The 144,179-nt window shown below is 45.6% G+C and overlaps 3 protein-coding genes across 4 annotated transcripts; 1 reads left to right on the plus strand and 2 right to left on the minus strand.

Moving 5' to 3' along the window:
- Positions 1 to 1,350: 1,350 nt before the first annotated feature.
- LOC119796417 (collagen alpha-2(I) chain-like) lies at positions 1,351 to 4,579 on the minus strand. The gene is made up of 3 exons (XM_038304934.1): positions 4,541 to 4,579; positions 2,049 to 4,007; positions 1,351 to 1,515 (listed from the first exon to the last, which is right to left on the minus strand). The coding sequence occupies exons 1-3, from the start codon at positions 4,577 to 4,579 to the stop codon at positions 1,351 to 1,353; spliced, it is 2,163 nt and encodes a 720-aa protein (XP_038160862.1).
- An 18,119-nt stretch (positions 4,580 to 22,698) lies between these two features.
- On the minus strand, positions 22,699 to 51,776 carry kcnk10b (potassium channel, subfamily K, member 10b). Of its 2 annotated transcripts, none has more exons than XM_038304940.1 (7): positions 51,638 to 51,776; positions 43,422 to 43,837; positions 31,949 to 32,063; positions 27,536 to 27,696; positions 27,172 to 27,364; positions 26,947 to 27,089; positions 22,699 to 24,296 (listed from the first exon to the last, which is right to left on the minus strand). In XM_038304940.1, coding segments are annotated over exons 1-7 (1,668 nt in total). In that variant the 5' UTR covers positions 51,639 to 51,776; the 3' UTR covers positions 22,699 to 23,657. The 2 variants fall into 2 exon arrangements, with proteins under 2 accessions (XP_038160868.1, XP_038160867.1); XM_038304939.1 differs by lacking the exon at positions 51,638 to 51,776 and adding an exon at positions 51,096 to 51,548.
- Positions 51,777 to 63,547: 11,771 nt separating this feature from the next.
- LOC119796418 (F-box only protein 33) lies at positions 63,548 to 72,029 on the plus strand. Its single transcript, XM_038304935.1, has 6 exons — positions 63,548 to 64,041; positions 68,573 to 68,683; positions 69,302 to 69,462; positions 69,549 to 69,757; positions 69,829 to 70,126; positions 71,551 to 72,029. The coding sequence occupies exons 1-6, from the start codon at positions 63,641 to 63,643 to the stop codon at positions 71,814 to 71,816; spliced, it is 1,446 nt and encodes a 481-aa protein (XP_038160863.1). The 5' UTR covers positions 63,548 to 63,640; the 3' UTR covers positions 71,817 to 72,029.
- Positions 72,030 to 144,179: the final 72,150 nt, after the last annotated feature.

Consider the following 144,179-nt stretch of genomic DNA (forward strand, 5'->3'; position numbering starts at 1 on the left):
AGAAGCGCGATTCGTCACTCCAGAGAACGCGTCTCCACTGCTCTAGAGTCCAGTGGCGGCGTGCTTTACACCACCGCATCCGACGCTTTGCATTGCACTTGGTGATGTATGGCTTGGATGCAGCTGCTCGACCATGGAAACCCATTCCATGAAGCTCTCTGCGCACTGTTCTTGAGCTAATCTGAAGGCCACATGAAGTTTGGAGGTCTGTAGTGATTGACTCTGCAGAAAGTTGGCGACCTCTTCGCACTATGCGCGTCAGCATCCGCTGACCCCGCTCCGTCAGTTTACGTGGCCTACCACTTCGTGGCTGAGTTGCTGTCGTTCCCAAACACTTCCATTTTCTTATAATACAGCTGACAGTTGACTGTGGAATATTTAGGAGCGAGGAAATTTCACGACTGGATTTGTTGCACAGGTGGCATCCTATCACAGTTCCACGCTGGAATTCACTGAGCTCCTGAGAGCGACCCATTCTTTCACAAATGTTTGTAAAAACAGTCTGCATGCCTAGGTGCTTGAATTTATACACCTGTGGCCATGGAAGTGATTGGAACACCTGATTCCAATAATTTGGATGGGTGAGCAAATACTTTTGGCAATATAGTGTAATTCGTGCTGCCGGCTCTGGTGCTGCCTGGATAAGATTAGAGAATCGTTTAGCGAGCTGCTAAACGGTGCCATGGAACCTGAACACACGGAACCGGATCTGAACAGGAACTGGTTTTCGGTTCCCATCCCTACATGAAAGTATGACTGAAAACTCTAAAAGAAAACTAAAACAGAACCAAAAAGCCCAGAAAGGACAGAATCATGACATAAAGAAAGGGATTTTTTTTTTCAAAATGGTGCCAAGAAGACTAAAATCATTTAAAGGCTAAAAAAGCTCTTTAGTCTGATGCAGTTGATAAAAAACGACCACAGAAAGGACACTCCTTTAAAAATAGCTCAATTAAACAGATAAAAGTTTGTGGCGAAGTTTGTTGATTTATATAAACATGATGCTAATCTCTGAGGATTAAACACAACCTTGACAGATTTATGCAGCATCTGGAGGTTTCCCATGCTCCTCTGCACCGTAGAGCGGACGAGGGCCATGCAGTCCTCTCCTGCTGCAGATGCCTAGATACTGCAGTTATAATGGACCAGAACCATCAACGATCCGGGTTAATTTGACCCATCTGGCAGCATCCGCCCTAACCGACCGTCTCTTTTTAATTCTTACCTTTTTAAGGCCTTGTTTTTATTTCTTGCTTCTTTCCAGGATGTTCTTCTCTCCTCCGTGTTGATTGGTTGACAGACAGAGTAAAGGGAGCATCAGCCCTCGGCAATGAAGAAGCTGTGCTGTCTTCATTGGTGCTGAAGAGGCAGGAGGAGGCGGACGATGGCCGCCGGTGATGCAGCAGGCGGGAACGGCCAGGAGACAGACAGACCATCAATCTGCCTGAACGTTAGAGCAATGACCCAAACACTGCAGACGTGCAGGTCATGGTGTTCGTCGTAGGACTGAAACTCCTAGAAAATTTAGTTGAAAATAGTTCAAATGAGGTTTTAATCCGACTGCGTCATTATGGAAGGAAAATCTACAGAGACGTTCTGGCTGATTTTCGCTTTGATGCTTAAATTTCCAGCAGGTTTTCCTTCTGCGTAAATGGCTGTCTTTATGTGCTTTTCTTGTGCTGAGGTGTTTTTTGATATCTCAAACTGTATCCTGTGAAGGATAAAGAGAGAAATATGTTTTTTTCCCTCTCCCTCCCCAATGTGGCTCCTATCCTTCCACAGAGGAAAAAGGCAGCGCCCTAAAGGAACCGGCACATGGTGGGGCCCCTGGAGAAGGAGCCAAACGGCAGAGATCTTTGGCGCACATTGTGCTGCTTTCAGGATGCTCTGAAATGGAGGAATGGGTTCATTTGGGTGAGAAGAGCAGAGCAGAGATTCAAATATAAAATAGATGATGGTAATCCACTGGAATCACAGAGAGTAAAGAAAGAGGTGATCATCTTTGATTTTAAAACATGAGGTCGAAGGCAACACATTTCCTTTCTAACAGATCTTTGAACAATCAGGCAACGTCCATCCACAGGGAGGCTGATTAGCATCCCAGAGTTCCCAGTGATCCCAGAGTTCCCAGAAATCCCAGAGTTCCCTGTGATCCCAGAGTTCCTGGCGATCCCAAAGTTCCCTGTGATCCCAGAGATGCCAGAGTTCCCAGAGATCCCAGAGTTCCCTGTGATCCCAGAGATCCCAGCAATCCCAGAGTTCCCAATGATCCAACAGATGCCAGAGTTCCCAGGGTTCCCAGCGATCCCAGAGTTCCCAATGATCCCAGAGATGCCAGAGTTCCCAGCGATCCCAGAGTTCCCAATGATCCAACAGATGCCAGAGTTCCCAGGGTTCCGAGCGATCCCAGAGTTCCCAATGATCCCAGAGATGCCAGAGATCCCAGAGTTCTCAGGGTTCCCAGTGATCCCAGAGTTCCCATTGATCCCAGAGTTTCCAGGGTTACCAGCGATCCCAGAGTTCCCAATGATCCAACAGATGCCAGAGTTCCCAGAGATCCCAGCAATCCCAGAGTTCCCAATGATCCAACAGATGCCAGAGTTCCCAGGGTTCCCAGCGATCCCAGAGTTCCCAATGATCCCAGAGATGCCAGAGTTCCCAGCGATCCCAGAGTTCCCAATGATCCAACAGATGCCAGAGTTCCCAGGGTTCCGAGCGATCCCAGAGTTCCCAATGATCCCAGAGATCCCAGAGTTCTCAGGGTTCCCAGTGATCCCAGAGTTCCCATTGATCCCAGAGTTTCCAGGGTTACCAGCGATCCCAGAGTTCCCAATGATCCAACAGATGCCAGAGTTCCCAGAGATCCCAGAGTTCTCAGGGTTCCCAGTGATCCCAGAGTTCCCATTGATCCCAGAGTTTCCAGGGTTACCAGCGATCCCAGAGTTCCCAATGATCCAACAGATGCCAGAGTTCCCAGGGTTCCGAGCGATCCCAGAGTTCCCAATGATCCCAGAGATGCCAGAGATCCCAGAGTTCTCAGGGTTCCCAGTGATCCCAGAGTTCCCATTGATCCCAGAGTTTCCAGGGTTACCAGCGATCCCAGAGTTCCCAATGATCCAACAGATGCCAGAGTTCCCAGAGATCCCAGAGTTCTCAGGGTTCCCAGTGATCCCAGAGTTCCCATTGATCCCAGAGTTTCCAGGGTTCCCAGCGATCCCAGAGTTCCCATTGATCCCAGAGTTTCCAGGGTTCCCAGTGATCCCAGAGTTCCCATTGATCCCAGAGTTTCCAGGGTTCCCAGCGATCCCAGAGTTCCCAATGATCCAACAGATGCCAGGGTTCCCAGCGATCCCAGAGTTCCCAATGATCCCAGAGATGCCAGAGTTCCCAGCGATCCCAGAGTTCCCAATGATCCAACAGATGCCAGAGTTCCCAGGGTTCCCAGCGATCCCAGAGTTCCCAATGATCCCAGAGATCCCAGAGTTCTCAGGGTTCCCAGTGATCCCAGAGTTCCCATTGATCCCAGAGTTTCCAGGGTTCCCAGCGATCCCAGAGTTCCCAATGATCCAACAGATGCCAGAGTTCCCAGAGATCCCAGAGATCTCAGGGTTCCCAGTAATCCCAGAGTTCCCATTGATCCCAGAGTTTCCAGGGTTCCCAGTGATCCCAGAGTTCCCAATGATCCAACAGATGCCAAATTTCACAGGGTTCCCAGTGATCCCAGAGTTCCCAATGATCCGAGAGATGCCAGAGTTCCCAGAGATCCCAAAGTTCCCAGGGTTCCCAGTGATCCCAGAGATCCCAGAGTTCCCATTTATGCCAGAGTTTCCAGGGTTCCCAGTGATCCCAGAGTTCCCAATGATCCCAGAGATCCCAGCGATCCCAGAGTTCCCAATGATCCCAGAGATCCCAGCGATCCCAGAGTTCCCAATGATCCCAGAGATCCCAGCGATCCCAGAGTTCCCAATGATCCCAGAGATCCCAGCGATCCCAGAGTTCCCAATGATCTAACAGATGCCAGAGTTCCCAGGGTTTCCAGTGATCCCAGAGTTCAAAATGATCCGAGAGATGCCAGAGTTCCCAGAGATCCCAAAGTTCCCAGGGTTCCCAGTGATCCCATTTATCCCAGAGTTCCCATTTATCCCAGAGTTCCCAGTGATCCCAGAGATCCCAGGTCATAGGGCAGAATGCAGGTGATGGTCCTGGGAACTGATTAACAGTGAGAAGGCGTCTGCGGAACATTCGCTCACCTGCTCTGATTCTGAGCTAGCTAGCAGCTATGTCTGCTAAGGCTAATGCTAATCTGTGGTTAGCCAAACCTTTAATGTCCAGGAAGGCAGAAACTTCCTTCAGTTGGTTTCATCGCTCATCAGCCGGACTGATGGTCATCATCATGTTGCTCCGTTTTGTTTGTTGTTTAATCTGATATTTTTTAAATCTCTTTTTTTCTGATAAATGTAACGCTGATGAGAAGAAGAAGCTATATTTCAGCTCCATCTCAGAGCTACTAGCATCTGGAAACATCTGGGCTCTGTCTTACCTGACCTACTGTTCCTATTGGTGGGGTGGTGGTCGGCATGGTAACCAGAAGTAAACATTTATGTTAGCAGCCTCTCAGTATCAGCGCATTAGCAGAGCTCTGCAGCAGATAGATTCTATTTAAACTAGATCTACCAGGATGATACCAGTTTGGAGCCTTCAGGTAATCTTTTATTCTCTCTAGATTTTCTGTGAATGATTTATAGTTGACGTATTTATTGTTGTGATGAGAAAATAGTAGCGATGACCTTTAACCTTTTATCCCCTTGGTTGAGTCGAAGGTTCAGTTGGTTTCAGACAGAAACCTGATTCTTCCCATCAGTCTGTGCAGCTTCCCTCCTCTCGCTGAAGAAGAGCTCTTCATGATGCTGCCACCCCCGTGCTTCACCATTGGATGGATACTCTGTAGTTTTAGACTTTTTTTTTACAACACATGGAGGCTGTAAAGGTTTGATCTGATCTGAGTTTCTTTCCACACTGAGCTGTAGCGAATGTTCCTGCTGTTTCCTGCAGGTCGATGAGGAACAGAAACATGTGAGGGAAACTGTGCGCTTCAGATGGGATCTACTGCCCCTCAGCCTTCCCTCTGATTGCTCTGGCTAATATTAGGATGCGCGCCCACGCAGGCTGTCAGCGTCTCCGGATGAAGCACACAGGCCTGCGATGAATTACGCCATTAAAGGAGCAGTGAAGCTCCCAGACTGAACTTCTCTGCTTTGAGGTTTTAGATGAAGGACAGCTGGTCGATGATGTCAGCGCTCCGTCCTTTCCTTTCTCGCTCCTCTCCACTCGGCCGCTGACTGAGAAAGAATATTTTAGTACAAAGATTGATGTTTAATAAGGAATTAAAGGAGACCAGCCAAGGAAAGTGGGGAAATTTTGAGTGACTATTGCTGTAAAAGTACTTATTTTCTAACATCAGAACATTTCTGTCTAATTTTTTGAGTAATTGTAAAGAAGCAGTAACTTTCAGAATCCTCCCAAGGTATTGATGCGTAGAACCACCTGCTATAGATCATACACCACCTGCAGCATAAAAATGGCTAAACAATAAGGACTGATATTATGATTATTATTTCTTTTTAGAAAACAATCCAAAAAGAAAGCAGGAGAGTCTTCATTCTTCTCACACTTTGACCGAGGATTAGTGCAACTAAAGGCCTAGCTCTGCTTTTAGACTCATCCTACTGAACAACTTGGCCTCATGGCAACAACTAAAGCCGTAATAAATTAATAAACTACTCATAATATCTGCTCTGAGTTTGTCTCATCAGTGGAACATCATTAAATCTGTAGATCAGTGGCGTCCAGATTCAGTCCATAGGGCTGCTATCCGCCATGATGGATGCTGAGCTAGAAGGAAGAAGGAAATGACAGCTTCCTGGAAACGGAGGGAAAGTTTTGTCCTTCGTTTCACAGAGCAGCTCTTAGACGCCTGTTGGCCATGAAACTCTTTCCATGAAGCTCTCTATGGTGGGAGGTCTGACTCTGCAGAACCTCCCGCCTCCTCATCATTTACTGACTCCGCCCCTGCTGGAGGAGCTGCTGCCCCCTGCTGCTTCCACTGTGTCATAACGACATTAACAGGCGGCGCTGGAGCAGAGGTCAGGAACCTGACCATGTCTGGACGTCAGCGGGCGCCTCAGAAGCAGCCGGTCCTGCAGAAGGTCCAGCTGAGCAGCAGGGCGGGGAATCTTTCATTTATCAGTTTTATCTGTGGAGTTCACTGCATTCAGAGCCGCTGCAGATGCGTCCTGCTGCTCTTCAGCGGCATGGTTACATAACGCTGCAGCATATTGTGAAGGAAGTTGAATGTGATCCAGACCCCAAGAAGATGACTTTTATGAAGGAAATGACAGATATGATTGCTGAGTTTGCGACTTGTTTTGTAGCTTTGCTGCAGCTCAGTCTGTCACTGAATTGATTTTCTTCCAGAACAAACTGTCTTCCAGTCCAGCCTCGTTCCTCGCTAATAGATCTGAGCATCCAGAAAGCAGCGGTAGAGAAATGCTTCGGTCCACCATCCTTCAAGCATTTAAAGGCCGTCACTAGAACGGCCTCAGATTTACTGGAGGAGTTGGAGCCGCAGTGGGAAGCAGAGGCAAGGAGGAGGGGGCCAGAGGCTCTGAGGTCACCTTCACCTTGAAGAAGGCTCTGCAGACCCCCAGCCCCCCCATCACATTTATGCACGTCTCCATCTTTAATAGCTCTGATGAATCAGTCAGCTGCAGACCGTCTGCTGTGTCCCTGGTGCCCAGAGGCAAGCAGACGAGCACAGATGGAGACCCGCGGCCGCAGCATCCTTCAACACGCCTGGAGCCCCTTACGTAAATAACTTCTGTCATTTCATTACCTGAAAGCTTCACACCAGCAGAGGACCTGGATGCTGCTTTACTCCTGCTCATTTGTTTTTCTACCTTATTTTAAAGGCCATAACTGTTTCATCTTTACGATTTGTTTTTACAAACTAATACAGCAACAGAACATTTAGAGCGGCACAGAATAAAACAGCTAATTTCACAGGAAAAAAACAGTACATAAATAATAGTTATATGATATTTGCAGCCAGGAAATGGTTTTGTTTCGCTGTAACATCAAAGCCAAAAGCAGAACAGAGAAACATTGAGTGCTGGTGAAGATTTTACCAAAACAGTCCTTCTGAAATGTCTTTGAAGTCTTAGGGAAATCATACTTAAATGTCAAATCATTCTGGCTTAAACATGTATATAAATGGACTGTTTATCAGACCATATTGTCCCAAAGTCAAAAAATATCTATTTAAAAAAAATCCTGTCTTAAAATCTGTGTTTTTTCCATTATCTTCTCTAGGCCAGTTAGTTCTACGTCAGCCTGAACACCTAAATTCGGCCAATCATATATCAACAGTCATCTGTCAATCAAATGTTTTCGGTCATAGCATCTTGATTCAGTTCAGTAGCTTTTATTTTTCCCAGTATGGGCAATTTTGTGCAGTGGTAGTACACCTTTCAGACACATGTTCACATTTCACAAATCACATATAAAAAATAAAAAAAGCACAAGAGACACATAAATATTTAAAAAGATAAAAGTAAGGTGGATAAAAGAGACAGAAATTTGAAAAATAATAAAAAGTAAATAAATATGTGCAAATGAGAGCATAGACCTGAATGCATGCAACATATGGCTGTCATATCTTGATTAATGTGTCGCAGCTAATATACGCAACGGCTGAAACCAGAATCCTTTCCTTTCCCATTGAGTTGCGTCCCAGTGTTCACGGGGATGGACGTCTGTGTCTTCGGCAGGCGTAGAGCTAACAGAACTGGCAGCGTTGCGAGGCAAGGGCTCAAACATGGACGGCTGGAAGCCTTCTACACCAAACCAAGCTTCTGCCGCCCTGGCGTCCTCTTCCACAACATCTTCGTCCCCGCTTTCCTCCTCTAAATAAAAAATGGATGACGGAGGAGACTCATCCACGACCTCCGACACTAAACTCTCCTCCTCTTGCATGTTTCCGCTGTCCATAGCGTTCCTTGACAGCGTCGTTTCTAAGTCACCAATTTAGTGCTACTTGGTCCCAATGGAATTTCCCATTGGGAACCTGCTAGCACTAAGATGCTAACTGGTTAGCAAGATGCTTCTGACAAACCGGCCACAACCTAACTTGCTTGCGAACCTTCCACCACAACAATCCCGCCCCCTTGATAAATGACCAATCACATTCACTTTATTCACCGTGTAAAGTCGGGCACCACTGGGAGGATTCCAAACTTCAACCATTGGAACGGCCATTTCCCTACGACTTTAAGTGTTGAATCGCTTTGGAAGAAGAATAAACCCAATAGAGCCGAAATGTTTGACCTGAGTGTTCACGTGGCTGTAGCATTAGCGACATTAGCAGTTAGCCATGGTTCATTAACAGTCGTTAATCTCTCTCATGGTGCATTCACATTCAAACCAATTGACAGTTTTGTGCTTTTGTTCACCCGATATTTCACCCGATATTCACCTTGGGAACAACTGCATGTGAAAGGCTTTACGCTAACATGGTGGACTGGATTTCATGGAGCGACTAGTGGTACTTCATTCCTGAGTCCTGCAGAGATGCTCCTTTTTCAGGTAGTTCAGGAGCTACAGCTGGACCCCGGTCCCCTTCAGTGCAGCGTGATGCTACATTCAGATCGCAAGAAGTAGGAGCAGTAAAAACATGCATGCTGCTTCATTATTGATGCTTGTACCAGTTTAGTTCTGAGGCGCAGCTGAAGCATCTTTGTTGCTCTACCTGTGTGGTGGAAAAGTGGGTCTGATGTGTAGTGGGCGGAGCTACCCGATCCTTCCTTTGCCTGGAACAATGGCAGCTATATTAGCTGTGATCAGCGGGTAGAAAGTAGTTAGAATCTATGTTGAAGTGAGAAAGTCCTCCTGAAAACATGGTCTGTGCAGTCAGTTAAATATAAAAATAATAAGAAAAAAAACCATGAAGCTGAAGCTTTATTATTTCCAAATTGGCTCATATGATTATTGGGTTCTGGTAACTTATTTGGGTTTACAATGTATCAACTTACTCCTTAAATGTTGTTATGATGTTTGTGGTGAAGCCAGTTTCCCTTAAAGTTCTGTTTTCATACCACTGAACATCACATCTATTCATCTGCTCACTTCTGTCTTATACAGGAAAATAAATGAACTGGTATCTAAGTTTATCTGGCTGCTCTTCCTGCTCCTGGTCTGCAGGAACCGTTTCAGTTTATGATTCTATAGTACATTTAAACTCAGAGAAATATAAATAAATGTCTGAGTTTATGCCCATCAGAGCTGTATTTTAGACAGCCCACAGAAACCTCCTCTGCTCTAAACATTCAGTCTATGATCTGCATCCAGCAAATCAAGATGGTTTTCAGTTGTTTATATCAGCAACAAATTCAGTTTTAGTTTCAGCGACTGAAGAGTTTAACAAGGTAAGTGCTGTAGAGTCGGGGGTGGTGGGGGGTTGGGGTTATAGACTGTCCATAAAAACGTTTGCTGATCTCCAACACTCAGAAGTTTTGGTTTCCCTCTCGGCCAATCAGTGCTTAGCTGCTGAAGGTCAATCAAGACAGTATTGATCGAGACGCATCAAATGGAAACTAAAGATGGAGCCACAGACCACACGGCCCATTTTGGAGACATCTCTGCCAGAGTCTGTCTCTGTTTCATGTCCAAGGACACAGAGTGTGAAGGTCAGAGGAATGAATGCTTGGAAGATGCTGAAGGACCAGGTGGTGCTTGGGTGGTCGCTGAGGGATGTCATCTTCTGATACAGGCAGCTAAATGCGGCTAACCAGCCTCTGCATTATCCTGTCAGGCTGTGGATCTCCTGCTTCTTCTAATTGGGCTGTTACCATGGTATCAGCCTCCATCCTTACAGTTTAGAGTTTTTTTATCCAACATGTTGATTTGTTTCCTGAACTACTTTGTTAAACTGACTGGAAGAGAAAAAAAAAAAAAAACATTCATTCACTGAGGATTGGTTCCCACCCATAGCTCCCTAAAGTGACAGCTTCCCTCCTCCCTAAAGTCACAGCTCCCTTCCTCATTAGAGTCACAGCTTCCTGCCTCCTTAAAGTCACAGCTCCCTTCCTCATTAGAGTCACAGCTCCCTTCCTCATTAGAGTCACAGCTTCCTGCCTCCTTAAAGTCACGCTCCCTTCCTCATTAGAGTCACAGCTCCCTTCCTCATTAGAGTCACAGCTCCCTTCCTCATTAGAGTCACAGCTTCCTGCCTCCTTAAAGTCACAGCTCCCTTCCTCATTAGAGTCACAGCTTCCTGCCTCCTTAAAGTCACAGCTCCCTTCCTCATTAGAGTCACAGCTCCCTTCCTCATTAGAGTCACAGCTTCCTGCCTCCTTAAAGTCACAGCTCCCTTCCTCATTAGAGTCACAGCTCCCTTCCTCATTAGAGTCACAGCTCCCTTCCTCATTAGAGTCACAGCTTCCTGCCTCCTTAAAGTCACAGCTCCCTTCCTCATTAGAGTCACAGCTTCCTGCCTCCTTAAAGTCACAGCTTCCTGCCTGCCTAAAGTCACAGCTTCCTGCCTCCCTAAAGTCACAGCTCTCTTCCTCATTAGAGTCACAGCTCCCTTCCTCATTAGTGTCACAGCTCCCTTCCTCATTAGAGTCACAGCTCCCTTCCTCATTAGAGTCACAGCTTCCTGCCTCCTTAAAGTCACAGCTCCCTTCCTCATTAGAGTCACAGCTCCCTTCCTCATTAGAGTCACAGCTTCCTGCCTCCTTAAAGTCACAGCTTCCTGCCTCCCTAAAGTCACAGCTTCCTGCCTCCCTAAAGTCACAGCTCTCTTCCTCATTAGAGTCACAGCTCCCTTCCTCATTAGAGTCACAGCTCCCTTCCTCATTAGAGTCACAGCTCCCTTCCTCATTAGAGTGACAGCTCCCTTCCTCATTAGAGTCACAGCTCCCTTCCTCATTAGAGTCACAGCTCCCTTCCTCATTAGAGTCACAGCTCCCTTCCTCATTAGAGTGACATCTCCCTTCCTCATTAGAGTCACAGCTCCCTTCCTCATTAGAGTGACAGCTCCCTTCCTCATTAGAGTGACAGCTCCCTTCCTCGTTGGAGTCACAGCTCCCTTCCTCATTAGAGTCACAGCTTCCTGCCTCCTTAAAGTCACAGCTTCCTGCCTCCCTAAAGTCACAGCTTCCTGCCTCCCTAAAGTCACAGCTCCCTTCCTCATTAGAGTCACAGCTTCCTGCCTCCTTAAAGTCACAGCTTCCTGCCTCCCTAAAGTCACAGCTTCCTGCCTCCCTAAAGTCACAGCTTCCTGCCTACCTAAAGTCACAGCTTCCTGCCTCCCTAAAGTCACAGCTTCCTGCCTCCCTAAAGTCACAGCTTCCTGCCTACCTAAAGTCAGAGCTTCCTGCCTCCCTAAAGTCACAGCTTCCTGCCTCCCTAAAGTCACAGCTTCCTGCCTCCCTAAAGTCACAGCTCTCTTCCTCATTAGAGTCACAGCTTCCTGCCTCTTTAAACTCACAGCTTCCTGCCTCCCTAAAGTCACAGCTTCCTGCCTCCCTAAAGTCACAGCTTCCTGCCTCCCTAAAGTCACAGCTCTCTTCCTCATTAGAGTCACAGCTTCCTGCCTCTTTAAAGTCACAGCTTCCTGCCTCCCTAAAGTCACAGCTTCCTGCCTCCCTAAAGTCACAGCTCTCTTCCTCATTAGAATCACAGCTCCCTTCCTCATTAGAGTCACAGCTCCCTTCCTCATTAGAGTCACAGCTTCCTGCCTCCTTAAAGTCACAGCTTCCTGCCTCCCTAAAGTCACAGCTTCCTGCCTCCCTAAAGTCACAGCTCTCTTCCTCATTAGTCACAGCTCCCTTCCTCATTAGAGTCACAGCTTCCTGCCTCCTTAAAGTCACAGCTTCCTGCCTCCCTAAAGTCACAGCTCCCTTCCTCATTAGAGTCACAGCTTCCTGCCTCCTTAAAGTCACAGCTCCCTTCCTCATTAGAGTCACAGCTCCCTTCCTCATTAGAGTCACAGCTCCCTTCCTCATTAGAGTCACAGCTTCCTGCCTCCTTAAAGTCACGCTCCCTTCCTCATTAGAGTCACAGCTCCCTTCCTCATTAGAGTCACAGCTCCCTTCCTCATTAGAGTCACAGCTTCCTGCCTCCTTAAAGTCACAGCTCCCTTCCTCATTAGAGTCACAGCTTCCTGCCTCCTTAAAGTCACAGCTCCCTTCCTCATTAGAGTCACAGCTTCCTGCCTCCTTAAAGTCACAGCTCCCTTCCTCATTAGAGTCACAGCTCCCTTCCTCATTAGAGTCACAGCTTCCTGCCTCCTTAAAGTCACAGCTCCCTTCCTCATTAGAGTCACAGCTCCCTTCCTCATTAGAGTCACAGCTCCCTTCCTCATTAGAGTCACAGCTTCCTGCCTCCTTAAAGTCACAGCTCCCTTCCTCATTAGAGTCACAGCTTCCTGCCTCCTTAAAGTCACAGCTTCCTGCCTGCCTAAAGTCACAGCTTCCTGCCTCCCTAAAGTCACAGCTCTCTTCCTCATTAGAGTCACAGCTCCCTTCCTCATTAGTGTCACAGCTCCCTTCCTCATTAGAGTAACAGCTCCCTTCCTCATTAGAGTCACAGCTTCCTGCCTCCTTAAAGTCACAGCTCCCTTCCTCATTAGAGTCACAGCTCCCTTCCTCATTAGAGTCACAGCTTCCTGCCTCCTTAAAGTCACAGCTTCCTGCCTCCCTAAAGTCACAGCTTCCTGCCTCCCTAAAGTCACAGCTCTCTTCCTCATTAGAGTCACAGCTCCCTTCCTCATTAGAGTCACAGCTCCCTTCCTCATTAGAGTCACAGCTCCCTTCCTCATTAGAGTGACAGCTCCCTTCCTCATTAGAGTCACAGCTCCCTTCCTCATTAGAGTCACAGCTCCCTTCCTCATTAGAGTGACAGCTCCCTTCCTCATTAGAGTCACAGCTCCCTTCCTCATTAGAGTCACAGCTCCCTTCCTCATTAGAGTCACAGCTCCCTTCCTCATTAGAGTGACATCTCCCTTCCTCATTAGAGTCACAGCTCCCTTCCTCATTAGAGTGACAGCTCCCTTCCTCATTAGAGTGACAGCTCCCTTCCTCGTTGGAGTCACAGCTCCCTTCCTCATTAGAGTCACAGCTTCCTGCCTCCTTAAAGTCACAGCTTCCTGCCTCCCTAAAGTCACAGCTTCCTGCCTCCCTAAAGTCACAGCTCCCTTCCTCATTAGAGTCACAGCTTCCTGCCTCCTTAAAGTCACAGCTTCCTGCCTCCCTAAAGTCACAGCTTCCTGCCTCCCTAAAGTCACAGCTTCCTGCCTACCTAAAGTCACAGCTTCCTGCCTCCCTAAAGTCACAGCTTCCTGCCTCCCTAAAGTCACAGCTTCCTGCCTACCTAAAGTCAGAGCTTCCTGCCTCCCTAAAGTCACAGCTTCCTGCCTCCCTAAAGTCACAGCTTCCTGCCTCCCTAAAGTCACAGCTCTCTTCCTCATTAGAGTCACAGCTTCCTGCCTCTTTAAACTCACAGCTTCCTGCCTCCCTAAAGTCACAGCTTCCTGCCTCCCTAAAGTCACAGCTTCCTGCCTCCCTAAAGTCACAGCTCTCTTCCTCATTAGAGTCACAGCTTCCTGCCTCTTTAAAGTCACAGCTTCCTGCCTCCCTAAAGTCACAGCTTCCTGCCTCCCTAAAGTCACAGCTCTCTTCCTCATTAGAATCACAGCTCCCTTCCTCATTAGAGTCACAGCTCCCTTCCTCATTAGAGTCACAGCTTCCTGCCTCCTTAAAGTCACAGCTTCCTGCCTCCCTAAAGTCACAGCTTCCTGCCTCCCTAAAGTCACAGCTCTCTTCCTCATTAGTCACAGCTCCCTTCCTCATTAGAGTCACAGCTTCCTGCCTCCTTAAAGTCACAGCTTCCTGCCTCCCTAAAGTCACAGCTCCCTTCCTCATTAGAGTCACAGCTTCCTGCCTCCCTAAAGTCACAGCTCCCTTCCTCATTAGAGTCACAGCTTCCTGCCTCCCTAAAGTCACAGCTCCCTTCCTCATTAGAGTCAGAGCTTCCTGCCTCCTTAAAGTCACAGCTTCCCGCCTCCCTAAAGTCACAGCTTCCTGCCTCCCTAAAGTCACAGCTTCCTGCCTCCCTAGAGTCAGGGCTTCCTGCCTCCCTAGAGTCAGGGCTTCCCGCCTCCTTAAAGTCACAGCTTCCTGCCTCCCTAGAGTCACAGCTTCCCGCCTCCCTAGAGTCAGGGCTTCCCGCCTCCTTAAAGTCACAGCTTCCTGCCTCCCTAGAGTCAGGGCTTCCCGCCTCCCTAGAGTCACAGCTTCCTGCCTCCCTAGAGTCAGGGCTTCCCGCCTCCTTAAAGTCACAGCTTCCTGCCTCCCTAGAGTCACAGCTTCCCGCCTCCCTAGAGTCACAGCTTCCCGCCTCCTTAAAGTCACAGCTTCCTGCCTCCCTAGAGTCAGGGCTTCCTGCCTCCCTAGAGTCAGGGCTTCCCGCCTCCCTAAAGTCACAGCTTCCTGCCTCCCTAGAGTCACAGCTTCCCGCCTCCCTAGAGTCAGGGCTTCCCGCCTCCTTAAAGTCACAGCTTCCTGCCTCCCTAGAGTCACAGCTTCCTGCCTACCTAGAGTCAGGGCTTCCCGCCTCCTTAAAGTCACAGCTCCCTTCCTCATTAGAGTCACAGCTTCCTGCCTCCTTAAAGTCACAGCTCCCTTCCTCATTAGAGTCACAGCTCCCTTCCTCATTAGAGTCACAGCTTCCTGCCTCCTTAAAGTCACAGCTTCCTGCCTCCCTAAAGTCACAGCTTCCTGCCTCCCTAAAGTCACAGCTCTCTTCCTCATTAGAGTCACAGCTCCCTTCCTCATTAGAGTCACAGCTCCCTTCCTCATTAGAGTCACAGCTCCCTTCCTCATTAGAGTGACAGCTCCCTTCCTCATTAGAGTCACAGCTCCCTTCCTCATTAGAGTCACAGCTCCCTTCCTCATTAGAGTGACAGCTCCCTTCCTCATTAGAGTCACAGCTCCCTTCCTCATTAGAGTCACAGCTCCCTTCCTCATTAGAGTGACAGCTCCCTTCCTCATTAGAGTCACAGCTCCCTTCCTCATTAGAGTGACAGCTCCCTTCCTCATTAGAGTGACAGCTCCCTTCCTCGTTGGAGTCACAGCTCCCTTCCTCATTAGAGTCACAGCTTCCTGCCTCCTTAAAGTCACAGCTTCCTGCCTCCCTAAAGTCACAGCTTCCTGCCTCCCTAAAGTCACAGCTCCCTTCCTCATTAGAGTCACAGCTTCCTGCCTCCTTAAAGTCACAGCTTCCTGCCTCCCTAAAGTCACAGCTTCCTGCCTCCCTAAAGTCACAGCTTCCTGCCTACCTAAAGTCACAGCTTCCTGCCTCCCTAAAGTCACAGCTTCCTGCCTCCCTAAAGTCACAGCTTCCTGCCTACCTAAAGTCAGAGCTTCCTGCCTCCCTAAAGTCACAGCTTCCTGCCTCCCTAAAGTCACAGCTTCCTGCCTCCCTAAAGTCACAGCTCTCTTCCTCATTAGAGTCACAGCTTCCTGCCTCTTTAAAGTCACAGCTTCCTGCCTCCCTAAAGTCACAGCTTCCTGCCTCCCTAAAGTCACAGCTCTCTTCCTCATTAGAATCACAGCTCCCTTCCTCATTAGAGTCACAGCTCCCTTCCTCATTAGAGTCACAGCTTCCTGCCTCCTTAAAGTCACAGCTTCCTGCCTCACTAAAGTCACAGCTTCCTGCCTCCCTAAAGTCACAGCTCTCTTCCTCATTAGTCACAGCTCCCTTCCTCATTAGAGTCACAGCTTCCTGCCTCCTTAAAATCACAGCTTCCTGCCTCCCTAAAGTCACAGCTCCCTTCCTCATTAAAGTCACAGCTTCCTGCCTCCCTAGAGTCACAGCTTCCTGCCTCCCTAAAGTCACAGCTCTCTTCCTCATTAGAGTCACAGCTCCCTTCCTCATTAGAGTCACAGCTCCCTTCCTCATTAGAGTCACAGCTCCCTTCCTCATTAGAGTGACAGCTCCCTTCCTCATTAGAGTCACAGCTCCCTTCCTCATTAGAGTCACAGCTCCCTTCCTCATTAGAGTGACAGCTCCCTTCCTCATTAGAGTCACAGCTCCCTTCCTCATTAGAGTCACAGCTCCCTTCCTCATTAGAGTGACAGCTCCCTTCCTCATTAGAGTCACAGCTCCCTTCCTCATTAGAGTGACAGCTCCCTTCCTCATTAGAGTGACAGCTCCCTTCCTCGTTGGAGTCACAGCTCCCTTCCTCATTAGAGTCACAGCTTCCTGCCTCCTTAAAGTCACAGCTTCCTGCCTCCCTAAAGTCACAGCTTCCTGCCTCCCTAAAGTCACAGCTCCCTTCCTCATTAGAGTCACAGCTTCCTGCCTCCTTAAAGTCACAGCTTCCTGCCTCCCTAAAGTCACAGCTTCCTGCCTCCCTAAAGTCACAGCTTCCTGCCTACCTAAAGTCACAGCTTCCTGCCTCCCTAAAGTCACAGCTTCCTGCCTCCCTAAAGTCACAGCTTCCTGCCTACCTAAAGTCAGAGCTTCCTGCCTCCCTAAAGTCACAGCTTCCTGCCTCCCTAAAGTCACAGCTTCCTGCCTCCCTAAAGTCACAGCTCTCTTCCTCATTAGAGTCACAGCTTCCTGCCTCTTTAAACTCACAGCTTCCTGCCTCACTAAAGTCACAGCTTCCTGCCTCCCTAAAGTCACAGCTTCCTGCCTCCCTAAAGTCACAGCTCTCTTCCTCATTAGAGTCACAGCTTCCTGCCTCTTTAAAGTCACAGCTTCCTGCCTCCCTAAAGTCACAGCTTCCTGCCTCCCTAAAGTCACAGCTCTCTTCCTCATTAGAATCACAGCTCCCTTCCTCATTAGAGTCACAGCTCCCTTCCTCATTAGAGTCACAGCTTCCTGCCTCCTTAAAGTCACAGCTTCCTGCCTCCCTAAAGTCACAGCTTCCTGCCTCCCTAAAGTCACAGCTCTCTTCCTCATTAGTCACAGCTCCCTTCCTCATTAGAGTCACAGCTTCCTGCCTCCTTAAAGTCACAGCTTCCTGCCTCCCTAAAGTCACAGCTCCCTTCCTCATTAGAGTCACAGCTTCCTGCCTCCCTAAAGTCACAGCTCCCTTCCTCATTAGAGTCACAGCTTCCTGCCTCCCTAAAGTCACAGCTCCCTTCCTCATTAGAGTCACAGCTTCCTGCCTCCTTAAAGTCACAGCTTCCCGCCTCCCTAAAGTCACAGCTTCCTGCCTCCCTAAAGTCACAGCTTCCTGCCTCCCTAGAGTCAGGGCTTCCTGCCTCCCTAGAGTCAGGGCTTCCCGCCTCCTTAAAGTCACAGCTTCCTGCCTCCCTAGAGTCACAGCTTCCCGCCTCCCTAGAGTCAGGGCTTCCCGCCTCCTTAAAGTCACAGCTTCCTGCCTCCCTAGAGTCAGGGCTTCCCGCCTCCCTAGAGTCACAGCTTCCTGCCTCCCTAGAGTCAGGGCTTCCCGCCTCCTTAAAGTCACAGCTTCCTGCCTCCCTAGAGTCACAGCTTCCCGCCTCCCTAGAGTCACAGCTTCCCGCCTCCTTAAAGTCACAGCTTCCTGCCTCCCTAGAGTCAGGCTTTCCTGCCTCCCTAGAGTCAGGGCTTCCCGCCTCCCTAAAGTCACAGCTTCCTGCCTCCCTAGAGTCACAGCTTCCCGCCTCCCTAGAGTCAGGGCTTCCCGCCTCCTTAAAGTCACAGCTTCCTGCCTCCCTAGAGTCACAGCTTCCTGCCTACCTAGAGTCAGGGCTTCCCGCCTCCTTAAAGTCACAGCTTCCTGCCTCCCTAGAGTCACAGCTTCCTGCCTCCCTAGAGTCAGGGCTTCCCGCCTCCATAGAGTCAGGGCTTCCCGCCTCCTTAAAGTCACAGCTTCCTGCCTCCCTAGAGTCAGGGCTTCCTGCCTCCCTAGAGTCACAGCTTCCTGCCTCCCTAGAGTCACAGCTTCCCGCCTCCCTAGAGTCAGGGCTTCCCGCCTCCTTAAAGTCACAGCTTCCTGCCTCCCTAGAGTCACAGCTTCCTGCCTCCCTAGAGTCAGGGCTTCCCGCCTCCTTAAAGTCACAGCTTCCTGCCTCCCTAGAGTCAGGAATTCCTGCCTCCCTAAAGTCACAGCTTCCTGCCTCCCTAGAGTCACAGCTTCCCGCCTCCCTAGAGTCACAGCTTCCTGCCTCCCTAGAGTCACAGCTTCCTGCCTCCCTAGAGTCAGGGCTTTCCGCCTCTATAGAGTCAGGGCTTCCCTCCTCTTTAAAGTCACAGCTTCCTGCCTCCCTAGAGTCAGGGCTTCCTGCCTCCCTAGAGTCACAGCTTCCTGCCTCCCTAGAGTCACAGCTTCCCGCCTCCCTAGAGTCAGGGCTTCCCGCCTCCTTAAAGTCACAGCTTCCTGCCTCCCTAGAGTCACAGCTTCCTGCCTCCCGAGAGTCAGGGCTTCCCGCCTCCCTAGAGTCACAGCTTCCTGCCTCCCTAGAGTCACAGCTTCCCGCCTCCCTAAAGTCACAGCTTCCTGCCTCCCTAGAGTCACAGCTTCCTGCCTCCCTAGAGTCACAGCTTCGCGCCTCCCTAAAGTCACAGCTTCCCGCCTCCCTAGAGTCACAGCTTCCTGCCTCCCTAGAGTCAGGGCTTCCTGCCTCCCTAGAGTCACAGCTTCCCGCCTCCCTAAAGTCACAGCTTCCTGCCTCCCTAGAGTCAGGGCTTCCCGCCTCCCTAAAGTCACAGCTTCCTGCCTCCCTAGAGTCACAGCTTCCTGCCTCCCTAGAGTCACAGCTTCGCGCCTCCCTAAAGTCACAGCTTCCCGCCTCCCTAGAGTCACAGCTTCGCGCCTCCCTAAAGTCACAGCTTCCCGCCTCCCTAGAGTCACAGCTTCCTGCCTCCCTAGAGTCAGGGCTTCCCGCCTCCCTAGAGTCACAGCTTCCCGCCTCCTTAAAGTCACAGCTTCCTGCCTCCCTAGAGTCAGGGCTTCCCGCCTCCCTAAAGTCACAGCTTCCTGCCTCCCTAGAGTCAGGGCTTCCTGCCTCCCTAGAGTCACAGCTTCCTGCCTCCCTAGAGTCACAGCTTCCCGCCTCCCTAGAGTCAGGGCTTCCCGCCTCCTTAAAGTCACAGCTTCCTGCCTCCCTAGAGTCACAGCTTCCTGCCTCCCTAGAGTCAGGGCTTCCCGCCTCCTTAAAGTCACAGCCTCCTGCCTCCCTAGAGTCACAGCTTCCCGCCTCCCTAGAGTCACAGCTTCCTGCCTCCCTAGAGTCAGGTCTTCCTGCCTCCCTAAAGTCACAGCTTCCTGCCTCCCTAGAGTCACAGCTTTTCGCCTCCCTAGAGTCACAGCTTCCTGCCTCCCTAAAGTCACAGCTTCCTGCCTCCCTAGAGTCAGGGCTTCCTGCCTCCCTAGAGTCAGGGCTTCCCGCCTCCTTAAAGTCACAGCTTCCTGCCTCCCTAGAGTCACAGCTTCCCGCCTCCCTAGAGTCAGGGCTTCCCGCCTCCTTAAAGTCACAGCTTCCTGCCTCCCTAGAGTCAGGGCTTCCCGCCTCCCTAGAGTCACAGCTTCCTGCCTCCCTAGAGTCACAGCTTCCCGCCTCCCTAAAATCACAGCTTCCTGCCTCCCTAGAGTCACAGCTTCCCGCCTCCCTAGAGTCAGGGCTTCCCGCCTCCCTAAAGTCACAGCTTCCTGCCTCCCTAGAGTCACAGCTTCCCGCCTCCCTAAAGTCACAGCTTCCCGCCTCCTTAAAGTCACAGCTTCCTGCCTCCCTAGAGTCAGGGCTTCCTGCCTCGCTAGAGTCAGGGCTTCCCGCCTCCCTAAAGTCACAGCTTCCTGCCTCCCTAGAGTCAGGGCTTCCTGCCTCCCTAGAGTCACAGCTTCCTGCCTCCCTAGAGTCAGGGCTTCCTGCCTCCCTAGAGTCACAGCTTCCTGCCTCCCTAGAGTCACAGCTTCCTGCCTCCCTAGAGTCAGGGCTTCCCGCCTCCTTAAAGTCACAGCCTCCTGCCTCCCTAGAGTCACAGCTTCCCGCCTCCCTAGAGTCACAGCTTCCTGCCTCCCTAGAGTCAGGTCTTCCTGCCTCCCGAAAGTCACAGCTTCCTGCCTCCCTAGAGTCACAGCTTTCCGCCTCCCTAGAGTCACAGACTCCTGCCTCCCTAAAGTCACAGCTTCCTGCCTCCCTAGAGTCAGGGCTTCCTGCCTCCCTAGAGTCAGGGCTTCCCGCCTCCTTAAAGTCACAGCTTCCTGCCTCCCTAGAGTCACAGCTTCCCGCCTCCCTAGAGTCAGGGCTTCCCGCCTCCTTAAAGTCACAGCTTCCTGCCTCCCTAGAGTCAGGGCTTCCCGCCTCCCTAGAGTCACAGCTTCCTGCCTCCCTAGAGTCACAGCTTCCCGCCTCCCTAAAGTCACAGCTTCCTGCCTCCCTAGACTCACAGCTTCCCGCCTCCCTAGAGTCACAGCTTCCCGCCTCCCTAGAGTCAGGGCTTCCCGCCTCCTTAAAGTCACAGCTTCCTGCCTCCCTAGAGTCAGGGCTTCCCGCCTCCCTAGAGTCACAGCTTCCTGCCTCCCTAGAGTCACAGCTTCCCGCCTCCCTAAAATCACAGCTTCCTGCCTCCCTAGAGTCACAGCTTCCCGCCTCCCTAGAGTCAGGGCTTCCCGCCTCCTTAAAGTCACAGCTTCCTGCCTCCCTAGAGTCAGGGCTTCCCGCCTCCCTAGAGTCACAGCTTCCTGCCTCCCTAGAGTCACAGCTTCCCGCCTCCCTAAAGTCACAGCTTCCTGCCTCCCTAGAGTCACAGCTTCCCGCCTCCCTAAAGTCACAGCTTCCCGCCTCCTTAAAGTCACAGCTTCCTGCCTCCCTAGAGTCAGGGCTTCCTGCCTCCCTAGAGTCAGGGCTTCCCGCCTCCCTAAAGTCACAGCTTCCTGCCTCCCTAGAGTCAGGGCTTCCTGCCTCCCTAGAGTCACAGCTTCCTGCCTCCCTAGAGTCAGGGCTTCCTGCCTCCCTAGAGTCACAGCTTCCTGCCTCCCTAGAGTCACAGCTTCCTGCCTCCCTAGAGTCAGGGCTTCCCGCCTCCTTAAAGTCACAGCCTCCTGCCTCCCTAGAGTCACAGCTTCCCGCCTCCCTAGAGTCACAGCTTCCTGCCTCCCTAGAGTCAGGTCTTCCTGCCTCCCTAAAGTCACAGCTTCCTGCCTCCCTAGAGTCAGGGCTTCCTGCCTCCCTAGAGTCAGGGCTTCCCGCCTCCTTAAAGTCACAGCTTCCTGCCTCCCTAGAGTCACAGCTTCCCGCCTCCCTAGAGTCAGGGCTTCCCGCCTCCTTAAAGAAACATTCATCATTACTGAGTCATAGCAAAGCCTCCCTGTCCTTTCTCCATCACTGATGGCTAATATCATCTGCCAGGGTGTTTACAACTGGTGTAGTGGCGCCACAGATGATGCTACGTTTAGCAGCAGGTGGATCTGGAGTGATACACCTGGCGCTGGTGTTTGATGCGTTCTGGTTGGAAGAGGAATCTTTTAAAGATGCTGGAGGAAACCGCTGCTTTCAGGATTTATCACTAAGTCCAATTAAACCCCCCCCCCCCCCCCCCCCCCCTCCCTGCATTAGATGCACCAGTTGAAAGAGCTTTTTCACAAGTTGCTGTGGTGAAAGATGAGTCCAGAAATCTCATGGGCCTGCTGAACCTGTCAGGGTTGATGTATGTAATGTAATGGATGGTCATCAGCATTGTTTCGACCTCCCTGACAGTTACTGGCCTGATATCGTTCAACCATGAACTGATCACTAATCACAGTGGATTGGATTATAGTTCACCAGAGTAAAAGTTCAGCGTTTAGATTTTCAGTGTTCCAGCCAACAATTTAATTTTTAAAGGTAAGAATTCAAAATCAACCAGAATAAATGCCATTATTTCAGGTATATAAAAATAAGCTTAGCATATCTGTGTGTCACTGATGGTAGTTTGTCTGCTAAAGGTAAAAATAAGAGTAATCTACGTGGTTATGACTCCATCACAGCTTCCTGCTCCAGCGTTGAATTAAGTTGTTAGTAAATAGAACAATATATTAACTGGTATATTAACGCATTCTGAGCCGAACCCTGAAGGCTCCGCGGAGAAGGACCACGACACGATCAGGAAACAGGTCAAACACAAAAACCCTCTCAATCCGCTGGCCGCCAACAACAAGGACACAAAACAAAAAGCAATGATCTAGCCCCCATCGTTCGGGCTAAACTGAAGATAAATCAGAGATGCAGGTGGAAAATTAGGAACCTGGCAGAACCAGGCAGGTGAGTGAAATTAACAATTAGGGTGAAGCTACCGGACCAGAACCTTGTTCACTGAGCATGAGCAAACAAGAGAGTTCTTCTTCTTCTCCTTCCAGATTAACAAGTCTGACCGGCATCTCTCACCTGAGTCCCACCTGGTTTTTGGACGTACAAGGTGAGCAGGTAGATCGCATCAGAGCGTCGGGTCGCACAGTGTGAGAACAAACATGGTGAGCTGTGATATTTTGTTGGTAGAGTTTGAGCTTAGCTGCGTGCTAGGATTGAAAATAGGGCACAGTGTACGCCTGACTTAAAGTGAAAGAAATGTTAAAAATATTTGGGTAGGAATAAAAATTTAAACAACAAAAATAGCCTTTTCTTTTTTATTAAAAACCCTTTTTAAAAATAAAACATTGAAGATTGTGACTGATTTTATCCATGTTAGAGTTTAATGGAAAATACAGAAAACAAAGGTGCATAATGGCTGAACAGACAGATGCAAACGTGCATGTGAGTAAAAAATCAACAGCATCACATTCATGAACAGAGTCCAGCTGGAAAATCTGGATCTAAATAAAAGGCAGATTGAAAAAGGTGTAGAAAACAGCGAAGGGTGAACGTTGCTGAAAATGCTGGGGTGCCAGAGCTGTTTGGATGCTAGCGTTGATTCACAATCAGACGTTACAAGAACACATTAGTTTCAGAGTGAATGAGCAGAACTAGGAGTGAAAGCCAAACATTTTCTCTTTTTTTTCACAAAAAGGAGACATTAAAACAGCTGTAACTCGTTAGGTTATTCCAGCTAGCTGCTATGGTTGTCTTTTAATCGCCATGCATTGTGTATACTTTGTTTTTATTAATAGTCTTTTGACAGATCTTCGTATTTAGCAGTTTTTTTTACTGTCAGCTACATATGCAAAGCCACATATAATGTAGGAATAATTGCACATGTTCTCTAAGTAGCTAGTAGCATTGTTTATGGGTCCTGCGAACCTTCCAGACTGCGGTCAGTAACGCTGAGGTCTTTACAGCCGGCCGCTGGGACATCGACAGCCAACGCAGAATGAGATGATGACAGAATGATCCACGGAGTCTCTGCAGTCCGTGACGTGACAGGTAAATGAAATGAGAGATGGAGGTCCGGACGACGCGGCAGCTCCACTACACGCCACAGGTCGACCGTTTTACAGCAACAGACAGGGAAATGAGGTAAACCAGCAACAGGCTCTCCTGTCGCTCCGTTCCGTTTTGGCACGATGACTGAATATGACGGCACGGGTTCCAGTCGAAGCATAGGAAACAGAAAAGGCACGTTTCTCAGAGGACTCGCTCTGTGACTCAGTCTGAGTTTCATTCTCTCCAGTCTGTATCTGCAGCCTTTGGTGTCTAATCGTTCCCTCGGTCCTTGGCCTGTGTTGGCGAGAACCCGTTCAGTTTGCTGCGCTCTGCTGCGAACTGCGACAGGTTAGTCAGGCTGGTGTTTTCCTCCTTCTTTTCTCGGCTCTCTTCGTCCGGCTCCCCGTCTTCCTCCCCCGTTCTCTCCTCTCCTTGTGTCGGCATGTTGATGGCCATGCTGGTACGCCAGGAATCTCCTGGGATGTTCCTGCACAGGTCGCGGCTCTTATTGCGCCTGGCCAGCTTGGTGAGCGACCCGAACCGCACGTTGAAGAGGTTCTCCTCTGAGGAAGATGCCGTCTGCGGGGCTTGCTCGCTGCTCTGCTGCTCGTACGCCTCGCACGCCCCCTTCAGCCTCAGGTTGTTCAGTTTGCCGTCGATGTTCTCTTGGGAAGAGGTTTTGAAACGTCCTGCGTCCAGATTGGCAAACATGGCCCGCTTCTCTGGGGACAGAACGTCGAGCGACTGAGCCCGCTGCTCCAGGCCCAGCTGACGACGCTCCATGCTGCGGATGGTGGCGGCCCGCTGCAGTTTGTCGTGGATCTCCACACTCAGACGCCTCCTGGTTTCCCGGAACTCGGCTCTGACGTTTGCCTTCCACTCCGCGGCGTGAGCCTTGAACTCTCCCACCTAAAATAAGGGGATCAGAGGACTTAGCATCGTAGAAGACACTAGGAAGGACGTCGGTTTGCAACGATGGATGCAAAGGGGTTAAAGGAATAGTACACCCAAAACATGATCAGCCTTCATTTTCTACTCACCCCCATGCTGAACAACACTCTGGAGTACTTTTTTGATATCTCAAATGCATCTGGAGATCTGGGAGGCTTCTTGCTGTCTGCTGACATTCAAATAATGGAGGTCTATGGCGCCCGAGGCAGAAAGGTCCATAAAAGTCCACAAAAAACGTGTCAATATTCCTCCATACTGCTCGTCCAATGTATTCCAAGTGTCCTGAGTGGGTAGCATCCAGAATTTACTCGAAACGAAGTCATTTAGAATGTTTTTAGAGCATAAACAGTAGTGTATAGGATTTCCTGAAAGCGCGTTCAAGACGCTACGGAAACCGCGGCAGACCAAACCAGATGAAAGTGCGCATTCAGCGTCTGCTCTGCCGATAATGCAAGCGTAGAAGAAGAAATGTGCTGTTTACCTGTGCAAAGAAAGAAACAACGAAAGAAAAATGTCTGAGGACTTCAGTGTTGAGGAAGAGCATGAGTTCTCTGCCGAGCTGAATGCGCACTTTCATCTGGTTTGGTCTGCCGCGGTTTCCGTAGACTCGTGAACGCGCTTTCAGGAAATCCTATACACTACTGTTTATGCTCTAAAAACATTCTAAATGACTTCGTTTCGAGTAAATTCTGGACGCTACCCACTCAGGACACTTGGAATACATTGGACGAGCAGTATGGAGGAATATTGACACGTTTTTTGTGGACTTTTATGGACCTTTCTGCCTCGGGCGCCATAGACCTCCATTATTTGAATGTCAGCAGACAGTAAGAAGCCTCCCAGATCTCCAGATGCATTTGAGATATCAAAAAAGTACTCCAGAGTGTTGTTCAGCATGGGGGTGAGTAGAAAATGAAGGCTAATCATGTTTTGGGTGTACTATTCCTTTAATATCAACATATGCAGAAACAGAAACAACCAAAAGTATTCAAACATGTAACAAGTGCAGATACAGTGGCAGTCAGGGCCTTCAAAGCCTAAAACTATCAGAAACACTGACCTACATTCATAACCTATACTTTAATTTTCTTCTTTACAACTGTATTAATTTGTTCCTAATAATCTGTTCTCTTCATTTTGTAGTATTTCTATTGGCTGTGTTGCTTCCATTACATTTATCTGGTTGTTATATTTTCTGTCCAATCAGATTTCAGCCTCTGGGTGTTGCTATGTCAATCCAATCTGCCCAGAACTTTCTGAATCAGCAGCGCTGCTGATGTAACCTTAACAATATTAGTGAGGAACGTTTTATTCAGCCAATCAGATTTCAGATTCAGCTAGAAGGCCCGCCCCTTATTCAGTATTTTCTGTCCTCTGATTGGTCAGTTAGAGCTAAATATTTACAGCCAAGTTAAGCTAGCAACAATCTGCATTTTAAATGATCTTTTGTTCAAAATGTTTCTGGCCTTAATGGCTGAAACTAAATGGAGACACTAAGACTTCCTGCACAAAGACAGAAGGATGATTTAGTTAGTAAATAATCAGCATCTCTGGTGATGAGCCTGGTTCTGCTGGAGGTTTCTTCCTGTTCAAAGGGAGATTTTCCTCTCCACTGTCGCTACAAGCATGCTTAGTGTGAGGGATTGCTGAAGAGTCAATGAGTCGATGCAATCAGCTGGTTTTCCTTAGATAGAAAACTTTGAATCAATCTGACTGGATGATCTGGTGAACTGGAAAGTGACCTGAGATGACATGATGGGAATTGGAGCTATAGAAATAAACTGAATAGAATAGAATTGAGTGTGATATATATTTTATCTCTATTTTATCTGTTAATTAGATTAATCTGAATCTGAACGGCTCCTGATGTAAAGATGGCGGAGCGTGGTTATAGAGGTTTGCTGTTGTCTTAATTCACCCTCACACTGACCTTCCTCTGTGTTTTACCTGCGCAGCGCATATGGTTCCCAGGCCCTCAGTGGGCACCCGGGTTCTTCTACGCTCAGTGAGGAAATACCACCTGACAGCTGTTCCAGGTGGAAACTTATTATCTGATATGAAGTAAAACTTCCCTTTAGGCAGTATTTTCAGATGCTGCTAATCACACGTTTACTTCAGTACATTCAGTACCACAGATTTCTCTGCTTCAATTTATCTGGTTTATTGCATTACTTGGAATTAAGTAATACGACGGAGAATTAGGATCAGGCAACAGATTTATATTTTTTTAAATACAAGAAGAAGATCATAACAGAATAATATCAGCATAAAGTCTTAATATAATGTTGCAACTTTATTCTCGTAATATTATGAATTTATTCTGATGTTTCAAAGTTTTTTTCATGATATTATGAATTTATTCTTGTATTTGAAAACAACATAATACGTAACTTTTTGTGTTTACAGGAAATTTAGAATTTGCTGTAAATTTTGTATTTATACGAAGTTTTTCCCGTTCAGCCACCGTATCTTTCAGGTCGTCAGCCGCCAGTTGGCTCCCTCGCCTCTGTACACGTCGGCCCGTGGACGAGCCGCTCCGTTGGGTTTGTGAACGCACCTTTACACGCCACATGATCACACAGAGAAGCCAAGCGGGATGAAAGCTCACCTCCTCCTTGGTCTTTTTGGAGAGCACCCTCAGCCAGTCCCCGATCATGCTGAGGACAGCGGCGAAGTAAGCCAACCCCACCAGGATCCAGAACCACACCAGAGGCTTGTACCAGGTCATATATTCGATGGTCCGGTTTCCGCCTGTAGGGGGAGCAGAAACATGGCAGGGGTCAGCGGAGGCGAATCCGATGATCAGCGGGAAGCCGCCGCCGTGCGGGACGACCTGCTACGTAGTCTCCGATCCCCACGGTGGTGAGCGTGATCACCACAAAGTAGATGGCCTCCAAGGTGGTCCAACCCTCGATGTGTTTGAAGATCACGGCGGGGATGGTGACGAAGACGATGCAGCCGGCGAGGATAAACAAAATGGCGGACGTCACTCTTATCTTGGTCTGGCTGATCTGTTTGTGTTTTTGCTGAGATAATTTAAAGGTGGACATTTGATTAAGAAATGACAGAAAAAAATGTGGATATCCTTAAAAAAGACAAGATGAAACAGAAACATAGCCTGGATGGCATTAAACAGATGCTTTTCTACTCCTATAGCTCTACAACTCCAAACATCAATAATGGAGGACGTTACTCACCCTGAATATCTTCTCAACCCGTAAGATGCTTTTCACAAAGATGGTCCCCAGCTGGTCTCCCACCCCCGCCAGCAAGAAGCCAAAGAGAGGGATGCCAAAGATGGCATAGAGAATGCAAAAGATCTTCCCTCCCTCCGTGCTGGGGGCGATGTTTCCATAACCTGTGGAACCAGGAAGAACATGTCAGAATTAAAACGGATCCAGAGGACGGCAAGGTGAGGAAGACGAGAAAGAAAGGTCAATCAAGCTTCTCTTATGCAACAGAATCAATTGATGGCCTTATGTAATGCCTCTCAGTGCCTAGAAAAGCTCCAGCAGACGGTAATTAGGTTCCCCTTCAAGGAAATTGCATTAATAATGAATCTACTGTAACAAACACCATGGAATGAGGTGAAGAACCCAGACGGCCTGCGGAAAGTTCAGCCTGGTGTCTTTGTCACCGACACCAACAGGAGAATCACTGCAGGTCACAGGTCGGGGGTTTTAGGATGATCCCGATATTCCCAGGAATAAAGTAATATTACTCCAACATTTATGAAATTTTCCAACAACAGCAATGAGAACTCCTAACTTATCTTACAGAGTCGAATCGTTTCCATCAGCGCGCTGATTTCAGAGGTTTTCTACCATCGTTTCAGGTCGATTTCTGGTATCGATACTGAATCAAGTCTTGGTTCAGTTTTGGTTGAGTCGTAGAATCAGGACATAACATAAAAACTTCTCTTCAACGTTTCTTTACATGTGAATCACAAACGGCAGCGTTTCTCTGCAGAGACTTTATTTGACAGACCAATGCTTCACAAAGTTCTTTACAGTAGTTTTATACAGTAGCAGCCATTCAAAATGGCCCTTCCTAGTCAAACACCAGTCGAATGGCAGCCCGCCAGCCAAGGACCAACCAAGGAAAGTGGGAATATTTTGAATGGCTACTACTGGCGGCTGTTTCTGCTGCTCTAGACGCTTCAGGACCCCTTGATGCGAGTCACCCATAGACTCTGCATGTAAAGCGCCTGCTTCTGCTGCTCAAAGCGCTAGCGGTGGGAACGTATCATAACACCGAGGTGTGCTACCGGTACGGCTCTGATTTAGGTCCGTTGTTTGCTCCTGTTTGCAGTGAGTTTGGTTCTATTACCGTTTCAAGCAAAGAACAGGCTTTTAAATGGAAACTTCTGAAATGGCACCCAGAGATAAAACTTTTAAACAGTTTAGAGTAGCTTTTCTTCCTGGGCTTTACTCTGGAGTGACGGTCAAAGACGCATCTAAATTAAAAAACAATCCACTGGACTTTGTTTCCAATTCTGAAGACATTTCGCTTCCCATCCAGGAAGCTTTTTCAATACAAAGTGTCTGGATCAGCGTTGAGTTCCAGCTTTTATAGAGTTCAGACTTGGAGACAAAGTCTAGTGGTTTGTTTTTTTAACTGGCTTAGCTTTGTTGGAATGACTAAGGCCTGAATTACATGATCTTCACCAGCAAAATGAAACACCAAAGGAAGAAAATTTTCATATTCCTGCAGAGGGAAAAGATCCTCACAGCTTTTTAGGGGAGCACCCCCTGGGGGGCGAAAGCTAGAAGGTATTGGAATAAATAACCCATTTAGGGGTAGCTTTATGAACAACATTGATTAAAAAGCTGAATTCTTTTACACAGTAAATACAATGACTTTAAAGGTAGTATTTTTCAGAATTAAAGGTTACTGTAATTTATTTATTTATAATTTTTTTTTTTTTTTTTTTTTAGAGTGTCCTGTCTGGCAATGTGGCGATAAGAATAATTGTCTTGATGCCAAAAGGAGCCCAACAGATTTTCCTTTCACAAGTGGAGCAGTATGGCAATTGCCATACTGCTCCACTTGTTTCATGCATATAAATTGCTTTATTATAATTATGCAGGGAGTTTTACAGTTTATATGGACACTGCAATGTAAGTAGGGCAGAAAAACAGAAGAAGAAGAAGAAAAAAAAAAAAAAAAAAAGGACAAAAGATGAAAGAAAGAGGAGATAGGAAGGAGACAATGACAAAACATTTTCAGTCTGCTTCATCACCTGCAACGAGATGAAAAAAAAACAGCACAACCAAAAGACGTGGTACGAGATATACTATAAAGCAAACACCTTGAAACTATCACTAAAGTAATATTATTAAGTCTGACATGTACTCTGTGTTACCTGAAGATATGAATGTGGGGTTTCTGTTTGGAAGTGAATCTCTGAGTACCTGAAGCATAGCACCTGTAGTTGATTGTGAGGGTGAACTTGTGCATGTAAAGTTTTAACCATAGGAAAAATGCTCAATAGTGGTTGTGGAGAGCCGGAGAGGCGCCCCCCCCCAGAGCACTGAGTCCAGCGCTGGGAGACCCAAAGCCCCAGGCGCCCAAAGGGACCCCAAGAGCGAAGGCACCAAGGAGGGGCCAGCCCCGGAAATCAGACCCCCACCAAGGGAGGAGGAGAGACAGCCACGAAGAAGCCCCCCAGCCACCGCCATGCCGGCGCCCCGGGCAGCCGCGGGGCCGAGTCCGCGGGCCCCGCCGACAGCCGGCCGCCCCGAAGTAGGGCTGGGCACCGAACACCAGCCCCCCCACGGCACCGACCGAAACGCCCCAGCCCCACAGAGCACCGAAACACGCCCCGCCCCCCGGCACCAAGCCCCGGCGACCGGCCGCAACACTCACCGCGACCGCACCACCCAGGAAAAACACTCAGGCGGCCCCGCCCACGGCTGGGGCCCACGCGCATCCGCCGCGAACCGGCCGCGAGCGCCGCGGGACCCCCCCAAAACGCCCCCCCGGCCAAAAGCGCAGCCCGACCCCACCAAGACCGATGCCAACAGCGCGCAACGAAACACACCGCGCACAGAATCAGCCCGAGAGCAGAAAAGCCGCCCGGCGCAAAACCGCAAGAAGAGCAGACCGCAGCCGGCACAACCACCCCCCCCAGCAGCCCGAGGGGCAGCACAAAGCCAGAGCGGAGCGAACCATGCCGCCCCCCCACCGGACGAAGCCAAAGCAGCACAGCCACGTCCGCCGCCTCCCCCCCGCCGCCCGCACCATGCCCTGACACGCGGCTAGAGCAGCTCCGCCGCCCCGGCCCCCCAACACGCGCCGGCCATAGCCACTCCAAGACCCCCACCCGCCCCGCAGCAAGACCCCCACCCGCCCCGCAGCCCCACCCGCCGCGATCAGCGGGAACAGAGCAGCTCCGCCATGCCTCCAGGAGGGAAAACCCACCCGAATACCCAGCCAGCGCAGCCAGCCCGCCCACACCGGCCCCAACACCACCCCCGCCGGAGCCGCCCGGACCCCCACACACCAGCGGCGCGCCGCCAGCAGGACCCCCACCCAGCAGGCCCGCCCGCCCCCCGAGAAAACAGACATGCCAAACCCCCCCAAAAAAAAAAATAAAAAAAAAGGAGCCCCCACAATGCGACAGTGGACACCATTCACCGACCCGCCTGCAACCACTCCCCCCCACCGAGGAAGAGAAAAAAAAAAACATAAATAAGAAAAAAAAATAAATAAATAAATAGGTAAATAAATTAATAAATTAATAATTACAATTAAAATAAATATGCGAGCGGAAAAACCGGAGCCCAAAACAGGAGCCAAGAAAATCCCCGAACAACAGCCAGCCCCACCCCGAAGCGGATCCAGTCCCAGGCCCCAAGGGCACCCAATCCCCAGACAGGAGCCCCAGCAAAGCCCCGGCCGGCCGGGGCCAGCGGAGAGGCCGCCAGGAATGAGCCAGCAGTCCCCCGGGCATCCACCCCCAGACCCCGAGCTCCACCAGTGCACTGGTGAGCCCCGACGCCAGCCAGCGGAGGGAGAGCAGGACGGGGGGAATGGGCTCTGTAATTTATTTACTGCAGCTGAGGTTGTTTGTTTTAAATGATTAAGAAGAGATTGGAAGCCGCTGTTTTAAGGAAACCAAAGTCCTTTTAAATCCTAACTGAACTTTCTGTTGGTCGATCAGAAAATATTCCTGTAAGAAACGTTCAAAGAAATAAAAATACTTTTTTGAGCACCCCGAGTTTCTGACATGACTGTACGATTTTAAACGACCTCTGAAGGATCAACGGGCCGCCATGTTGTCGCAGTGTAAGCAGCCGAGCCTGGAAGCGCGAAACATGTTTATGTCAGCAGATCTCAGAGCTGAGCTTCACGAGCCGTAAGCTCCAACAGCGATGAAGACAGCAAATAGTAAAACTTACCTGAGAATAAAACCGTTAGCTTTTAGGAAATCGATTCAAGGTTAGAAAACAGAGAAATGGGTTCAATCAGAACATTAAATAGAAATAAAATTAATCCATAAAAGGTCATAATTGGTTTATTCATAATAAATCCCAGTGGATAAGCAGTTGAGCATCCAGACGTATTAATGCCATGAATCAGAGCCGAGCAGCATCAGCGGCTCTCACCTATGGTGGTGATGACTGTCCCAGCAAAGAAGAAGGCACTGCCCGTGTCCCAGTAGCTGGAGTTGTTGGTTTCTCCGATCGGCCGGACTCCTGCGCTCACGGCGTCTATGGCGTGCTGCAGAGAACAACAGAAGACAAAGAAACAGGACTGATGAAATCCCAGCAGGAAGAATCAGGGTCAGCAGCTGTATCCAGGAAAACCAGCATGAACCAGTATTTCTTTAACTAATGGTTTATGTTTACCCAGGTGCCAAAGGTTCACATTAAGACATCATAACTGGGGAGGAATCGCATGTCTGCCATTTTTCTCCATCAGTCCAATGCTATCAACAGAAAAATCTTTTTAGTTTGCTAGCAGACAACTTTGTCATGATCTTGGCGCTGATGACTGGTTTGATTACTCATTTTATTCACCTGTCCAGTTCTGCCTGGTTTCTCATCACCGCTCATCTGATCCACCTGCTTCTCTTTAAGGTCCTTGCTTCCAGTCATCAGGGCCAGATTCTCCAGTGGTGAGCGTTTTAAGAGTTCCTTGGTGATTTTCTGATCCTGACCTGTTCTGCCTCTCAACCACTGAGCCTGCCTGTTCCCATCCAAACAGTTTGCCTGACCTGTCTTTGGACTCCTGGACCTCTGAGCCTGCCTCTTCCTGTTCTGATCTGTTTGCCTGACCTGGCTTCGGACTACTGCTTGTTCTCCGGCGCTGCAGCATTTGGGACACATCGTGGTCACTAACCTCTGCTTCTCTCCTGCAGAGTTCCCTGTTCCTCTTTTTGAATAATCCCACTGTCTGTCCTGCCTTAAATCCTGGGTCTTCTGTTCTGAGCCTTGACAAACTTCGGATTCGTTAGACTTTCAGGAGACAATACAGGAGGACAACCAAAATCCGTCTGTGTGGAGAGCACAGTGCTGTGGGCTTTTCCCTTTTAAAAAGAAGCCCATATGAAAAAAAGTCGAACTGATTTCACACATCGGATTGTCGGTTGGTTTTAAATGGATACAAAATCAACACACAGATTTTAAAGTGAAAAACATTTGATTTCCTGATATAACTCCATAACTTAGCTTAACGAAATTCCAGTAATTCCAGTTTTAGCTAGCATTTTTCCATGGTTCTTTTTTCAGGTTCGCATATCCACCATAAACACGTGATGTCCTACCGTCATGTTTACCCACTCTGCTTCATTCACTAGCTAGCTTATGGTGACCCGATGTCCCTGATATCAGGGGACAGTCCCCGTTTTGGACCACCTGTCTTCAGATAAAGCTGTCCCTGGCAATGTCCGGGATTTGACAGTTTTGATAAATTTAATCTTGTAGAGATTTATTTTTTTTTATGTACGATCTGGAAAAGACACCTGGTTCTAGCTAGCTTAGATTCACATGTCCACTCCCACTCCCACTCCCTCACACATCCATATTAAAGCACATTAGCCAATGATGACCCCTCTTTATCTGGTGCCACGTAGCTCAGGTAGCTTGTTAGCACGGCCTGTTGTTGATAGGATTACAAACCTTGAAAAACGGAATCGTTCCGTATTTATTGAAAACGAAACAAACTTTTTCCCATGTTACTGTGAGAGTAAAAAAATAATCAGTAAAAAGCTAATGGAAAATGAAGAACAACGGCACGTCTGATACAAAACTTACGGTAAACTTGTTCCCCTCCCTGTCCTGCATTGTGACCAATGAGCTGACAGCATGTATGTAACGGTCCAGAATCCCCTCATCCCATTGGTTGAGCCAAGTGTTGCTCACGGAGAAGATAGCGGTAGGCAGCAGAGCATTATGGGGGACGAATGGAGGAATTTAAATACTGATGCTGCTTTTTGGGGCAGAAAACTCCTCACTGCTGCAGGAGCTCAGAGGAAAGACAAGTGGAAAAAGTCGGCTGTCGCCACATTATGTTTCCAACTGTAGCCTGCTGTCATTGCATTTAATGCAGAAATATGTTAGAGTTTGCCAAAGTTTGCTGTTGCACCAAAAATGTGCACTATTTATTTATTGTTCTATATTCATTTTTATAGTTTGAAGTTAAGCAGGACAGGCTTATGTTTAAGATACTTATTTTATTCAGCAAAGTTTGTTATTTTGGATTAAAGTGAATTGCTGGATAATAATTTGTTTTCCATGTGTTCATGTCGCTCACAAATATGCATCTAATTCAATGCAGATTTGAGTCAAATAAAAAAAATAATAATTTCACACACAAATAGGGGCTAAAGAAAATCGCCAGGAGGGGTGAAGGCAATCGGTCAGCTGGAACGGACAGCAGGCGACCCTTTTTTTCAGGGAGTTGGTAACCCGACCTTCAGTTTACAGATTCACATCTCGGCTCGTTCAATGGGCGACAAGCAGATTGTCAGAGAAAAGTAACTGTAGGACAATCAGAGTTCGTTTGCTAATATTACCAGAAATTTAACATTACAGAATAAAAAATATATAAATATATATGTCAAATTAATTATTGTTTAAAGCAATTGTAAAAACATTTCTCATTCCTTTGTGTTGTGATTGTTTTTCTTTAGGATTTTAGCAGCATTTAGCATTTAGCCGCTCCATTAAGGTTAACCCTCGGTTCACTCAGGCTTCAGCTGTGAGTCCATTTAATGAAATATGCATTTAATCCACTGACACATATTTCTGAGCAGTAGGAGCACGATTACTCACCATTGCTCATTCGGTTGCCTCAGCTTCCGCTAACAACATTTAGTTTTTTGATCATAAATCATGGTTTAAAATTGAACCAAACAGAAGCTAATTTTAGAGTGGAGGATAGAAAGACATGGCCGCCCAATGAGTCTGAATATTTAATGATTCTATTTCTGCCCCATAACGTCCATTAGAACAGAAACAAAAAGGGTTTTTATGATTTATTTTATTTTTACCCTTTTTTTATTATTAATTCCATTTATGTTATTGCTCAGTCATCTTCGATCGTTTTTATTTTAAGCACGTTATTGTCGTATTCTTAGCTTTATTAACCTTTTATACTGTTTTCTGTTCTTTTCAGTCTTTTATCATCTTTGATGTTCATCTTTTTTTCAGCTTTGATTTTATGTTAAATCGCTTTATAAATAAAACTGATAATCGATGAGCAGCTATTAAAAAGCTTCCTGTTGAACATTGGGGATATTTTTAATTAAAACCTGCAGGTGCAACAATCTAAAGGTTTTAGTGGATCAACTCAGGAAGGAAAAACTGTTTATTAGAGACAGAAAAAATCTCCTCCAATTAAAAAAGGAAAAATTTGTGGTTAAAAAGAAAACTGTTAGCAGAAAGAAACGGCACAGATGCAGAGAAACATTTCTTGAGCCGATATCATTATTATTAATTTTAGTTACAAAACATTTTAAAATAGTTTTATCCTCTGGGTCCTTTTGATGGTTCAGACCTTCTGCTCTGCAAAGAAGCTTCATTTATCCCTTCATAGAGGAAGTAACTCTGACAGCAGCTTTCATTTGATGGTTTTCTTTATTTTTATTTATTTATTTATTTAAAAACAGCTGCTGACTTTTCATTTGTTGATATACTGTAAAACATCCACAGGAAGTTAACCCTTTAAAGGACGCTTATTGAAATCACTTTGAAAATTTCAAGCCACGAGGACAGGAGCTCAACCAGCCTGCTGAGCGTCTTCCTAACGTTCCCGTGGTTTTAGCAACGAAACAAAGACAAGGGCAGTTTTCCTCATTCCCTGTTTTATCTATAAAACATTTCATTGCTTTTAACAAAAACAGGACAGATTTATCACCGTTAAAATTAGTTTTCAACAGTTAAATTAACTAAAAAACAGTTAAATTAATTAAAAAGTCAAAGGAAAAGTTTGGGCATAATAGAATTCAAACTTCTGAAAGTTCTTTAAATCTGAAATGATTCCATCCTGTTCAATAAATGATCAGTGTTTTTAATTCAGAGTAATTTTCATGTGAATGTGCTTTACTGGAGGCATCCATGTTTGTCAAAGAACACTACTGCCACCTACTGGTTAGTGACGTCACGGTGCAGTATCGGCTGTTGATCAAGTCCCAGTGCTGTATCTGGTGTTTGTCACAACGCGCTATTATCCAAGTCATCTTGAAAACATTCTTCTTCCAAATGTTGGCTACATATTACGGGTTTTTTCTCTGGCCAGAAGTTCGATGGCAAATCCTCCCTCTTCAAGTTGGCGATCCAACGACCAACCCGTCCGTGGAGGATCAGGAATCAGAAAGGTGGAATAACTCTTTTTTTCACTTTTACCCGATGTATTCCAGCATCCAGCTGCCATGCACGTGGGCATTGTCAGTTTCACTATAGCTCTGGTGAATTTCAATGGTGAAGTCCTCTGGAAATCTTCAATAATTGTTGTTGATTGCAGATGTGTCTAGTAGTTCCCATTGATTTAGCTTGGAAAGCGGGGAGAATGGCGCTAGGCTTACCGCACCGTGACGTCACTGCTGGAAGATGGCAGGAGGGAGGGGCTACTATATTTGGGCAAAAATGGCCGCTCCAAGAGTCAGTGATCGCAACGAAAATTGCTTTTATTTTTTTACTGATTAAGGTTAAATTCATAAAATCACAGTGAAATTATTGGTTAAGGTATAAATAACGATCCATTGGTTATTTCTGGCTGATCCGACTTTTCCTTTAAGGTCAATGTAATAACGAGAAACATCCACTGGCCCTAAACTATTAAGTAAAAATAACAAAAAGTGCTTCTATAATTATTTCATGAAAAAGAAAGAAATACACGTTTTATTTGTCATAACTAGCGTTGCAAAGATGCCATTTTTTGGCCCCGATACCTGGCTGTGCAGAATCGGCCGATACCATCTGTTTGATATTGATGTGTGTGTGTCTATGAAGAACTGCAGACTACCTGGATGTAAAATAATCACCATCATGGCTTCATGTCAAGCTGCTGCCTTCCTTTGTGAAGCAGGAAACAGACTAAAACAAAGAGAATCCAGTAGAACTTTTTATTCCTACCTGGAATGGGTGACAATAGTTGAAGAAACTTTTGGATCTCAGATTGGTATCGGTGCCCTATTAGTTGGTACTCGCTGATACCGATAACACCATTTTAGAGCTGGATCGGGGCCCCGCTAGATACCGGTATCGTTATCAGTGCAGCACTAGTTATAACATAGAGCTTTAATTCTGATACAGGAACTTAGATTCTTACTTTTTTAATTCAGTTAATGAACTCCATTAGTAAGCGGTGTGAAGGTGATGAAAACTGTAACTTGGCCTGAAAAAGGGTCAAATTACTGAAAGCTCTGTTATCAGGCGATGATGTGTTGCTTTCTGGGACCTTTAAGTCTGCTTCCTGTTGTCAGACGGGTTCTTCATTCTACCAGCCTGCTTGTTATACTTTAAAGGTATGGAGGAGGATCTTTTATTTCCAGGTGGATCGTCTAAATCAGTGGTCCTCCTAACCGTCAATCATTCTGGTGATACGTTTACGTAAGGCCGTCCTTCGTGCTTGTCACCATTTTCACTGACCGTTGGTGAGTCTGACATAGTGGGAGTGGTGGCCTAGTGGGCATAGAGCTTGGAATCCTGAGGTTATGATTTTGAGCCCCAGTCCCACAGACTGCCACTCTGGGTCCCTGAGCAAGACCTTTAACCCCACACTTCTCCCTGGGTGCCGCGCAATGGCAGCCCACTGCTCCCCAAGGAGATGGGTTAAATGCAGAGGTAAATTTCTCCAATGTAAGATCAATAATGTTATTATTATTATAGCAGAAAAGTGCTAATTTCTTTTGGAAAGTAAAACCTGGCATACACTGTACGATATTTTCAATCGTTGCACGCAGCAAACTGTAGGATGAAACCGCGGGGTTTAAAAGTCCGCAGCTCGTGATGTTTGTTCTCACACTGTGCGACCCGACGCTGTGATGCGATCTACCTGCTCGCACTGTACGTCCAGAAACCCCCTGTCAGACTCAGCGCAGTGAGATGGTGCTGGTCGGACTCGTCAATCTGAACGAAGGAGAAGAACTCCCTTGTTTGCACGTGCAGTGCTCCAGGTTTTGGTTAATCGGCTCATAGCTCTGCTTCAACAGCAGGATTTACTCACCAACAACTCAGAACGGCCGACTGAATTTCAACCATGTTTGATTTTCTCCCGACCTCACGATTCCTGATGGGGGGGTGGTCGTTAGAGGCTGATCGCTCCACGTTACCCCCTGTACACTACACCATGCACCAGCAGGCTGAAAGTCGGCCCGATCGGAAAAAATTCTCGCTCGACTGCAGAATTGGCATGAGAATGTCAAATAATAGAGTGTATGCCCGGCTTAAGCTGGCATGAGGGATGCAAACAGCAACTATTAGAGCGTGCATGAGGAGAAATGGGCTCTTGCATAAATTTAATAGGCGTTCCCTCTCAGGAGCAGATGCAGGGTTGTGCATGTGCATTTTTTTTTTTACAGCACTAGTGGCTCGTTGTTTCAACAGTAGGGGATGGAAAGGGGGAATGACAGAGAGGGAGGGAGACATTAGCAAAGGACCAGAGGTCAGATTTGAACTGATCTCAGCTTCGTGGAGGACTAATGCATACATGGGTCATGTGCGCTAACTAGTGTTGCGCCGATGCCATTTTTTGGCCCCGATACCTGGCTGTGCAGTATCGGCCGATACCGATACCATAATAATGTAAAATATCATGTCTTCAAGCTGCTGCCTTCCTTTGTGAAGCAGGAAAAAGACTAAAACAAAGTGAATCCAGTAGAACTTTTTATTGCCTACCTGGAATGGGTGACAATAGTTGAAGAAACTTTTGGCTCTCAAAATGGTATCAGTGTCCTATTGGTTGGTACTCGTCGATACCGATACCACCATTTTAGGGCGGTATCGGGGCCCCGTCCGATACTGGTATCAGTATCGGTGCAACACTAGAACTAACCACTGCGCCACCAAAGCACGCCCCATGTGCATTTTATTTTTTTTTAATCCTCCATTATACCTTTAACCAGAATAAATAAAAGTTAATCCCAGCAGAGAAAACTTGCATATGTTTCTAAATCCTCATCATCAGAGTTTCTTTGTCTGTTTTGTGTTGATATTTTGCTCTGCAGGATGTGTGAACAGAAAGTGAGCCCCCACTGGCTCTGTGCTAATGAGTTTTCCTTCGCTCCACTGCAGGATCATTAGCAGCAGGTTTTCATCCCCTCAGCAGGTGATCAGGGCAGCATGGCGCCTCACGCTCTCCTCCGCTCTGCTGCAATCTGATAGGCCGCCATGAACCGGTTTGACTTCAGCAACACCTGCAGACGGACCCAAACCAACACGTGTCTGATGATTCCTGGGCGAAGGCCGCAGCGTTCCACGCCGCATCAGTCACGGCTGCTTCAGGTAAACCAGCAAGTGCAGGAGTTTATTTGGAGATTAGTGACTCATCAATACATGAAGCTGAGCTGCTGGCAGAGAGTGACTCATCCAACCAGCAGGGGGGGGCGTCGAAAGGTTCACAAGGTCCCAGTTTTCCTGCTGAGGAGCAGACGGACCTTCTGATGATGGACCTGTGAAGCAGCTGCTCCTGTTCTGGAAGATTCCATCTTAGCTGCTCATTTCTTCATATTTATCAGGAAGATAAATAAAGAACCGCTTTCTTCTCCGTCTCTTCAGTAAAGATGGCCGCTATCAAAACTTGGCTCCTCGTGGCTTCCAGACTTTTAGTGCTTTAGTCAAACGCTTCCCGTCTTTTTTTAGTGTGAATATAAACCATGGTAACCGGTCATAAACCGGTTGGAATTCTACCCATAATCCATCTGGAAAGGCTGCTGTGGTGGTTAAAGGGAGGGACACTGAGCTGATTGGCCGAATCACCAAGTGGTGCCTGGTCCTCAGCTCACCTGCTGCTACACCTGACTGAAACCAATTCTATTCAGTTTATTTCTATAGCTCCAATTCACATCATGTCATCTCAGGTTTATAGATCCAGTTCACCAGATCATCCAGTCAGATTGATTAAAAGTTTTCTATCTAAGGAAAACCAGCTGATTGCATCGACTCATTGACTCTTCAGCAATCCCTCACACTAAGCATGCTTGTAGCGACAGTGGAGAGGAAAAACTCCCTTTGAACAGGAAGAAACCTCCAGCAGAACCAGGCTCAGTGTGAGCGGCCATCTGCTGAGGCCCACTGGGGTTCAAGGAGACAGAAGCAGACATAGAAAAAGAAGCATAGATACAAAAGGCAACTGTCAACCAGCTCCACAGGCGGCCCCGTCCAGGAAACACACAGCCAGGCAGACGAGCTCCGAGCCAGCTCCCATGCCAGAGGACGAACTACGGCTCCACGGCTGCTAAAAAAGTGATGCAGCCACACAGTGAGAATGGCCTAGTCAAAGTAAAGCCGCCTGCCTGCTGCCCACAGATGCTCTCCATCAGAAGCTCATCCTGGGTTCATTAACGTCCCAATAACCGCTCTCTGCTTCAGCCGCCTGTGGCTCATTAGTTCTATTCACAGCTTGAGGGCGGAGCTTTTTGGAAGCAGCCATGTGGCATTTCTGACAGAAAAACCCTGCAGATGCAGACAGTCCAGAACGTTTCCAAAAGGTCATCAGAAGCAAGAGAAACAGAAACATAAACTGTAGTGAGATCTCTGGGAGCTCGAGGCAGACAGGAACATCTCTAAGCTCCACTGTCTGGAAAACCAACCAAGTTTAACCCCTTCCTGGCCAGGAAGTCATCCAGTCTTTAGTATAATAATTGTTGAATAATTTATACTTACACACATCATTGATCAGAACGCCCCGCCCTTCCTGTCCTGATGCACCCGAACCCTTTGGCCCCTCCTACAGGTGGAGAGCCCATTGGAAGGGAGCCCCACGCTTCCTCATCAGGCTTTGCCATTTGTTTTATTCATCATAAGAGGTCTTTAGGCTGATCTTTGTCTGGTCCCTCACCTATAGGACCTGTCTGCCTTGGGTGACCCTACTAGAGGCATAAAGCCCCCAGACAGCATAGCTCCTAAGGTCATTAGGACACTCAAACCCCCCACCAGCATAAGTTGGCAGCCCAGGGAGGGGTTTGTGGCTGGGGAGAGGGACGTCTGGATGGGCGGATGATGGATGGATGTCATTTCCAGCCCTAACCATAAGCTAGCATGCTAACACTGGATCCCAGTAAGAGAAATGGGAACGTTCCTGTAGAACCGACTGATTGTCAGGTTATCCACATTCTCAGGCTTTTAAACACTGCAGCCATCACTGCTCCTCCCCTTCAGCTGGTGGCTTTCCTCCCAGCTCCCTGCTGTCCTGTGTCTCTAGTTTCCCAGGAATTACTGGTTTAATGCTCTGAGTCTGTCATTGACTGCCTCTATGTTGCTCCTACCTTCACTTCATTCATACCGATGGTTTCTCATGCCCTGCTTCCATGCAGCCTTCCCTCCATAACCCTACCGTTTACCTTCAGGCTGTTCCTCCGTAGGCGTCCCGGCTGCAGAATCAGACCAAACCCTGGACCCTCAGGTCCTCCTCACCTACCCATCTGTCACACTACCGACTTCATATCAACTTTCTTAACTAGCTGCACGAGAGTTCAGATCCATGAAACTATTTGAAGGGTTATTTCCATTTCAATGTGGACAAACAGGACAGATTATTGGGGCAATATGAAGACTTTTTAGATCAAATAAGCAGAATAAATTTGTGTTAATTCAGGATATCAACCAGCAGCCTTTTTTTCCCATTCCATTTTATTCCTCTTATCCGGGTTGCAGAGGCTGCAGACTGAGCCGAGATGCCCAGACTTCCTGATCCACCCCCACCTCCTCCAGCTGCTCCCCGATGCGACACCAGACAGCTCAGAGACATCGTCCCTCCAGCGTGTCCTGGTCCTTCCACCAGGCCTCCTCCAATGGGACGTGCCTGGAACACCTCCCCAGGGAGGCGGCCAGGAGGCATCAGGAACAGATGCCCGAGCCTCCTCAGCTGGCTGCTTTCGACATGGAGGAGCAACAACTCTACTCCGAGCTCCTCCCGGGTAACTGCTCCTCACCTCTGGCAGGGTGCGCCCCGCCACAGTGGCGCCTCCAGAAATGTTTCATGGGGGGGCCAGTTGGGCCACTAAAACCCTTGGGGTGGCCACGGAAACTAAAAGCCATAATTTCAGGGTTTGAATCTCCTATAGTTAAACCTTCCTGTAGAAATCAGAAAGACTTCAGGAAACACCTTCCGTATTTTTCGGACTATACGTCACTCTGGAGTTTAAATCACATCAGCCGAAAAATGCATTATGAAGACGAGAAAAACATGTATATATATCACACCGGACCAACAGTCACACCTTTTTTGAAAGGTTATTCTATCCATGGAATCCGTGTTCTGATAATTGGCACGTGGTCGGCTACTGCTCGAAGATCACATTGATTTATTTAATGATCGGACATCTGAGAAGCAGCGATAACGCAACAGTTGCCCTGTCGCCTACCCTGGTTGTTTTAAATATTACCACAGACTACAAGCCTACTTTATAGCTTAATTTACACTTTTAATAAGTTTGCTTTTAGAATATTTTACCGGTCAGGCTTAACACCAAAGCTACATAGCGCCCTCTCATGGTATACATGTCTGACCAGAGTAAAAGTCGCATGGCCAACCAAACCATGAAAAAAAGTGCAACTTATAGTCTGAAAAATACGGTACGCATATCTGTTTATTGTGTGATTTTTAATGTTACGTCGCTGGCGGTGCAGAATGGGATGAAATGCTAAACTGATGCTACTACAAGTGGCATCTGTTTAGCTCCTCTGCCCAGCCACCCTGTGAAGGAAACTCTTTCCCCCTAAATCCCTCCATCACTATAGAGCGGAGACTATATAGTGAACTTTATAGTGAACTCAGTTAACTGACCTTCAGACACATGATCACTGCTTTATGCTCCGTTGGTCACGTAACTCCTCCTCCACCGCGCGGTGCCGGCGCCATCTTTGTTATTAGTCACTGTGACAGTAAATCCCATAATGCTTTGCAAGGAGAGCTCTCCCTGCAAAGCATTCTGGGATATATCTGCCTCTTCTGAGGCCTTCCTTTTCTTCTCACACCCTTCCTAGACACTTTTTCTCTTCCGACCTTCGGCCATTTTCAAAGAACCGCGGTGAGAAAGGTGAGCTTCAATGACTGTCTGAAACCGTAGCTCACCACAGATATACGCCTGAAAGAAGAAGATAGCTAACGGGACGAACACGCAAACATATCACCAGGATGATTGACAGCTAGGAGGACCACTGATTGAGATGATCCACCCGGAAATAAAAGATCCTCCTCCATACCTTTAAATATCCTAATATGAAATTAATCTCATTAAATTACCACTTTTTTTCAGGTCTAATCCTGTAATATTATAATATAATTCTCAGATTATTATGACTTTTATTTTAGGATTTTAATCTGCTAATATTGTGACTTTAATCGTAGAATTTTTGTCGGTATGGTCCTATGACTCCATCATGTAGAATGAACCGGTTGATTGGCAGAACTGACCTTGATGATGGCGTCCAGCTCGCTAGCGGTCACACAGGGGTGTCTGTCCAGGAAGGAGGCCTTTTCCAGGGTGATGCTTGTCTTCTGGTTGCTCTCAAAGGGCTGCTCCAGAGCCTTGAATGCCAGAGCTCCAGCGACCAGGTAGAGGACCACCACCACGAACACAGCCATCACCGTCTTCCACTTCATCACCGACTGGAGCGCCGCCAGGGAGCCGTCGCTGCTGGCGTCCAGGCTGGCCACCATGCTGGCCGAGCGCGAGGAGATGGAGAGGCGTGGGAGCGCGCAGTGACCGCTGGTCCTGGGGTCGTAGCCCATGGGGTTCTGCATGGTGGCCACGCTGGCGTGGACCAGGCTGGACTTCACCATGCCGGGCTGCATCTTTTTGGGGGGGACCAAGTGGGTCTGGACCGCCACTAAGAACCAGGGTGAGAATAAGAGGGTGTGGTTAGAATAAGAACAGATGATTCCTACGATGCCCTTCAGCCTTTAGAGATGCATTCAAAGGAATCTGGTTGGTGTGGATGAAGGAGCTACCAGATCCCAGAGGATCAAACATCTGATGTGGTTTAAAGAAACCCGCCTAATGGGATTTATTCCCCATGAAGTGGTCAGAGCTACAGACATGACAGTAGGTCAGTCAGTCAGTCAGTCAGTCAGTCAGTCAGTCAGTCAGTCAGTCGCACAGACAGACACACAGACTGATAACGCTGCTAAAGATACGCTGCTTTTACTTTCATTACAGTGACAGTAAAGCTTCTTATTTCTTTCTTATTTAAGTCTAATGTTTCAGCAGCTCATAGTGAAATCTGGTTCATATTGGGGGAGGGGGGTCATAGAGCTTGGAATCCGAAAGTTCTGAGTTTGAGCACCACTCCCAAAGACTGCCACTCTGGGTCCCTGAGCAAGACCCTTAACCCCACATTGCTCCCCTTGGAGTGGGGATAAATGCAGAGGGGGAATTACGTTGCTCTGTACTCTCACACTGGAATGACAATAAAAAAAAGCTGAAAAGCCGAAAGATGACGATAAAGACATCAAGAAAAGAAGAGTCAGAAGAACAACGCATCGCACACAAACTGATTTTAATTATTTAATATAAACCATGAGGTCCGCTGCGATGCGAAGCCCAGAGGAGCTCCAAGGAGCACCTCAAACGGCCTCTATGTGGTGGGACCTTTAAACCCACCTGGTTTTAGACATACAGTGTGAGCAGGTAGATCGCGTCAGAGCGTCGGGTCGCACAGTGAGAGACAAACATAGTAAAACTGCAGGTTTTCTACAGGTTTCCATAGAAACCGCTACACAGGCGCACGGCTTAACACAGGACTCAGCTGTTCACCTATGCCTGAAGACTAAAGGACAACAACATCCAGATTCTGGCCAAGGGAGACAGATGGTTTGAAAGAGGGGTTAAGGAAGCCATCTTTGTTAACCTGGAATCTCTCAGAACGTTTAGGAAAAATGCCCAGAAGATTCACCTCCCACCTGACCTCACCTGACTCACTTCAATGAGGCATGACACAGAAACCACTCTGACCATGGAGTTAATGACCCATCAGGACTCCCTAACCACCATTGACCCCCCAGGTGACCTCCATGGCCAGTCCATCCAGGAGGAATAAGAACCTCCCTTAGTTCCCCATAATCCTTAGTTCCTCCTCCAGCATGTTAATCTTAGTTCTTCACACACCTAGTTAGAACAGAAGGAGCTTCTTAGATGATAGGAGAACGTCTTCTAGAAAACTTCCCCTCCAGTTGCCTAAACTGAACTAAAAAGCTTAAAAAAACTTTTTTTAAAAACAAGGCTGAGAAACTGATGACACAAGTAGAACCAGTAAGAACCTGCAGAGGAATCCAGGACTGCGGTGAACATGAGAATGTCTGGTTCGATGAAGATGCCATTAGTGTAAAGTCATTTTTGAACCACTAAAACAGCTTTACATTGATTTTCTAAACATTAGATAAGCTCTGAGTAGAAAATGTTTGATGCATAATATCCTTTCACCTCCGCTCTCTGCTTCAGCGTTACACTAACCGAAGATGAAGGAAAGAAAATCCCCGGATCTAATGGTCCATAATGGCCGTCCTGGATGAAGATGCAGAATTTGATGAGGTTATGGGATCAGTTACACCTGCAGCTTTTTTGGTTGCAGCCAGATTACAGCTGGCTTGTTGGAGAGAAACTTCAGCATGTTTGGTCCTCAGAATACTGGACCAAAGACCCAGGAACCAGAATACTGGACCAAAGACCCAGGAACCAGAATACTGGACCAAAAACCCAGGAACCAGAAGACTGGATCAAAGACCAGGAACCAGAAGACTGGACCAAAGACCCAGGAACCAGAATACTGGACCAAAGACCCAGGAACCAGAAGACTGGATCAAAGACCAAGAACCAGAAGACTGGACCAAAGACCCAGGAACCAGAATACTGGACCAAAGACCCAGGAACCAGAATACTGGACCAAAGACCCAGGAACCAGAATACTGGACCAAAGACCCAGGAACCAGAATACTGGACCAAAGACCCAGGAACCAGAATACTGGACCAAAGACCCAGGAACCAGAATACTGGACCAAAGACCCAGGAACCAGAAGACTGGATCAAAGACCAAGAACCAGAAGACTGGACCAAAGACCCAGGAACCAGAATACTGGACCAAAGACCCAGGAACCAGAATACTGGACCAAAGACCCAGGAACCAGAATACTGGACCAAAGACCCAGGAACCAGAATACTGGACCAAAAACCCAGGAACCAGAAGACTGGATCAAAGACCAGGAACCAGAAGACTGGACCAAAGACCCAGGAACCAGAATACTGGACCAAAGACCCAGGAACCAGAAGACTGGATCAAAGACCAAGAACCAGAAGACTGGACCAAAGACCCAGGAACCAGAATACTGGACCAAAGACCCAGGAACCAGAATACTGGACCAAAGACCCAGGAACCAGAATACTGGACCAAAGACCCAGGAACCAGAATACTGGACCAAAGACCCAGGAACCAGAATACTGGACCAAAGACCCAGGAACCAGAATACTGGACCAAAGACCCAGGAACCAGAAGACTGGATCAAAGACCAAGAACCAGAAGACTGGACCAAAGACCCAGGAACCAGAATACTGGACCAAAGACCCAGGAACCAGAATACTGGACCAAAGACCCAGGAACCAGAATACTGGACCAAAGACCCAGGAACCAGAAGACTGGATCAAAGACCAAGAACCAGAAGACTGGACCAAAGACCCAGGAACCAGAATACTGGACCAAAGACCCAGGAACCAGAATACTGGACCAAAGACCCAGGAACCAGAATACTGGACCAAAGACCCAGGAACCAGAATACTGGACCAAAGACCCAGGAACCAGAAGACTGGATCAAAGACCAAGAACCAGAATACTGGACCAAAGACCCAGGAACCAGAATACTGGACCAAAGACCCAGGAACCAGAATACTGGACCAAAGACCCAGGAACCAGAAGACTGGATCAAAGACCAAGAACCAGAATACTGGACCAAAGACCCAGGAACCAGAATACTGGACCAAAGACCCAGGAACCAGAATACTGGACCAAAGACCCAGGAACCAGAAGACTGGATCAAAGACCAGGAACCAGAAGACTGGACCAAAGACCCAGGAACCAGAATACTGGACCAAAGACACAGGAACCAGAATACTGGACCAAAGACCCAGGAACCAGAAGACTGGATCAAAGACCAAGAACCAGAAGACTGGACCAAAGACCCAGGAACCAGAATACTGGACCAAAGACCCAGGAACCAGAATACTGGACCAAAGACCCAGGAACCAGAATACTGGACCAAAGACCCAGGAACCAGAAGACTGGATCAAAGACCAAGAACCAGAAGACTGGATCAAAGACCAGGAACCAGAAGACTGGACCAAAGACCCAGGAACCAGAATACTGGATCAAAGACCCAGGAACCAGAATACTGGACCAAAGACCCAGGAACCAGAAGACTGGACCAAAGACCCAGGAACCAGAAGACTGGATCAAAGACCAGGAACCAGAAGACTGGATCAAAGACCAGGAACCAGAAGACTGGACCAAAGACCCAGGAACCAGAATACTGGACCAAAGACCCAGGAACCAGAATACTGGACCAAAGACCCAGGAACCAGAAGACTGGATCAAAGACCAGGAACCAGAAGACTGGACCAAAGACCCAGGAACCAGAATACTGGATCAAAGACCCAGGAACCAGAATACTGGACCAAAGACCCAGGAACCAGAATACTGGACCAAAGACCCAGGAACCAGAAGACTGGATCAAAGACCAGGAACCAGAAGACTGGATCAAAGACCAGGAACCAGAAGACTGGATCAAAAACCAGGAACCTAATGACTGGATCAAAGACCAGGAACCAGAAGACTGGATCAAAGACCAGGAACCAGAAGACTGGATCAAAGACCAGGAACCAAAAGACTGGATCAAAGACCAGGTACCAGAAGACTGGATCGAAGACCAGGAACCAGAAGACTGGATCAAAGACCAGGAACCTAATGACTGGATCACAGACCAGGAACCAGAAGACTGGATCAAAGACCAGGAACCTAATGACTGGATCAAAGACCAGGAACCTAATGACTGGATCAAAGACCAGGAACCTAATGACTGGATCAAAGACCCAGGAACCAGAATACTGGACCAAAGACCCAGGAACCAGAATACTGGACCAAAGACCCAGGAACCAGAAGACTGGATCAAAGACCAGGAACCAGAATACTGGACCAAAGACCCAGGAACCAGAATACTGGATCAAAGACCCAGGAACCAGAATACTGGACCAAAGACCCAGGAACCAGAATACTGGACCAAAGACCCAGGAACCAGAAGACTGGATCAAAGACCAGGAACCAGAAGACTGGATCAAAGACCAGGAACCAGAAGACTGGATCAAAAACCAGGAACCTAATGACTGGATCAAAGACCAGAAACCAGAAGACTGGATCAAAGACCAGGAACCAGAAGACTGGATCAAAGACCAGGAACCAAAAGACTGGATCACAGACCAGGAACCAGAAGACTGGATCAAAGACCAGGAACCTAATGACTGGATCAAAGACCAGGAACCAGAAGACTGGATCAAAGACCAGGAACCAGAAGACTGGATCAAAGACCAGAAACCAGAAGACTGGATCAAAGACCCAGGAACCAGAAGACTGGATCAAAGACCCAGGAACCAAGACTGGATCAATTACCCAGGAACCAAAAGACTGGATCAAAAACCGGGAACCAGAAGACTGGATCAAAGACCAGGAACCAGAAGACTGGATCAAAGACCAGAAACCAGAAGACTGGATCAAAGACCCAGGAACCAGAAGACTGGATCAAAGACCCAGGAACCAAGACTGGATCAATGACCCAGGAACCAAAAGACTGGATCAAAAACCAGGAACCAGAAGACTGGATCAAAGACCAGAAACCAGAAGACTGGATCAAAGACCCAGGAACCAGAAGACTGGATCAAAGACCCAGGAACCAAGACTGGATCAATGACACAGGAACCAAAAGACTGGATCAAAAACCAGGAACCAGAAGACTGGATCAAAGACCAGGAACCAGAAGACTGGATCAAAGACCCAGGAACCAGAAGACTGGATCAAAGACCCAGGAACCAAGACTGGATCAAAGACCCAGGAACCAGAAGACTGGATCAAAAACCAGGAACCAGAAGACTGGATCAAAGACCAGGAACCTAATGACTGGATCAAAGACCCAGGAACCAGAAGACTGGATCAAAGACCAGGAACCAGAAGACTGGATCAAAGACCAGGAACCAGAGCAGACTGGTGGTTTCCTGTTGACTGCCAGCAGCTTCTACACTTTTAACTCACAAAATAACCCATCAAGCAGCATCTATCCTCTCTGCAAAAACATTCCACAAAAACAAACCAACACAACATTTTAGAAAATAAAATCCAATAAAGTTCTGAGCTTTTTTTTTGTTCTTTTTACAGAGTCTGGGCTGAGAACAAGGCAGTGGACCCCCGTTAGCCTTAACGATAATCAGGTCTTCCAGTTTGATTACAGAAACATTATTTTAGGAAAACAACATGTTTCGATGAGAAAATAAAGATATGATTCACCTTCTGCTCCGTTTCTGTTTCCCCGGTTCTACAGGAAACAGAAACTTTTGGCACCAGAAACCGAACTGAAATCAAATTGACTGAATTCAGATCATTTAAATGAAATACACCAGTTTGAAAATGAATTTCAGGAAAGTGAAGCTGAATGTAATGGTTTGAAACTAAATATATATATAAGTTGTTATTTAATTTCAGTTTGAAAATGTTTTTTGTGTCAGACAGCCAGGTTTCCTGAACCACAGAATAATCATACTCAGGCGGGGGCCAGCGGGGGCCAGTGCCCCTGTAGATCATGCCCTGGCCTCTGTACTGAAGACAAAATATTCAAAGAAATTCTACTGATGATCTGCGCTGGAACAGACATGCTTACTGATAGATCCGCTGCATCTATCTCATTTTCTTTCCTTTAAAAAATTCTGTTTTCCTAATTATTTCAGAACAATAAGGTGATAGCTTCAGTGGGATTGAGAAAGCATCCCGGCTTTCATCTGCTAAATGTTTTATACAAATAAAAAATATTTTTACAGCTGAATCTATCAGTTTTACTTTTAGCTCTAAAACAGCAATTTTAACTGAAATTTAACTTTAACTTAAAAATATGTAAAATTAATTGATGAATTGACTTAATAATTGACCAGATAGCTTTATTTGATCTTTTAGATATTTATAGAGCTACATTTTTTAAGTTAGTTTTTGCTATGCTAAGGGGTTTTTATTTAATCCAAATGAACATTTTCAAGCCAGAAATAAATATGATCAGTTTGTAGACACAGAATTTTAATTAAACCTTATTAATTAATTGAAATTTCTCTTAACATATTTTAATTCCTTGCTCTGTCTTTTAGTTTCATGCTTTTCTGGGCCCCCATGAAAACACGCCCCCCGTCCCAGTCTGCTCTAGAACCGCCTCTGCAAACAGGTAAATAAAAGACTGATCAGTAATTATTAACGATAGCAAAGCTGATGCACCTTTCATCTCTAGTATTTGAGTGAAACTAGAAATAATCGAAGCTGTTTGACACTAAATGAGCCTTAATTAGTTTAATTCAGGGTTAAAATGTAAATAATCTCCTAATTAGACTAAAGTTTATAAAAGTTGATGTTTAATGAGGATCAAATGAAAGCAATGCTCCATGTTTTTGTTTTGAAAGGCATTCTGTGATATTTGGCTTTTTGAACTATGATGATCAGAAGGATGGAGCTGCTGCTGGTTGCTGATGGAGCTGCTGGTTGCTGATGGAGCTGCTGGTTGCTGATGGAGCTGCTGCTGGTTGCTGATGGAGCTGCTGGTTGCTGATGGAGCTGCTGGTTGCTGATGGAGCTGCTGCTGGTTGCTGATGAGGAACCAGCAGCTCCAAAAGGAGCAAATTGTGCAAAACTGTTGAAGCGCGTGAGGCATGTAATGCGGGTCTGCTGCAGGTAGACCCCCCCCCCCCCTCCCCCTCCCCCCCCCCCTCAGAATGGGGGGGTTCCCCCAGAATAACATAGAACTTCTCCTTCAGTAGAATTTATGTTGTTCTATTATATTTATGTTTTTTTTTTTTTTACCAACCTTGTTCTGGGTCCCAGTTTACTTGCTTTGTCGGATTTTCTATTGGAAATTTCATCTTTGGTCCGTTTCCTTGGCAACCGTGCGGGGAAATGTTCGGCGTGGATCCCGGATCCAGAACCAAAGGAGGAGAACCGAGTCACGACGCGCAGGGTTCGCCCGCCGCCTTCCCCGCAGCCCGGTTCGGTTGGAGAGCAGCGCTGAGCGCATCGACACGCCGCATTGTCTGCCTCCAGGAGAGGCTTCCTCCTCCTCCTCCTCCTCCTCCTCTTCCTCACCCCGCCTTGCGTGAACGCAGCGCGTGCAGACAGGATGCTTCCCGCACCCCCCCTCCGTGGTGTCGCACCGCGCGCTGGTCCGAGCCACTGTGGGATAAAGTGGTTCGGTCCAGCTCCGTTTTTACGCACGCCTCTGAGCAGCAGCCTGAGCAGCGGGGGGTGGATGGTGGATGGGTGGAGGCTCCACCTGCTCGCACTCTGATCTCATCTTTGGGTTTTTTAACCAACCGGTTCGTTTCATCTGCGGATCCAGAAACATTTACTCACTTTTTTGGGTCCAAACAGGATCTTCTTCTCCTCATCTGTAGGCAGGAGATGCGCACATGGCGCACAGCGGTACAATCCACCGCAGACGCTCTATTACATCATTCACGTGGGGAGGGGGGATACAGACCACTAACCTTCTGTGACCCATCACCATCCTGATCCATAGGATTCCCTTTCTGATGCGGTCTGCCTGTTAGAATAAACTGCTCTCTCATCCAAACAACACAATCATTTATTGGCTGGTTTATTTTAAAATGGTGATTTATTCATTAAAACAGTCCAGTTCAGTTCAGACTTGGATTAGCTAAACATGATTCTCCTGCTGGACCAGCAGGTGGCGATGATGAGAAACTTGGTCCATTAGGGAAGATCTGCATGATGCTGATGGAGGCTTGGCTCCATCAGATCCACTGAGCAGTCAGAGGCTCCTTCCTCCTGACTCAATGTGTGGAACAGGATCAGGAACAGAAACAGGATCAGGAACAGAATCAGGATCAGGCTTAGAATTAGGAACAGGATCAGGAACAGAAACAGGAACAGAATCAGGAATAGGAACAGAAACAGGATCAGGAACAGAATCAGGATCAGGAACAGGATCAGGAACAGAATCAGGAACAGAAACAGGAACAGGAACAGAAACAGGATCAGGAACAGAATCAGGAACAGGAACAGAAACAGGAACAGAATCAGGAACAGAAACAGGAACAGAATCAGGAACAGGATCAGGAACATGATCAGGAACAGAAACAGGATCAGGAACAGAATCAGGAACAGAATCAGGAACAGGAACAGAATCAGGATCAGGAACAGGATCAGGAACAGAAACAGGAACAGGAACAGAAACCGGAACAGAATCAGGATCAGGAACAGAAACAGAATCAGGAACAGGATCAGGAACAGGATCAGGAAAAGAATCAGGAACAGAATCAGGAACAGGATCAGGAACAGGATCAGGAACAGAATCAGTATCAGGAACAAAATCAGGAACAGAATCAGGATCAGGAACAGAATCGGGATCAGGAACAGAATCAGGAACAGGATCAGGAACAGAATCAGGACCAGAATCAGGATCAAGAACAGGATCAGGAACAGAATCTGGTAGTTTAACACAGTAGTTTAACACACATCTCTGCAGCTTCTCTACTGTTACCCACTCTTTACTCCATCCAGACAGTGTCTTGCCCACGACCAAAATCTAATAAATTAGCAAAGATTCCCAAAGGAGTAAATCATGATAATCTAATTAAAATCAAAATAACTCCAATTGGGGAAAAAGTTAAAACAATTAAATGCGGTCTGTTTAACATAAGATCGCTTTCCTCTAAAAGTCTGCTAGTTAATGACTTGATTTGTGATAATCACATTGACTTGTTTTGCCTTACAGAAACCTGGCTGCAGCAAGAGGATTATGTGAGCATAAATGACGCAACTCCTTCAAGCTATTTAAATTTTCACATCCCCAGAAGTTCTGGGCGAGGAGGAGGAGTAGCAACAATCTTCGAGTCTGACTTACTGATTACTCCCAAAACAATTAATTCCTACAACTCTTTTGAACATTTAACCCTTAATTTCCCTGATCCAAATTTCAAGGCAAGAAAACCTCTTCTTTTTGTAACTTTGTATCGTCCACCAGGTCCTTACTCTGAATTTTTAGATGAGTTTTCAGAGTTCCTTTCTGATTTGGTATTAAATACTGACAGGGTCATCATAGTGGGAGATTTTAACATCCATGCTGACATTGAAGGCGATAGCTTAAGAGCAGCCTTTAATGTTATCTTAGACACTATTGGCTTTGTTCAAAATGTGAATAGTCCCACGCATTCTCATCTTCATACTTTGGATCTTGTGCTGACATACCGCATAGAATGTGAAGAAATAACAGTATTTCCTCACAACCCTGTCCTCTCTGACCACTTTCTAATAACCTTCAGGATTACTTTAACAGAGTTCTCCTCCCCCAAAAGAAGGTTCAATTTTAGTAGATCTTTATCAGATAGTGCAGTTATAAATTTTAAAGAATCTGCTTCACTTTCTCTCTGCTCTGTGTCACTGAGCAGTGCTGCAGAATGCAAAAGCTTAGCTTATTCCCCTTCACAGGTTGATGATTTTGTTGAGGGGGTTGCTAGTTCTCTGCGTATTGCCTTAGACAACGCAGCTCCTTTGAAAATGAAAACCGTTAAAAATAGAAAGCTTGCTCCTTGGTTTAATGCAGAGCTGCGTACTTTGAAGCAAAATGCTAGGAAACTGGAGAGAAAATATCGCTCCACAGGCCTGCGAGAGTCCTTCCTAGTCTGGAAAAATGGTTTACTGCTGTATAAGAGGACCCTTTGTAAAGCAAGAGCAGCATACTTCTCCTCAATAATAGAGGAGAATAAGAATAATCCTAGATTTCTTTTTAATACAGTTGCCAAACTCACCCAGAGCCATAGCTCTGTTGAACCGTCCATTCCACCTGCTCTTAGCAGCAATGATTTTATGGGATTCTTTATAAATAAGATTGATCTTATTAAAAATAAGATCATAAGCACTCCTCTATCCGCGATTGTACCTGAGGTAGTCATGGAATCTGAACCGGGTTTAGACTGCTTTGATCCAGTTGAACTTTCTGAATTAGCAAAATTATTGTCTTCATCTAAGCCTTCAACTTGTATGTTAGATCCAGTTCCAACCAGGTTATTTAAGGAGGTATTCCCTTTGATCTCCTCCTCCATTTTAGATGTGATTAATCTATCTCTGTTACAGGGATATGTACCTAAAGCTTTTAAGGTTGCTGTAATTAAACCTCTGCTTAAGAAACCGTCTCTTGACCCAGATGACTTGGTCAATTATAGACCTATATCCAATCTTCCTTTCTTATCCAAAATTCTTGAGAAAGTAGTTGCCAAACAAGTTTGCGATCACTTCCACCATAATGAACTTTTTGAAGAGTTTCAGTCTGGCTTTAGAGCTCATCATAGCACTGAAACAGCTCTGGTGAAAGTCACTAATGATATTCTCATGGCCTCAGATAATGGACTTGTATCTGTGCTCGTCCTGTTGGATCTAAGTGCTGCATTTGATACAGTTGACCATAATATTCTTTTAGAAAGACTTGAATATTTTGTTGGAATTAAAGGAACAGAACTAGACTGGTTTAAATCTTATCTATCTGATCGAATTCAGTTTGTTCATGTTAATGATAGATCTTCAACACGCTCAAAGGTTACCTGTGGAGTACCACAGGGATCAGTGCTAGGACCAATTCTCTTTACTTTATACATGCTCCCAATTGGTAGAATTATTAGACAGCATGGGATTAATTTCCACTGTTATGCTGATGATACCCAGCTATATCTGTCTATAAATCCAGATGAAGCTAACCCATTACATAGATTACAGGCATGTCTGAAGACATAAAAACCTGGATGACTCTTAATTTTCTGCTTCTGAATGCAGACAAAACAGAAGTTATAGTCTTTGGACCAGAGTCTCTGAAAAAGAAACTGATTAGCCAGTCACTTCATTTGGATGGGATTAAACTGATTTCAGATAATAAAGTAAAAAATCTTGGTGTTATTTTTGATCAGGACCTGTCATTTAAATCCCATATCAAAGAGGTTTCTAGAATTTCCTTCTTTCATCTGAGGAACATTGCAAAAATTAGAAATATCCTGTCCAGGGGTGATGCTGAGAAACTAGTCCATGCATTTGTTACTTCAAGGCTGGACTATTGTAATTCTTTACTATCAGGAAGTCCACAAACTGTAGTTAAAAGCCTTCAGCTGATCCAAAATGCTGCAGCCAGAGTTCTAATGAAAATGAAAAAGAGAGATCATATCTCTCCTATCCTGGCTTCTCTTCATTGGCTTCCTGTTAAATCCAGAATAGAATTTAAAATCCTCCTTCTCACATATAAAGCCTTAAATGGCCAAGCTCCATCTTATATCAGAGATCTGATTGTTCCTTATGTTCCTAACAGAGCACTTCGCTCTCAATCTGCAGGTTTACTAGTGGTTCCTAGAGTTTCTAAAAGTAGAATGGGAGGCAGATCTTTTAGTTCTCAGGCTCCTCTCCTGTGGAACCAACTACCAGTTTTAGTCCGTGAGGCAGACACCCTGTCTACTTTTAAGGCTAGGCTTAAAACTTTCATTTTTGATAAAGCTTATAGTTAGAGTGGCTCAGGTTATCCTGAGCTATCTCTATAGTTATGCTGCTATAGGCTTAGACTTTTGGAGGACATAGGGACCCCCATTTCATCATTCTGCTTCATTCTCTCTCTGTTCTCCTATTCTGCAGAATCTGTTAGTTCAATCTCTAACCTTCTGCTCTCTCTGCTTTTCCTCAGAGTAGCTTTGGAAAAAAACATCAGCTCTGCTGCTTCTATCAACACCCTTGTTAATAGATGTTGGAGATCGGCCTGTTTTCCAGTGTGGTCCTGTTTCTCTGACCGTGACTGAGTGGATGTGCTCTCTTCGTCCTCTGGCATGGGAGCTGCCTTGGAGCTCGTCTGCCTGGCTGTGTGTTTCCTGGACGGGGCCGCCTTTTACAGCTGCTTGTATCTCTGCTTCTGTCTCCTTGAACCCCAGTGGGCCTCAGCAGATGGCCGCTCACACTGAGCCTGGTTCTGCTGGAGGTTTCTTCCTGTTAAAAGGGAGTTTTTCCTCTCCACTGTCGCTACAAGCATGCTTAGTGTGGGGGATTGTATTTGAGTCAATGAGTCAATGCAATCAACTGGTTTTCCTTAGATAGAAAACTTTGTATCAATTTGACTGTATGATCTGGTTGAACTGTAAAGTGCCTTGAGATGACATGTGTTGTGAATTTGGCGCTATATAAATAAACTGAATTGAATTGAATTGAACAGGAACAGAATCGCGATCAGGAACAGAATCAGGAATAGAATCAGGAACAGGATTAGGAACAGAATCAGGATCAGGAATAGAATCAGGATCAGAAACAGAATCAGGAACAGAATCAGGAATAGAATCAGGAACAGGATCAGGAACAGAATCAGTATCAGGAACAAAATCAGGAACAGAATCGGGATCAGGATCAGGAACAGAATCGGGATCAGGAACAGAATCAGGAACAGGATCAGGAACAGAATCAGGACCAGAATCAGGATCAAGAACAGGATCAGGAACAGAATCAGGATCAGGCATAGAATCAGGAACAGCAACAGGATCAGGAACAGAAACAGGATCAGGAACAGAATCAGTATCAGGAACAGAATCAGGAACAGAATCAGGAACAGAATCGGGATCAGGAACAGAATCAGGATCAGGAACAGAGACAGGAACAGGATCAGGAACAGGATCAGGAACAGAATCGGGAACAGAATCAGGATCAGGAACAGGATCAGGAACAGAATCAGGAACAGGATCAGGAACAGGATTAGGAACAGAATCAGGATCAGGAACAGAATCAGTATCAGGAACAGAATCAGGAACAGAATCAGGAACAGAATCGGGATCAGGAACAGAATCAGGAACAGGATCAGGAACAGAATCAGGAACAGGATTAGGAACAGAATCAGGAACAGGATCAGGAACAGAATCAGGATCAGGAACAGAATCAGTATCAGGAACAAAATCAGGAACAGAATCAGGAACAGAATCAGGATCAGGAACAGAATCAGGAACAGGATCAGGAACAGAATCAGGACCAGAATCAGGATCAAGAACAGGATCAGGAACAGAATCTGGAACAGGAACAGAATCGGGATCAGGAACAGAATCAGGAATAGAATCAGGAACAGGATTAGGAACAGAATCAGGATCAGGAACAGAATCAGTATCAGGAATAGAATCAGGAACAGAATCAGGAACAGAATCGGGATCAGGAACAGAATCAGGAACAGGATCAGGAACAGAATCAGGAACAGGATCAGGAACAGAATCAGGAACAGGATCAGGAACAGAATCAGGATCAGGAACAGAATCAGTATCAGGAACAGAATCAGGAACAGAATCAGGAACAGAATCGGGATCAGGAACAGAATCAGGAACAGGATCAGGAACAGAATCATGAACAGGATCAGGAACAGAATCAGGAACAGGATCAGGAACAGAATCAGGAACAGGATCAGGAACAGAATCAGGATCAGGAACAGAATCAGTATCAGGAACAAAATCAGGAACAGAATCAGGAACAGAATCGGGATCAGGAACAGAATCAGGAACAGGATCAGGAACAGAATCAGGACCAGAATCAGGATCAAGAACAGGATCAGGAACAGAATCTGGAACAGGAACAGAATCGGGATCAGGAACAGAATCAGGAATAGAATCAGGAACAGGATTAGGAACAGAATCAGGATCATGAATAGAATCAGGATCAGAAACAGAATCAGGAACAGGATCAGGAACAGAATCTGGAACAGGAACAGAATCGGGATCAGGAACAGAATCAAGAATAGAATCAGGAACAGGATTAGGAACAGAATCAGGAACAGGATCAGGAACAGAATCAGGATCAGGCATAGAATCAGGAACAGGATCAGGAACAGGATCAGGAACAGAAACAGGAACAGAATCAGGAACAGAATCGGGATCAGGAACAGAATCAGGAACAGGATCAGGAACAGAATCAGGAACAGGATCAGGAACAGAATCAGGAACAGGATCAGGAACAGAATCAGGATCAGGAACAGAATCAGGAACAGAATCAGGAACAGAATCGGGATCAGGAACAGAATCAGGAACAGGATCAGGAACAGAATCATGAACAGGATCAGGAACAGAATCAGGAACAGGATCAGGAACAGAATCAGGATCAGGAACAGAATCAGTATCAGGAACAAAATCAGGAACAGAATCAGGAACAGAATCGGGATCAGGAACAGAATCAGGATCAGGAACAGAATCAGTATCAGGAACAAAATCAGGAACAGAATCAGGAACAGAATCGGGATCAGGAACAGAATCAGGATCAGGAACAGAATCAGGATCAAGAACAGGATCAGGAACAGAATCTGGAACAGGAACAGAATCGGGATCAGGAACAGAATCAGGAAAAGAATCAGGAACAGAATCAGGATCATGAATAGAATCAGGATCAGAAACAGAATCAGGAACAGGATCAGGAACAGAATCTGGAACAGGAACAGAATCGGGATCTGGAACAGGAACAGAATCGGGATCAGGAACAGAATCAGGAATAGAATCAGGAACAGGATTAGGAACAGAATCAGGATCAGGCATAGAATCAGGAACAGGAACAGGATCAGGAACAGAAACAGGAACAGAATCAGGATCAGGAACAGGATCAGGAACAGAATCAGGAACAGAATCAGGAACAGGATCAGGAACAGAATCAGGATCAGGAACAGAATCAGTATCAGGAACAGAATCGGGATCAGGAACAGAATCAGGAACAGGATCAGGAACAGAATCAGGAACAGGATCAGGAACAGAATCAGGAACAGGATCAGGAATAGAATCAGGATCAGGAACAGAATCAGTATCAGGAACAAAATCAGGAACAGAATCAGGAACAGAATCAGGATCAGGAACAGAATCAGGAACAGGATCAGGAACAGAATCAGGACCAGAATCAGGATCAAGAACAGGATCAGGAACAGAATCTGGAACAGGAACAGAATCGGGATCAGGAACAGAATCAGGAATAGAATCAGGAACAGGATTAGGAACAGAATCAGGATCAGGAATAGAATCAGGATCAGAAACAGAATCAGGAACAGGATCAGGAATAGAATCAGGAACAGAATCTGGAACAGGAACAGAATCGGGATCAGGAACAGAATCAGGAATAGAATCAGGAACAGGATTAGGAACAGAATCAGGATCAGGAACAGAATCTGGAATAGAATCAGGAACAGGATTAGGAACAGAATCAGGATCAGGAATAGAATAAGGAACAGGATCAGGAACAGAATCAGGAACAGGCCACCATGCAGACAAAACAGGAGCGTTGCTCTGCACTGCAAAAAAAAATTCCATCATTTAAATCTATTTACATTTATGATGAAGCACGTTCATTTTTCTTGGAATTAGTGTATTTTCCTGTAATCTGAGCAGGTAGGTCAGATGGAGATAGAATGAGAAAATATACCTTTAAAATAAGAAATGATTCTATGGTTGGATTTAAAGTTTTAAATGAATGATTCTTTCCAAGGGTTAAAATCTTCATTCCTCTGACAGATTATCTGACTTTCCTGCTTATTTTAGAAATAAACTTGCTTCTTTTAGGAACCATTGCTGCTTGAACCTATTATTAGCATTATTTATTGAACTATAATCTGTGATTCTGTTGCTGAAAAGTTTTTTTCTTTTTATTAGAAACTTTTCATTTGCCTTATGGTTTATCTTTTCTATCACTGTGGTACAAAAACTGTCCTCTAACTACGAGTTCATATCTTAGATCCCAAAAGATCCTTGAACTTGTTCTGAGATTGATTCAATGGAAGATCCCCACTTTTCCTGGCTGGTCCATGGCTGGTCCCCTGAAATTCCTTTTTAAACATCAATCTTTGTACTAAAAATTTTTTTCTGTCATGATTTGAGGACATTAAGATCTAAAGAGAAGCGCCATCTCCTGGTCAGACCCTGTAATTCAGTGAAAGGGTGGAGTCAGAGTGTAACAACATGCAGGGGAGGGGGTCACTGCAGTGGCTGGAAGTTGGAGGGAGTTTGCTGCCATTCGATGGTGTTTAACTGGGAAGGGCCATTTTGAATGGCTGCTATTGTATCTTAATCTGAACAGATTATGTTTGATTATTAATCTACTTTTGAGAAGAATCTACTAACCCTAACTAGAATGGCTCTGCCAAAAAATGGAAGCCCTGAGGTGAACGATGGGTGGCCTAATGGTGGTGTGTTCAGGGACATCTTCCTCTGACGCCTTTTAGCTTCACAGAACTTTGTTTTTTGTTCTTTCACCTTTGAGGGAATCTTCTATCAGCTGATGAGACAAAATGAGAACTTCTTGGAGCGCGTAAATGTGTGCGGAGTTCCACAAGGCAGCTGTCTTGGTCCCTTTGCTTTACAGTATTTATGTGAATAATGAGTCATATGTGTTGCATAAGGTCTGTATATTGACATAACATTGCCTCTAATTTATGAGATGTTCCTGCTCATTTCACTCAAAATATTATTAATATGTAAAGACCAGGACATTGTTTGATCTAAAGTAACACCCAATCGTTTAATCTTAGTCACCTGATCTACAGATTGGTGGTTTAAATTCAGATTTAGCCTTGGTGCGTCTCTCATGGCATGTTTAGAGCCAAACATCATAGAAAACATTCAGTTTTACCCTGTTCTTCCCCCAGGGGAGGATTTACCATCAGGCAATAGGCATCCCTCACACCAAGCATGCTTGTAGCGACAGTGGAGAGGAAAAACTCCCTTTGAACAGGAAGAAACCTCCAGCAGAACCAGGCTCAGTGTGAGCGGCCATCTGCTGAGGCCCACTGGGGTTCAAGGAGACAGAAGCAGACATAGAAAAAGAAGCATAGATACAAAAGGCAACTGTCAACCAGCTCCACAGGCGGCCCCGTCCAGGAAACACACAGCCAGGCAGACGAGCTCCGAGCCAGCTCCCATGTCAGAGGATGAAGAGAGCACATCCAGTTAGTCACAGTCAGAGAAACAGGACTACACTGGAAAACAGGCCAAGCTCCAACATCTAGAAACAAAGGTGTTGATGGCAGCAGCACAGCTGATATTTCTCTCCAGGATGGAGTCACAGCCAAACAGGAACAGACCAGATGAAGCTACTATGAGAAAAAGCAGAGAGAGCAGAACGTTAGAGATTGAACTAACAGATTCTGCAGAGTGGGAGAATAGAGATAGAATGAAGCAGAATGATGAAAAAGGGGTCCCTATGTCCTCCAGCAGTCTAAGCCTATAGCAGCTTAACAATAGAGCAGAGGAGTGGCAAGAAAATTTTATTAATTGTCATTATTTACCTACTTTTATCAGTAATTATTTTGCATAGAATTATATTTTATTGTATTTATAAATACTAATATCTACATAAATTTAAATTTTAAAGTTTTTATTAAAATTGTTATTTATCTATGATTAATCTTCTCTTTACCCCATAAAACACAAAATCAAATTCTGAAAGGAGCATGAATTCTGTATTTATCATCTTTAATGTTAGTGTATTGATGTGCAGAATTAACCACAGTGTTTATGTTAAGTAATTGTTAATATATGAAAAATTTAAATGTTTTCCCACTAATTGTATTAGAGGGAAACAAATGGTAGGGGTGGCCACGCCCCAATCAGTTCAAACAACTGATTGCATCATCACAATATATATATATATATATATATATATTTTTTTTTTTTTTTTTTTTACATTCAGACACATTTAAATAAAAACAATAAAATATTATTTTAAAAGGCAGAACCAGAAGAAATCTCTAAGACAGCCAATCAGATTGACTTAATTTCTGTTATTTTATTTCATATCATTTTTACATTAGGTGATAATTTTAAGCAAGAAAGATTCAAAGTGTGGAAAAAAAAAACAGAAAGATAAAGTTTTCGCATCTGTGGAATGGAGAGCCTGTTTGGAGCATTTCAACCGGGTCTGTGCTCCCCGTCTCCCCCTGCTGTACAGTCGCCGTCATTACAGTCTCTGAAAAAGCCTCCAGTTCAACAGTTTCCCTCTGCTGCCACCTGCTGCTCAACAAGCAGAACTGCAGAACTGCGCCAAACGTTCAAAACTGTTTCCTGTTTACTGCTTCGCTTGATTAAAACAGAAAAATGGAGATGTTGTTATAGGAATAACCTGGAAATTAAAAAAACACAGAAATAATAAATAACAGGAATAGAAAGCAAAACAAACAACTAAGTAATTAAACTATGATGTAATATTTAGTACTCTATATGACTGTGTTCTACTATTTCTATGTATACCTGCCATCTGACAAGACCTACCTGCTGTAATTTCTGATCTAATAACCTCCAAACTTTGTCCTGATTGCTACTTGGTGTTTATATGATGATGATGATAAGCAGTGGTAACTGTGACTAAGATTTTCATTAAATAAGCCTAACATCTCAGTGGAGATGTTGGAGGGGGATGGTTTGGAGAGGAGGGATCATGGATTCTCTGGAGCTTCCAGATAGAGAAGGAGCAGAGGAAAAAAGTGAGATTAAGGCAGATTAATGATTGTGGCTGTGCCAGAATCATGCATCCTATTAGAAGAATCAGAACTACAGGTGGATCACACATAAATTTAATATCTATGATCTTCTGTATTTCCACAGTAAGAGCAAACACCTGTTTATATTTAATCCCAGTTTAAATGTAGTTTAGATTGATTAGAGAGAACAAACTGAACCATGTAGACTGAAGGACACGGCAGAGCATTCAGGGAGGAAACAGTGGAGAATTAAACTGAATCATCAGTTTTTAAACTTGTTTTATTTCAAAGTTCACCATATAACTTTTTTTTTTTTTTTTTATGTTGCTGCTTTATCACCTTAAAGTCTTTTAGGGGTTAGAGTTTTCTTAGTGTAGTTGAATCCTGAGGAATTTTACTGCAGGAAGTGACGTCATTTGAGTCTAAATCGCTGTCGGTGCGTTGATTGGCCACTAGAGGAAGCCCTTTTCCCGACTGCTGCCGTGGGGTGTGGACACGATAAGGGCGTGTCACAGTGAAGACGAAATACCAAAATAAAGATCACATGTTGGCCCCAGATTCTCTGTTTTTGTTTTTCGGCTAGAGAGAAACAGCGCCCTCTGGTGGACGGCCAAAAAATGGCAAAAACACCAGAGTCTCCGGACTGAACCATTCAGGCAGGTGGAGGGAGGACAGGCGAGTCAAAAAGTTTTGTTTAATCTAAAAACCCAAATGTATTTAAAAAATAAGAAATAAAATGTGTGTTTGGCATAATTTGGGTTAGATGAGTAGTTTAGTGGCTGTTTTCCTGCGGTCTGTTTTGTCCCCTTCTTCCTGACTGGAAGTGGTTCGGTCCAGTAGTGAAGGCGAAGCTCGGTTTGTTTTCCACGACCAGGAGGATCAGACGGACCGAACCTGCCGCCATGGCTCTGTGCGGACGCGTCGGAGCCATGGCTTTACCCAGCGAGCTCATCGTCCACATCTTCTCCTTCCTGTCCGACCGGGACAAGCTCCGCGCCTCGGCCGTCTGCTCCCGCTGGAGGGAGTGCCTCTTCTACCCGGCCCTGTGGACCGAGCTCCGGCTGCGGATCGGCGGCTTCGGTTCCGAGGAGACGCCGAAGCTGGACTTCCTCATGCGGAAGTTCGGCTCCTTCGTCCGGGAGCTGCAGCTGGAGCTGGCGCCGGTGGAAGGGAACCTGAGCCCGGAGCGTCCCCCCGGCGGCCCGGAGGTAGACCAGCAGCAGCTGCCGGAGCGCTGGAGGGCCGCCATGGCCGCCTACTTGGAGCAGGTTCTCTGCGTGTTCACCAGCATCCGGAACAACAGGTAATGTTCTGCTGCAGGGAGGGGGGGCAGGTACTGCTGGCCGCCATATTGGTTCGGTTTGCTCAAGATTTGGATCCCTTAGTGGAACCGGCTGGAGTTACGTAATCATGTCGGTCTGTGAGGACGACGGAGAAGTTAGCTTCCGACTGATCACTAAAGGGTCATTTCATCTTTTTAAGAAACCGACTTTGATCTGCTCTAGATCCCAGAACCTCCTTTGGTTCTAGGAACCAAAACCGCCTTTGATCTGCTCTAGAACCCAGAACCGCCTTTGGTTATAGGAACCAGAACCACCTTTGATCTGCTCTAGAACCTAGCACCACTTTTGATTCCAGGAACCAGATTCACCTTTGATCCTAGAACCCAGAACTGTCTTTGATCTGCTCTAGAACTCAGAACTGCCTCTGATCCTAAAACTCAGAACCAGAATCACCTTTGATCTGCTCTAGAACCCAGAACCGCCTTTGGTTATAGGAACCAGAACCACCTTTGATCTGCTCTAGAACCTAGCACCACTTTTGATTCCAGGAACCAGATCCGCCTTTGATCCTAGAACCCAGAACCGCCTTTGATCTGCTCTAGAATCCAGAACCGCCTTTGGTTCTAGGAACCAGAACCACCTTTGATCTGCTCTAGAACCTAGCACCACTTTTGATTCCAGGAACCAGATTCGCCTTTGATCCAAGAACCCAGAACTGTCTTTGATCTGCTCTAGAACTCAGAACTTCCTCTGATCCTAAAACTCAGAACCGCCTTTGATCTGCTTAGAATCTAGAACCCAGAACCGTCTTTGATCCTAGAACCCAGAACCGACTTTGATCCTAGAACTCGAAACCGCCTTTGATCTGCTCTAGAACCCAGAACCGCCTTTCGTTCTAGGAACCAAAACCGCCTTTGATCTGCTCTAGAACCCAGAACCGCCTTTCGTTCTAGGAACCAAAACCGCCTTTGATCTGCTCTAGAATCCAGAACCGCCTTTGGTTCTAGGAACCAGAACCACCTTTGATTTGCTCTAGGACCTAGCACCACTTTTGATTCTAGGAACCAGATCCGCCTTTGATCCTAGAACCCAGAACCGTCTTTGATCTGCTCTAGAACTCAGAACTGCCTCTGATCCTAAAACTCAGAACCGCCTTTGATCTTCTCTAGAACCCAGAACCGCCTTCAATCCTAGAACCCAAAACCGCCTTTGATCTGTTTAGAATCTAGAAACTAGATCTGACTTTGATCTGCTTAGAATCTAGAACCCAGACCGCCTTTGATCCTAGAACTCGAAACCGCCTTTGATGTGCTAAGAATCTAGAACCCAAAACCGCCTTTGATCTGCTTAGAATCTAGAACCCAGAACTGGAAGTCCTCTTTCTTCCAGCTCCACAGGCAGCAGCAGACAGGCTGTTGGAACTGAATGAAAAACTGAAATAATTCTTCTTCTTCTTCTTCTTCTTCTTCTGCTTCTTCTTCTTCTTCTGCTTCTTCTTCTTCTTCTTCTTCTTCTTCTTCTTCTGCTTCTTCTTCTGCTTCTTCTTCTTCTTCTGCTTCTGCTTCTGCTTCTTCTGCTTCTACTTCTTCTGCTTCTTCTTCTTCTGCTTCTGCTTCTTCTTCTCCTTCTTCCTCTCCTCCTTTTTCTCTTTGTCTGAAAATAAACCCGATTGTTTTAGATCCAGATGATCCGACTGTGAAGCGGATCAGAAATCAGTTTTGGGTCGATAATTGGACCGATGATTTTAAACATAGTTCTGATGGAACATGATGTGAATTATTTTAGATCCTAGTTTGGGTTTTGAAATCATGAATGATCTAATAATGTTTTTGTAGCGTAACGTTTTGCACTCTGATTCATTTTTTGAGCTTAAAATTGTTTCTTTGGAAGAAATAAAGGAAAAGGAATTTTTTTCCCAAACAGTTTTAGATTAAATTTAGCGAGACTGAAGTTATATTTATCAATTTGTCAATCAACAAAAGTTCAAATATCTTTCATCCTATCAGTTGAAGGGTTCAGTCTAGGTTTCATAGATCTATGTGTTCCGTTTCTTTAACCAGAGCCTTTAAATTCAGCCCTTTAGTTTCAATGTGACACCGACTTCAGCCTGTTTGCAGTAGAGCTTTTAGCCAGCATGCTTCTGCAGAGACGGTTCTGTGTGTTCTAGGTCTTTGTTAGGAACAAAGCAGAGGGAGTTTCTGTTGGTTCTGACCTGCTGACATCAGCGCTGACCTAGAACCCCTCTGGGTAGATAGCACCTGTCCTTCTCCTGTTCCTCTCAGGCTCCAGAACCTTCCAGCGTCACACAAACTGGGCCTCATTCTCATTCAGGGGTCACTTTGTCTACTGGATGACGGGGGGGGGGGGGGGGGGGGGGGGATTCATTGCGGAGGCTCTGCTGGACGACGTCCCTCTGGGGTTGATCGGTCTAGTTAAAGTAATCAAAGCTGTTTAGGCTTCTCAATAGGGTCCAGTTCTGGTTCTGAATGTTTGTACTGATCATTTTAACGAATCAAAGAGAAGAGATCCCGGTGAAGACCAGAACCAGGGCTCAGCGGTTCCTCTGGAGTCGGTATCAGCCCTTTCGTTTCTTGATCTGTTTGTTTCTTGAGATTTCTTGAGATCAAGACATTTCTGTTTCTTGAAATGTCTTGTTAAATTGAGGCTGGTGTATCTTTGCATTCGTCAGAAATCGGTTCGATATCAGAGCTGATGAGGATCACCTGAGAGCAGAGCGCTGATAGAAACGCTGCACTTCCTGTTTAAAGGTTGGGTTACAGAGGGACAGCAGGTTCAAAGGTGGCTGAGGGATGCCATCACCGTGTAAAACCCTGAAGTTAGACCAGGAAACACAACAGAGATGCTGAAACAACAGAGAGGAGGAACGCAGCAACTGAGGGTAAAGAAAAGCTGCAAACTGGAACCAGAGAAGAGCTCCAGACCACCAGGGGGAGACAGTCATCCGCTGATTGGACCAAATGTTTCTGGGAAGGAATGTGAAGACGTTTTCCTCTGAATCTTTAAAACATAGGCTGTTTCACTCTGTGTTCTTGTGTGTCCTCGTGAAACGTCTTCAGCCTCAACTCTAGAACTGTTCCAATTCACTCTTAACAAGAAGACAGAGAACGGACAAAGTTCCCGGATGTTGTTCTGGCCCCTCCCTCTTTACCCAGCATGCATCAGAGCAGACTTGTCCGTCCTCCAGACGGACAGACTGTTGTTCAATAAAAGTATGTTTTAATATAATTTGAGGCGAGAATATTATACTTTAGCGTCACTTTATCGACCATTTAATAATTTAGTGCGGAATAAAAAAAAATCCAGATGTTGAGAGGACCGCTGCAACCAGCAATGCTCCAAGGCTAATCACAGCCAGGGCTAACGTTAGCCCGTCTAACCCTAACCCTAACGTTAGCCCGTCTGCAGTGGCCAGAGCTAACAGTAGCCTGCTGCTGCAGCCAGGGCTAACGTTAGCCCGTCTACAGCGGCCAGAGCTAACGTTAGCCCGTCTAACCCTAACGTTAGCCCGTCTGCAGTGGCCAGAGCTAACAGTAGCCTGCTGCTGCAGCCAGGGCTAACGTTAGCCCGTCTACAGCGGCCAGGGCTAACGTTAGCCCGTCTAACCCTAACGTTAGCCCGTCTAACCCTAACCCTAACGTTAGCCCGTCTGCAGTGGCCAGAGCTAACGTTAGCCTGCTGCTGCAGACGGGCTAACGTTAGCCCTGGCTGCAGCAGCAGGCTAACGTTAGCCCTGGCTGCAGCAGCCCTCTCTTTGATTGTTTTATTTGACTAAATGTTCATTTGTGTTTATCTAACTGAGTTCATTATTATTGCCCCACTAAATGAAAATGTTCAATATCTATACAACATCTATAATTAGTGGATCCTTGGCCTGGAAAACATTGAAGACCGCTGATCCAGAGACTATTAATAACAGGAGGTGAAATGCAGCTCTAGACTCGCTTTAAATGTGGTGATGTCATCAGTACGCTTCTGTTCCAGTTGACCCAGATTTATCCAGACTTTCCTGGGTTCTAGTCAAGATCGGACTTGGCGAGGACACGAGTCTGTCCTGGCGTTCCTGTGAACCGAGAAATGGCCATTTCCTCTGACCCTCCACTTTATGGCTCTAATGAGGGTCTGCTCTCAGGCGAGCCGATGATCGTCTCCCCCTGGTGGTCTGGAGCTCCTCAGCCCTGATGAACTCTTTTTCTCCGTCATATTTTTGTGTTTTTTAGCATCATCTCTAAATGTTTTTGTCTAACTTTCTGAATTTGCAGTGAAAGCCTGTTTTCTCCTGGCATTGGCTCCTCTCAGCCACCGTAGTTTTCTGGAGTAAAATGCCTTCATTAAACCTTTTTCTAACATTTCACAGTCAAACATCTGGAATGAAAGCAGAACTGCAGGGTTGGCGTCACGGTGCCGGGCAGCCGGCCTGGACTCGACCCCGACGGAACCGAACGAATCCAGTTTATTCAAACAGAACCAGGAGGGTCCCGGTGTTCCTCCATCACAATAACAGGTTTGTTGGTTCGTCTGCTTCTCCTCCAGGAACCTCCAGAGGCTGAGTTTATATGGAGACACCTTCATCCTGCAGCAGGAGGGACTGTTGGACAGCGCCAACCTGCATCAGATCCACCAGGGGGACAAAAAGATCAAAGAGTAAGAATCAGCTCCTGTTGGCTTTGACCATTAGCTCACCAAGCTAATGATGCTAATTGAACGCTAAGGTCACGCACGGCTTCGCTCCTCGGGGGGTTTATCTTCACATCGTTGTGGAGAAGTCCTGGGCTTTAACTAGACCGCTTCATTTGATGAACCAGTTTGATCCAGATCCAGTCGGACTCTGATCTGCTAACGTTAGCCCAGGAAGGCTAACGTTAGCAGAGCTGCTTTTTATTGCATTACATGCGGGTTAGCGTTAGCACTGCGTCGCTGCCTCAGAGTTTTCATGAGCAGCTCTACATCAGATATCTGCTGGGACAATCTGATCTTCTGCTTACTGTATTAGCTAGAGCTAACGCCGTTAGCGGAAGCTAAGGTAAAGGCAACATCAAATCAGAGGATAATGAAGGACCGTTTAAAGTAGCTCATCGTTCTGATAAATCAGAGAAAATGTTTGATCCTGATGCTAACCGCTAACAGCCTCAGTTAGAACCTGGAGCTCCTTTAGCGTAACTCTCCATCAATGTTAGCATCTCGTAGCAGCAGCTTCTTTAGCTAACTCTTCCCTCTTCCTCCGTCCGGTGGATGTTCTGAATCCTGGTTCTTGTCCTTCAGAATCCAGGAGCTGTTCATGGAGCTGCTGTCCAACAGCCGCCAGCTGCGCTGGTTGTCCTGCAGCTTCATGCTGGGTCTGCTGACGCCGCGCTCCTTAGCCCGCCTGTCCAACCAGTCCGCCGAGACGCTGCAGCACCTCAGTTTCCTGGACCACCAGCAGGGTGAGTGCGCCTCCTGCTGTGATGGGTGAGGAGCAGCGGCGGCAGATTGTCTAAGCATCCAGCCTTCCTCCTCTCCTCTTCCTCAGGGCCCCTCGTCTCGCCGTCGGAGCTCGATCGGCTCTCCAACCTCCACTCCCTGGCTCTGGATTTTCCCGACTTCTCGTCCGAGCTGTGCGCTCTGCTGGCGTCTCCACGCAGAGCTCCGCTCCACCGCCTCTCCCTGCAGCTCAACGGCGCCGCCCTGGAGTTTAAATCGTTAGAAAGCACGGCAAGAGAGGACGACTGGAAGGCGCTGGTAACTACACCTGTTTTCAGCCGTCTGTCTGTGAGCCCAGAGTCGTTCTAATAGACTCCGCCCCCCCGCAGGTACGGGTCAGCGCTAACCTGCGGGTGTACATCATGGCCCTGGAGGTGGACAGCTCAGAGCTCCTCAGGGTCCTAAAGCCCAGCCTGCCTCTAGAGCGCCTCCACCTGGACAGCTACAGCACGCTGGTGACCGATGCCACGCTGGAGCTCGTCTCCCAGCAGTACAACAAAACCCTCACCCACTTCCTGCTGCTGAGGGACGGCCCTGGCTTCCCCGACCTCAGCGTCAACCGCAACGAAGACCCGCTGGTCCTGCTGGCCTGGAGGTGCACCCAGCTGGCTGTGCTGGTGATACACGGTGAGCTGATGTGAGGTGAACGGATGAAGGTCGGAGTGAATGTGACGCCGCCGCCTACGAGGAGAAGCAAGAGGTGAAGCTAAGCTACTGTTCCATGGCGGCACATCACCTGTGATGTTTAATTAATAAACACCTCAAGCTTTTAACAAGCTAAACGTGAACAAAGTAAAGAAAAAAGATCATTAGTTGCCTTCATAGAGTGTTTCTCTCTGCGCTCATCAGCAGCAGCTCTGCTCAGATTCCACTTATTTTAGGATATTTTTCGGTTTTGGGGGAATCCAGAGTTTCAGCTGAAACAGCAAAATAAAAGCTTCTCCTTCACAATAAAACAACACGGTCAACCAGTGGCTACGTTCACGCAGGACCCGATACGAATCTGATCTGTTGAAATGTGTCTGAACGGCCAGGTCGCATTCATCCCACCTGAACGCCATTAGTAACTGAAAAAGAAAGACGACCATCATGGCGGATGATGATGATGCAGAGAGCAGTCTTTTTTTGTTTGATTCATTATTTAAACGGCAAATTAAAAAGCCTCATTAAACGTCTTATTGAATACCTCATTGAACGCCACGTGTTTCACATTCGTACCGTCGCATGAAACTTTCAGGCCTTCGTAAAAATATTTATTTATGGCACTTTAAAGACCTGATTAAAATCCCTCATCAAACATTTCTTTGAATGCGTCATGAACCGTCAAATACATCTCAGAAGGTTGTTTATAAAATGCCTCATTTAATGCCTTAAGCCGGGCGAACGCTGTATGATTTTTATTTTTTTTTTAATCCAAATACGTCGTCTCCTTTTCTTTTTAGGGCTTTCAGCGTAAAATTTCCCAAATATCCAAGGCAGCGCGTTTCACTCTAGTGAGCTTCATGTTCCTCTGCTACTGGTTTGGCTTCCAGATAGACGAGTCCCAGTAGCGCCATCTCACTGCGGAGCTGAGTCCCACCTGGTTTTTAGACGTACAGCGTGAGCAGGCAGATCGCGTTGGGTCGAACATGCACAGTGAGCTGTGAACTGGCACTGTACGGCGGGCTGTAGATGCGTGCAAAGATTGAAAAAATCGCTCAGATTATGCCCGGCTTTGTCGATGCCTCATTGAATACTTCTTCAACGGCGTCGTTCAGCCCCTCAGACACCTCATTAAAGGCCGCAGGTTTGTGCCGCGCTTCACTTTTTTTCTCGGTAAAACAGTTTCTTAGAGCGTTGTGTACTTTGGCTGACCTTTCTGTGTGGGTGGAGCCATGACAGGCGTGACACCAGTTAGTCCTTCTTTTCTAGCAGACTTTGAGACACCTCTTGTCCATAACCCTCATCAGGTAAGCTTACAGACATGGCGATGCAGGGAAGCGGCTAAACGCCTGTAGTGTTCCGAACGGCAGCGTGTTTCCCAGAAGTTGTGACGTCTCTCATCTCTGCAGGTTACACCGTCTGGTCCCACAACCTGGTGGCCATCTCCAGGCTCCGTGGCTCCTGTCTCCGCGTCCTCACCGTGTCCGAAGAGAGCATCGACTTCGACCCGGACCAGTCGCTGTACACGGAGGGGGACCCGGTCCATAACCTGGTGAAGGAGGTGTCTCTGGGCCTCGGCCGCGTCTGGCACCCGTGCCTGGACTCCAGCACGGTTCTGTCCGAACCCACCCAGCATTTCCACCGCGAGCTGCGTGCCTTCAGCGCCGGCATGTAGACTGTGTGTGTGTGTGTGTGTGTCGGGGGGGGGGGGGGGGGGGGGGGGGGGGGGTGCATAGACCGGACCAGGTGGACCGGCGGCATACAGGCAGAGCCGAGCCGGACCGGACATCCCCTACTGGATCGGTTTGATTTGAGGTTTTAAAGTTCAGCACAAAGTCATGAAACCAGATCAGTCTGCAAAGATGATCCGGTCCGGTCCGGTCCGGTCCGGTCCAGTGTGGTCCAGTCCGGTCTGGACTGGACACAGTTTGGTCTGCACTCGTTTCCATCACCCTAAAGACCTACAGAGCCTCTCTGAGACTCTGAACCCCCCCACCCCAATGTGTTTTAGCTCATAACCCCCCCCCCCACAAAAAAAGTGTTTGAATGCAGATTTCTGCTCCCAGACCAGCAGGAACCGGCAGGAACCAGCAGGAACCGGCCCGTAGAGCTTTGTTTGGCAGCAGGGAGCGATCTGATTGGCTGTTTGTTCATTTACTGTTTTTAAGGTCATAGGTCATTATTGGGGGTTTCTGAGCTGCTGATGGAGAGTTTGTTACACTTCCCACCCTGTTCACCTGCTGCTGACCTCAGAGCCAAACTGGTTCTGGTTCTTCCAGCGCCGCCTCTGATCTGAATTTAGCCGACGACCCGAAAGGCCCAGAGGCCTGGAAGAGAAGCTGCAGCTTCCATCTGTCTCCTTGGTGCCATATGAAGCGGTTCTCACCCTTCCTTCCTGATCGGACCCTGACGGTTCTGGTCGGATCATCACTCTGAGCGATGTGCAGAACAATCAGTTACCTTTTTCTCTTTTGACACGGTTGCCTTAGAAACGGCTCCATCCTCCCCGGTTTGAACGGTTCTGGATGGCGCCATCAAACCGGGCCCTCGCACCCGCCAAGCGGACCTGATCATACATTTGTTTTCAACGATTAAGGTCGAGGGAGGATGGAGAGTCCGGAGGTCCATGTTTCTTCCCTTCCAGCACTTTACTGGGTCCCAGTAAGCGGGCCTTGTCGTAACCTGGATCATCCTCCTGGGTCCGTATCTGTAGAGGAACCTCAGTCTGGTACCGCTGGGTTCTGGTTCCTTTCTTTTAACCTCCTTGTGAGTTTTCTGTGACTGGAAGGCTGATCAGTCTGGTTCTGAGGGCCGAACGGAGCCGATACTTGAATAGAGACCGCCTCGTGGTCCAATCAGACCTGAATAGTCGACGGTTCTGGAGTCCAAAGCTTGGTTCTGTGGGTCTGATTTTAGTTGCTGGTTGATGAATGTTCTGATGAATCCGGTAGAAGCGGGTTTGTTCTGGATGCGGTTCTAACTGCCAAAGACCAAAGTGGAGCAAAGTTCTGAAGCGGACCGATGTAGCCTCCTGGTGGCGCTCCTGGGGGACCATCCAGAACCGTTCAAACCAAAGCAGAGCCGATGGCTACCAGAACTTTAGCTCGGCTCGGTCCTTCACCTCTGACTGGTACTCAGGGTCCACGAAATGCTGACGTCACGCAGACGTCAGAGATCCAGCGGAGGTTCTGGGGGTTCTGCTTGTGCCGTCCCTCTGGGGGCCGACGGCTGGTCCGGGTCTCCCCGGTTTATTTGAAGCTGTAAACATTTTCTGCTGCTAGAAGAAGAACATTCCAGGAGGGGGAGGAGCTTCTCTGAACAGATATTCTGTTTGTCGGTGCAGCGCTTCTGCCTCTTCTGTCTCCGGACCTGCAGTTCAAGCAGACCGGTTCTGGTTGGTCCGGTTTGATTCTGGGTGCGCTGCCGTCGGATGAAGAAGTGAATCCACAGAGCTGGCCTCTAGCTCCCTCCCTCGTTGGTCGACCCGTCGGACCAGACGCTGTCCGGTTAGCTTGGCGCCAAAGCAGCCAGCTCACCGCGTCGCTCTGGGTCCGACTTCCTGTTAGCTTGTGATGAAGTGACGCCTGCTGCTCTGTAGACGGGTTCTTAACGACGTCGCTGCTGAACGGCAGAGGAACCGTCGGACGTCGGTGCCGAGAGGTTCAGATCTGCTCTTAAGCCTGCAGGGACCCAAATGTCCCGATTAGCCGGGCGGGTGGGCGGGCCTGCCGTCCGACCAGAACCGCCTCACAACTATGCAAGAGGAGCGCGGAGGATCCAAACTCCAGCTGGTCTTTGGATTCTGTTTCTCATCCTCTGACAGACGCTAGATGTGAACTAATGAGACTCTGCAGTGACGATACCTGGCCTTATGATGATGATGATGATGATGGTTTGTAATCATTTCAGTCTGAAGATCTCCTGAATCCAGTCGGCCAACCCGGCGGCGGGTCACTCTTGGTCTCTGTGAGACCGGCTAGGCGGCCCGGTTTTATCGTGGTACGAATGTTGTGCATTTGTTTCAAATCAGGACAGTTTGCAATAACAGCAGTTTAACCAGTGGCCACAAGGGGGCACAAGCAGTGCTGACGGCGCCCGGCTACGTCTTTAGAAAACCATAGAGGAAGAAATAGATCTATATACAGAGAAGTCAATCTATATATGTGTTCCCGCTCGGCGTGTTCGTGACGTGTCGCCCTCGCTTCGGTTCAACAGGAAGTTTATCCTAAAGCCACACAGACGCCATGTTGTCATGTTTTCTTTTTATTTTGCAGAGATGGTTTTAAGTTGTTGTTGCTGAAAACTCGTGTTCCTGTGAGACTGTTTGGTGATGTAATAGCGCCCCCCAGCGGAGGGGGGCGGATCTGCAGGAGAGGGATTGGACTTTTATTGAGAATGTTGATGGGTGTTCCTGTTGGAGCGAGAAACCCGCAGACCCGATGCTGAATGGATGCTTCTCTTCTTTTAGTCTGTGAATAAAAACATTAAAAAGCTGCTTTGTTCTCGTTTTTTACTTCAAAGCTGCTCTTAAAGAGGGAAACAGGAAGTACCAGCGCTTCCCTTAGAGCCGCAGAAACAGATCCTTTTATAAAGGAGGCAGGCGAAGCAGAATAAAGCCTTAGCCTTGCTACATGCAGTTAGCCAAGCCTTGGAGCTAAATAATTCTATCAACCTGTCAATCAGACGCACTTTCTAACAGACGACTGTGATGTCAGGGCTGTGGAGGGAGGTGGTGAGGAAATAAAGCTGCTTTCAGCTCTGGGAGCAGGAGAGCTGCTCCTCAGGATGCTCCTATCTTTAGCATTGAAGAGGAGCTGCTGCACTGGAAAACTTTAACCAGAGTCTATAGGGGAGGATTTAAGGAAATATGTCACAGATACAACGGATGAAACAGCTTTACTCATCATTAAAGGAATAGTACACCCAAAACATGATTAGCCTTCATTTTCTACTCACCCCCATGCTGAACAACACTCTGGAGTACTTTTTTGATATCTCAAATGCATCTGGAGATCTGGGAGGCTTCTTGCTGTCTGCTGACATTCAAATAATGGAGGTCCATGGTGACCGAGACAGAAAGGTCCATAAAAGTCCACAAAAAACGTGTCAATATTCCTCCATACTGCTCGTCCAATGTATTCCAATGTACTCCCAGATCTCCAGATGCATTTGAGATATCAAAAAAGTACTCCAGAGTGTTGTTCAGCATGGGGGTGAGTAGAAAATGAAGGCTAATCGTGTTTTGGGTGTACTATTCCTTTTAAAGATTAAAAATTTATCTTGCACATCTAAAATATATATATAAATATATTTGGATATATTTTCATTTTATACTTTAATTACTTTTTTACTGAAATAGTCTCACAGCAACAGATGCCAGATTATTTTTGTGAAAACAACAGATATTTGTTTTACAGTGCAGTGGATGCATCTGCTTCTGTCTCCTTGAACCCCAGTGGGCCTCAGCAGATGGCCGCTCACACTGAGCCTGGTTCTGCTGGAGGTTTCTTCCTGTTCAAAGGGAGTTTTTCCTCTCCACTGTCGCTACAAGCATGCTTAGTGTGAGGGATTGCTGAAGAGTCAATGAGTCGATGCAATCAGCTGGTTTTCCTTAGATAGAAAACTTTGAATCAATCTGACTGGATGATCTGGTGAACTGGAAAGTGACCTGAGATGACATGATGTGAATTGGAGCTATAGAAATAGACTGAATAGAATTGAATTTGGTATTTTAAAGTTTCTTGATGCCTCCTGAAAAGTGGTTATGTACCCCCTGGATCGAGGTAAAGTTAGAGCGCCTCCTGGTGGTGGATGTGTCACCAGGACAAAGTAAAGCGGCTGCAGCCACTATTGCAGTGAAATAAAACCTTGGGCCTCCCTGTCTGCATCGGGCTCCTCGCTGTCGGCCCCCAGACTCGCCTCGGTGCTCTGGCTGCTGTAGCTCCTCTGAAGGCTCATCAGATTCAAGGCCTCCAAAAAATGGCCCTCTGTCTGTCTGCATGCAGAACAGCACCACCCAGGATTCACAATGGATGCATTCAAACCAGCAAACCTGCAGAACAGGCCTGTTTTACATGAAGAACAGAAATATGGATTAAAATAAGCTTCAGCTGAATATCAGCCTCCATCTAAATGAACCTATAGACCAGGCAAAGTGGGTCCTGCAGGTTTTAGAAGTTTCTCTGCTCCAGCACAGCTGATCATTATTTATAGTTGATTGATTAACAGGCTTTTGCTGAATTGCAAACATCAGAATAATCAGTGCTGAAGCTGAGAACCCTCTGACACCTGCAGGACAGCGGCCCTCCGGCTTTGTTGATGCCGGTCTGCAGGAAGCTTCTAGCCTGCAGGTTGTTGTAGGTCTGCTAATAACCAGCAGGTGGCAGCAGAGCTCCATGCTGTCACACAGCTGAAGATTTAGCAGCTCCTCAGACAAAATCAACTTTTTTCACTTTTAATGATCCTGTTCCTTTCTGCAGAGACCAAAACAAGTTTATTTCTGTAACACTTCAGGAGAGACGATACAAAAAGCTGAATGTGGAAAGAAAACTCAGAGAAGATTAGAAAATAATCATAAAACATGATGATGAAATGATTGATAATGAAAGGAAAGTTAGACTCGATCTATTCTGGGTCCATTGATCAGTCTAACCAAGAACTGAGACAGAAAAGCAAAGTTAACATTTTGCTCTCAGTTTGATTTGATTCTCACATTTTATAAATTCATCTAATTCCAAGAGATAAATCCAGAGGAGTCAACTAACAAAGTACAAATACTTCATTACTTTCCTTCAATAGAAATGTTGGCTATCGATACTTTACTGGAGTAATTAGTTTTTATTTTTTAGTTTCTCCTTGAATTTTAAAAATTATCTTGTTAATTTTGTTTCATTTAAGCTCATTTTCATTGTGGCCTGTTGGTATTTAAGAAAAAATAAAAACTATCAAAATAATTAGTTTCATCCAAACAATTCATTTTTTTGTGGTCGGACTCGGTGCTGCCCCAACCTGTTGCTCACTACAAACCAAAATAAATAGTTTTTCAAGATGTTGCAAAGTTGAATGTTTCAATTTGCATCTTTTCAAACAAACACAAGGTTTTGTTTAAAATTATTGTTTTTATTTTTTTACTGATTAAAGCTAAATTCATTAAATCAATGCGACCTATAAGTTTTAGGTATAAATAATGATCCACTTGTTATCCCGGGCTGACCGGACTTTTTTTTAAAACCTTTCCAAAGTGAGGAACCTTCGGCTCAGACGGAAACAATCAAAACCTCTTTTATTGATAAAGCAGCGACCTGGAAACGTTCTAATGAATCGCAATCACCTGTGAACACGCCTCCCTCCCAGGTTGCCGTTAGTAACAGAGCTGCATCCAGCTCCATGTCATTCTGCACCCCAGAGAGCTTCACCAACACCTTCAGGGATTCAGACCGATGACTTCTCGCACAAACCGAGGATCCAAACATCTGCTGACTGCTCTCTCTGCTGCAGAAGGAGCTCCGCGACAACGCAGCAGAAACTGGACCGCTCTGACAAATGCTGCAAGGAGTCCGTCTGTGTTAAGAGCATTACCCGCCAGAAGTCATTTGCTAAATTGCTTTAAGCACTCAGTGAAGCAAAGCATTGCTGAAATGATACGATTGAGAATTCACGGGGGAATTGACTTCCCAGAAGCTCAGAGATGCATTAAATGGACAGGAGGTGTTGGTGGCGGGATGCTTCCCCTCAGCTGTGGTCTGTCTGAGGACAACGGATGGGAGACAGGATCCTACTGATGGGGATGTGCTGCATCACAGCTGAAGGTGTGTCTTCCTGATCACATTTACTCCATAAACCATCAAGTTTAATCACATCAAGCCTAAAACGTCCATCTGAGGTTCTGTTATGCAGAGGAATGAGTCACAACTGGAAGTTTAGGGCCTTAAACCAGCAGCAGAGGAGGAAGACCACCGGAAGCACAGCGTTGGCTCAGTGGTGCTCTGGGAGGCTTGTTTCCTCTGAAAATGGAAAGAGGATAAAATAATCAGGCTAATTATGCTGATTAAGAAGAAGATGAATCCAAATAAAAACAAGGCTTTGGCTCACTGCAAAAACCATCTAAAAAAGAGTAAAAATTTCTTTAATTAAGGATATTTACCCTTAATCTGAGCAGATAAAGAAGATAATCTGCCAATGGAATGAGCATTTCTACTCTTAAAATAACTATAAAATTAGATAATTAGATATTATGCACTTGAAATAAGAGACTGTAGTTGTTTTTTTCTCATTTTAAATGTAAATTGCCTTATTTCACTTGCAAAGTGTATCAATTACCTGCTTAATTTGAGAACAAATGCCCTTTTGCATGGCTGCTGTATAAAACCTGGAACTAAACGCTTTTTCTGACATTTTGAATTGAAAAAGCTTCCTGGATGGAAGAGAAACGTCTTCAGACTTGGAAACAAAGTCCAGCAAAGTACATAAAAAAAAAAAAATCAGGTTTTTGAAAACAGACACTCCTCTGCAAAGCCCGTCATTTCTACACATACGGCGACTGCTGTCCACGTGTGAAGCCCAGCGTTGCCAACCCCTCAGCAAGAAAACTCATTATTGGCTGTCCTAAAAGGCACTAGATGACATCATCGCCTAATTTGCATACCTATATAATACATATAATTCAGCTATTTAGATCCACACTCCAAAGGAATTGCTGACATAAATACACCATTAGTTGTTTGGTATCTTAAAAAAAAAAAAAGGAAAAACACAAAGAAGAAAGTAATAGCAGTGCATCGACACACGGAGACCGCAGGAGCAGAATGAGAGAATCAGGCTGTAGAATGAAGATGCTGTTGTTTTATGAGACAAATGTGTTATTTATAAATTATTTTCATGATTCAATTCAGTAATCTAGGCTGGGATTAGCAGTAGCTTTGCACATCTGAATTCAAAGTTACTCTCACTGCTGCAGCTCAAGCAGCCTGCTCTGCATGTTGAGAGAGAGAGAGAGAGAGGCTTATGATCGTCTCACTCAGGAGGACAGAGTTTGGTGCTTTTATGTCGCCAAAGTCTCCTTGAACACAGTAAAAGAGTCACTAGATTTGGTGCTAGAGAGGGAGAGAGAAACACAAGAACAGTCCTTTTCCAGGAGCTAGTTTAGCTCCAAGGCTAGGCTGACTGCATGCAGCGAGGCTAACTGCATGCAGCGAGGCTAACTGCATGTAGCTAGGCTGACTAGATGCATCGAGGCTAACTGCATGCAGCAAGGCTGACTAGATGCAGCGAGGCTAACTGCATGCAGCTAGGCTGACTAGATGCAGCGAGGCTAACTGCATGCAGCTAGGCTGACTAGATGCATCGAGGCTAACTGCATGTAGCTAGGCTGACTAGATGCAGCGAGGCTAACTGCATGTAGCTAGGCTGACTAGATGCATCAAGGCTAACTGCATGCAGCTAGGCTGACTAGATGCAGCGAGGCTAACTGCATGTAGCTAGGCTGACTAGATGCAGCGAGGCTAACTGCATGTAGCTAGGCTGACTAGATGCAGCGAGGCTAACTGCATGTAGCTAGGCTGACTAGATGCAGCGAGGCTAACTGCATGTAGCTAGGCTGACTAGATGCAGCGAGGCTAACTGCATGTAGCTAGGCTGACTAGATGCAGCGAGGCTAACGGCATGTAGCTGAGCTAACTGCATGCAGGGAGGCTAACTGCATGCAGCAAGGCTAACTGCGTGCAGCGAGGCTAACTGCCTTTAGCAAGGCTATCTGCATGCAGCGAGGCTAACTGCATGCAGCGAGGCTAACTGCATGCAGCGAGGCTAACTGCGTGCAGCGAGGCTAACTGCATGCAGCGAGGCTAACTGCATGCAGCGAGGCTAACTGCATGCAGCAAGGCTAACTGCATACAGCTAGGCTAACTGCATGCAGCGAGGCTAACTGCATGCAGCTAGGCTGACTAGATGCAGCGAGGCTAACTGCATGCAGCGAGGCTGACTAGATGCAGCGAGGCTAACTGCATGCAGCGAGGCTGACTAGATGCAGCGAGGCTAACTGCATGCAGCTAGGCTGACTAGATGCAGCGAGGCTAACTGCATGTAGCTAGGCTGACTAGATGCAGCGAGGCTAACTGCATGCAGCGAGGCTGACTAGATGCAGCGAGGCTAACTGCATGCAGCGAGGCTGACTAGATGCAGCGAGGCTAACTGCATGCAGCTAGGCTGACTAGATGCAGCGAGGCTAACTGCATGGAGCTAGGCTGACTAGATGCAGCGAGGCTAACTGCATGTAGCTAGGCTGACTAGATGCAGCGAGGCTAACTGCATGCAGCTAGGCTGACTAGATGCAGCGAGGCTAACTGCATGGAGCTAGGCTGACTAGATGCAGCGAGGCTAACTGCATGTAGCTAGGCTGACTAGATGCAGCGAGGCTAACTGCATGTAGCTAGGCTGACTAGATGCAGCGAGGCTAACTGCATGTAGCTAGGCTGACTAGATGCAGCGAGGCTAACTGCATGTAGCTAGGCTGACTAGATGCAGCGAGGCTAACTGCATGTAGCTAGGCTAACTGCATGCAGCGAGGCTAACTGCATGCAGCGAGGCTAACTGCATGCAGCGAGGCTAACTGCATGCAGCGAGGCTAACTACAGCTTTATCCTACTTTCCCTGCCTCCTTTTTCAAAGGTCAGGATCTGAGCCAGCCTGGATAAAGCACTTGGTAGAAAAGGAAAAGAAGAATGAACAATCTGGGATTCACATAGTCAACTTTTTCTACATGTTTGTTCATTTGCTCATAAATAAACACATTCTCGGAAAATAGTTTTTATATATTAAAAAAATATTAAGCTGACTAATAGCTTCTTCATCATTTTTTTAGGTTCTTGACTCAATATTGAACCATGAAAAACACAGATTTATCTTCACAGCCTCTGAAGGATAAGATTTATGTACAAAAAGTAAACCTGGACATGGAATGATGTTTTGTTTTTATAATGTTGTTTGTTGCTGGCATTCATATAAATATAGTGGTGGGATAACTTACTTAGTTTACATTTGATTGGTCTTGGTATACATCTATTTTGAACTTATAGCGCCCCCTGGGGAAAACTCCACCAGCGCCCACTGCTCATTACACACGATTTCTCTACGTTAGTAAAAAATTATGTTTCATTGTGTTGCTAACACTTTGAAGAAAGTGCTGAAGAATGCTACTCACCTCTGGTGCAGCTTTCATAGACAGGCACAGATTACTAGTGTTGCAATGATGCCATTTTTTGGCCCCGATACCTGGCTGTGCAGCATCGGCCGATACCATCTGTCCATCTGAGGAACTGCAGACTCCTTGGATGTAAAATAATTGCCATCATGGCTTTGTCAAGCTGCTGCCTACCTTTGTGAAGCAAAGTGACCTATTTGTTTGTTCTCGCCGATACCGATATCACCATTTTAGTGCTGGATCGGGGCCCTGTCTGAGACTGGTAACGGTATCGGTGCAACGCTACTGATTACATTGAGCGAGCAACATGTAACCAGCCACACAGAGAGAGGGCGCTATTTCCCCATTGCACCGATATATATAAAGCAAGTTGGATTCTACTACCTAAACAACCTAAAGCCAGTTTAGTTGCAGAAAACTTCTTGTGCAGAACACTGGTGGAGCCCTGGATTCTTTACCAAACAGGAAGTGTGTCTCAGACTTAGACAACTTTTATATTTATTTTTTTAACACAGGAAGCTGTGAGGATTTGCTTCTGCTGAAGTTCAGGCCGAAGGCTGAATAGATACCTGTGGTCTGAGTCTTGGCCCTCAGGGCTCAGATCTTCGGTTCTTTGTTTGTTCAGATGACTCCTGGACAAAGAAAGCTGCTGTTCCTCCTGAATGACGCTGCAGACGTGACTCCAGCTGTGTGCTAGGTCATCAGCAGAGCATCAAACTAGACAAGTTTTCTCTTTGTGAGGCTGGACTTTTTGGTATTAAGCTTCCAGACGACAGAAACGGTGCAGCTTCTGTTTGAACGGCAGGAGAAAAAAACCACTAAACTAGTGAAATCTTCCATGTAGGTCTTTAAAGCTCGGCAGGCAGAGAGAGCAGCTCATTTCACTCCAACCATTGCTGCACATTTCATGGTGTTAACAGTGTCAGAAAATCCCATCTCATACAAACACCATTTTCCCTCCACAGCAGCGTTTCCTCCCTCCTCTGCAAGCAGTGATGCAATAACCGCGGCTCAGAGGCTCATTTCAAGGAGCATCATGGCTGCAGCAGGCATCATTTTAAGCCCTGACACCAATCTGGCCTGCAGACTTTAATAACGTCACATAAAAAACCCAGAATGTTTTCAGGCTGAAGGTTTTCATGAATTTCAGATTTATTGAAGGTTTTTGTAGTCTAGTTAGCAGAGTTAGTGGACTAGTTAGTAAAACTAGAAATCTATAGGCAGCATTGATGGATTTAGAAATGAGCTGATTTTTCATTTAAGTTTTTCTCGTCTTCATCGATCCCAGAATATTCAAAAGTTTCACTGATGTTTTTAGTTTCTAAATGTCGTTATAACTTTGCAGGCTTTTTGGAGGCCTTCCAGAATTAGTCAGTTTGGCTTCTTTTAAAATCTAATGAGAACAGGAGGAGAAAAAAAATCTATTCAGTGTATTTCTATAGCTCCAATTCACATCATGTCATCTCAGGTCACTTTCCAGTTCAACCAGATCATCCAGTCAGATTGATTCAAAGTTTTCTATCTAAGGAAAACCAGCTGATTGCATCGACTCATTGACTCTTCAGCAATCCCTCACACTAAGCATGCTTGTAGCGACAGTGGAGAGGAAAAACTCCCTTTGAACAGGAAGAAACCTCCAGCAGAACCAGGCTCAGTGTGAGCGGCCATCTGCTGAGGCCCACTGGGGTTCAAGGAGACAGAAGCAGACATAGAAAAAGAAGCATAGATACAAAAGGCAACTGTCAACCAGCTCCACAGGCGGCCCCGTCCAGGAAACACACAGCCAGGCAGACGAGCTCCGAGCCAGCTCCCATGTCAGAGGATGAAGAGAGCACATCCAGTTAGTCACAGTCAGAGAAACAGGACTACACTGGAAAACAGGCCAAGGGATTGCTGAAGAGTCAATGACAAAATGCAAGCAAAGGCTGCAGGACTTGTTTGTCACTCATCCACGAGGAACATATCTTGCAAGTCATTGACTGGATGCGACCAACTGGTTTTCCAGACCAATATGACTGTATTTTGTCTGTAAAGTGAATTGAAGTTATAGAAATAAAGGAATTAAATTGATTAGAATGGAGGAGGTTCCAAGTAAGTGTTCTTTGGAGGATCGCAGCAGGCCGAGAACTCAGAAGTCTGATCTCTGCTATCCGTAAAGCTCAATAATAAAAGGCTGTCCTGTAACGAGGTTCAACGCTTCCATATGAAGGTGTCAGAGGGAAAACCTTTCAGAACGTCGAGACGCTCGCATCATCGACCCGCCGCTAAACAAACATGCATGCAGCACAACAACAAGGCCAATTCACTTCCAGGTTGTTTCCATCACAGCGCCACCAGGAGGTCACACATTTTCAATCCAGTTCAGTTTATTAATAGGGGTCCGATGTTAATGTTGCTAAATCCACATAAACTTTTTTTTAAATTTAAAATAAACCCTCCACATTACCTTTAACAGAGAGCTAGCTCACAGTTAGCATCCACTTCAGTGAAACGGAGGCAAATAGTTTGACATTATGTCAGAGTGACATACCCTGTCTATTAATGGTAGATCTATATCTCTGTTCACTGGAATCAGAAGAGTTTCGTAGATTTTATTCTTTTTTTTTATGCAGTTTGATCCTGCATGCATCTCTGTGGATGCATGCAGGATCAAACCCCTTCATTCAGATCACAGTTTAATAGATCAACCAGCAAATGTTAGCATGTAAGATTCAATCACAGCCTCTTCCGTCTGCATTGCTTTCCAGGAATCTTATCCAACATGTGTTTCATAATTTGATGTAATATTGAAGAGATTCAGCTCTGTGCCTCTATTGCTAATTTTTCTTCATAGTTTATATCTGAGCTCCTCTCCCCCTCAGGTGCTGCTGCGCTTGGAAAGTCAGTGAAAGTGTAGCTTATTAAGGAGATCTAATTAATTCATTGGAAGCCCGGTTATCCTGCGGTATGAAAGAAAAAAAGCTCTATAAATTCTTCTAGTCATTCTAAAAACACAGACTCTGTGCAGATTCTGGGCATTTGGACCTAAACTGCTTTAAACTCACAGAGTCAGCACCGATCCTGGGACACTCTTTGGGTCTGATATTACTGCAGAACATGTTTTAAAAGTGCTTTAAGGCTGCGATGTGTAATAATTAATGCTAGTTTTAAGCTGATTGCTCTAAAACACGTTTGTGGCCTTAAAGGTGTTTTATAAGGCAATATTGAGTGTTACTTTAGGTCATTCTGCCCTATAGTTTGCTCTTCTTGGCAGCTCCATGAACATCTCTTAAAGTCTGCTCACCATGGGTCATAATCCTTTGATAAACCGAAGATGAGCTGGTAAAGTTGGAAACACACCCAGAAAAATGCTAACAATTGCCCCATTTCCACTAGCCATCTGAAACTGAAGCGTGTCGAGTTCCGACCGAGCTTGGATTAGTGAACGGTGCTGAACGACCATTTACACGTCACGCTAGCACGGTTCCTCGCCTGCTATCGGCGGTCCACGATACTACAGCTCTCAAGGCATTAAGCAGTTTTACAATTTGGACTGAATAATGAATCATTTAAAGTATTTAGACGGTCTGATAGTCTGTCTGAGCAAAGCTGTCATTAAAAACACACAGAAGCAGATTATTCTGTAAGACTGGATGTAAAAGTCCAGGAAGGAAATGATGAAGGTTCTGGAAATCAGGTCATGTTTTGGAAAAGTCCAACCTGTATCTGAATGACCTGAGTGGAGCGTTCACATGACTGATGCTGCATTAGCGCCGCAGCTCATCACTGCCGTATAATGACTCTCCATTGATTTTCTCCAGACCAGAATCAGGTTTTACTACTTTTCCTAAAGTCCTTCTCATCTTTTCATGAGGAAAAAGGAAACGGAGTGAAGAGAGAATCTATTATATGATGACTGTTTCCCTCTTTGTTCTGCTGCTGAGCATAAAGCAGGTCTGTGTCACTTTATCCCACCCATCATTTTCTCATTACAGCCGACCACTGCGGCTGGAGATAAATCAGGAAAGAGGAACAATGCGAGGTTTGCTCTACAACTAGCATGACGACTACGCTCTCAGAAATCTATTAAAGATGGAAACCTGCAGTGAATGCGTGTAGTTAAGCTTCATTGACCTTCATGCTGTTCGTTTGGCAACCAGCTCTCCTCCTGCAGGAAGTATAAATATAATCCTGGTTTTAATGTGATCTCAATCTGAACCACAGTTTAAATGGAATCCATATGAAAATTCATTCATTCATTCATTCATTCATTCATTCATTCATTCATTCATTCATTCATTCATTCATTCATCATCGGCAGTGTAAACGCTGCTGCCTGTCACAGCTGATCATTTGGATCTTATTTGTTAGTGAATGACGTGTTTCAGCAGCTTCAGTGTTTCTGATTGGAGACGAAATCTTCCAGAAGATAACTGACGGCTTCCTCTCTGTCCGGCCGTTTCTCACGATGTGTTCTTGTGCGTCCTCGTGTCCTCGTGAAACGTCATCAGCCTCCGCAGAGAGCTGACAAAGTCCCCGGATGTTGTTCTGGCCCCTCCCTCTTTACCCAGCATGCATCAGAGCAGACTTGTCCGTTCTCCAGACTGACAGCTGTCCCAGCATGCACTGCAGCAGCAGCAGCTTCCAGGTTAGCGCTCACAGAGCTCAGAGGATTCAGTTAAAAGTTCTCTTTTCTGTTGCTGTTGTTCAATAAAAGTAAATTTTAAGATCATTTGAGGCGAGAATATTATACTTTAAGCTTCGCTATATGGAACATTTACTGATTTAATGTGTAATTTAATTAATGTTGAGTTGTTGAGAGGACCGCGGCGACCAGCGGAGCTCCGCGTCCATCCCCGTGAACACTGGGACGCAACTCAATGGGAAAGGAAAGGATTCTGATTTCAACCGTTGCGTATATTAGCTGCGACACATGAATCAAGATGCTATGACCGAAAATATTTGATTGACAGATGAGCGTTGATATATGATTGGCTGAATTTAGGCGTTCAGGCTGACGTAGAACTAACTGGCCTGCAGAAGATAACGGAGAAAAAACACAGATTTTAAGACAGGATTTAAAAAAAAATAGAAATGTTCCAAATTTTGGGACAATATGATGTGATAAAGAGTAAATTTATATACATGTTTAAGCCAGAATGATTTGACATTTTAATCAAATTTCCTTATGACTTTAATATCTTGTGATGGTAAAAGTTGCAGACGTGTTTGGAGCTGCATGCCTTTCAGCTCTGCTCATAATCCCATTATTCATAGAACAATAGCTTTACTAACCAGATATCTGACCGTCTTCATCCAAAGTGGCTCTGAGGAGGGAGTTCAGGGTAAATGTCAGATTAGCAGCGGAGGATTTATGTTGGTATTGTTGCTGTTTAATTAACCGAGGAGACGATAAGCTGCTGGTGGGAAACCTCTGAACTGGTCTGAAGGATCCAGGATTTTCTCACTGAGCAGCTTTAGTGCAGCTCTGCTAAAGGTGATGCTCGTCTGTGAGGACGTTCAGACGGCGTTGGCTGCGTCGCTGCAGACCGCCTCCTGTTTTTGCCTTCAGGCCTTTAGAAACACTGATAGCTGCTGATCCAATAAAGGAGCTACAGTGGAAATCTATCCCAGGTGCAGTTCTCTAATGGAGAGGCAGGGGGCACTGTGGATCTACACCATATGTGTGTGGGTGTCCTTCTAACACTCCTCATGCTGACCGAAGCCACCCCCCCCCCCGAATTAATGATTTCACCCTCTTGACTATTCTCCATCTCTCTCTAAAATCACTCTCCACCCCCCCCCCTCCACACACCTCTGATGCATCTCATTGTCTCCTGAGCTGTGGACGTTGCCAATAACCATAATGACTTTCACGGCGTGTAATAATGATGCTTTCTGGTGACATATGTCAAGGTCTCCCCCTTTTCATTACGTTTTTATAATTTTTGCACAGTGATGATCTGGATGAGCGTCGGTTTTATGGAACCGGGGACGTTGCTGAGGTGCAGTCAGAGAGATTTCATGGCCTGGTCATCAGCACTGATTGATCCTCTGCTGTTTAGTGATGTATGTGAAGGTGGAAGCGCTCGGGGCCGAGGCTCCACGCCTGAATCAGACGGTTAAACTGCAGCAGCAGCTCTGCAGAGCCCAGCTAATGACCTCGTCTTGGAGACAGACGTGTTGAAGGAGTGATGGTGCTAATGTTGCAGGACCGGACAGATGTGCGCCTCTCCTGGACAGATTCTGTCCAATTGTTATTGAAAGCATCTCTTCTCAAAAACCAGAAGCAAATGATCACCTCATTAGCAGAGCTCTGATTGACCGTTCGTCACAGCCTGCATTCGGCTCGCATTAAGAGTTAAAACGCTCTCGACGTTAAAACCCCAAACAGCTGACTGGTGTCATTATCTTTCTGCAGATTCAGCAGAAGTTTTCAGTCGTGCATCTAATCAACCTTATTCCAAGAGGAAATATTGACATCTATCTTTGATTTAGTAGTTTTTGTCTTCAGGACAAAAACTAATACTATTCTTAGTCCCGTTTTAGTCCTTATAATATGTAATAGTTTTGGTCGACTAAAACTCAAAAGTCTAGTTTTAGACTGTTTTATGTTTAAGCTTTACAATGTCTAATAACCAGATTCTTTACCTGTCAGGATTCAGAGCAGAAGGAGGACAGACAGTGGGATTACTCAAAAGCGTTTATTAAAATAAAAAGGTCTGTAAGTAGCGGCGGCTAGGATGTCTGGAGCAGGAAACTCTGGAGAGAGGAAACACAGGTTAGTGACCACATAAATCTAACGGAGGAAGATTATGAACGTGAGTCACTAACCTGGTTAACAAGTTCAGTCCAAGAGAATGAGGCAGGATCCAGCCGGTGGGCTGCCAACAGGAGGCAGCGGGCGCCGCTCAGAGTGTCCCAGATGCTGCAGCCCTGGAGAACAAGACAGGTCAGGCAAACAGATGAGAACAGGAACAGATAGGCTCAGTGGTTTAGAAGCAGCACAGGTCAGGATCAGGAAATCAGACAGACCAAGGAAATCTAAAAACAGTGTCAGCACTGGCTAGAGAGAACAAAAATAATCAGCGCTGATGACTGGATGCAAGCGCCTTAAATAGAGGCAGGAACAGGTGGATTAGATAAGCAGTGATTAGAAACTGGGCAGAGTTAATGGGCTGTCCATGTAATCAACCAACGTAAGATCTACGTAGAAACAAATAAACTGTGTTGCCATTTTGACCGTTATACAGCTCATCACATTCATTTCTTTTCTTAGTATTTCCAAGATTACAAAAAAACGTGAATCTTTTCAGACTTTTTCTTTCGTCTTTTTTCTACATTTGTCAAGCTAATATCTGTTAGCATACTTCCGGTTTCTATAGTTACCAAAGTGAAGCTCAATACCGAAATTAAAATAGGGCAAAACTACCCTGTTGGACTTTATATTAGTTGTTTCTTTCTTTAGATTACGCACTATATACCATAATGTTAACATGAAAGGAAAACATAAAACCAGGATCGGACTGGGAACGATTTTCAGCCCAATTATCTTGGCAATGAAACGGAATAATGTAAACAGATGCAAAACTACATCATACACCGCAATATATTTTTGCATTTTAGTTTTATTATAATTTAGTTAGTTGCAAGAAATAGAAAATTACACCCTATGCCAACTGTTAGCAGGCGACCTCTCGGCTGGATTTTCAGAGAGAAAATGAACTTCTCAGGCAGAGTAAAGTTGAGGCATCAGCAGGTTTATTTGGCTCCACAGCATTCAGTCTCCATCAAACACACAATCTCTGGCTTAAAGAGACACAGCTGATGGACTAAACCATTTACATGAAAATTAACCCCTCACTTCCATCTAAAAAACACACATTTAAATCAAATATCTACAAACACACACTTAAGGTTTTTTTTTTTTATAAACATTTTCTGATTTAATTTACACCCAACACTATAAAAATCCCACAAACTATGTGCACAATCCCCCCTATATTTTCCATGGTCTCTCCCAGAACCTATAAATGGTGTCTGGACCCCCAGGGAAGCATTTGTCCAAACACCCTGGAGAGGACACAGAAAAGACAGGTAAGTCATTTTCTCAGCACCAAAACACTTCCTTCAGACTCACTTCTAACAGACTTTACATTAACATTTGCTGAAGTTTCTAACCAGTAGTGATGCTGAGATGAAGCCTCATTGAACCGTTTGGCCAAATTGCTTCAACGATCCCCACAGTTCATGAGGCTCCATGTGAACATGTCACCACCTACTGGTGGAGGGCAGAACTACAGTTTGTAATAAAATCTGTGATTTTTTTTGCAATTGTTTTTCTTTTTTTCCCCTTTTAAGTTCCCTTGAAATTGTTAATGGTTGGTGTGTATAATAAAATCTTTATAAGTTTTTTTTAAGTGTAAAATTTCTTAGAGCAATCATTTAAGGTGCACAGTTTTTCTGACATTTTAGTGAAATAAACTCAAGCAGACAGTGAAAGTGTTTGTGCAAATTGGGCAATGATGAACAAAATGAAAGGTGTTAGTCATTTTTATTCAAACATGAGCCATAATTAGCCATAATTGCTAATGGAGAGCAGCTGTGGAGAGCCTGGAACAAAAGGCTACATGCTAACTATTAAAATACCCAATAAATATTAAAAAAATATTTAAAAACCTTGTGTGCAAACTGTTCTTTATGTGCAAATCTATGCTTAAAGTGCAGTGCTAAATAAAGTGTCCTAGTGCTAAGCAAGCTGGTTTTTAATAAAGTGCAAATTCCCCTTTAAAGTCCTACAAGCTATTAACATAAAAATAGTCCAAGCAATGAAGACCTCTTCATTACACCAACCGTCACAAGGATGTGCATGACAAGGAAGGGCTTTATATACTGCATGCATCATTTAGGGAGTTAACATTGGATTACTTCACACAGGTAGGAGCTTCAGCCGGAGAGGATGTGTTGGGGCCAGTATGATTTAAGGAGGGCCGGCCCTCGCACACTGAAATTAGGACCGGCCAACCGGGTAAATGCCCGCTATCACAGATTACCAATCTGAGCCTGCATAAAACTTAAACCCAAAGCTAATAAAATTAGCTCCTGGAAGTAGCATAGGATCCCATTTCCTGTACAGATCAGGAACAAAGTGATAAAACAATAAGGATTTTAATGCATTTATCTTCTCAGGAAATACATTAACCTTTAACACATTATAGTTTAGAATGCTTCCTGTTTTTAGGCAGGAAAAACTTAATTTGCAATGTGAAATCGAGGGTGACCCGGATGTATATCTGGTTGATGATGAGCTGATGGTACTGATCGGGTAGCTGAGGGAAACGGAGGAGAGGGACATTTTTCCCGCCAAGATTTGGTTGAATAAGACGACTTTATGCATGAAGAATTCTTCTGTAATTAATGTCTGAATTGTATTTGTTTTCATGGGCGAAGCTGAAATGATGCTTTAGAAACGCCACTGCCGTCTGTTATTGTAGCTGCATTGCAGCATTCGCTGAGTGCCAATAGGACTGTTAATTAAGAAAAGCTGAGGATTCCTGGGATAAACTGCAGCAGAACCTGAAAAACAAAGAAAGCAGAGACTGATATCGTTTTATTTCCAATATATGATGGATATTGGATAATTCATATTCAATCAATATCTTCTACTCTATCTTCAACTGGGAGTTTGTCAAATCAGCAAGGAAATCCAAAAGACACGCAGCAGAACATAATGGTGAGAAGATTAAAAGCAAAAACATCTCCATCCCAGATGTTAATGGAGTCTGAAAAACTCGAGGATTTTCTCCAAACATTAAATCCCAGAACATTTCAAACCAAACAGAACCTTAAACAGAGACCAGTTCATCCTAAAGACCTAATCTGAGCAGAGTGTCTGCAGGTCAATGCAGCGAGGAGTGATCTGATCTTTATATTGGAGAAACCAAACCACCTCTCCACAGACGCATGGCCCAACACAGAAGAGCGCCCTCCTCTGGACGGGGGGGGGGGAGAGGACTCAGGTTTCATCTTTCAAAAACCTCCAATGCAGCAATAGAGTCGCTTCCTTCCCGCTATCATCGCAGCCCCAACCTCTTTACAGGAGAACAGAAGACCTCACCTGTTCACCCAGGCCAACTATTCCCTCTAACGACCCCCCTTTCAGAGACATAGACAGGTATGGGGCATTGCAGGCTAACAAAGAAGCCAAACGACCCCCATTCCAAAGGGGGGGACCCGTTCATCCATTTCTATCTGCATGTTTTCTAAACTAAAACCAGGCTTTGTTGGGCTGTTGGATAAAACCTGGAACTAAATGCTATTTCTGACATTTTGGATTGAAAAATCTTCCTGGATGGAAGAGAAACGTCTTCAAACTTGGAAACAAAGTCCAGAGGATTGATTTTAATGTTTTTGGAATAACTGACCTGGATGACTGAGAATCTTCCCCACTGCTTCATAAATCAGCTCTAAATGTAAAAAACAATCCTAGCCTGGATTTTCTATGGGAAAATAATTCAGAATTGAACTCCAGCAGTCAGGGATGAACTATTTGACAGGTTTTTGGAAGAGCTTACCACCAGCTTCCACCTGAAGCTCCTCCTATAGATCTATAAGGTGCAGACTTTGCGACAGGCCGTTCCTCATCTATCATTTGTTCTCAGCTGTTTCTTTTTCCACTCCTGTCCTCCTCCCTGCTGGTTCTCCTCCACTGATCATCTTCCTGTTTTATAATCTTTAATTCCAGTTTTGGAGTTTATTTTATTTTATTTAGCATCATTAACCATCATTATTTAGGACCTCCACCGTGTAGAAAAGTGGTTGATCAACTCGACCTTTGTAGCGTGAGCTCATCTCAGACCAGGCTGATCGTCATGGTTACGTTAACTTCAAACTAAAAGAGGCGGTTTTCCTTTCTTCACTATGTTATGTATATTTTTTGGAGTTCAAACTGATAATTTTGTATCAAACAGTTATTTTTGTGTAATTTACAGCAACATTTAAAGGCTCTAACAGAAAAAAGAAGCAGCTGAATAATTCAGGACGGGTGTCTGTGGATCCAAACCTGCAGCTCACCTGCTCCCCTCTGACTGGGCGCCATACGCTTTGAACATGACTAATTCATGAGTTTGCTCACTCTGCCCACCTTGTTTACTGTTTCTGTGTGAAGAGCTCCCAGCGAAGCCACGATGGCTTAGACCTCTTTATATACACGCTTGTTTTGTTATATAATCTCCATCCTTTCTGGAAAGTGATAAATTAATAAACCTTTTCTGCTGACAGTCCAACAGTGCTGGTTGTGTAACTCCAGCATGCAGAGCTATAATTAGCACTATGTTCTCTATCATGCATCAGACGTCATGTTTCTAAATGACTATGATCTATAATTTAGCCCCTCTGAGGCTTTTTATACTTTCTTGGCGACTGAGAGAAAGAAGAGCTACGGAAGGTTCTAGTTACTCTTTTTCAGAACATGTTAGCCTGTCCACACTGGAAACAATCTAAATCTAGATAAGTCATTTTTTCTTAGAATAAGTGAATTTTTTCTTGAATTGAGGAGGTAAAATAAACATTTTGCCAATGGAACAAGACAATTTACACTTAAAATAAGAAAACGCAACTGCATTGTCTTATTACAAGTGCATTTTATCTACATATCTTATTGTAAGAGTAAAAATACTCATTTCATTGGCAAATCATCTAATTTACCTACTTAAATTAAGGTTAAAGCCATTTACCCTTAATATTTTAAATGTGAATAGTCTTGTTCGATTGGCAAAGAGTCTCACTTACCTCCTCAATTCAAGAAAAAATGACTTAAATAGTCGGCTTTCAAAACAGGAAATTTATTGTTTTTTTCTGTGTTTCTAAAGTCTAAACATCCTTAAAAAAGAAGCTTAAACATGTGAAACCTCTGCAGAGGTGTGACCATCAGAAAAGTCCCTCAGCTGATTTATTATTCAGCCATGATTCCAGTTTTCCTGCACAGCTGTACGGGAATGAACTAGATTTACAGAAGTAGAACCTTCAGCAGAACTGAGCCTGGTTCTGGTTCTGCTTTTATTATCCTGCTGCCTGCAGTTTGTAGCACAGACCTGAAAAACGCTAACATCTACTTCCAGCCGCCACCAACAGGAGGGGAAAACCCTGGAGAGGCGAGCGGGCCTGAGGCAGCTGCTGCTGGGGATTCCCAGTGACAGCGCAGCGCCGGTATGTGGGGGTCTGAGCGGCTCCCACAGAGAAATAATCTTTGAAGACAGGATGGTAATCTGGATGAACTGACTGCACAGACCATGTTTTCAGGAGGACTTTCTCACTTCAACATAGATTCTAACTACTTTCTACCCGCTGATCACAGCTAATATAGCCGCCATTGTTCCAGGCAGAGAAAGGATAGAGTAGCTCCGCCCACCGCGCATCAGACCCAGTTTATCACCGCACAGCTAGAGCAGCAAAGATGCTTCAGCCGCGCGTCAGAACTAAACTGGTACAAGTATCAAAAATTCTAATACCCGATTTACACTACCCTTGAAAAACCGTGCTGAGACCGGTCCAAGCTCAGTAACTGAGATAACTTATCGTGTTAAATGGAAAACAAACTAGAAAACCGAGCTAGACACAACCGGACCGAGCTAACTGCAGACCAGACCAGTTCCAGAGGTGGGCTCGGCTCGGTTTTCCCTGGATCGGTTCTCTGATAACAAGAGCGCATGAGCAGAACACGTCATCTCTGTCTGGATGCACATCCCGATTCACACTCCATTCCAGTAGGTGGCGGTAATGCCCCTCCGGAAGTTGCTTGCCAACCAACACAAAACAGAAGAACAACTATAAGCAACAATCGAAATCTTCTCCACGCAACATTTTAAATAATAACCCCGAAGTACAGCAATAATAATGAAGCATAACTTTCTGAATGTGACGGGCGCCGCCATTTTGATTTGCTTGATTCCCTCCTTCTTCGTCTTCTTCTTCTTGTGTTTTATGGCGGTTGGCAAACAACTTTTTGGTGCATTACCGCCACCAACTGCTGGATTTCCTCCTTCGATACCAGTGTATTCTCATTATGAGTTCGTATGAAATCGTACTAAAATGTATGCACCGTAATTTCGTACGTTTCGGACGGATGAATAAGTGATGATTGCACTGTTTTTCCCAGTTTTACGTCCGTCCGCGGATCTGCTTTTTTTGTCTGTCTGCCAGCGCATGCGCACTGATCTGGTTTTTTGAGGAAAAACGTCCAAAACGTACGAAATAGTGTGCATAACTTTTCGTACGATTTCATATGAACTCATAATGAGAATATGTTGTCAACACTGGCAGTAATACCGCAGATCGTCACTAGGAGGCGAGGAGTCAAGGAATCGAGATAGCGTGATGTGTAAACGGTCGTCAGAACCGAGCTTGGTCTGGTTAACTGATCCGAGCTCGGACCGATCTCGGCATGGATCGGCGACTGAGTTCACGTTTGAATTTTACTCTGTTCCTTTCAGCAATAAATCCTCTCAGCGTTTGGATGAAGGAATGTTTCCTCTGTGAATTTCTGTTTTTAACCACATTTCTCCTGTTGCTGCTGAGGATGATATCAGACAACTATCTCCGACTGCAAGAGCTGGAGCACACGAGCGCTGGTTCTTTTCCACTTTAGTGACCAGCTCACCAACACGCTGTGGAAGCCCGTGTTTATAGGCCTGCCGTGGGAGGAGATCATCAAATAAAGTGTTTGCTTTCAGCCCCATGCAGTGAGATTACTTATGTCCTGCTGCAAACATTCAGCTACAGAAATATCAACACCTTTCCATTTTCTGTCTGATGAAAAGTTATTTACAAATGGAGCACCAGAAGAAATACTGATTGTGAGTTTGGATGATGATTGATTAGTTTACTGGGATGAGAAAAAGATCATTCCTGGTATGAAACAACGGATTAACCTTCTGGATTTGTAATATTAGCCTGAATAAATCAATTTAATTCTTCTAATTTCTTTTTTATACATAAAGTTGGGGGGAAAAATGCTTTAGTTTATGTGTGCAAATCTGCAGGTGGAAAAGAGAACTTCACACCTTAAAGGATTAAAAGAAGGTGATTGTTATGAAGTATTTGGGTCTCGAGTTTGTCTTCATCGGCTAACGCTTCATCCAGGACCGGATCAGGGGGAGCAGAGACTCCCAGACTCCTCATACAGCTAAACTAAGACATAGTTCCCCTATTGTGTCCTGGTCCTCCTCCTGGTAGGATGTCACTAGAACCCCTCAGAGGGAGGCGTCTGATTAAGATGCCTGATCCTCCTCAGCTGACTCCTCTGGAGGAGAAGCAGCTCTACTCTGAGCCTCTCCCTGATGACCCAGCTCCTCACCCTCTCTCTGAGGGAGAGCCCAGCCTCCCTGCAGAGGAAGCTTGGATCCAGGATCTGGTTCTTTGGGTTCTGATCCAGATTAAGGACCAGAGGTGAGGGTAGGAACGTAGAGCGAGCGCTAAATCAGAGCTTTGCCTTTTCTCTCAGCTCTCTGAACCACAGCAGACGGAGCAGCGTCTGGATTAAAGCAGCAGCACCGATCCGTCTATGGATCTCCACCTCACTGATGGACAGAACCCAAAGGTACTGGAACTCCTCCACTGGAGGCAGGAACCTTTTTTTGTTTAGTTATTTCCTGAAATTCTTCATTCCAGAACTGATTTCCTGTTTGCAGAATGTTTAACTAAAGTAAGGTCAGAGCCTAAAAGTTTGGCTGATATTTCTTAGCTGTTGTAGCGTTTAGAGAATGTGAAATTAAGTCAAAGGTCTACGACGAGCTCCCTTCATGTCACCAAAGCCATGATTGTTGCCTATTTTAAAGCTACAGGAGCAGAACATGCAGTTAAACTCAGTAAGTAGCGACACTCGACCAACTCTGACTAATTATAGATAATATTCAGAATGTTGTGATACCTTTATTTATCCATGCTGGTGAATAAACTGACTTTTCCTGTTTTGTAATATATTTTTGTTCAATATTCATGTGTTTTGGGGAAAAGTTCTGAGTATGGCAGAAGGTGACTCAGGTTGAGTTTACGCATAGTATACATAGGTGAACACATCACTGAAGTCTACCGCCATCTACTGGGCTGGGATGTCATTTTACAGCTAGTGGTGTCCTATTTCTTAGGGAGAAAATCTTCAGTTGCACTTCCCTCGTTGAGTGGACTTCACTGTGGAGGAAACTCACTGTTCTCAGAACCCAGGGAGAGGAATGGGGCTTGGCACCGATCCCAAACGACCAGATGTTCGGTTTGGGACCTGCTCTGGTTAAAAGCTGAGACTGAACTCATGAATGTAAAAGCGGTCAAACATGTTGCTTCTCTGTCTGGTCCGTTTGGACAGGATGAAACCAGGGGAAGGAAGGAGTCACGTCTCGTTTTTCAGCTCTCACTGTTTCACCATGAAATGACAGCAGAGCGGTCGGTCATCCAGGGGGCCTGAAAAGGGTCCGTTCATGGCGTTCCAATCATAGAAACTCCATGTTTGATATGTCAGGGTTGGTCTTTACACCGAAACCAGACAAACTCTCAGGTGAAAAGAAGAACAGATTAACTCCAAGTGTTTGTCGTGTTTGTCCTTCTGCAATCACCATATTCAGCCGTTAGCTCAGTGCCTTGCCCAAAGGCGCCTTAACATGCGAGTAGAAATCACACGGATTCAAGGCTTCATGCTGCAGAGACGGATATCCTGTCTGGTTTACATCTGTTGCTGTAATTTGTTATAAGATCACAAGAAAACTCTTGAAAAGCAATCTGTTCCTGTGGAACAATCAAAACATTTCAAATATAAATCCAACTTTTAAGCCCCGACAGCGGATGATTTTAAACCTGCGCACAGGGAGATAAGGCTGGAGGATAAGAGCAGTTTCACATCCAAGTGTCAGCCAATCGCTGAGCTCCCAATAGTTAAGGAAATATTGGCCAATCGACCGACCGGCCAGTTAATCGATGCACCCCTAAATTTATACCTTGTTGCAAAACATTTTTCACAATATTAGATACATGACTTCTTCTATAATTGATGTTTCTACTCTTCTGAAGGAGTAATGCAAATATCGAAGGTTTCTAGAAAAAGCTAAATAGTTTTAACTTTAATTAATACATTAAAAACTATAAATGTTTGTGTTTCTGTGCTCACATCTTTATTTATTTAATAATTCAGGAGCAAAAAGTGGGTTAATTTGACAATGTTTAATTTGTTGTTAGTTTTTTTTTATTAAAATTATGTTTGGTTTGGTTATCCTGATCTATCTCTATAGTTCTGCTGCTATAGGCTTAGACTGCTGGAGGACATAGGGACCCCTATTTCATCATTCTGCTTCATTCTATCTCTATTCTCCCACTCTGCAGAATCTGTTAGTTCAATCTCTAACGTTCTGCTCTCTCTGCTTTTTCTCATAGTAGCTTCATCTGGTCTGTTCCTGTTTGGCTGTGACTCCATCCTGGAGAGAAATATCAGCTGTGCTGCTGCCATCAACACCTTTGTTTCTAGATGTTGGAGCTTGGCCTGTTTTCCAGTGTAGTCCTGTTTCTCTGACTGTGACTAACTGGATGTGCTCTCTTCATCCTCTGACATGGGAGCTGGCTCGGAGCTCGTCTGCCTGGCTGTGTGTTTCCTGGACGGGGCCGCCTGTGGAGCTGGTTGACAGTTGCCTTTTGTATCTATGCTTCTTTTTCTATGTCTGCTTCTGTCTCCTTGAACCCCAGTGGGCCTCAGCAGATGGCCGCTCACACTGAGCCTGGTTCTGCTGGACGTTTCTTCCTGTTCAAAGGGAGTTTTTCCTCTCCACTGTCGCTACAAGCATGCTTAGTGTGAGGGATTGCTGAAGAGTCAATGAGTCGATGCAATCAGCTGGTTTTCCTTAGATAGAAAACTTTGAATCAATCTGACTGGATGATCTGGTGAACTGGAAAGTGACCTGAGATGACATGATGTGAATTGGAGCTATAGAAATACACTGAATAGAAATGAATTAAGATGCAACTGATTGTAAACGCTCTAATCTCCATGTTCAATGCTTGTTCTATTAGCATGTTTTCTTTGCTTCTTGTTTTCTATTTATGCAAAAGCAAAATCAACCCTGAAATATTTGGTAAAAAACAAAAATCTGACTCTAGGAGCCGGGAGGGAAGGTGCTGTTTGGATCCTCATCAGAGACGCTTCCAGCAGGAGGTGCTGTTCTGTTCCGGGTCCCGTTGGATCAGCAGTCCATGGAAACGATGGGGCCCGTTTCTAAGGAGCCGTCGGTTATCAGTCAGAGTGAACGATAAACTCACTGCAGCAGAAAGGCAAGAAAAGTTATTCAGCATCACAAAGGAATTCAGTCAGTTTACAGCCAGCAGAAAGCAGGGAGTGTTTCCATCCTTTCCCTCCTTCCTTCTCCGTCTCCCTCCCTCTACTGCATGTCTCTGATATTCCTATTCTCATCTCCTCGTCGACTGGAGAACAGGAGGAATGGAGAGGAAGGAGGAACAGGAGGAACTGTCATGATCTGGCCTGTTTGCTCCTCCCTAATTAGTAATTCCTCTCACCTCCCCTCTTTCCTCCCTGCCTCAATTATAATGTATTCCTCTCACCTGTTTCCTCTGGTTTATATTCAGTTCAGCCTGAGCATTCAGGGCCAGATCATTACTTGTCTTTCTGTCAGTCTTTCTGTTCAGTTTTTATTTGGTTCGTGTCCTGGATCCTAGCAGCCAGTGGAAAGAGGGTTTTGTGTTTGTCTCGTCTCCTGATCGTCCGCTGTTCCTCCTCCGCTGAGTCCTCTGGGTTTTTGGCTCTATATGGGGGGAGGTTCAGTTTTTATCCAAGTAAGCCTGGCTCCAGGGAGGAGACCAGTTTAAAGTCCTGCATCAAGTTCCGGTTCCTACGTCCTGTCTCGGCTACCCTCTTCCACTGTGCCTGCCTGTCTGCACCTGATCCTGTCTGCTCCTGTGCGTGACCACCTGGTCATGCTTCTGGTCCCTCCTGGGAGCCTGTGGATGCCTGGAAGTCTGGATCCTGCCACCTGTTTCTGTTCCTGTCTGTTCTGGATCCCTGACCAGGATCAGCTTCCAGCATCACCTCTGGGACTGCAGCACTGGGGACACTCGTGGTCTGGACTGTTAAACCAGGTAAGTGACCAACCCAGATAATCATATATCAGTTTATCGTGGTCACTTACCTGTGTTTCTCCCCCAGAGTGTCTCAGTTTGGGTGGTGCCCCGCCCCCCCGCCTGCAGTGTCCGCGAGCCACAGCTCCACTTTTGTTTTGTTTTTATTTTAATAAACCTTTTGAACTTTCCTACTGACTGTCTCTCCTGAATACTGGGTCCATCTGTCCTCGTTTCATGACAGGAACAGGAAGAACAGGAGGAGCGGAGAGGAAGGAGGAGGTTAGATATGTTAGGGTGGAAATTTTCTGCATCCAAAGGAGAAAATCTGAATGGAAAACTGGAGCAAAGCAGAAGCAAAAAAGTGTGAGAGACGAGATGTTTAATGAAGAAAGATTATTAATAATAAAAAATGAAGCATAGAGGAGCCATTAAAGTGGAGAAAACGTGCCGGTGGTCGATCCGTTCAGGAAGTCACTGACATAATAATAACACACAGTAGCTTCAATTTAAACAACAGCAAAACCTTTATGAACAAACAATAGAGTGAGGCAGCAGCAACACCTGCAGCTTCCAAGGTATTGCTGCTGAACGAAACGATAGTTGGCAAATATCAAATATATGCACATATTGAATGATACAGAAAAACCAAACTATCAGCAGGCATAAGTCTGTAAGGAAAAAAATATCCATTTAATCATTTAATATCATTTCCAATATTATACTTCAAATGTATAAATAAGAGAAGTTATTGTTGTTTCCAAACCCATCCAACCCCCCTCACACACACACAGCTTGGTTTTCATGACATATGGGGACATTTCATTGACTTGCATTCATTTTATATGGCCTAACCCAGACCCTTACCCTAAACCTAACCATCAGTAAAACAGCTTGTGAGGACCAGCAAATGTCCTCACTTTGCAACAACTGGTCCTCATAGTGATGATGAATATGGAAAGATGGTCCTCACTCTGAGGTCTAGACAGGCACACACACACACACAGTCCCAAACAAACCAGTTCCCAGTCTGCAGATTGCTGGTATCTCAGTGGCCGTTAAAAGGCAAACGGCTCTCCACCGGAGGCAGGCGCTGCATTTTGATTCAGCACCTTTGAACCGCTCCGTCTCAAAGCTGACATGAAACATGGAGTGAAACGTCAAATGCTCTGCTAACACTTGTCGCTCTGATGTCACCCAGGCAGCGAGGAACTCTCTGATGTGATGTGAAGGTACACTCGGGGCCTCCGCTGCCCCGTAAAGCCTTATTCTCTCCTGCCGGCTATGATCTGTGGCTCAGCAGTGATTTAGACTCCGCTGAGGAATCTGAGGGATAATGAAAGGGCTGCAGGATTAACCTGCATTGTGCTTCAAATGAGGCAGAGAGAAGCTTTTTATTCCTTAAACCATCATATGAAATGAGTCCCGTCTGAAAGAGACAATGAGAGAATTAATCTGACTTAAAGTGGTCGAGGGAGTAAAGGGAGTTTGCTGTCATTAGAGGTCTCTGAGGTGCAAAGGATCTAATCAGTGGTCATTTTCAACGCAGCATCCTGACCAGAAAGATGAGAGGAATCCTGTTTGATCAGTTCTACATCGACAAAAAGTCTTTTTTTTTTCTTAAAATAAGTGCATTTGTTCTTGAATCTTGAATATTTTGCCAATGCACTGGAAAAATGTTCTAAAAATAAGTAAAAATGTCTTAATTGAGTGTATTTACCCTTATTTTGAGTATTTTTACTCAAATAAGATATTTAGATAAAATACATTTGAAATAAGACATTGTTATTGTGTTTTCCTATTTTAAATGTAAATCGTTCCATTGGCAAAATGTCTCTTTTATCTCCTCAATTCAAGAACAAATGCTTTTATTTCAAGAAAAAAAAAGACTTATCTAGAGTTTTATTTTTTCCAGTGTGGAACAATTCAATTCAATTCAATTCAATTCAATTTCAATTCAGTTTATTTATATAGCGCCAAATTCACAACACATGTCATCTCAAGGCACTTTACAGTTCAACCAGATCAAATTGATACAAAGTTTTCTATCTAAGGAAAACCAGTTGATTGCATTGACTCATTGACTCAAATACAATCCCCCACACTAAGCATGCTTGTAGCGACAGTGGAGAGGAAAAACTCCCTTTTAACAGGAAGAAACCTCCAGCAGAACCAGGCTCAGTGTGAGCGGCCATCTGCCGAGGCCGACTGGGGTTCAAGGAGACAGAAGCAGAGATACAAAAAGCAGCTGTAAAAGGCGGCCCCGTCCAGGAAACACACAGCCAGGCAGACGAGCTCCAAGGCAGCTCCCATGCCAGAGGACGAAGAGAGCACATCCACTCAGTCACGGTCAGAGAAACAGGACCACACTGGAAAACAGGCCGATCTCCAACATCTATTAACAAGGGTGTTGATAGAAGCAGCACAGCTGATGTTTCTTTCCAGGATGACGTCACAGCCAAACAGGAACAGACGAGGCAAAGCTACTCTGAGAAAAAGCAGAGAGAGCAGAAGGTTAGAGATTGAACTAACAGATTCTGCAGAATAGGAGAACAGAGAGAGAATGAAGATAATTTAGATTTAAAACAAGAAATAAAACAATTGCATTGTCTTATTTCAAGTGCATATTATCTAATTCCACAATGCAATAGTTTTTTCTTATTCTAAATGTAAGCTGTCTTGTTCCAATGGCAAAATGTCTCACTTGCCTCCTCAATTCAAGAAAAAAATTCCCTCATTTTAATAAAAATGACTTAATTAGATTTTTTTTTGCAGTGTTCATTATTTATGGACACCCAGATGTATATCTGTTCATGCATGCGCAGTGTGGAATATTTTTAAGATTTCCTCTGCCTAAATAGGGGCGATTGTTTAGAAGTCTTGTCCCAGTCTGTATGCTGGTGTTAAGTGATGGAGTTAATAATGAGGATGAATGAAAGCAGTTTCCTCTCTACTCTAGACAAGGCTGAAGGTCATGAGAGATGAGAATGAGTTAAATCAGCCGCCTCCATGCCGTGAACGGGAGACCTGTTCTGTTTATCTCGCTAAAATTTATGTCCTTGATGAATTGAAGTGTTTTTTCTTAGAAATAACCGAATGTTTGTGTGTGAGAAAGTTCTTTATGTAGGGGTGGGATAGCTCCAAGGGAGCTCTCACTCTCCGTCTGAGGATGTTAAATACATTTGAACATTCTCTCTTTAAGAGCCTCTGCTTCCTCCCCAACATGACGGATCAGCTTCCCGTACGGATCGTGTAGGAAGAAGAGCTCCCGTTTCTAACTGAGGCTGTTAGCGGTTAGCATCAGGATCAACATTAACATGGATTAGGATTAACAAGCTTTACAGCTGACGATGTTTATCGACTGACAGAAAAGGAGATTGTTAGGAGGGTGTCCCAGTGGTTAGGGCATAGAGCTATGAATCCAGAGGTTCTGCCACTCTGGGTCCCTGAGCAAGACCCTTAACCCCACAAAGGGATGAGTTAAATGCAGAGGTACATTTCTCCAATCTGAGATCAATAAAGTTAAATTATTTTTATTATATAATCCCTCCCCGGTATCTGGAGTGATAACGTTTGATCAGTTTGTGTTTGATTATGATCTAGTACTCATGAAATGCTAATACTTTCTACTGGGTCACCAGATTAGGATCAGGATGTTATTTATGTTCTAATTCATTTACTAAGATTAAAATTTTTCTTTTAGCAATGGTTTGAGTTTGCTGTTGCTCAGTCTATATTAAGGAGCTGCAGCTATTTCTCCTTTTTATTTTTCTTGATTTTCGCCTCGCATGGAGCAGCACAGCAGCTAAATAAAGCCGTCTATCCTGTGTGGGATTAGCTGAGGACAGATTATATCTGTCTCTCTCTCACCCATTGGGGTGACTGAAGACACTGAGTGGTTTCGCTGAGAATCGAGGGTTTTAAAAAGATACTGGACTTATGTGAAGGGATTATTATGGAGCCATCATTTCCAGCAGTATCAAACAGTGACTCAGCAAAATATTTTTTTATTATTAGTAATGTGGTTTCTGGATTTTTACCTTCTGAGTCGGCATTTAAATTTAATTCAGTTTATTTCTATAGCTCCAATTCACATCATGTCATCTCAGGTCACTTTCCAGTTCACCAGATCATCCAGTCAGATTGATTCAAAGTTTTCTATCTAAGGAAAACCAGCTGATTGCATCGACTCATTGACTCTTCAGCAATCCCTCACACTAAGCATGCTTGTAGCGACAGTGGAGAGGAAAAACTCCCTTTGAACAGGAAGAAACCTCCAGCAGAACCAGGCTCAGTGTGAGCGGCCATCTGCTGAGGCCCACTGGGGTTCAAGGAGACAGAAGCAGACATAGAAAAAGAAGCATAGATACAAAAGGCAACTGTCAACCAGCTCCACAGGCGGCCCCGTCCAGGAAACACACAGCCAGGCAGACGAGCTCCGAGCCAGCTCCCATGTCAGAGGATGAAGAGAGCACATCCAGTTAGTCACAGTCAGAGAAACAGGACTACACTGGAAAACAGGCCAAGCTCCAACATCTAGAAACAAAGGTGTTGATGGCAGCAGCACAGCTGATATTTCTCTCCAGGATGGAGTCACAGCCAAACAGGAACAGACCAGATGAAGCTACTATGAGAAAAAGCAGAGAGAGCAGAACGTTAGAGATTGAACTAACAGATTTCCTTCGTTTTCATTCGATCATGTAGGTTGATACTACTGTCCCCACTTCCTACCAACCAATCATAATCATGGACCCAGGTATGCCGTCACAAACCCTCTCAAACCACAACACAGACAACATGAAGACGTTGCAGCAGGAGAGGTGGAGGAAATTGTTCCAACGAAACGTAATAGTAGCTCCAGTTTGGCAATATTTCCGTTATAACAAGTCAGAAAGAAACTGAACTGCAGTCATTTGTAAAATTTACAGCAAACTAGTAAAAATAAAATTGTTTCTCACTTTACAAGAATGCAAATATGGACTTGTGTCCTACAACACAGCGTTGCATCAGCCACACTGGTCCATCTGTCGATCTCCATTGCTCTCCCACTCCTATGCTAGCGGTTTAATATGTGTAATAGTGTGTTTTAGAAAGTGATGTTTGTCCCAAGTTAAGCAGAAGTGAAGCAGCAGTAACCGTACTGGACTACAGCCACATATCTGCTCAGGTTCTGCTCATCAAGCAGAACAAAATAATATTTATGATGAGCAGAGTTTGCTTTGTTCACCTGTAAAAATGCATAAAATTGTGAAACCATTAGGAAGTTTGTACCTCTGCTTGTCCCATAGTGTGTATCCGTGTGCGGTGATGCGTGAGACAGCCAGAGACGGAGCGGGAATGACGAGCGAGAGAAGCGTGTTTGTCTGCAGAGCTTTCTGAGCTCCAAATGTCAACAGCGTGGCACGAGGGCACAGGCTCCCAGAGCCGCGTCTCTAATGCCAGCCAGATAATGCCACAGGCCGGGGGGGGGGTGCATGTGGGACAGGTAGAACAGCTGTCGGAAAGGTCAGGATATCAGCAGACGGATACAGAGATGGGGGCAGATAAACGGCTGATGGGCGAACACGGCGGATAGAGAGAGCTTTCTGTCAGAGGAGATAAATGAAAAGTGACGGAAATCATGATGAATGCTTTGCTTTGAGGGCATTTTAGTCAACATTTAGTAAAAACATGAATCCTGACATCCTGGTTCGCTTTTTGTTGCACAGGTGAAGCCTGGACTCCATATGCAACAGTTTACATGTTTTATGTCTTAAAGTGAGTTTGTTGTCATTCTCACTCCTAAAATGATTTGGGAGGAATTAGACAGTTATTCTCAACCTTTGATCAAGTTTAAGCAACTCTATTTAAATGGTAAATCGTCTGTACTTATATGTCTTCAAGCCATAAGACTTGGCAAGACTCGTGCTGAGAAACTAGTCCATGCATTCGATACTTCAAGGCTGGACTATTGTAATTCTTTACTATCAGGAAGTCTAAGGTTTAATTTTCATGATATCGATTCATTTTCATCAACAACCTGGAAATGACCCCAGATTAGTGCCTGGTTATCCTCCTGCAGCAGCGTGACGTAGATAGTTTTGATTTCTGCTCAATATTGAAGCGTGGTCTGCGCTATGTTATTCCACGCCACAACGCCAGCGCTACAATCAGGAACTAGCTGTGGGTCTAGATACGGCCGAGGCGGTGAGGAAGTGGGGGCAAGTTTGTGCGACAACGGAGGGACATGAGGGCCAAAAAGAGCGGAGATCAAAGTGGAAAAATGGTCCCAGCGTTCTGGCGCACCTCGCTCTTCCAGCAGCTCAATCTTCTGGTCCATTTTCCACAATGGCGGTCAGACAAACAAAACAAGCCGGTAAGGAACCAACCAGGAAATACGCATAGAGTAGAGCGGATGTAGATCTGACCAATCAGAGGCCTCCTGTCTGCAGCACCTACAATTTTGGAGAAAACCTGGTTTCTGAGCATCAATCAGCCTTTAGTTTGTATAAATCTGGTCACCTTACATATATCTGGAAATAGGAACGACAATGCGAAAAAATTGGAATTGATCATTGAGGCCTGCGGTGGGAACGTAGCCTTAGTTTTAACTTCTTGAATTATTCAAACAACAAAAAGAGAAAAAGCAGCCTTTAAATGCTTCGGCATGAAGGAAAGGAGCTCTCCCCGTTCTCTGTGATACTGAGGATTAATCCTAATGATGAAGCATGCGAAGCTTTATTAGAGGATATGAAGCAATGGACCGCCGCTCATCGAAGCCATCCATCAACGACTCCGTCGTCCCTTAACATGTGAGGCGGGGATTTTCCTCCTCGCTGGTTCTGCTGCTGTTTCTGTGCGTTTTGGAAATGATTCTTCTGACAGTGGAGATCATCAGCCAGCCTAATGGAAAAATAATAATAATACCTCCAAAGCTGCTTTAGTTTCCTTTCTTCTACTTTAGTAAAAACAGCTGAGATTTAAAGCGGTTGCTGTGATAACATACCCCCCCCCCATAACCATCCCCACAGCAGAGCATACAACCCAATAACAATGTCAAGTTGATTAATAAAAGAGTTCTGCCTAATGTCTGCTTTGCTGTAGTTTCCCCAGAGGCCACCGGCATGGAAAGGTTAACAGCATCTCCATCCAGTCCCAGAAACGTTCCCAGGGGAAGCCAGAGGTTAATCTCCTCACCACAGACCTCACCATTAGCAGTTGCTAAAGGAGCAGGGATATAACTCATTCTTCTTAGCAACAGAGGAGCCAACTTCATTCCTTTCTCAGACTCTCCCTGCTTCATAATCAGGAGATCAAACATATTCTGCTTTAGAGTTCATTTCCATCTTTCTTTGGTTACAGACCTCCGTGGTTTAATTGGACGTGTCACTGACGTATTATTCACGTCTACGGTGGTCAGGTGTTTAATACTTAGTAACTGTTAACATTAAATACATCAAGGATTGAAGTCCTTCTTCAGACTGACCCTCCATAGACATTAATGTTTTACCATCTTTTTTAGGCTTTCAGCCATTCTCCCACTTTCTGTATGCCGAAAATGAAAAGTTAAGCTGATATGAAGCTGATTCCAAGTTTAAAGACGTTTCTCTTCCTTTCAGGAAGCTTTTTCAAATCAAAATGTCAGAAATAGCGTTTAGTTCCAGGTTTTATCCAGCAGCCCAACAAAGCCTGGTTTTAGTTTAGAAAACATGCAAATAGAAACGGATGAACGGGTCCCCCCCTTTGGAATGGGGGTCGATTGGCTTCTTTGTTAGCCTGCAATGCCCCATACCTGTCTATGTCTCTGAACGTCAGCCCGTCTGCTGCAGCCTGGGCTACCATTAGTCTTGGAAGTGCTGTCTGCGCAGGAGACTGAGGAAAGTTTCAAGGCAAGGCAAATTTATTTGTATAACACAATTCAGTACAAAGACAATGCAAAGTGCTTTACATGATTAAAATACAGGAAGATAAAACAGAATCAAAGCAAGTAGGAAAAAAAATAATAAAAAATGCAGAAACAAAAAAGAACATTAAAAACAGTTGGACTAAAAAAAAATAAAAAAGTTGAACTAATTATGTTTTAGTTGAACTGTTTAACTAGAACAGTGGAAGGCAATCCTAAATAAATGTGTTTTTAGTCTTGGTTTAAAGGAACTCAGGCTTTCCTCACTCTTACAGTTTTCTGGAAGTTTGTTCCAGATAAGTGGAGCATAGGAACTAAATGCTGCTTCTCCATGTTTAGTTCTGGTTCTAGGTCTGCAGAGCAGGCTGGAGCCAGATTTATAGACTAACAGAAGGATTTTAAAGTCTTTTATCTGAGATACAGGGAGCCAGTGGAAGGACTTTAGAACCGGGGTGATGTGCTCTACTTTCTTAGTCTTAGTGAGGACACGGGCAGCAGCGTTCTGGATCAGCTGCAGCTGTCTGATCCACTTTTTAGGCAGACCTGTGAAAACACCATTGCAGTAATCAATTGGACTAAAAATAAACGCATGGATTAGTTTTTCCAGATCATGCTGAGACATTAGTCCTTTAATCCTGGAAATGTTCTCCAGGTGATAGAAAGTCCACCTTGTAATTGTCTTTAAATGCTTTTGGAGGTTCTGAATCCAGGAGTCTGAATCCAGCACTACACCTAGACTTCGGGCCTGATCAGTGGTTACTAGCTGAAGCCACTGAAGCTGTGTGCTAACTTTAGATCTCTCCTCTATTGGTCCAAAGATTATTACTTTAGTTTTGTTTTTATTCAGTTGAAGGAAATGATGGCACATCCAGGCATTGATTTCTTCTAAGCATTTCCTCAGTGCTTGAATTGGTTCATAGTCACCTGGTGACATGGTGATGTAAAGCTGTGTGTCGTCTGCATAGTTATGGTCGCTGATGTTGTTGTTTTTTATTAACTGAGCCAGAGGGAGCATGTAGATATTGAATAGGAGGGGACCCAGGATGGACCCTTGGGGAACCCCACATGTTATTTTTGTCATCTCTGATGTAAAGTTGCCTACTGACACAAAAAGTCCCTGTCCTAAGTAGGATTTAAACCAGTTGAGAGCTGTACCAGAGAGGCCAACCCAGTTTCCAGGCGCTCTAACAGGATGGAGTGATCGACAGTATCGAATGCTGCACTGAGGTCCAATAGTACCAGCACTGTGGTTCTTCCGCAGTCTGTATTTATACGGATGTCATTAAACACCTTGATAAGGGCGGTCTCTGTACTGTGGTGAGCACGGAAACCTGACTGGAACACGTCAAAGCGGCTGGTCATAACACTGCTTTTTCAATAATCTTACTGATAAAGGGGAGGTTTGATATGGGCCTGTAGTTCTGGAGTAGTAGTTTGACTAAACTGTTCTTTTTCAGCAGTGGTTTGATATTTGCTGTTTTTAGGGACTGCAGGAAAACACCTAACAGAAGGGACGTGTTTATTATCTGAGTCAAATCAGACGCTATGACAGGCCAAACTTTCTTAAAGAAAGCTGTGGGTAGAACATCAAGGCAGCAGGAGGAGGAACTTAGCTGCTGAATGATTTCCTCTAAGCTTTTATAGTTTATTTGGCTGAATTGGGACATTTGGTCAAGATCAATTCCAGTTGGAGACAACTTTGGTACTGAACTTGATATGGATGTATAAACTGATCCTCTGATCTTTAGGATTTCCTCAGTAAAGAAATTAGCGAATTCATTGCAGGCCCGGGTGGAGTGGAGTTCAGGAGCCACGGACACAGGAGGATTTGTTAGCTTGTCGACTGTGGCAAATAAAGCACGAGTATTATTAATGTTCTTGTTAATGATTTCAGAGAAGAAAGATTCTCTTGCATTTTTCAGTTGTAAGCTATATCTGTAAAGTCTCTCTTTATAGATGTCATAGTGAACCTGGAGTTTCGTCTTTCTCCACCTGCATTCAGCTTTACGACTTTTTTCACTTCTAACTGCTGGAGCACTTCTCCAAGGAGATTTTTCTTTCACTTTAATTGGAGCAATGCAGCTAATGATGTCTGAGACTTTAGACTGAAAGTTATCTACTAGCTCTTCTACTGAGTTGCAGCCCAAGGTTGAAGTAGCAGAGTAAGCGTGAATAAAAGTTTCTGTGCCATTTTCCTTAAAGGTGCTTTTTCTTATGATGTCCCTTTGGCTAAATGAGTCACTGGAAATGATGCCCTCAAAGGTAACAGAAAAGTGATCAGATAGGGCAACATCAGTAACACTGACTTTAGAAATCTTCAGACCTTTAGTGATGATCAAGTCTAAAATATGTCCCTGTTTGTGCGTTGGTTGTTTAACATGTTGAGTTAAACCAAAGTTTCTAAGTGTGTCACACAGTTCTTTTGCCCTTCTGTCTTCAGGGTTGTCAACGTGAAAGTTAAAGTCTCCAACAGAGGCGTGCACAGACATTTTGGGGGGCAGGTGCTCAGGAGGGGGGGGAGAGCACTTTTTAGCGCACGTGGAACACTTAATTATAAAAAAAAAATACACGTATGTTGAATGAAATTTGACTTTTACTTGTAACATTCTCTAAACGTGAGTTTTCAATGGAAAAAAGTCACATCACCAACAGAACAGACTAAAGCGTACTTCTTTCATCTGGCTCATCTCCCTGTTCTCCCTCATCTCCCTGTTCTCCCTCACCCATCTGCTCTCCCTCACCCATCTGCTCTCCCTCACCCATCTGTTCTCCCTCATCCTGGTCTTTTTCTCCCTTTGTCACGCGTCCGCGCGGGTCACGTGACAAAGGGAGAGAGAGGGAGAGAGAGAGAGAGAGAGAGAGAGAGAGAGAGAGAAACCGACCTCAGTAAAATCTTAATAATATTAATAATAATAAAAAAACGAGTTTCAAAAGGGCATTTTCTTTGATAAAGGGCAAACTTCCTAGTGCTTTAGCACCACCTAGTGTCTATGTATGCACGCCCCTGGTCTCCAACTATAATTAAACAGTCATAATCAACGCATATCACAGACAGGAGGTCAGTAAAATCATTAAAAAAGTTTGACGTGGACTTAGGAGGCCTGCATGTAACACAGTACACCCTGGACAGGTCGCCAGTCCATCGCAGGGCAACACAGAGACAAACAGGACATACAACCATTCACGCACACAATCACACCTAAGGAGAAACTAGAGAAGCCAATTAACCTAACGGTCATCTTTTTGGACTTTGGGAGGAAGCCGGAGTACCCGGAGAGAACCCACGAATGCTCAGGGAGAACATGCAGACTCCATGCAGAAAGACCCTGGGCCGGGAACCGAACCCAGAACCTTCTTGCTGCAAGGCAGCAGTGCTACCCACTGTGCCACTGAGCACCAAAATAAAAGCAGTACAAAACAGAAATAACAACAAACATGTAAATGAATCAAAAAGGTGTTTTGAGAAGGTTCATCAAATAAAATAAGAATCTAATTAACTCAGCTACACATGGGCTACTGAGCTGATATGGAGCAGGTGTGAATAGGACTAACAAGAAGGGAGCCAAGGGGAAAGGAATAGACACAAGGGGGCAGCAGAGAGTAACTCAAGAGCTAAACACTGACAGAAAACAACCACAAAGACACAGAATAACACTTCAACCAAAAATAAACTTAAATGGAGTGAAGAACCATGAACTGACTGTCCCCTCATCTGATGTGTCCACTGAATCTGTTGCTTGGGTTGTCTCTCTCTCTGCTAACTGACCTGGTTCCTCACATACATTGTCAGAAACTGGCTCTAAAAAAGCTTTTTCCTCAGTCTGTTGGTCAGCAGGCTGAGGTCCGCTTTCACATTCCTCCATTTCTGAGGACGAGTCAATTGAAATGCTTTCAAAATCAGTCCTCTGGTCTGAATGTTGTTTCCGTGCTAACTGACCTGGTTCCTCACATACATTGTCAGACAACTCTAAAACTGAGTGTAGAAATTCTTGTTCCTTGGTCTGCTGGTCAGCTGGTGTTGCTTCTCTCTCGTAAATGACGAGTTCTGAGGGAAAGTCATTTGATAAATATTCAGAATGTCTAACTTCCTCTGGTTGGCTTTGTTTACTTGGAGAGCAAGCCGGCACGTTATTTTTTTCCTCCATAGCCACTTCACTTTGATTTGTAGCTTCTTTGCTCAACTTCTTTACCCTTTTTTCTATATCCTTGTTAGCTTCCTTGAGCGTTTTCTTTTGCTGTTTTGCGATCTTGTACTGACTCTTCAGGTTCTTTGACTTTACTACCACGTCTTTCATACTTTCCCACTGCTTTAGAAGTTCAATATTCCTCCAGCGTAAAGCGTCTATCTTTTCATTTTCTGCAGCGATGATCTCCGTTAAAGTCTTCTGAGCTCTTAGCTCCTGTTGAAGCTTCTTGATCCACTTTTCAAATCTTTTGTTTAAGGATATTTCGTCTTTCATCCGTTTTTCCACATCAGGGTGTGAGACCATTTCACGAAAACCTTTTTCAAGATGTTCGTTGAGTAAACAGAGTTCTAGGGCGTTTCTCCTGTTTGTTCTACGCATTTCTGTTACCTGTACGAGATCAACGTTCTTTGCCCAGAAATTCATTTTTTAGATGTTTTCTTGCAGTTTAAATCAATAAACGCTTTGAGAGCAAAATAACCACAGCTAGCACACCAGAGACCTGAGCTGGAATGAAGCAAAGATTCTAACCACCCAACAGGGATCAAAGGAGTGTATGACATCATCATTCTATGGTGATGTCATAAGCAGAGGCGGAGCCACCGTGGTGCACCCGCCCCCTTGTGATCTGATTGGCCACCCCGTGTGCCACCCCAAGTGTCATTGGCTTCCATGGATGTCTATTATTCTGCCTTTCAAACACGACAAAAGTTTTTGAAAAGTGCCGTTAAAAGTACAGTGCTGGAAGAGAGCTAACATCTTAATTGCATGTAATAAGTATGACAAGACAATGATTAGTTTGTTACAAATGAAGGCTCTTTACTGTCTTACATTTGTTTAAGGGCTTCGTTTGTGTGTGTGCTGAATTTATATAAGCTACAAGTAGTCTGCTTTGTGATATAGAGTTAATCAGCGCTAATGTTAATGATAGCTGTCCAGCAAGCTAATGCTAGCGCTAACGCTAGGGCTAACGCTAGCGTGACGCTTGCTAAAATGTTATTTCAAACGCGACAAAAGTTTCGCAGACAGAGAGCACGCCTCTGGCTCCAACAGAGGCGTGCACAGACATTTTGGGGGCAGGTGCTCAGGAGGGGGGGGAGGGCACTTTTTAGCGCACGTGGAACACTTAACTATAAAAAAAAATACACGTATGTTGAATGAAATTTGACTTTTATTTGTAACATTCTCTAAACGTGAGTTTTCAATGGAAAAAAGTCACATCACCAACAGAACAGACTAAAGCGTACTTCTTTCATCTGGCTCATCTCCCTGCTCTCCCTCATCTCCCTGTTCTCCCTCACCCATCTGTTCTCCCTCACCCATCTGCTCTCCCCCACCCATCTGCTCTCCCCCACCCATCTGCTCTCCCCCACCCATCTGCTCTCCCTCACCCATCTGCTCTCCCCCACCCATCTGCTCTCCCCCACCCATCTGCTCTCCCCCACCCATCTGCTCTCCCTCACCCATCTGCTCTCCCCCACCCATCTGCTCTCCCTCACCCATCTGCTCTCCCCCACCCATCTGCTCTCCCTCACCCATCTGCTCTCCCTCACCCATCTGCTCTCCCTCATCCTGGTCTTTTTCGCCCTTTGTCACGCGTCCGCGCGGGTCACGTGACAAAGGGGGAGAGAGGGAGAGAGAGAGAGAGAGAGAGAGAGAGAGAGAGAGAGAAACCGACCTCAGTAAAATCTTAATAATATTAATAATAATAAAAAAACGAGTTTCAAAAGGGCATTTTCTTTGATAAAGGGCAAACTTCCTAGTGCTTTAGCACCACCTAGTGTCTATGTATGCACGCCCCTGGTCTCCAACTATAATTAAACAGTCATAATCAACGCATATCACAGACAGGAGGTCAGTAAAATCATTAAAAAAGTTTGACGTGGACTTAGGAGGCCTGCATGTAACACAGTACACCCTGGACAGGTCGCCAGTCCATCGCAGGGCAACACAGAGACAAACAGGACATACAACCATTCACGCACACAATCACACCTAAGGAGAAACTAGAGAAGCCAATTAACCTAACGGTCATCTTTTTGGACTTTGGGAGGAAGCCGGAGTACCCGGAGAGAACCCACGAATGCTCAGGGAGAACATGCAGACTCCATGCAGAAAGACCCTGGGCCGGGAACCGAACCCAGAACCTTCTTGCTGCAAGGCAGCAGTGCTACCCACTGTGCCACTGAGCACCAAAATAAAAGCAGTATAAAACAGAAATAACAACAAACATGTAAATGAATCAAAAAGGTGTTTTGAGAAGGTTCATCAAATAAAATAAGAATCTAATTAACTCAGCTACACATGGGCTACTGAGCTGATATGGAGCAGGTGTGAATAGGACTAACAAGAAGGGAGCCAAGGGGAAAGGAATAGACACAAGGGGGCAGCAGAGAGTAACTCAAGAGCTAAACACTGACAGAAAACAACCACAAAGACACAGAATAACACTTCAACCAAAAATAAACTTAAATGGAGTGAAGAACCATGAACTGACTGTCCCCTCATCTGATGTGTCCACTGAATCTGTTGCTTGGGTTGTCTCTCTCTCTGCTAACTGACCTGGTTCCTCACATACATTGTCAGAAACTGGCTCTAAAAAAGCTTTTTCCTCAGTCTGTTGGTCAGCAGGCTGAGGTCCGCTTTCACATTCCTCCATTTCTGAGGACGAGTCAATTGAAATGCTTTCAAAATCAGTCCTCTGGTCTGAATGTTGTTTCCGTGCTAACTGACCTGGTTCCTCACATACATTGTCAGACAACTCTAAAACTGAGTGTAGAAATTCTTGTTCCTTGGTCTGCTGGTCAGCTGGTGTTGCTTCTCTCTCGTAAATGACGAGTTCTGAGGGAAAGTCATTTGATAAATATTCAGAATGTCTAACTTCCTCTGGTTGGCTTTGTTTACTTGGAGAGCAAGCCGGCACGTTATTTTTTTCCTCCATAGCCACTTCACTTTGATTTGTAGCTTCTTTGCTCAACTTCTTTACCCTTTTTTCTATATCCTTGTTAGCTTCCTTGAGCGTTTTCTTTTGCTGTTTTGCGATCTTGTACTGACTCTTCAGGTTCTTTGACTTTACTACCACGTCTTTCATACTTTCCCACTGCTTTAGAAGTTCAATATTCCTCCAGCGTAAAGCGTCTATCTTTTCATTTTCTGCAGCGATGATCTCCGTTAAAGTCTTCTGAGCTCTTAGCTCCTGTTGAAGCTTCTTGATCCACTTTTCAAATCTTTTGTTTAAGGATATTTCGTCTTTCATCCGTTTTTCCACATCAGGGTGTGAGACCATTTCACGAAAACCTTTTTCAAGATGTTCGTTGAGTAAACAGAGTTCTAGGGCGTTTCTCCTGTTTGTTCTACGCATTTCTGTTACCTGAGCGAGATCAACGTTCTTTGCCCAGAAATTCATTTTTAGATGTTTTCTTGCAGTTTAAATCAATAAACGCTTTGAGAGCAAAATAACCACAGCTAGCACACCAGAGACCTGAGCTGGAATGAAGCAAAGATTCTAACCACCCAACAGGGATCAAAGGAGTGTATGACATCATCATTCTATGGTGATGTCATAAGCAGAGGCGGAGCCACCCTGGTGCACCCGCCCCCCTTGTGATCTGATTGGCCACCCCGTGTGCCACACCAAGTGTCATTGGCTTCCATGGCAGTGGCGGCCGGCCCATAGGGGGCGCTGGGGCACCGCTTTCCCTGATAAGAAGAGAGAAACGTAAAATATATTTTTAGAAATTAACTCATAAATGTCAGTTTTACTCTCTAGACTGTGTACCTATAAGCAAAACAAATTATATAAACTACATTTCCCTATCTACTGTCATTAGTTTGTGGATTTCCACAGACAGACTCCTACTGTCTCTGTTCTGGGGGAGCTGATCAGACTGACCCACATTTGCAGAGAATCTGCCAATCATGTACTATTGCTAGGTGAATTTAATGGCCAATCAGCGTCTCGGAACTTTATGGTCTTGGGGCGCTGAAAATACTGCGCTTTTACAGGCTTCTCTTCTGAACCCAAGCGCAGGTGCAGACAATTAGAGGGAAGATGGCTAATGTAACGAACGAGATGCAGCTTCCACCAAATTCGGTGAGATCCTTATTTATCTACCCGTTTGCCAGAAGAATATCCCTGTTGTAGGATATGAACATTTCATGTCATGGTTATTGTGACTGTGACGAATCCACCTCGTCGCTTAAAACAACCTCTCTAACTTTGCGCGCCACACACACATTCCTGTTATACTGTGTTTGTGAAGACCAATCCGCTCGCGCTGAGCCCAGTAGCTCCATGAACTTAAAACACACAAGCTGTCCTGGTTACCTGCTGCATATTGAGGGTGCACACTTAATATTTCAGTGGGGTTAGCCGTGTGTGTGTGTGGGTGTGTGTGTGTGTGGGTATGTGGGGGGTGTGGGTGTGTGGGGTGTGTGTGTGTGTGGGTATGTGGGGGGTGTGGGTGTGTGGGTGTTTGTGTGTGTGTGTGTGTGTGTGGGTATGTGGGGGGTGTGGGTGTGTGGGGTGTGTGTGTGTGTGTGTGTGGTGTGTGTGTGTGTGTGTGGTGGGTGTGGGTGTGTACGTGTCTATGCTACGGGGACTTGTCATCTTCAGTCTGGCTGCGTCTTTGCTGGGTTCAAACCCAGTTTGGTGTAATTGAATAAGTCAATGAATCTGTGTAAAAGAATTAAGTTGTAAAAATTATTTGTTTTTGTACATCAATTGTTTTTGGAGGTAATATATGGACAAAACTGATTTATGAGAAGAAATCAGAAATAAGAGAGCCTGAGGTGAGGGGCTTAAACTATTTAATGAGGGCTGTGGGAAGAAAAGCGGCAATTTTTGTTTTCTGTTTTTTTGTTCCATTGCTGGTAACTGGAGGGAGGCTGAGGCCCAGAGGATCTTGTATATGTTTAGTTTCTTTTGCACCCTGTTTTGATAAATCACCAACACCGGTAACCCGACTGAGACTGGATTCTCGGAGGCCAAAGAACCCCGTCACAGTGACCCAAATCATCACTGTTACTGTTATTATATAGTAAATTAAATCATTACTGTTAAATTGTATGTATTGTCCAATTGTTTATTTGAATTCTTATTCCGGATTAGTTGGAGACATACACTAGGCTATATCAGCCCCACCAAAAATATTTTTCACCAGCCGCCACTGTTCCATGGATGTCTATTATTCTGCCTTTCAAACGCGACAAAAGTTTTTGAAAAGTGCCGTTAAAAGTACAGTGCTGGAAGAGAGCTAACATCTTAATTGCATGTAATAAGTATGACAAGACAATGATTAGTTTGTTACAAATGAAGGCTCTTTACTGTCTTACATTTGTTTAAGGGCTTCGTTTGTGTGTGTGCTGAATTTATATAAGCTACAAGTAGTCTGCTTTGTGATATAGAGTTAATCAGCGCTAATGTTAATGATAGCTGCCCAGCAAGCTAACGCTAGCGCTAACTCTAACGCTAGCGCTAACTCTAACGGTAGCGCTAACGCTAGCGCTAACTCTAACGCTAGGGCTAACGCTAGCGTGACGCTTGCTAACATGTTATACCGTATTTCCGCATATTTTCCTTAACTAGTACAGAAGTTAACAGGACTTTATTTGAAATACACTTGTTGTATAATCCCACTGTTCGATAGTATAATTGTTCATATTTCGGTAAACTTTGTTCTGTTTGTTAAAGTTTTTGCATTAAGCTGCAGGAACTCAACATTTCCTGTAACATTTCAAATTAAAAGCTCTCTGTAGCATTTCGGGTAAAAGTGTGTGTAGGAAACCTATAATTTCTGAATAAAGCTTTTATTGTGAAACATTTTTTGAAACTTATTTACGGCTTTGTCTTTAAGTGTTACTTATATTTTATTTATAAAAAAATATTATTGACTTTGTTACATTAAATCCATGTGGATTATGCTATCTTGATGCTAATTAAACCTTAATAGTCAAGGAAAGTATAATTTTAACCCACTTACAATAACCATAAAATAATGTTTTTATGTGTATCCTGTGTTTTGTAATAAATGTTTTTAAAGGTAGAGTTAACAATGAAACGGAGAAAAGGAGACATTAAAGATTTCTTCATTAAGAAGAAACGGGCTCAGAACAGAGACAGTAAAGGTCAAGGTGACGGTCAGCCTGAAAGCAGCCAGGGACCATCCCATGTTGAACAAAACTTCCAGAGCCAGACCAGCACCCACAGACCAGGTGAAAACACAGACCCTCATTTAAATCCAGGATCTAAGGACCGATGCTGATGTATGCTGTACAGATTGTGAAGCTCTCTTGGGCAAATTGGGATTTATATTGAGCTATATAAATAAAATGTACTTTTGTCTTTTATTAAATAAATTAAATTGATGGCGTTGTGTACTGTGCAGTTTTTTAATTGTTTGGCTTTGTTAAACATATGTACTTTATAACATATTGTAAAAAAGTAATTTATATTTGAATACAATTTGTTATCTATGCCAATCAATATTTTTAGATGCACCTAGAGAGGAGACCACAGACACGGATGATAATGACGATTATTTCGAATCGGATGACAGCAGAAGCTGCAACAGAAACATTTCGGTTCAGCCATTTCCCACATTTGCTGCACCTAAAGGTCCCCAAGGTGGATAGTTAAACTCTATATGTCATTTACCCACCATGTGAAAATGTGTGACTTGTCCTTTCGTATTGCTTATCTATTGGAATGCAGATGTTTCTATGGACAGTTTGGTTAACTCTTAAATACCATAGGTTATTTCAAAATGTGCAGTGTTAACTGTAAAGTATTTTAAGTAATTATTACAATTTTCATCCACAGACTTGTGAGTGAGACCAGGGGCGTTGCTAGGCACAAGTCTTTACTGGGGCACTGGCCCCCTAACGCATATGCCCCTCCTGCCATACACAAATACAGACAAGCACACTGCCCCACCCTGATACATTCCTACCAAAATTACCAGTTGAGATATTAATAAGTGTAAGAGCATATTTGTTTTAACAAACATGAACATTTTCATCATTGCAGCTATAAAAAAATAAGACATCAACAACTTTGACAAATAAAAAGTTTCCTTATACACATTCTGAAGTAATCATTAATTCCTAGGTTACAGAGTTTTAGTTCAGGGGAAAGTTTAACTCATCCTGAACTAAGTTTTCTTTTATTTTTTGAGCATCAAAGTGTACCTCCTATTTTTCATTTTTGCAAAGCGGTCAATCACTAGACTGTGACTCAGCTTAGAAAGTTCTTCCTTTTCAACTGATAAAATAGCCAGATGATGGAGCCTGTCTGGTCCCATTGTGCACCTCAGCCAAGTGTGGAGACTTCTCAACACACTGAATGACCTTTCACACCTACAGCTGTAGACTGGGATGGTGAGGAGATCTGGATGACCTGCGTTAGTGTGGGGAACACGATGTTATCAAGCAAGTTGAAAACACACTGCATATCCTTAATCCGTGTATCATTCGTTCTTTCTATTTTCAATTGTCAATCAAAAAACAAAAAATAAAAAATTCACTGGTTATTTTGTTTTTTATGGTTAAACCAAAAACGAAAAAAGGATTTGTTTTTCATATATCAATTCTAAGCTCCAATCAAGAATACGAAATGGAAAAACGGACTGCAACGCAGAATTTGATTTTAATATTTAATCGGTACAATTTACGTGACCCGGAAGTTTGGTGGAGCGTTAGCTAAAAAAACAATTGGCTTACCCCCACCACGTTCCATCAAGCTGCACCAGATAAGGCAGTCGGACCTATCAGCCATGGACACTTACGTTTTATTTCGAGGATCCAAGCGTGTGACTCTTAAGGAGGAGGACATGACAACGGAGAAAATCAGCAGGATTTTCCAGGTATAACTTTTTTCTTGAAACTTTTCTGTGCACTGTACTTTTAACTAGCAACAACAAACAGCTTCTCAATCAACATAGTGTGTGGTTCTAGCGTCGCCATGGTAACCACTTCATTACCCCAACTGCGCAAAGAGCTATTTCTGGGTCACGTAAACTGTACCGATTAAATATTAAAATCAAATTCTGCATTGCTGTCTGTTTTTCCATTTCGTATTCTTGATCGGAGCTTAGAAGTGATATATGAAAAACCCAATCCTTTTTTCGTTTTTGGTTTAACCATAAAAAACAAAATAACCAGTCAATTTTTTATTTTTTGTTTTTTGATTGGCAATTGAAAATAGAAAGAATGAATGATAAACGGATTATTCTTGATTACAAGGATTTCTTTTTCAACCAGGAACAGTTTTTAAACCATTGTGAATTAAATGAACGTTTTTTACTCCAAATTTGTCCTGGGGATAGTGGGACAACTTCACTTGTTTAGGACCATCATGCTTTCCCCCTAAGTCACTAATATCTCCTTCTTGTTTGTGGAAGCTGGTTGTTGCTCCCTCATCACCTTCATGGTCCTGTCTCTCCTGTCTCTCTCCTGTCTCTCTCCTGTCTCTCTCCTGTCTCTTGCCTGTCAGTCTCGCCTCCTCCTCCCTTTCCTACTCCAGCACCTTCATTCTCATTCTCTACAGGAAACATTAAAAAACGTAAATTTATAATTATGTAAATATCTATCATATTGCTTATAACGTTCCTAATGTAACTGCTTAGCTTAAATCACTAATTCCTCACGGGACCTTACCTCCCTCTCTCATCTTGTTTTACTGCTTCCCTGTCTCTGCTTCATGTGAGGAATTTCCTGATATCCATCTACAAACCAGTGCAGTAATTTTCAGTTAGTAGCCTATAAATCATGTGGTTTCACTGGGAAAATAATAACATTAACAGGTAAGAAACGTTACCAGAACTAAAAATGTGTCGCGGCCGCACAGTGTCCCATCCAACTCAGTTGAGAGCAGCGCGTTAGTTTAGCTGCAGTTCATGCAGTGACATGCGCTGACATGGAGGCGCTAATACATCCTCAATTTGGAGTTAACGACACACTTGCTGCGCATTTGAGTAGAAATATACGTCTCCTCCTGTTGGAATTATCTAAATTGATGCATTAAAAAAATGTATCACTGTTGCAAATATTTATGAGATTTATACTGGGGCACAGCTCATTTATACTGGGGCACAGCTCATTTATACTGGGGCACGTGCCCCAGTAAATGGGGTCTGGCGACGCCGATGAGTGAGACCAATTTTTAAACTTTTTATTTCCAGAAATTTCTCAAACCAGAGCAGCTGGCCCTGCACAATCGATCTTGAATGCATTCCCTCGCACTCAGCACGGACAGGGTAGGACGAGAGCCTTTAATACCTGCTGGTATAAAGAGTACACTTGGCTTGAGCGCTCTCAATGCCAGGATAATGCACATTGTTTTGTGTGCCGGCATTTTTCGCTACCCACTGCTCCTGAGACAACATTCTCCTCGGGTACTGGTTTTTCAAACTGGAAAAAGGCAATGTATAAAGATGGAGGATTCCAGATGCATGCCAAGGCAGAGCACCATGTCAATGCCATGGTGGCATGGACAGAGTATAAGAGGGGTGTTGAAAACAATACGTCTTTGCTCCAAGCAATGGATAAACAATACCAAAAAAAGGTGGAAGAAAATAGAAAGTATATCAAGACCATTGCTGATGTCCTACTGTGTACGGAAACACAAAACATTGCGCAGCGGGGCCACTGTGAGTCAGAAAACTCTAGCAACAAAGGTAACTTCTTGGCCATTATGGAACTGATTGCAAAGCATGACCCTTTAGTAAAGCGAAAAATGGAACATAGCAATGCCAAATATACAAGTCACATGATTCAAAATGAGATTTTGGAGGTGCTAGCTGAGATGGTCAGGAAGGAGATTATTGAAGAGGTAAAGCAAAGTGGGGCTTTCAGCGTCCTAGCTGATGAGACAAAAGACTTACAAAAACAAGAACAAATTTCCTTAGTTCTCAGGTATTATTACAAAGGAACAGTACATGAAAGTTTTATGCATTTTGAACATGCTGATAAGCTTGATGCTACAGGGCTAACAGAAAAAATTGTCAATAGCCTCCAAAAATATGGATTGGAATACAGAGAGCAATTGGTTGAGCAAGGTTATGATGGGGCCTCAGTGATGAGCGGTAGACACAATGGTGTGTCTGCAAGGATACAGTCGCTGGCTAAGCACGCTTTTTATGTGCACTGCAATGCACATTGCCTTAATTTGGTAATTGTGGACACCGTGAAAGCAGTTCCAGAGGCTGCAGCTCCTCTATACATTTCTATCTGGATCGTATGTACATCAAAAGTGGCATGACATACAGCGTGCAATGTTTCAGGATAAGCCTCGAGAATTGCCCAAACTAAGCGATGTTCGGTGGGCTTGCAGGTTTAATGCCGACGGAGACCGCAACTCCCGCACACCCCCTCTCACACCGCCCTTTTGACTACGGTGCGGTGCGGCTCTGCGGCTCCGGCAACAGGTCCGGAGATTTAACTCGCGACAACAGAAGTTCTCTTGAGTTCACGTAACTTCACGCGATAACACGGCCCAAATAAGGATATTTGCGAGAGCTTGTTGCGGAGGGCTCCAGCACGCCGCAAGGATAGCTTTCTTGCTGAATTTTCTGCTGCGCCAGAGTGTCTCGGTAACCGCAGCCGGACAGCTCAGCAGCCGGTGAGAGAGGTTTACGTCTTTTTAATGACTTGGAATCACTGCGGCGCCGCACCCACCGCACCGCAACCGTAAGACCGGAGTCGGTGTGAGCCGGGGGTTATGGATCGGCTGCCAGCTGTTTTTCGTGTCCTCCATGACATTGAAGAGGAGAACAACGGAAGCACGTGGACTTCTTGGACAGATAGATCTAAGCTTTATTGCCCTTTTGGCTACTTTTCAAAGGATATTGGGAGACACAAAGTTTTTGTCTGATATGCTGCAATCCTCGTCGTTGGACTTAGCCAGCGCAGTTGACCTGATTGAGGCACTACGAGAAACATTTGTGCACTACAGAGATGAAGCATTTTTTAGGGAACTGTGGACAGAAGTTCTGGACATTGCTCATCAGTGCAATATTAGTACAGACAAGGTTTCCAAAAGGCAGCCAAAGACTAGCTCTGCTCTTCATGGATCTGTTGTCACATCCACAACTGGTCAGCGAAACCATGATGAAGACCATTTTTGCACCACTGTTTTCTATCCCATCTTGAACAATGTGAAGGCTGAGCTAGAGAGACGTTTTTCTAAGACCAATTGTGATTTCATGAAAGGAATTCAAGCACTCAATCCTAAAAGCAACAACTTTTTGGAAGAGACTCCTCTGTTTTTGTTGGGAACCATTTACAAAACAAACCTGGATGATCTTAAGCACGAGCTACATCAAGCCAAGCGGATCTTGGGGAGGAAGAGGGCAGCTGGAATGAAAAATTTAATTAGTTTGCTTGAGTTCATGATCTGGTGAACTGGGAAGTTCCTGGAGATGATGTGTTGTGAATTGGAGCTATAGAAATAAACTGAATCGAATTGAATATGTTGCAGTTCCCACTGTTTCTGTCTCCTTTCCCCTTAGATCCCTTCTAATTTCTTTAATCCACACCTGCTCCCTATCGGCTGATTTCCCCAGTCTTTGTTCCGTCTCCCATATATACTCTCCCTGCAGTTCTTATGGACTGGTTCCCTGTTGATTGGTAGTTGCTTCCTCGCCTCTGGCTCTCCATATGAGTTTTCCCTGATGCTGGTGTTTGCTGCTTGTTTTGGTTCTCAGTATTTTATTTTTAGATGTTTGTTTTAGTTTGCATTAAACTAAGAAGAACTTATCTCTGCTTTTGGATCCTCAATTAATCAGAAATGAAAAAGAATCTTTTTTTTTTTTTTTTTTATCTTTTTGGAGCTTTTAGAGACATTTGTTCTGAATCAGTGCTCCATAAAAATACAAGAACAAAACCTCAATGAGAAGGGAAGCCAACCGAATAAACCCACTGGTCCACATGTAAACGGCTTTTAACCATCTTCTAATCTTGTTTTAATTTAGGTCCCTTTTTATCATTTTATTTTTAATAAAATCAGTAGAGACGCATCTGATTCTCTGTTTCTCTTCAAAATGACTAAATACCCCATCGGGTCTAATTTATCTGCCGTTCTCATGTCTTCTCTCATATGAATCGTTGTTCCTCTTCCACAGAGTAAATTATCTCTTTATCCCTTCTCAGTTCTGCAGTATTTCTTCTCACCTTTTCTTTTGTGAAATCATGTCCTTGTTTTCTCTCCTGAGTAAATTACCTATGATCCCCTAAATCCTCTTTTGCTGACTGAACCTTCTCATATTCCTCCATGTATTTTTATATGGTTTAAAAGCGAACCCTCTTATTTTATTGGGACTAATATTTCTTTCTTGTTTATCGGGACTGTTCTCATGAAGGAAATGAACAGACAAATGATCTCATCTCTCCTTCATTGATTAATGCTCCTAAAGAAGTTAAAACTGTAACAGAAACATTCATGGTCACAAAACTCAGTGATGATGAATCTAGTTTCTAAAACTGAGCAAGTTAGCAAAATAACGAATAATTCACTGTTGCAACTGAATGTATGCATCATTGATTTAGTTGAATTAATTAGGCTTAGACGTAGATCTTCTGGCTTGATGTGAGAAACACCCTTTTTTTGTTTTAACTTAAAGTCCAGAGAGTCTGTTTGAGTTCGGTCAGACAGAAATAATCATTATTTATACCTAAAACTAATACTTTTGCAGTGATTCAATGAATTTAGCGTTAATCATTAAAAACAATATAATTTTTGTGGCGATCACTGAGTCTGGGAGCGGCCATTGTTGCCCAAATATAGTAGCCCCTCCCTCCTGCCATCTTCCAGCAGTGACATCATGGTACGGTTAGCCTAGCGCCATTCTCCCCGCTTTACAGGCTAAATCAGCTGGATGCTGGAATACATCGGGTAAAAGTGAAAAAAAAGAGTTATTCCACCTTTCTGGTTCCTGATCCTCCACGGACGGGTTGGTCGTTGGATCGCCAACTTGAAGAGGGAGGATTTGCCATCGAACTTCTGGCCAGAGAAAAAACCCGTAATATGTAGCCAACATTTGGAAGAAGAATGTTTTCAAGATGACTTGGATAAAAGAGTCTCCTCAGAAATGTTTTTAACCTCCAGAACAGTAGGGAGAAGTTCAGTATCCATTCTTTGCCTGCTTTGAGTGTCAACTGTCACTGTTGCTAGGCGACAGAGCGTACAGTGGAGAAAGCTGGAGAAGGCTGGACCTGCTTGAATCCACAGCCAAAACTCTTCCAGCCTTCTTATTTTCACAGACCTGGAAGGATCCAGTCCAGGTAGATCGAGTCCTTGAAGGGTCCAGTCCAGGTAGATCGCGTCCTTGAAGGATCCAGTCCAGGTAGATCACGTCCTTGGAGGATCAAGTCCAGGTAGATCGAGTCCTTGGAGGATCAAGTCCAGGTAGATTGAGTCCTTGAAGGATCCAGTCCAGGTAGAGCACATCCTTAGAGGATCCAGTCCAGGTAGAGCACGTCCTTGAAGGATCCAGTCCAGGTAGATCGAGTCCTTGAAGGATCCAGTCCAGGTAGATCACGTCCTTGAAGGATCCAGTCCAGGTAGATCACGTCCTTGAAGGATCCAGTCCAGGTAGATCGCGTCCTTGGAGGATCAAGTCCAGGTAGATCGAGTCCTTGGAGGATCCAGTCCAGGTAGATCACGTCCTTGGAGGATCCAGTCCAGGTAGATCGAGTCCTTGGAGGATCAAGTCCAGGTAGATTGAGTCCTTGAAGGATCCAGTCCAGGTAGAGCACATCCTTAGAGGATCCAGTCCAGGTAGAGCACGTCCTTGAAGGATCCAGTCCAGGTAGATCGAGTCCTTGAAGGATCCAGTCCAGGTAGATCACGTCCTTGAAGGATCCAGTCCAGGTAGATCACGTCCTTGAAGGATCCAGTCCAGGTAGATCGCGTCCTTGGAGGATCAAGTCCAGGTAGATCGAGTCCTTGGAGGATCAAGTCCAGGTAGATCGAGTCCTTGGAGGATCCAGTCCAGGTAGATTGAGTCCTTGAAGGATCCAGTCCAGGTAGATCACGTCCTTGGAGGATCCAGTCCAGGTAGAGTGAGTCGTTGAAGGATCCAGTCCAGGTAGATTGAGTCCTTGAAGGATCCAGTCCAGGTAGATCACGTCCTTGAAGGATCCAGCCCAGGTAGATCACGTCCTTGGAGGATCCAGCCCAGGTAGATCACGTCCTTGGAGGATCCAGTCCAGGTAGATCACGTCCTTGGAGGATCCAGCCCAGGTAGATCACGTCCTTGGAGGATCCAGTCCAGGTAGATTGAGTCCTTGGAGGATCAAGTCCAGGTAGATCGAGTCCTTGAAGGATCCAGTCCAGGTAGAGCACATCCTTAGAGGATCCAGCTTCTGGAATCAATGATGGAGAATCAATTTATTGAGAGCAGCTCACACCTGGAACGCTGTTCCACCGAACATCAGGAACATCATGACTCTTTGAACCGTCAGTAGATCAGAGAAACTCCTGGACCATCAGACCTGTCACGGCGCTGACATAAAGTCTATTTTTAGATTATTAACATTTTGTGCCTTTGCTGTCATCATCTGTGCTGTTTTGTTCCAGATGTTTGATATGAAGTCTTTAGATTATTTTTGTTGCCTGTTTTATGTATTTTCATGGCCTTTCCTGATTGTCAAATTAAACCTGCAGATGAGAATAAGCCTCCATTACAGGTGAATTTCATTTAATCTGCCCTTTCACATCTCAGATAAATAAACTCCAATAACTAGCAACCAGAGAACATTAGGTTAAATATGAACACATCTATAAGAGAATGATAGAAAAATGAGGATAATAAATAAAAGATTGATAAAGACGAAGATGGAACACTAAGTTCTGGAACAGGATGTGTTTTCAGTCCCATTTCGATCTGTTTCTTTTCTGAGCAGCTCAGAAGAACAGAGGAGATGACGGAGGTCAGGAGAAGTCACCTACATGGCTGATGAAATGATAAATAATCCTTTACTGCAAAAAGAACAAGGCCAACATTAAGCATGAGTTCTTCCTGAGGTTTATGACACTTTGAACTGTTTGATAAAACCTCTGACATTTTGATACGGACCATGATTGTTCTTCGTTAAATAAATAAAGGAAATGTTATAAACAGCCATGGAGTCTAAGTCGTAGGGAAATCATAGTTAAATGTCAAATCATTCTGGCTTAAACATGTATAAAAATGTTCTCTTTATCAGACCATATTGTCCCAAAAGTTAAAACATTTTCCGTCTTAAAATCTGTGGGTTTTTGTTTTTCCCGTTATCTTCGGCAGGCCAGTTAGTTCTACGTCAGCCTGAACACCTAAATTCGGCCAATCATATATCAACGGTCATCTGTCAATCAAATGTTTTCAGTCATAGCATCTTGATTCATATGTCGCAGCTAATATACGCAACGGTTGAAATCAGAATCCTTTCCTTTCCCATTGAGTTGCGTCCCAGTGTTCACGGGGATGGACGTCTGTGTCTTCGGCAGGCGTAGAGCTAACAGAACTGGCAGCGTTGCGAGGCAAGGGCTCAAACATGTACGGCTGGAAGCCTTCTACACCAAACCAAGCTTCTGCCGCCCTGGCGTCCTCTTCCACAACATCTTCGTCCCCGCTTTCCTCCTCTAAATAAAAAATGGATGACGGAGGAGACTCGTCCACGACCTCCGACACTAAACTCTCCTCCTCTTGCATGTTTCCGCTGTCCATAGCGTTCCTTGACAGCGTCGTTTCTAAGTCACCAATTTAGTGCTACTTGGTCCCAATGGAATTTCCCATTGGGAACCTGCTAGCACTAAGTTGCTAACTGGTTAGCAAGATGCTTCCCACAAACCGGCCACAACCAAACTTGCTTGTGAACTTTCCACCACAACAATCCCGCCCCCTTGATAATCGACCAATCACATTCACTTTATTCACTTATTCTCATTTCAAGGCCAAAACAAACTTAAAAATTTGATCTTTTTAAGTTTGTCTTAATCTTAGTTTTTGGGACATTTGATGCTTTCCGCGCAAAGCATTAAATTTCTCCAATGTGAAATCAATAAACTCTATATTATCTTATATTTCTTGATATATTTCAGCCCTCCATATTTCTCAGGGATCATAATGATTGTAAAAAGGTGGTTGGTTAAATGCAGAGAACAACGTTTTAATGGTAAATCTGTCTGGTTTTGGCTTCTGAATGACATCATATTTGATAAAATATTGTATTTGAACAAATATATCAAAGTTTAACTTAATAACTAGTAAGATAACAATAAAATGACAAGTTCTGCACTGAAATAAACCATCAAAGGGGGGAGTGACTTAAAGTTTAATGTGGTCATGTCATTTAAATACTTATTTAATACTATTCTTTTACACAATTGATTTTGCATGTTTTAAACTCTCTTTTTCCCCATTTTAGGTTATCTAGCCAATGATCCTGTTAAAGGCCCCGTTAAAGAAAACGAATAATTGAACAGCAGCATAATCTGCTATTCCACTGGGAGAACTGGATTCAATTACAGCTTGGGTCCTGTTTTGGGTAACTAATTGGAAGAATGCACAAAATAATGAGCTTTTCTATTTGCAATTATGTTTTAATTATGTAAATCTCCTATGGATAAACAGTCTAAGGCTAAGATGACACGTACAGTGACAAACTGTGTTTAATAAGATAAAATAAATCTCAGCACAACTGACTAAATGTCCTAATTAGCTCTCACTTTGTCGCTCTCTCTTATGGGACTTGTCGTATTGTCGGTGTTATGATTTATGCTGTTCTAATATGTTGTTTTGATCAGATAACTATCCACAGCGTTATACAGTGGATTTGTTTTATTATTATTTTTAAACAAATAAAAATAAATAAATGCTAATATCTTTCCTGATAAAAGGTTTCTGCAGGTTTCTGTGACTCATTTCTTTGACCGTGACCCTTTTAACACAATCAGTCAATTATAGTCCGGCAGCTTCTGTAAAAACATCATGTAAATGATGCAGCTAGCGGAAAGTTTAACTTATTTAACAATAAGCAGGTTAATTTGAAATGTATCTCCTGAGGTTGTCTGTTTATAGGAGTGACTCATAGGTTAATTAGCGTTTATGGCATCAACAAGGTGAACGCCTAAATTCATAGCAGTTATAATCAACATCAGCAAATAAAATCCCGGATTTCAAGCTAAAAGTTTTAAAGAAAGTTTTTCAGGAGAGAATTGGCTGTAAATAACTAATAAGAATGTTTAGATTTTATTTTTGCCTATTTTGAAAATTCTACCAAAGTGGGCGGTGCCAAGAGACCCTCGGGAGTGGAGCTAAGTGTAGTGATGAGCTGTAGGAATTTTTCAAGGGTCGGGGTCACTTTCCTTGATCCGTACCATCAGCTGATGTGCAGCCAGATATTCTTCCAGGACGCCTCAGACCCCCACATACCGGCGCTGCGCTGTCACTGGGAATCCCCAGCAGCAGCTGCCTCAGGCCCGCTCGCCTCTCCAGGGTTTTCCCCTCCTGTTGGTGGCGGCTGGAAGTAGATGTTAGCGTTTTTCAGGTCTGTGCTACAAACTGCAGGCAGCAGGATAATAAAAGCCAACATATTCTGCCGGCAGGTTTCTACATTTGAAGTTAATTTAGGCGTTAATAAACTGTTTCAGAGGAGTGGTCATAGCGCTCTGCATCAGCAGTGCTGCGTCTGACTCCCTGCCAGCTCCCAGATCAGCTTCTCTCATTGGTTGATGTCCAGCAGCTTCCGCAGCGTGTGCGATACTCAGAAGCTCATGAGCTGCTGCTCTAGATGTTTCAAAATGCCCACCAACCATAAACTTTGCATGTAAAGCAGCTACTTCTGCTGCTGGAAGCACGTTCGGTGTGAACATAGAATTAGATACCGCAGGGTGAACGTCACGGACACCCTCACCTGGACTGAAAACACGACCTCACTGGTCTAAAGGGCCCAGAAGCGCTTGGACTTCCTGCGGAGGATGGGGAGAGCCCACCTGCCCCCCCATTCTCCCCACCTTCTGCAGAAGCACCATAGAGAGCGTTCTGAGCAGCTGTCTCACTGTGTGGTGTGGAGGCTGCAGCGCCTCAGACTGGAAGAAGGTGAGAACAGCAGAGAGGATCATGGGGGCTCCTCTTCCCTCCATTAAAGACATTTCATCCCAGCGCTGCGTGTCCCGTGACATCATCAATGACCCCTCACCCCCCCACCATGGACTGTTCTCCCTGCTGCCCTCTGGGAAGAGGCTTCACAGCATTCAATGCAGGACCAGCAGGTTCTGCAGCAGCTTCTTCCCCACCGCCATCACACTGCTGACACCAAACCAACACACTGCAGATTTGCTCCATAGATATTAAAGCTCTAAACTTCCAGATTAATGCGTTTTTTTTTCTCCCACACTTTAAATTTGATCACTGTTGCACTTTAAGAAATGGAAATGTTAATTTACTGTCTGAAAGCTGTACTAAACACTCTGTGGATACAAAACGACAATAAACGTTGTCTAAGATTAGAGATTAGATAGATAGACGTTGTAGTTTAATTCTAAATGTAACATTTTATTTTAGTTTTATGCAGAAATCCCATAAGTGAACGTTGATGATGAAAGTTAGTCTCTACCCGATAACGACATGTTCTGAAAAGCTTCAGCTCCCCATTAAACCGTGGGTGTAATACAGGAATCTGTTTTATTTCCATTTCTCTGAGTAATCAATGCTTGTCCGTCTGACTTGTCTCATCTTAAAGCTTTCTGCACGACTCAAGGTCATCATATGATTTCGGATCCTGTCGCATACTTTAATAGGCACACAAACATTCACACACATTTCCATAATGAGGCTTGCAGGTTGGGAGCAGCGGTGATTTGTTCTGGAGCTGATTGCTCATTATCATCCGAGTGGATAGAACGACCTGCTGAACTTCAAGGTGTGAGTCCCAGACACCGTGCAGGTGTGTGCTTCTGTTTTGGTATCAGAGTGAGGACCATGTAGCTGGTTTCACCATCAAAATAAAGACAGTTTATGTCAAAGTGAGGACATTTACTTGGTCCTTCCCTCCTTTTGTATAGAATAGAATTTAACTTTATTGTTACTACACTATCGCAAGTACAAAGCAATGAAATGTAGATTGCATGTATCAAAAACTCCTTTACACCATATAAATATTTATTTACATGTTCTCAGAGACTATATATGTATGGACTATAAATGCTATATATAAACAGAGCCATCTTAGATTCGTTCTTCAGGACGAAAATTATTATTAGTTTTAGTCTCATTTTAGTCATTACGACATGTGATAGTTTTAGTTGGTTTTAGTCGACTAAAACTTAAAAAGGTTTTAGTCACTTTTATGTTGCAAAAAAAAAGTCAACATTTACAATTTGCAATAACAACCGGATTCTTTCCCAGACTGACAGCTCTATCCTAGATGCTACAATATCTGGGTATGGAATGCTGCTGTGCAGATCATCATTGCTGTTGGACAGAAAACTTTGATTTATCAAATTCATTTAAACTTTTTTAGGAATTAATGCCCTACTTAAAGCTGTGAAAATAGCAGATCTAGTTCAACACATTCTATTGGTTAATATAGCAGACAGACAAAATGTCCAAAAAAGGAATGATTTTAGACATCCAAGGTTTCCATCCCAAAGCAAACACTTCCTGATCTACTATGAATTCTGCATTAAACACAGATCTATAAAATCTGCATTACTGCAAAAAAGCAAAGAACACAAACATTCTTCTTTCTACATTTTAATTTTTACTTTATTTATGAGAATTTCCCCCTCGGTTCCTGCTGCTCAGGGGTCAAAGTAGATTTAAATTCACAGAGTTCACAGAGATTTTCCGTCCCTTTTTCAGACACACTGCTTTCTGTAGATGTCCTTGATGATAGGGAGCGTAGGACCGGCCAAAGAGCAGCCAAGGACCAGCCAAGGACAAACCAAGGACCAGCCAAGGACCAACCAAGGACCAGCCAAGGACCAACCAAGGCCCGGCAAAGGACCAACCAAGGACCGGCCAAGGATTAACCAAGGACTGGCCAAGGATCAACCAAGGACCGGCCAAGGACCAGCCAAGGACCAACAAAGGACCTGCCAGGGACCAACCAAGGACGTGCCAAGGACCAACCAAGAACCGGCCAAGGACCAACCAAGGACCAGCCAATGACCAACCAAGGACCTGCCAAGGACCAACCAAGGACCGGCCAAGGATCAACCAAGGACCGGCCAAGGACCAACCAAGGACCAGCCAAGGATCAACCAAGGACCGGCCAAGGATCAACCAAGGACCGGCCAAGGATCAACCAAGGACCGGCCAAGGACCAACCAAGGACCAGCCAGGGACCAACCAAGGACCAACCAAGGCCCGGCCAAGGACCAACCAAGGACCAGCCAAGGACCAACCAAGGACCAGCCAGGGACCAACCAAGGACCAACCAAGGACCAGCCAATGACCAACCAAGGACCTGCCAAGGACCAACCAAGGACCGGCCAAGGATCAACCAAGGACCGGCCAAGGATCAACCAAGGACCAGCCAAGGACCAACCAAGGACCAACAAAGGACCAGCCAAGGACCAACAAAGGACCTGCCAGGGACCAACAAAGGACCTGCCAGGGACCAACCAAGGACATACCAAGGACCAACCAAGAACCGGCCAAGGACCAACCAAGGACCAGCCAATGACCAACCAAGGACCAACCAAGGACCGGCCAAAGATCAACCAAGGACTGGCCAAGGATCAACCAAGGACCGGCCAAGGACCAGCCAAGGACCAACAAAGGACCTGCCAGGGACCAACCAAGGACGTGCCAAGGACCAACCAAGAACCGGCCAAGGACCAACCAAGGACCAGCCAATGACCAACCAAGGACCTGCCAAGGACCAACCAAGGACCGGCCAAGGATCAACCAAGGACCAGCCAAGGACCAACCAAGGACCGGCCAAGGACCAACCAAGGACCAGCCAAGGATCAACCAAGGACCGGCCAAGGACCAACCAAGGACCAGCCAAGGATCAACCAAGGACCAACAAAGGACCAGCCAAGGACCAACAAAGGACCTGCCAGGGACCAACAAAGGACCTGCCAGGGACCAACCAAGGACATACCAAGGACCAACCAAGAACCGGCCAAGGACCAACCAAGGACCAGCCAATGACCAACCAAGGACCAACCAAGGACCGGCCAAGGATCAACCAAGGACCGGCCAAGGACCAACCAAGGACCAGCCAATGACCAACCAAGGACCGGCCAAGGATCAACCAAGGAAAGGCCGAGGACCAACCAAGGACCAGCCAAGGCTCAACCAAGGCCCGGCCAAGGACCAACCAAGGACCGGCCAAGGATCAACCAAGGACTGGCCAAGGATAAACCAAGGACCGGCCAAGGACCAGCCAAGGACCAACAAAGGACCTGCCAGGGACCAACCAAGGACGTGCCAAGGACCAACCAAGAACCGGCCAACGACCAACCAAGGACCAGCCAATGACCAACCAAGGACCTGCCAAGGACCAACCAAGGACCAGCCAAGGATCAACCAAGGACCGGCCAAGGATCAACCAAGGACCGGCCAAGGACCAACCAAGGACCGGCCAAGGACCAGCCAAGGATCAACCAAGGACCGGCCAAGGATCAACCAAGGACCGGCCAAGGATCAACCAAGGACCGGCCAAGGACCAACCAAGGACCAGCCAGGGACCAACCAAGGACCAACCAAGGCCCGGCCAAGGACCAACCAAGGACCAGCCAAGGACCAACTAAGGACGTGCCAAGGACCAACCAAGAACCGGCCAAGGACCAACCAAGGACCAGCCAATGACCAACCAAGGACCTGCCAAGGACCAACCAAGGACCGGCCAAGGATCAACCAAGGACCGGCCAAGGATCAACCAAGGACCAGCCAAGGACCAACCAAGGACCAACAAAGGACCAGCCAAGGACCAACAAAGGACCTGCCAGGGACCAACAAAGGACCTGCCAGGGACCAACCAAGGACATGCCAAGGACCAACCAAGAACCGACCAAGGACCAGCCAATGACCAACCAAGGACCAGCCAAGGACCAACCAAGGACCAGCCAATGACCAACCAAGGACCAGCCAAGGACCAACGAAGAACCAGCCAAGGACCAACCAAGGACCAGCCAAGGACCAACCAAGGACCAGCCAAGGACCAACCAAGGCCCGGCCAAGGACCAACCAAGGACTGGCCAAGGATCAACCAAGGACTGGCCAAGGATCAACCAAGGACTGGCCAAGTATCAACCAAGGACCAACAAAGGACCAGCCAAGGACCAACAAAGGACCAGCCAAGGACCAACCAAGGCCCGGCCAAGGACCAACCAAGGACCAGCCAAGGACCAACCAAGGCCCGGCCAAGGACCAACCAAGGACTGGCCAAGGATCAACCAAGGACTGGCCAAGGATCAACCAAGGACCGGCCAAGGACCAGCCAAGGACCAACAAAGGACCTGCCAGGGACCAACCAAGGACGTGCCAAGGACCAACCAAGAACCGGCCAAGGACCAACCAAGGACCAACCAATGACCAACCAAGGACCTGCCAAGGACCAACCAAGGACCGGCCAAGGGTCAACCAAGGACCGGCCAAGGATCAACCAAGGACCAGCCAAGGACCAACCAAAGACCAGCCAAGGATCAACCAAGGACCGGCCAAGGATCAACCAAGGACCAGCCAAGGACCAACCAAGGACCAGCCAAGGACCAACCAAGAACCGGCCAAGGACGAACCAAGGACCGGCCAAGGACCAACCAAGGACCTGCCAAGGATCAACCAAGGACCGGCCAAGGATCAACCAAGGACCGGCCAAGGATCAACCAAGGACCGGCCAAGGATCAACCAAGGACCGGCCAAGGATCAACCAAGGACCGGCCAAGGATCAACCAAGGACCAGCCAAGGACCAGCCAAGGACCAACCAAGGACCAGCCAATGACCAACCAAGGACCTGCCAAGGACCAACCAAGGACCGGCCAAGGGTCAACCAAGGACCGGCCAAGGATCAACCAAGGACCGGCCAAGGACCAACCAAGGACCGGCCAAGGATCAACCAAGGACCAGCCAAGGATCAACCAAGGACCAGCCAAGGACCAACCAAGGACCAGCCAAGGACCAACCAAGAACCGGCCAAGGACCAACCAAGGACCAGCCAAGGACCAACCAAGGATCAACCAAGGACCAGCCAAGGACCAACCAAGGACCGGCCAAGGACCAGCCAAGGATCAACCAAGGACCGGCCAAGGATCAACCAAGGACCGGCCAAGGATCAACCAAGGACCGGCCAAGGACCAACCAAGGACCAGCCAGGGACCAACCAAGGACCAACCAAGGCCCGGCCAAGGACCAACCAAGGACCACCTAAGTACCAACAGAGGACCAACCAATGACCAACCAAGGACCTGCCAAGGATCATCCAAGGACCGGCCAAGGATCAACCAAGGACCGGCCAAGGATCAACCAAGGACCAGCCAAGGACCAACCAAGGACCAACAAAGGACCAGCCAAGGACCAACAAAGGACCTGCCAGGGACCAACAAAGGACCTGCCAGGGACCAACCAAGGACATGCCAAGGACCAACCAAGAACCGACCAAGGACCAGCCAATGACCAACCAAGGACCAGCCAAGGACCAACCAAGGACCAGCCAATGACCAACCAAGGACCAGCCAAGGACCAACGAAGAACCAGCCAAGGACCAACCAAGGACCAGCCAAGGACCAACCAAGGACCAGCCAAGGACCAACCAAGGCCCGGCCAAGGACCAACCAAGGACTGGCCAAGGATCAACCAAGGACTGGCCAAGGATCAACCAAGGACTGGCCAAGTATCAACCAAGGACCAACAAAGGACCAGCCAAGGACCAACAAAGGACCAGCCAAGGACCAACCAAGGCCCGGCCAAGGACCAACCAAGGACCAGCCAAGGACCAACCAAGGCCCGGCCAAGGACCAATCAAGGACTGGCCAAGGATCAACCAAGGACTGGCCAAGGATCAACCAAGGACCGGCCAAGGACCAACAAAGGACCTGCCAGGGACCAACCAAGGACGTGCCAAGGACCAACCAAGAACCGGCCAAGGACCAACCAAGGACCAACCAATGACCAACCAAGGACCTGCCAAGGACCAACCAAGGACCGGCCAAGGGTCAACCAAGGACCGGCCAAGGATCAACCAAGGACCAGCCAAGGACCAACCAAAGACCAGCCAAGGATCAACCAAGGACCGGCCAAGGATCAACCAAGGACCAGCCAAGGACCAACCAAGGACCAGCCAAGGACCAACCAAGAACCGGCCAAGGACCAACCAAGGACCAGCCAAGGACCAACCAAGGACCTGCCAAGGATCAACCAAGGACCGGCCAAGGATCAACCAAGGACCGGCCAAGGATCAACCAAAGACCGGCCAAGGATCAACCAAGGACCGGCCAAGGATCAACCAAGGACCAGCCAAGGACCAGCCAAGGACCAACCAAGGACCAGCCAATGACCAACCAAGGACCTGCCAAGGACCAACCAAGGACCGGCCAAGGGTCAACCAAGGACCGGCCAAGGATCAACCAAGGACCAGCCAAGGACCAACCAAGGACCGGCCAAGAATCAACCAAGGACCGGCCAAGGATCAACCAAGGACCAGCCAAGGACCAACCAAGGACCAGCCAAGGACCAACCAAGAACCGGCCAAGGACCAACCAAGGACCAGCCAAGGACCAACCAAGGATCAACCAAGGACCAGCCAAGGACCAACCAAGGACCGGCCAAGGACCAGCCAAGGATCAACCAAGGACCGGCCAAGGATCAACCAAGGACCGGCCAAGGATCAACCAAGGACCGGCCAAGGACCAACCAAGGACCAGCCAGGGACCAACCAAGGACCAACCAAGGCCCGGCCAAGGACCAACCAAGGACCAGCCAAGGACCAACTAAGGACGTGCCAAGGACCAACCAAGAACCGGCCAAGGACCAACCAAGGACCAGCCAATGACCAACCAAGGACCTGCCAAGGACCAACCAAGGACCGGCCAAGGATCAACCAAGGACCGGCCAAGGATCAACCAAGGACCAGCCAAGGACCAACCAAGGACCAACAAAGGACCAGCCAAGGACCAACAAAGGACCTGCCAGGGACCAACAAAGGACCTGCCAGGGACCAACCAAGGACATGCCAAGGACCAACCAAGAACCGACCAAGGACCAGCCAATGACCAACCAAGGACCAGCCAAGGACCAACCAAGGACCAGCCAATGACCAACCAAGGACCAGCCAAGGACCAACGAAGAACCAGCCAAGGACCAACCAAGGACCAGCCAAGGACCAACCAAGGACCAGCCAAGGACCAACCAAGGCCCGGCCAAGGACCAACCAAGGACTGGCCAAGGATCAACCAAGGACTGGCCAAGGATCAACCAAGGACTGGCCAAGGATCAACCAAGGACCAACAAAGGACCAGCCAAGGACCAACAAAGGACCAGCCAAGGACCAACCAAGGCCCGGCCAAGGACCAACCAAGGACCAGCCAAGGACCAACCAAGGCCCGGCCAAGGACCAACCAAGGACTGGCCAAGGATCAACCAAGGACTGGCCAAGGATCAACCAAGGACCGGCCAAGGACCAGCCAAGGACCAACAAAGGACCTGCCAGGGACCAACCAAGGACGTGCCAAGGACCAACCAAGGACGTGCCAAGGACCAACCAAGAACCGGCCAAGGACCAACCAAGGACCAACCAATGACCAACCAAGGACCTGCCAAGGACCAACCAAGGACCGGCCAAGGGTCAACCAAGGACCGGCCAAGGATCAACCAAGGACCGGCCAAGGACCAACCAAAGACCGGCCAAGGATCAACCAAGGACCGGCCAAGGATCAACCAAGGACCAGCCAAGGACCAACCAAGGACCAGCCAAGGACCAACCAAGGACCGGCCAAGGACCAACCAAGGACCGGCCAAGGATCAACCAAGGACCGGCCAAGGATCAACCAAGGACCGGCCAAGGATCAACCAAGGACCGGCCAAGGATCAACCAAGGACCGGCCAAGGATCAACCAAGGACCGGCCAAGGATCAACCAAGGACCGGCCAAGGATCAACCAAGGACCGGCCAAGGACCAACCAAGGACCGGCCAAGGACCAACCAAGAACCGGCCAAGGACCAACCAAGGACCAGCCAAGGACCAACCAAGGATCAACCAAGGACCGGCCAAGGACCAACCAAGGACCGGCCAAGGATCAACCAAGGACCGGCCAAGGATCAACCAAGGACCGGCCAAGGATCAACCAAGGACCGGCCAAGGACCAACCAAGGACCGGCCAAGGACCAACCAAGGACCGGCCAAGGACCAACCAAGGACCGGCCAAGGATCAACAAAGGACCGGCCAAGGATCAACCAAGGACCGGCCAAGGATCAACCAAGGACCAACCAAGGACCAACCAAGGACGTGCCAAGGACCAACCAAGGACGTGCCAAGGACCAACGAAGAACCGGCCAAGGACCAACCAAGGACCTGCCAAGGTCTAACTAAGGACCAGCCAAGGACCAACCAAGGACATGCCAAGGACCAACCAAGAACCGGCCAAGGACCAACCAAGGACCAGCCAAGGACCAACCAAGAACCGGCCAAGGACCAACCAAGGACCTGCCAAGGTCTAACCAAGGACCGGCCAAGGATCAACCAAGGACCAACCAAGGACCAACCAAGGACCTGCCAAGGACCAACCAAGGACGTGCCAAGGACCAACCAAGGACGTGCCAAGGACCAACCAAGAACCAGCCAAGGACCAACCAAGGACCTGCCAAGGTCTAACCAAGGACCGGCCAAGGATCAACCAAGGACCAGCCAAGGACCAACCAAGGACCAGCCAAGGACCTGCCAAGGTCTAACCAAGGACCAGCCAAGGACCAACCAAGGACCGGCCAAGGATCAACCAAGGACCAGCCAAGGACCAACCAAGGACCAGCCAAGGACCTGCCAAGGTCTAACCAAGGACCAGCCAAGGACCAACCAAGCACCGGCCAAGAATCAACCAAGGACCGGCCAAGGATCAACCAAGGACCAGCCAAGGACCAGCCAAGGACCTGCCAAGGACCTGCCAAGGATCAACCAAGGACCAGCCAAGGATCAACCAAGGACCAGCCAAGGACCAACCAACGACCTGCCAAGGATCAACCATGGACCAGCCAAGGACCAGCCAAGGACCAACCAAGGACCTGCCAAGGATCAACCATGGACCAGCCAAGGACCAGCCAAGGACCTGCCAAGGATCAACCAAGGACCGGCCAAGGATCAACCAAGGACCAGCCAAGGACCAGCCAAGGACCAACCAAGGACGTGCCAAGGACCAACCAAGAACCGGCCAAGGACCTGCCAAGGACCAACCAAGGACCTGCCAAGGACCAACCAAGGACGTGCCAAGGACCAACCAAGAACTGGCCAAGGACCAACCAAGGACCTGCCAAGGACCAACCAAGGACCTGCCAAGGATCAACCAAGGACCAGCCAAGGACCAACTAAGAACTGGCCAAGGATCAACCAAGGACCAGCCAAGGACCAACCAAGGACCAGCCAAGGACCAACCAAGAACTGGCCAAGGATCAACCAAGGACCAGCCAAGGATCAACCAAGGACCAGCCAAGGACCAACCAAGGACCAGCCAAGGACCAACCAAGGACGTGCCAAGGGCGACAGTGGCGTTGGATATAGGAGTTTGAAATCGAAGGATTGACGTTTCAAGCCCCGACTCCGACTTTCAGTGTCGTTGTGTCCTTGGGCAAGTCCCTTCACCTGCATTGTCCACTGATGGTGGTCAGAGGGCCCGGTGGCGCCAGTGTACGGCAGCCTCGCTTCGGTCAGTGAGCCCCAGGGCAGCTGTGGCTACAACGTATCTTGCCACTATCAGTGTGCGTGAATGGGTGAATGAATGTAGCGTAAAGCGCTTTGGTCAAGTCTCCTGACTTGAATAAAGGCGCTATATAAGTACATGCCAAGGACGGCTGCTACTGTAGGTTTAGAAATAAAACAATCTCTTAGTCATGATGAATAAAAAGCAACAGATAAACTGCCTTTCTTGTATAACAGTGGTGTAATATGAAAAGAGAGAAGGCGTAATCATTTATCTTCCTGACAGAGGAGCTGTAAGAAAAGACGAGGCTGCCTTTCAAACATTAAAAAAGTTCAATGAATCCTCCAGAAGAAAAAAGACCTGCTAAGCTTAGAAAAACTCATAACAAATGATTTCACGTTGGGAACAAATGAGAAGATCTCAGCCCACCGCCGCATTTTTCCATCTGTGTCAAGCAGAAGAGGTCTTTACATCTCAACTTTTGATTAATGACCTGCATTTCCACTGCGCCTGTGTGCAGTTAGAAACAGAGATCGCACAAAAGAGTTTGACAGACGGAGAAAATGGAAAGCATCATAAAGTTAGTGTAGTGTGGCTTCAGACGGGGTCTGTGAAGTGTGATGAAGAGAGCCTGTGTTTATCCTTCAAGCCTGGAGCTGTAAATATCTGTCAGGGGATTTTTATTCTTTTTTTTCTAGTTTTAACACACTTAAAGAAAGCAGCAGCACAGAGTCGGGGTCCGATTAACAATAAAGGCTTTGTTTCCAAATATGCAACGTTTACACTTAATTACCCACTTAGGATTAGTTTCCTGCTCCTATACTTTGGTCACAACTAACAAACCAACTAAATCCATCCATTTTCTCCAGCTTAGTCCTGTCAGGTTCGTGGTGGGGGAGGTGCCTATCTCCAGCAGTCTATGGTCCATCCAGGACAGGTCGCCAGTCTGTCGCAGGGCAACACAGAGACACACAACCAAAAGTCCAGTAAAGTGAGTCCAGATGCGTCTGATGCTTCTGCTGCTCCTGTGTTCAATGCCAGAGAGCAGCTTTGCTATATCTGCTGTGATCAGCAGGTTAAAACTAGTTTGAATCTATGTTGAAGTGAGAAAGTCCTCCTGAAAACATGGTCTGTGCAGTCAGTTAAGGAGGAGGAGAACATGGACCACTCCGATTCCATGTCTCCAACCTCCCTCAGGATCTGGGAGAAACTCGTCCAGAGGTGGGAGTTAAAGGCCGCACTAAGGGAAGGATCCACCAGACGTTCCCTCACAGAACGCTTAGGGCTAATTTTAACACATTAGTTACTTCAGTAGAAGTATAGATACTGCAGTTTAAAAACACTCTGGTAAAAGTTGAAGTATCAACTTGACCTCTGTACTCAATTAAAAGTGAAAAAGTATGTGCTCCAAAAACTACTGAAAGTATAAAAGTATAAAGTAACCTTTAAAAAAACAGCCAGATGCCGCTATATGAACTGAAAGCTCAATTGTTCGACTATTTCTATAAATTCTCTGAGATAGGGCCAAGGATGAGGGAGGTCTTGTTGGTCTCCGTCTCCCGATACGCTCTTGCCTGTGTACGACCTTTCAGACATTTCAACATCTTCTCCTCTACTCTATGCGTATCTCCTGTTTGGTTCCTTACCGGCTTGTTTTGTTTGTCTGACCGGCATTGTGGAAAACGACTGGTGAAGACGGAGCAGCTAGCAGAGCGAGGCGAGAACGCTGGGACCCTTTTTCCACCTGGATCCCCGCTCTTTTTGGCCCTCATGTCCCTCCGTTGTCGCACAAACTTGCCCCCACTTCATTACCGCCTCGGCCGTATCTAGACCCACAGCTAGTTCCTGATTGTCCCTCTGGTGTTGTGGCGTGGAATAGCATAGCTTAGACCAAGCTTCAATATTGAGCATAAATTAGAAGTAACTGCGACACACTGCTGCAGGAGGAGAACCAGACCTTTAGCCCTGCCAGGTCTGACCAGCTTCCTCCTCTGCCAGCAGATCCAGCTCATTAGTGGTGATCGGTTGACAACTCGGCCCCTCTCTTCACCCAAGTGTCTGAGACACGCGACCGGAGATCAGACGACACAACTACAAACTCGATCATCGTCCTCCAGCCTACGGTGTCCTGGTGCCAGGCAGATATTAGGGTTTAACAGACTCACACATCCTCAATAAGGATAAAACCAACAGTACATTTAAAAAAGCTTTAATTTTTTTTTGGTCCATCCTGGGACACGTAGGGGAGGGTGATAGCAGCTAGCTCTGTGCTGGCCACCTAAGTGGACAACCATCAAACGGAGAAAATACTACTGAACACTGACGTGTTAACGCTAACTGTGTCCGGTTGCTTGCTCAGAGTTTGATTATTACATTGTTTAATCTCACCAAAATAGTTTTAACTAACTAGATTGGTTGTTTTTCCAACCGATCTGTTCTTAGAATCTATCCAAACTCTATCCAGCTGACAGCAACACTCCTACATACTGCATCCATCTTGACTGAACACTGAGGCTGTTTAAATGCCTGTAGAAGTTCTTGGGCTTCCTGAAGCGCTTCCCCAAGCAGTCACCTGGTTTCACGGTAGCAAGGACGCAGAGGTCATCGATTTTGGCCTTTCCTCTAAATGGATCATGGCTCGACACGCACTTCGGGGAAACGCCCCCTCCATTACTCGACACACGCCTTGAAGCCTCGGCTCATCTCATAATATAACTAGCTTGGTGTCTCTGAATTGTTTTCTGTGGTACGTAATGAAATTACTACATATTTTGACATTGTGAAGCCATGACTGTCTCCTACCAAATACCAAATAAGTCAGCAGTTATATTTAAAGCAGTCAAATATAGTTAATTCTTTTAATCAGCTAGTTGTAGTCTAACTATAGCTAGCTAACTGTTAGCATGGTAGGTATTTTCCAGTTTAAACAGGTCTGATTCGGTCCATAATCTTGTTTCTAAAAAATCTCAGCTCACCTTCATAAATGATAGTTTGATATAAATATTAAATCAATAAACCAATCATCCATCCATTTTCTGACACGCTTAATCCCAAGTGGGGCGAGGGGTGCTAGTGCCTATTTTCAGCTGCGTATCGGGCGCGAGGCGGGGTCCACCCCGCATAGATACAAAAGGCAACTGTCAACCAGCTCCACAGGCGGCCCCGTCCAGGAAACACACAGCCAGGCAGACGAGCTCCGAGCCAGCTCCCATGTCAGAGGATGAAGAGAGCACATCCAGTTAGTCACAGTCAGAGAAACAGGACTACACTGGAAAACAGGCCAAGCTCCAACATCTAGAAACAAAGGTGTTGATGGCAGCAGCACAGCTGATATTTCTCTCCAGGATGGAGTCACAGCCAAACAGGAACAGACCAGATGAAGCTACTATGAGAAAAAGCAGAGAGAGCAGAACGTTAGAGATTGAACTAACAGATTCTGCAGAGTGGGAGAATAGAGATAGAATGAAGCAGAATGATGAAAAAGGGGTCCCTATGTCCTCCAGCAGTCTAAGCCTATAGCAGTGGTCTTCAACGTTTTCCAGGCTAAGGATCCCAAACTGATGGTGAGATGGAGCGGGGACCCCCTGATTATATATATAAGGTATGAAATAGTGTTCTATCAAACTGGTCCTATAGTCTATTACATAGTCTATCCTCTATTCCAGATGGAGTAATGTAACTAAAGTAATCCCTCCCTGGGATTATTAAAGTATTTCTGATTCCTGGTTGATGGGACAGGTGTTGTGAATGAAACGGTGCCCAGCTTGAAAGAGCTCCTGTGTGTCGCTGAATGTGAGCATTGATGACTGAAAGACATCTTCTGCCTCCATTTATCTGTTTACTACAGTCTGTTGGATTCATGTTAATGTGGATTTAAAGACATTTCAATTAGTGGGAAAAATTGCAGGGGGGGTATAAAAGTAAAGTCTAATAATAAACCCAAACTTTCGCGATCACCATGCAGTACCTCTGTGGACCCACTAGGAATCGCGGACCCCCTGTTGAAGACCTCTGGCCTTTATGCCTTTTGTGGCATAAAGGCTCTGAAAAAAGAAAGAAAATAATAATATTTATATCCACTTGAACTGAAACAAACAGTTTGTTTCTGCTTTGAATTCAGGCTCTAAGCATTGAACTCATTTTGAATTTGCCTCTGAAGCTTGTTTTGGATCCTATCTAATAAAACCTCTCACACCTACAGCAGGTCATTGTTTAATAGGTGGTGATCGGATTATTTTTTGTCACTTTATGAAACTGAGCATTTAGCATAATACAGAAAAGGAGCAGAGTGAGATCACAGGATGCTGTTGCTCTGATTGCAGGGTGGCGTCGCAGCGAGGTCTCCTAATCAGTAATGTTTTCTCACAAACAGATTTAGTGATTAACCTGAAGGCGACTGAAGCTACAAAACATAGAGCCCGGTTCCTCAGAAAGACGGGATCTTTAGCAAACATGGCATCATGTTCGTGAATATTTAGAGATTAGAGTTGTTGACAATATTTTGGGCAAAAAATGCTGTGAAAAAGCACAGAGAAAATGCAAACAAATGCATTTACATTAATCTGATTAAAGACTCAAACAAAATCATGCAGACTTATTTTTTTTATCCTTCAAGTTAGATTTCGTCAGGCTGCTGCAAACCTCAATGATACAACATAAGGTCTCACTGGACTCAGCCACTTCTTGCTGGATATTTGAAATGTTAAAATCCTACATATATTTAGTGTGAGGATGAATCTGGTTTGCAGGATTCAGCAGCTTTCATTCATTCAACAGCTGCTGCGATGCTCTCGGTTTTATTCATGTTCTCTGGTTTATACAGTCTGCAGTCTTTGAAGTGTGACTGATGCTTGAATC

This window comes from Cyprinodon tularosa, unplaced genomic scaffold (assembly GCF_016077235.1).
Source record: "Cyprinodon tularosa strain WSP-4 unplaced genomic scaffold, ASM1607723v1 ctg549, whole genome shotgun sequence".
Classification (NCBI taxonomy): Eukaryota; Metazoa; Chordata; class Actinopteri; order Cyprinodontiformes; family Cyprinodontidae; genus Cyprinodon; species Cyprinodon tularosa.

Excerpts from the sequence above, each read along its gene's own strand:
- kcnk10b (XM_038304939.1), bottom strand. The coding sequence starts at position 51,150 with ATGAAATTTCCAATAGAAAATCCGACAAAGCAAGTAAACTGGGACCCA. Across the intron at positions 43,838-51,095 it reads AAACTGGGACCCAGAACAAG|TGGCGGTCCAGACCCACTTG; the intron begins GTTGGTAAAAAA and ends CCTGGTTCTTAG. Across the intron at positions 27,090-27,171 it reads GATCGGAGACTACGTAGCAG|GCGGAAACCGGACCATCGAA; the intron begins GTCGTCCCGCAC and ends CTCCCCCTACAG.
- LOC119796417 (XM_038304934.1), bottom strand. The coding sequence starts at position 4,579 with ATGCCGACCACCACCCCACCAATAGGAACAGTAGGTCAG. Across the intron at positions 4,008-4,540 it reads CAATAGGAACAGTAGGTCAG|ATCATTGGGAACTCTGGGAT; the intron begins GTAAGACAGAGC and ends GGCATCTGTTAG. Across the intron at positions 1,516-2,048 it reads GCCTGATTGTTCAAAGATCT|GAGTTTCAGTCCTACGACGA; the intron begins GTTAGAAAGGAA and ends TAAATTTTCTAG.
- LOC119796418 (XM_038304935.1), top strand. The coding sequence starts at position 63,641 with ATGGCTCTGTGCGGACGCGTCGGAGCCATGGCTTTACCCAGCGAGCTC. Across the intron at positions 69,758-69,828 it reads AGGACGACTGGAAGGCGCTG|GTACGGGTCAGCGCTAACCT; the intron begins GTAACTACACCT and ends GCCCCCCCGCAG. Across the intron at positions 70,127-71,550 it reads GGCTGTGCTGGTGATACACG|GTTACACCGTCTGGTCCCAC; the intron begins GTGAGCTGATGT and ends TCATCTCTGCAG.